The sequence below is a fragment of the Ranitomeya imitator genome, chromosome 5 (genome assembly GCF_032444005.1).
Source record: "Ranitomeya imitator isolate aRanImi1 chromosome 5, aRanImi1.pri, whole genome shotgun sequence".
In the NCBI taxonomy this organism is placed as follows: domain Eukaryota; kingdom Metazoa; phylum Chordata; class Amphibia; order Anura; family Dendrobatidae; genus Ranitomeya; species Ranitomeya imitator.
This window is the reverse complement of record NC_091286.1, coordinates 405980928-406125106: the sequence shown is the minus strand read 5'-3', so window position 1 is coordinate 406125106 and position 144179 is coordinate 405980928. Positions and strand designations below refer to the sequence as shown.

The window sequence follows — 144179 nt, the reverse complement described above, 5'->3', positions numbered from 1 at the left end:
TTCCCTTGCAATCCACATACACCACCCAATCCCTCCATCACGACTCCTATACGTCAGCGCCTCACTCCTTCCCTCTCCCATGTACAGCTCCCATGCACTTCTCACCTTCTTGAAAAACCTCAGTCCATCTTACCCAAACACACTGCACAAAAAAAACTTCATACAATCCCAAAAGCTACTTGCTTTTTATCTTCCTACTCCTGCTGATATCAGGGGACATCTCCCCAAACCCCGGTCCACCATCCACCAACCTCAACTTTACCTCACATCAAAACCTTACTAATCTTACTAATATTATTTGCACTCCTTCATCTCCTTCTTTTAATTGTGCCCTTTGGAATCCGCGGTCTGTATGTAACAAGCTTCCTTTCCTACACAATTCCTTTCTGAAAAACTCTCTGAATCTGTTGGCCCTCACGGAAACCTGGATTCACGATTCTGACACTGTCTCTCCTGCTGCCATTTCCCATGGTGGCTTACAATTCTCCCATTCCCCGAGACCCACAAACCGACCTGGTGGTGGAGTTGGCATACTCCTCTCCCCACAATGCACATTCCAGGTCATCCCCCCAGTTCCATTGCTCTCATTTCCTTCTTTTGAGGTCCACACCATCAGGCTCTTCCGTCCCCTCTCCCTCAGAATAGCGGTCATATACCGGCCCCCAGGCTTACCCACCCACTTCCTGGATCATTTCTTTGCCTGGCTGCTGCACTTCATGTCCTCAGAACTCCCAACCCTTATCCTGGGAGACTTCAACATCCCCATTAACAGTCCCACTTCCACATCTGCATCCCAGCTTCTATCACTAACCACTTCTCTAGGCCTCTCACAGCTCTCAACCTCTGAAACACACAAAGACAGTAACACCCTGGACCTGGTTTTCGCCCGGCTCTGCTCAATCTCCTACCTAGATAACTCACCGCTTCCCCTCTCTGACCACAACATTCTCTCTTTCACACTCACAAATCCTCGCTCACCCCAGCACCCTCCTACCTACCATTCAGTCAGAAATCTACAAGCCATTAACTCTCATACACTTTCAGACTCCTTACACTCATCACTGTCCCCAATCTCCTCTTTTTCCTGTCCTGATCTGGCGGTACATCACTACAATGACACTCTTAGAAGCACCCTTGACCAAGTAGCTCCCCTCACCCTCAGAACCTCCAAACACAGAGTGAAACAGCCCTGGCTCACATCACAAACCCGATTTCTTCAGCGATGCTCTAGAAGTGCTGAACGCTTATGGAGGAAAACACGCACACCAGAAGACTTCATACACCTCAAATTTATGTTAAGAACCTATAATTCTGCCCTTCACCTCGCCAAACAGACCTACTTCACCACCCTGATCTCCTCACTATCCGACAACCCCAAGAAACTTTTTGACAACTTTCACTCCCTCCTCAGGCCAACAGCATAAGCCGCTATCACAGACATTTGTGCTGATGACCTGGCCTCTCACTTTATAGAGAAAATAGACAATATCCGTCAGGAAATCCGCTCCCAAACACCAAGTTCAGTGACTCCCATCCCTCCCTGCATTTCCCCTGGCTCACTCTCCACATTCAATCCCATCACAGAAGAAGAAGTCTCCAGGCTCCTCTTCTTGTCCGACTACATGCACCACCGACCCCATTCCCTCACATCTCCTCCAGTCTCTCTCTCCAGTCGTCACAACTCACCTAACTACAAGCTTTAATCTCTCCCTCTCCTCTGGCATTTTCCCCTCCTCCTTCAAACACTCCTATCATTACTCCATTACTATAGAAACCCGCTCTCGACCCATCCTGCCCAAATAACTACAGACCAGTCTCCAATCTCCCCTTCATCTCTAAACTATTGGAGCGCCTGATATACTCCCACCTTACCCGTTACCTCTCCACTCACTCACTCCTAGACCCTTCACAGTCCGGTTTCCGCCCCCTACATTCGACAGAAACTGCACTCATCAAGGTGACCAACGACCTTCTGACAGCAAAACGTAACTGTGACCACTCTCTGCTCATTCTTCTTGACCTTTCTGCAGCTTTCGACACTGTTGACCACCATCTTCTACTCTCTAGGCTCCAGTCACTTGGCATTAAGGACACTGCACTCTCCTGGTTCTCCTCCTATCTTTCTGACCGCCCCTTCAGTGTTCAGTTCGCTGCCTCCACTTCATCTCCTCTTCCTCTCACTGTCAGGGTACCTCAGGGCTCAGTCCTTGGCCCCCTTCTCTTCTCTCTCTACACGGCCCCAATTGGACAGATCATCAGCAGATTTGGCTTTCAGTACCATCTTTATGCCGATGACACACAACTATACACGTCATCCCCTGACCTTACCCCCGCTGTACTACAGAACGCCACTGACTGTCTGCAATCTCCAACATCATGTCTGCTCTCTATCTGAGAAGGTACAGATGAATGACCTCGGGGAGACCAAAACATCCAACACCGCGGAGACACCATCACGTATTTCTCAATGCAGTGATCCAGAACACTGCCCCCATCCCTTATGGGAAATATGCAAATGCATGTAAAGTAAGCTGCGGAGACACCATCACGTGTTTCTCAACACAAGCAATGAATAGCCAGGCCTTTCCCCGGGAAGGAACAACCACGGGAAGGGCAGCATCCAATAAAGGAAAACATCCAATAAAGGAAAACCACCTATGCCAAGCATGGTATCCATCCACAGACAGCTGTTTCGGGGTTTTTGCCCCTCATCAGTGTGGAGTAGGAAACTGGCTATTAGGAGCAGTGCCTAGTAAAAGGCTGTGAAGGTACAGATGAATGACCTCGGGGAGACCAAAACATCCAACCCCGTGGAGACACCATCACGTGTTTCTCAACGCAGTGATCCAGAACACTGCCCCATCCCTTATGGGAAATATGCAAATGCATGTAAAGTAAGCTGCGGAGACACCATCACGTGTTTCTCAACACAAGCAATGAATAGCCAGGCCTTTCCCCGGGAAGGAACAACCATGGGAAGGGCAGCATCCAATAAAGGAAAACATCCAATAAAGGAAAACCACCTATGCCAAGCATGTGGATGGATACCTTACTTTACATGCATTTGCATATTTCCAATAAGGAATGGGGGCAGTGTTCTGGATCACTGCGTTGAGAAACACGTGATGGTGTCTCCGCGGTGTTGGATGTTTTGGTCTCCCCGAGGTCATTCATCTCTACCTTCACAGCCTTTTACTAGGCACTGCTCCTAATAGCCAGTTTCCTACTCCACACTGATGAGGGGCAAAAACCCCGAAACAGCTGTCTGTGGATGGATACCATGCTTGGCATAGGTGGTTTTCCTTTATTGCATGTTTTCCTTTATTGGATGCTGCCCTTCCCGTGGTTGTTCCTTCCCGGGGAAAGGCCTGGCTATTCATTGCTTGCGTTGAGAAACACGTGATGGTGTCTCCGCAGCTTACTTTACATGCTCTCTATCTGAAACTCAACCTCTCCAAAACTGAACTTCTTCTGCTCCCGCCATCTACTAACCTCCCTAAATCTGACATTTCCCTCTCCGTGGGTGGCACCATAATAACACCCCGGCAGCAGGCGTGCTGTCTGAGTGTTTTGTTTGACTCCGATCTCTCCTTCACCTCCCATATACAATCTCTTGCCCGGTTGTGCCGCTTACACCTAAAGAACATCTCTAGAATCCGCCCTTTTCTCACCATGGAAACAACAAAAACCCTCACTGTCGCCCTGATCCACTCCCGCCTGGACTACTGTAATGCTCTACTAATTGGCCTCCCCCTTACTCGACTTTCCCCTCTCCAGTCTATCCTTAATGCAGCAGCCTGAGTCGTCCATCTGGCTAGTCTTTACTCGGACGCGTCCGCTCTTCGCCAGTCGTTACACTGGCTGCCCATTCATTACAGGATACATTTCAAAGTACTTGTTCTCACCCACAAAGCTCTCCACAGTGCGGGACCTCCATACATCTCCCTCATTTCGGTCTATCGGCCTAGCCGACCGCTGCGCTCTGCAAATGACTTTCGACTAACCTCTGCACTAATCCGTACCTCCCACTCCCGACTCCAAGACTTCTCCCGCACTGCGCCAATCCTCGGAATGCTCTACCCCAAGATATTAGGACCATCCACAATTTGCATAGTTTTAGGCACTCGCTCAAAACACATTTGTTCAGAGCGGCCTATCACATTCAGTAATCAAGGTCATGTTATGTTTGTGTGTGTGTGTAGCCCATTCACTATCTCCATCTATCCCCCACTCCCTGAAGATGGCTGGACCATCATTGTAAATACATAATTGAAAATACACACCTGTACTTTGTATCTCCCCACCACATTGTAGATTGTAAGCTCTCACGAGCAGGGTCGTCTTATTTCGCTTTAATTACTGTATTGTTAACGTTGTTACTTATGACTGTTGTGTTTGAAACTGTTAAACTGTAAAGCGCTGCCGAATATGTTGGCGCTATATAAATAAAGATTATTATTATTAAATACCTGATCTATTGTTTAACCCCTTAGCGACCGCCGATACGCCTTTTAACAGCGGCCGCTAAGGGTACATAAACCACAGTGCCGTTAATTAACGGCGCTGTGGAAAAAGTGAATAGCGCCCCCCAGAGTCGGATTTTCTCCGGGGTCTCGGCTGCCGGGGGTAGCCGAGACCCCAGAGAACATGATTCGGGGGGGTTTTTTACCCACCCCGCATTTGCGATCGCCGGTAATTAACCGTTTACCGGCGATCGCAAAAAAAAAAAAAGCGATCTCTTTTTAATTTCTCTGTCCTCCGATGTGATCGCACATCGGAGGACAGAGAAAAGGGGTCCCAGGTGGCCCCCCAATACTTACCTAGCTCCCCCGGTGCTCCTCGTGTCTCCCGGTGGGCGCCGCCATCTTCAAAATGGCATGCGCAGTGCGCCCGCCGGCCGGCCCCGCGGGAATCTTTGGGGTCTTGGGTAGCCGAGACCCCAAAGAGCATGATCGGGGTCGGTTTTACCGACCCCTGTTTTGCGATCGCCGGTAATTAACTGTTTACCGGCGACCGCAAAAAAAAAAAAAAGTAAAGTGTAATTCTCTGTCCTCTGATGTGATCGCACATCAGAGGACAGAGAAATAGGGGGATTCGGGGACCCTATCATACTCACCTGTGTCCCTGGATCCTCTTGCTGCTCCTCCTGGCCGCCGGCAGAAGAAAATGGCGGACGCATGCGCAGTGCGCCCGCTATCTGTCTCCATCTGCCGGCCGGCAGGAGAACGGCAGTTGGGGCTAAAAGTAGGGTAGGGTTAGGGGTAGGGTTAGGGCTAGGGTTGGGGCTAAATTTAGGGTTAGGGTTGGGGCTAAATTTAGGGTTGGGGCTAAATTTAGGGTTGGGGCTAAATTTAGGGTTAGGCTTCTTTCACACTTACGTCGGTACGGGGCCGTCGCAATGCGTCGGCCCGACATACCGAGCCACGTTGTGAAAATTGTGCACAACGTGGGCAGCAGCTGTAGTTTTTCAACGCATCCGCTGCCCAATCTATGTCCCGGGGAGGAGGGGGCAGAGTTACGGCCACGCATGCGCTGTCAGAAATGGCGGATGCGACGTACAAAAAAACGTTTCATTGAACGTTTTTTTGTGCCGACGGTCCACCAAAACACATCTGATCCAGTGCACGACGTGTGGCCATCCGTCACGATCCGTCGGCAATACAAGTCTATGGGCAAAAAACGCATCCTGCGGGCACATTTGCAGGATCCGTTTCTTGTCCAAAATGACGGATTGCGACGGAATGCCAAACGACGCAAGTGTGAAAGTAGGGTTAGGGTTGGGGCTAAAGTTAGGGCTAGGGTTGGGGCTAAAGTTAGGGTTAGAGTTGGGATTAGGGTTAGGGTTTGGATTAGGGTTGGTATTAGGGTTAGGGTTGGCATTAGGGTTACGCTTGGGATTAGGGTTAGGTTTGGGATTATGGTTGAGATTAGGATTAGGGGTGTGTTGAATTTAGGGTTTTGATTAGGGTTATGGTTAGGGTTGACATTAGGGTTGTTTTGGGGTAAGGGTTGTGATTATGGTTAGGGTTAGTGATTAGGATTATGGATCAGGTTGGGATTAGGGTTAGGGGTGTGTTGGGGTTAGGGTTGGAGTTAGAATTGGGGGGTTTCCACTGTTTAGGTACATCAGGGGGTCTCCAAACACGACAGCCAATTTTGCGCTCAAAAAGTCAAATGGTGCTCCCTCCCTTCTGAGCTCTGCCGTGCGCCCAAACAGTGGGTTACCCCCACATATGGGGCATCAGCGTACTCGGGATAAATTGGACAACAACTTCTGGGGTCCAATTTCTCTTGTTACCCTTGTGAAAATAAAAACTTGGGGGCTACAAAATCTTTTTTGTGGAAAAATATATATATATTTTTTTTTATGACTGCATTCTAAACTTCTGTGAAGCACTTGGGCATTCAAAGTTCTCACCACACATCTAGATAAGTTCCTTGGGGGGTCTAGTATCCAAAATGGGGTCACTTGTGGAGGGTTTCTACTGGTTAGGTACATCAGGGGCTCTGCAAACGCAACATAATACCCGCAGACCATTCTATCAAAGTCTGCATTCCAAAACGGCGCTCCTTCCTTCTGAGCTCTGCCGTGCACCCAAACAGTGGTTTACCCCCACATATGGGGTACCAGCATACTCAGGACAAATTGGACAACAATTTTTGGGGTCCAATTTCTCTTGTTACCCTTGTGAAAATAAAAACTTGGGGGCTAAAAAATCTTTTTTGTGGAAAAAAAAATATTTTTTATTTTCACGACTCTGCATTATAAACTTCTGTGAAGCACTTGGGCATTCAAGGTTCTCACCACACATCTAGATAAGTTCCATGGGGGGTCTAGTTTCCAAAATGGGGTCACTTGTGGGGGATTTCTACTGTTTAGGCACATCAGGGGCTCTCCAAACGCGACATGGCGTCCGATCTCAATTCCAGCCAATTCTACATTGAAAAAGTAAAACGGCACTCTTTCTCTTCCAAGCTCTGCGGTGCGCCTAAACAGTGGTTTACCCCCACATATTGGGTATCGACGTACTCAGGAGAAATTGCACAACAACTTTAGTGGTCTAATTTCTCCTGTTACCCTTGTGAAAATAAAAATTTGTGGGCAAAAAGATCATTTTTGTAGAAAAAATGCAATTTTTTTTTTCACGGCTCTACGTTATAAACTTCTGTGAAGCACATGGGGGTTCAAAGTGCTCGCCACACATCTAGATAAGTTCCTTAAGGGGTCTAGTTTCCAAAATGGTGTCACTTGTGGGGGGTTTCCACTGTTTAGGCACATCAGGGGCTCTCCAAACGCGACATGGCGTCCAATCTCAATTCCAGCCAATTCTACATTGAAAAAGTAAAACGGCACTCCTTCTCTTCCAAGCTCTGCGGTGCGCCCTAACAGTGGTTTACCCCCACATATTGGGTATCAGCGTACTCAGGAGAAATTGCACAACAACTTTTGTGGTCTAATTTCTCCTGTTACCCTTGTGAAAATAAAAATTTGTGGGCAAAAAGATCATTTTTGTAGAAAAAATGCGATTTTTTTTTTTCACGGCTCTACATTATAAACTTCTGTGAAGCACATGGGGGTTCAAAGTGCTCACCACACATCTAGATAAGTTCCTTAAGGGGTCTAGTTTCCAAAATGGTGTCACTTGTGGGGAGTTTCCACTGTTTAGGCACATCAGGGGCTCTCTAAACGTGACATGGCGTCCGATCTCAATTCCAGCCAATTCTGCATTGAAAAAGTCAAACGGCGCTCCTTCACTTCTAAGTTCTGCGGTGCGCCCAAAAAGTGGTTTACCCCCACATATGGGGTATTGGCGTATTCAGGAGAAATTGCATAACAAAATTTATTGTTACATTTCTGTTTTTACACTTGTGAAAATAAAAAAAAATGGTTCTGAATTAAGACGTTTGCAAAAAAAAGTGAAATGTTCATTTTTTCCTTCCACATTGTTTCAGTTCCTGTGAAGCACGTAAAGGGTTAATAAACTTCTTGAATGTGGTTTTGAGAACCTTGAGGGGTGTAGTTTTTAGAATGGTGTCACACTTCATTATTTTCTATCATATAGACCCCTCAAAATGACTTCAAATGTGATGTGGTCCCTAAAAAAAAATGGTGTTGTAAAAATGAGAAATTGCTGGTCAACTTTTAACCCTTATAACTCCCTAACAAAAAAAAATATTGTTTCCAAAATTGTGCTGATGTAAAGTAGACATGTGGGAAATGTTATTTATTAACTATTTTTCGTGACATATCTCTCTGATTTAAGGGCATAAAAATACAAAGTTTGAAAATTGCAAAATTTTAAAAATTTTCGCCATATTTCCGTTTTTTTCATAAATAATCGCAAGTAATATCGAAGAAATGTTACCACTAACATGAAGTACAATATGTCACGAAAAAACAATCTCAGAATCAGCGGGATCCGTTGAAGCGTTCCAAAATTGGCCTGGTCATTAAGTACCAAATTTGCTCTGTCACTAAGGGGTTAAATTATTATTATTATTATTATTATTATTATTATTATTATAATAATACATTTTTATAGCGCCATCTATTCCATGGCGCTTTACATGTGAATGCGGTGCAAATATAGACAAATACATTAAACATGAGCAAAAAAACAAGGCACACGGGTACATAAGGAGGGAGGACTCTGCCCGCGAGGGCTCACAGTCTGCAGGGGATGGGTGAGGATACACTAGGAGAGGGGAGGGCAGGTTGTGCGGCAGTTTAATTGTGGGTAAAATTGGGGTTTTATGTTTAACAGTGTTTAACCCTTTCACACCACAGCCCTTTTCCCCAGAGCCATAACTTTATTTTTCAGTCAATATGGCCATGTGAGGGCTTGTTTTTTGTACTTTTGAAAGACACCATTGGTTTTTCCATATCATGTACTGGAAAACAGGAAAAAAATTCCAAGTGCGGTTGTTAGGCTAGGTTCACATTGCGTTAATGGGTTAACGCTAACGGACTGCGTTGCACGGCGAAAATGTCGCAATTAACGCCGTGCAACGGGTTCGTTAGCGCACCCATTGACAGCAATGTGATTTGTGCCTGTAGCGCATCGCTAGCGCATGCCATTTTTGGCACGCGCTAGCGATGTGCCGTTCTTTTGTGACGGACCTGCTTGCAGCGTCCGAAGTGCGTCCGAGGTCCGTCCCTCGCTAGCGCAGATCGGGGATCTGCGCTAGCGAGGACAGCGAACGCGGACCCAAAATAAACATTGCGTTAGCGCAATCCGCTTAACGGATTGCCCTAACGCAATATGAACCTAGCCTTAGGGGTCAAGTTCCCGCCTCTGCACAGGGGAAATCTTGGGCCATCTCCGCTGCGGTCTCCCATTTTTCTGCCGCAGTGGAGCCTGCTCAGCGGAGATGTCAGTCCCCACATCTCGCTCAGTCTGACTCTGTACAAAGAGTTACTGCTGCTTTTCCTGCTTCTGCCATTGAAGTCAGTGCTGGGCAGCGGTGAGCAAACGCTTCTGGGACTAAGTCCTGCTTTTCTCGTTCTGAGCATGCCCAGAGTAAGATCTCTCAGTGGAGATCGAGGGTCACATGTTCAGATACTGCAGCTAAAGCCATTGGTCCTTCAGGAAGGTCCTGTAGGTGCTCAGGCTCTGTGGCAGCCTCTCATTGGTCCTTCTCTGAAGGTCCTGTACTTGCTGCAACTATTTAAGGCTTGCATGGCCATGCGCTAGTATCTTTCTATGTTATGTACTTTGCGCCAGTATGGTCATGTAAGTTTGTGTTCAGGGACCTGGCTGAAATAAGCCCCTAGAATGCTGGCACCTCCGGCGAGGAGTTTTGTGTGCATGCATGACCACTGACTGCTCTCAGTTGGGTAGTTAGCCTGTGCCTCTGTGAAGTCTAAGGCTGCCGTCACACTAGCGAGTTTTACGGACGCATGAGCGCAGAAAATACGTCCGTAAAACTCGCAAAACAAACGGCACAATTATTCTCTATGCCTCTGCTCCTATCTGCCGTATTTTACTGATCCGTATTATACGGCTTTCTACGGCCGTAGAAAATCGCAGCATGCTGCGTTTGTCACCGTACTGCGCAAGAAATACGCCAATGAAAGTCTATGGAAGCCTGAAAAATACGGATCACACACGGACCAGCAGTGTGACTTGAGAGAAATACGCAGCGGTGTTAGAGAGAAAAGCCGGTAATTCATTGCGGTGTACAGTAAAATCACACAGACAGCTTACAGAAGAATAGGTAGAATAAATGTGTACACATAGAATAGGTATACCGTATATACTCGAGTATAAGCCGAGATTTTCAGCCCAAATTTTTGGGCTGAAAGTGCCCCTCTCGGCTTATACTCGAGTCAATGTGGGTGGCAGGGTCGGCGGGTGAGGGGGTGAGGGCGCTGAGGTATACTTACCTAGTCCCAGCGATCCTCGCGCTGTCCCTGCCGTCCCACGGGCTTCTGTGCTGCAGCTTCTTCCCCTCTTCAGCGGTCACGTGGGACCGCTCATTAGAGATATGAATAAGCGGCTCCACCTCCCATAGGGGCGGAGCCGCCTATTCATTCCTCTAATCAGCGGTGCCGGTGACCGCTGACAGGAAGAGCTGCGGCACCGAAGACCAGGCAGAGGGACAGCGCGAGGATCGCCAGGACTAGGTAAGTATAGCATATTCACCTGTCCTCGTTCCAGCCGCCGGGCGCCGCTCCATCTTCCCGGCCGGCGCCTCCATCTTCCCGGCGTCTGCGCTCTGACTGTTCAGGCAGAGGGCGCGATGACGCATACAGTGTGCGCGGCGCCCTCTGCCTGATCAGTCAGAGCAGAGACGCCGGGAAGATGGAGGCACCGGAACGAGACGCCGGGAGCTGCAATCAAGGGAGGTGAGTATGTGTTTTTTTTTTTTATTACAGCAGCGGCGGCAGAGATATCTATGGGGCACAATGAACGGTGCAGAGCACCGTATATGGCACAGCAATGGGGCACAATGAACGGTGCAAAGCACCGTATATGGCACAGCAATGGGGCACAATGAACGGTGCAGAGCACCGTATATGGCACAGCAATGGGGCACAATGAACGGTGCAGAGCACCGTATATGGCACAGCAATGGGGCACAATGAACGGTGCAGAGCACTGTATATGGCACAGCAATGGGGCACAATGAACAGTGCAGAGCACTGTATATGGCACAGCAATGGGGCACAATGAACGGTGCAAAGCACCGTATATGGCACAGCAATGGGGCACAATGAACGGTGCAGAGCACTGTATATGGCACAGCAATGGGGCACAATGAACGGTGCAGAGCACCGTATATGGCACAGCAATGGGGCACAATGAACGGTGCAGAGCACTGTATATGGCACAGCAATGGGGCACAATGAACGGTGCAAAGCACCGTATATGGCACAGCAATGGGGCACAATGAACGGTGCAGAGCACCGTATATGGCACAGCAATGGGGCACAATGAACGGTGCAGAGCACCGTATATGGCACAGCAATGGGGCACAATGAACGGTGCAGAGCACTGTATATGGCACAGCAATGGGGCACAATGAACGGTGCAGAGCACTGTATATGGCACAGCAATGGGGCACAATGAACGGTGCAAAGCACCGTATATGGCACAGCAATGGGGCACAATGAACGGTGCAGAGCACTGTATATGGCACAGCAATGGGGCACAATGAACGGTGCAGAGCACCGTATATGGCACAGCAATGGGGCACAATGAACGGTGCAGAGCACTGTATATGGCACAGCAATGGGGCACAATGAACGGTGCAGAGCACCGTATATGGCACAGCAATGGGGCACAATGAACGGTGCAAAGCACCGTATATGGCACAGCAATGGGGCACAATGAACGGTGCAGAGCACTGTATATGGCACAGCAATGGGGCACAATGAACGGTGCAGAGCACCGTATATGGCACAGCTATGAGGCACAATGAACGGTGCAGAGCACTATATGGGGCACAGCTATGGGGAAATAATGAACGGTGTAGAGCACTATATGGCACAGCTATGGGGAAATAATGATCTATTTTTATTTTTGAAATTCACCGGTAAATGCTGCATTTCCACCCTAGGCTTATACTCGAGTCAATAAGTTTTCCCAGTTTTTTGTGGCAAAATTAGGGGGGTCGGCTTGTACTCGGGTCGGCTTATACTCGAGTATATACGGTATATATATATATATATATATATATGTCAGTCAGACACATATATATATATATTAATATTTCTTCCAGCGCGAGATAGCTTTAAAGCAATTCAATTGAATTACCGGCTTTAAAGCTATCTCGCGCTGGAAGAAATAATATATATATATATATATATATATATATATATGTCTACTGACATATATATATATATATTTTTTTTTTATTTATTTTTTTTTTTGACACATGGATCCCTTCTATAGCGGTATGTTGGTTTTGCAAGCCTGCGAGAAAAGCGCGCAGTACGGATGCCATACGGATTACATACGGAGGATGCCATGCGCAAAAAACGCTGACACACCCTGCCTACGGAGGAGCTACGGACCACTATTTTCGGGACTTTTCAGCGTATTACGGCCGTAATATACGGACCGTATTGTCTTACGCTGTGTGTGACGCCGGCCTAACAGGGCGCAGTGCTTTGCTTTCACGGCAACTCTGTGAGATAACAGAGTTAGTTCATACCGCCATATAGTTCCGCCGTTTGCTAGCAGCAGGTTCTCCTGCACGGTGGACCCTGGGCTGCGAACGCATCAATTTCAATAAAACATCTATATTTACTCGGTGCGTTCCGCTAGCCTTAACAGAACACTAGCGCCAGGGTCTGGCTAGTAAATTGCGGACATACAGCAGTCCTTGCGGTATATCCAGCAGCTGGAGGGTAGGTTGGTGGCTCTCGAGAGCACAACCTCAGCTGTGGATGTTACCGCAGTTGCTGTACAGGCTGCTATCGTGGCTGCAGCAACCTTGTCCACTGCCACCCCTGTTCCGACATCTCGTCTCCCGCTGCCAGAAAAATTTTCTGGAGATAGTAAATCTTGTAGGGGATTCGTGAGTCAGTGCTCTACTTACCTCGAGCTCCTGGCTGCACGTTTTCCCACAGAGCGGGCAAAGGTGGGATTTATTGTGTCTCTCTTGTCGGACAGGGCGTTGGAATGGGCTACGCCGCTGTGGGAGCGTGGCGATCATGTGGTGCAGAGTGCTCCGCTGTTCCTGAACACTCTGAAACAGGTCTTCTTAGGACCTCGAGTCACCCATGACTACGCCACTGGACGTGCTCATCTAGGTCTGGAGGAACTCTTGCTTCTGCATAGCGCCGGGCGCTCAGAAGCGAGAGGAACATGTGAATTGCGGCGGGGGCCGGGTAAAAGGGATTTTCACAGTTTTTTATATAGTCCGGCCCTCCAACGGTCTGAGGGACAGTGGACTGGCCCCCTGTGTAAAAAGTTTGGGGACCCCTGTGCTAGGTCAACCAGTAACGGTACGAGTGGTGAATGGGTCGACACTGCCCTCACAGATAACACACCAGACCATCCCTTTTACTCTGTCCATTTCGCCATCCCATCAGGAGATTATATCTCTGCTCTTCATTCCTGAGGGAATTGATGAGGTCCTGTTGGGGATACCTTGGCTACGGTACCAATCTCCTCATATCGAGTGGTCCTCAGGCAGAATTCTCGGATGGGGTGAATCTTGTGGGGGTAGGTGTCAGAGGGAGTGCGTTCAGTTTTCTACTACAGAGGTACCCGCAGATCTATCCTCTCTCCCCAAGCAATATTGGTCCTATGCGGACGTGTTCTCCAAAAAGGCGCCGGAGACCTTTCCGCCCCATCGCCCCCATGACTGTCCTATTGATCTCTTGCCTGGTGCTGAGCCTCCCCGGGGTCGAGTCTATCCGTTATCTCTCCCGGGGATGGAGGCAATGTCTCAGTACAGTCAAGAGAATCTGGCAAGAGGGTTCATCAGGAAGTCAGTGTCATCTGCTAGGGCAGGGTTCTTTTTCATGCCGAAGAAGAATGGGGAACTACATCCATGCATAGATTATAGGGGTCTTAACGCCATCACCGTTAAAAATAAGTATCCTTTGCCCCTGATATCTGAGCTTTTTGATAGGCTTCGGGGAGCAAGGGTATTTACTAAATTAGATCTGCGGGGTGCTTACAACCTGATTCGCATCCGTGAGGGGGACGAATGGAAGACGGCTTTTAACACCAGGGATGGGCACTATGAATATCTGGTGATGCCCTTCGGGCTCTGTAATTCCCCAGCCGTTTTCCAAGACTTTGTAAACAACATCTTCCGGGATATGCTCTCCACCTCAGTCGTAGTCTATCTGGATGATATTCTCATCTACTCTCCAGATATTGACTCCCACCAGAGAGATGTTTGCAAAGTCTTCGACCTCCTACGGGCAAACTCCCTCTATGCCAAGTTGGAGAAGTGTGTGTTCGATCAGGAGTCCTTACCTTTCCTGGGCTATATCATCTCCGCCCAGGGATTGGCTATGGATCCTGCCAAACTACAAGCTGTGATGAACTGGCAGGAACCCCATTCTCTTAAAGCGGTGCAGCGCTTTATGGGGTTCATTAACTACTATTGCCTGTTCATTCCACACTTCTCAACTTTGGTAGCTCCTTGGTTGCCCTCACCAAGAAGGGAGCAAATCCCAAATTGTGGTCTGAGGAGGTCTCCAAGGCCTTTAACTCCATTAAGTCACATTTCGCTAGCGCTCCCATCCTACATCGCCCCGATGTAGATAAGCCATTTATAATGGAGGTGGATGCCTCATCTGTTGGTGCTGGAGCAGTCCTTTTCCAAAAGGATGCTCAAGGTCGGAAGCATCCTTGCATCTTCTTCTCTAAGACCTTCTCACCAGCAGAGAGGAATTATTCCATCGGGGACAGGGAGTTGCTAGCTATGAAGTTGGCTTTCTCGGAGTGGAGACATCTCTTGGAGGGAGCTCGTTTTCCCTTCCAAGTCTTCACAGATCACAAAAATTTGGTATACCTGCAGACAGCCCAGCGGTTAAATTCTCGCCAGGCCAGATGGTCCTTGTTCTTCTCCCGCTTTCATTTTACTCTCCATTTTCTTTCTGGGGAAAAGAACATTCGTGTCAACGCTCTCTCACTCCGTTGTATCATCTGTGGAGGAGGAAGAGGAGCCTCGGCTTATTGTCCCCACCGAGAGCCTGAGAACTGTGACCCCGGTTTCGCTAGAGTCTGTGCCTCCGGGCAATACTTATGTACCATCCAGTTTGCGACCAGAGGTTCTCTCTTGGGCTCACTCTTCCAGGGTGGGTGGACATTTTGGTTCCAAAAGGACATCTGAGTTACTGGCGACAGGGGCGGATTATAATAGGGTCAATCTGGGCGGCAGCACAGGGCCCAGTGGTGTGGGAGGGCCCTGGGCTACCGCTCAGATTGCCCACCACCATCAGGGCATTACTGCCCTGACTGGCGTATGGGCCCGGTGGGCAGAGGGGGCCCACATCGGGCCCCGTCTCGTTTGCTGACTGGGCCCCTAGCGGCGCTGTGGCAGTTTCACCTATTGACGTGCGGGCGCGTGCCCGCACGTCAATAGTTAACAACAGCCGCCAGCCAATTGGAGGCTGGCAGCTGAAGTCGGCCACAGGCGCAGCGCACACGTCGCCGGCGTCTGATGTCATTCTCAGTCGCTGGCGAGTGCGCGCTGCTGGAGGGAGCTCGCAGCTGGAGCACACTGGTCAGGTGAGGAGAACTTGGGTTTGTTTTTTTGCTAATGACAATCCGGGGGGCCCGGGCAGGCCAGAATGCTGGACACTGTCTGGGCAATATGCTGGACACACTGGGGCAGATTGCTGGTGGACACACTGTCTGGGGGTAATGCTGGAGACACTGGGGCAGATTGCTCGTGGACACACTGTCTAGGGGTAATGCTGGAGACACTGGGGCAGATTGCTCGTGGACACACTGTCTGGGGGCAATGCTGGACACACTGGGGCAGATTGCTGGACACACTGTCTGGGGGCAATGCTGGACACACTGGGGCAGATTGCTGGACACAATGGGGGCCAGGGGTGGATTAACCCCTTCATGACCCAGCCTATTTTGACCTTAAAGACCTTGCCGTTTTTTGCAATTCTGACCAGTGTCCCTTTATGAGGTAATAACTCAGGAACGCTTCAACGGATCCTAGCGGTTCTGAGATTGTTTTTTCGTGACATATTGGCCTTCATGTTAGTGGTAAATTTAGGTCAATAAATTCTGCGTTTATTTGTGATAAAAATGGAAATTTGGAGAAAATTTTGAAAATTTCGCAATTTTCACATTTTGAATTTTTATTCTGTTAAACCAGAGAGATATGTGACACAAAATAGTTAATAAATAACATTTCCCACATGTTTACTTTACATCAGCACAATTTTGGAAACAAAATTTTTTTTGTTAGGAAGTTATAAGGGTTAAAATTTGACCAGCGATTTGTCATTTTTACAACGAAATTTACAAAACCATTTTTTTTAGGGACCACCTCACATTTGAAGTCAGTTTGAGGGGTCTATATGGCTGAAAATACCCAAAAGTGACACCATTCTAAAAACTGCACCCCTCAAGGTACTCAAAACCACATTCAAGAAGTTTATTAACCCTTCAGGTGCTTCACAGCAGCAGAAGCAACATGGAAGGAAAAAATGAACATTTAACTTTTTAGTCACAAAAATTATCTTTTAGCAACAATTTTTTTATTTTCCCAATGGTAAAAGGAGAAACTGAACCACGAAAGTTGTTGTCCAATTTGTCCTGAGTATGCTGATACCTCATATGTGGGGGTAAACCACTGTTTGGGCGCACGGCAGGGCTTGGAAGGGAAGGAGCGCCATTTGACTTTTTGAATCAAAAATTGGCTCCACTCTTTAGCGGACACCATGTCACGTTTGGAGAGCCCCCGTGTGCCTAAAAATTGGAGCTCCCCCACAAGTGACCCAATTTTGGAAACTAGACGCCCCAAGGAACTTATCTAGATGCATAGTGAGCACTTTGAACCCCCAGGTGCTTCACAAATTGATCCGCAAAAATGAAAAAGTACTTTTTTTTCACAAAAAAAATCTTTTAGCCTCAATTTTTTCATTTTCACATGGGCAGTAGGATAAAATGGATCCTAAAATGTGTTGGGCAATTTCTCCTGAGTACGCCGATACCTCATATGTGGGGGTAAACCACTGCTTGGGCACATGGTAAGGCTCGGAAGGGAAGGAGCGCCATTTGACTTTTTGAATGAAAAATTATTTCCATCGTTAGCGGACACCATGTCGCGTTTGGAGAGCTCCTGTGTGCCTAAACATTGGCGCTCCCCCACAAGTGACCCCATTTTGGAAACTAGACCCCCCAAGGAACTTATTTAAATGCCTAGTGAGCACTTTAAACCCTCAGGTGCTTCACAAATTGATCTGTAAAAATGAAAAAGTACTTTTTTTTCACAAAAAAATTCTTTTCGCCTCAATTTTTTCATTTTCACATGGGCAGTAGGATAAAATGGATCATAAAATGTGTTGGGCAATTTCTCCCGAGTACGCCGATACCTCATATGTGGGGGTAAACCACTGTTTGGGCACACGGCAAGGCTCGGAAGGGAAGGCGCGCCATTTGACTTTTTGAATGGAAAATTAGCTCCAATTGTTAGCGGACACCATGTCGCGTTTGGAGAGCCCCTGTGTGCCTATGCATTGGAGCTCCCCCACAAGTGACCCCATTTTGGAAACTAGACCCCCCAAGGAACTTATCTAGATGCATATTGAGCACTTTAAACCCCCAGGTGCTTCACAGAAGTTTATAACGCAGAGCCATGAAAATAAAAAATAATTTTTCTTTCCTCAAAAATGATTTTTTAGCCTGGAATTTCCTATTTTGCCAAGGATAATAGGAGAAATTGGACCCCAAATATTGTTGTCCAGTTTGTCCTGAGTACGCTGATACCCCATATGTGGGGGTAAACCACTGTTTGGGCGCACGGCAGGGCTCGGAAGGGATGGCACGCCATTTGGCTTTTTAAATGGAAAATTAGCTCCAATCATTAGCGGACACCATGTCACGTTTGGAGAGCCCCTGTGTGCCTAAACATTGGAGATCCCCCAGAAATGACCCCATTTTGGAAACTAGACCCCCAAAGGAACTAATCTAGATGTGTGGTGAGGACTTTGAACCCCCAAGTGCTTCACAGAAGTTTATAACGCAGAGCCATGAAAATAAAATAAAAAAATTATTTTCTCAAAAATGATCTTTTAGCATGCAATTTTTTATTTTACAAAGGGTAACAGGAGAAATTTGACCCCAAAAGTTGTTGTCCAGTTTCTCCTGAGTACGCTGATACCCCATATGTGGGGGTAAACCACTGTTTGGGCACATGCCGAGGCTCGGAAGTGAAGTAGTGACGTTTTGAAATGCAGACTTTGATGGAATGCTCTGTGGGCGTCACGTTGCGTTTGCAGAGCCCCTGATGTGGCTTAACAGTAGAAACCCCCCACAAGTGACCCCATTTTGGAAACTAGACCCCGAAAGGAACTTATCTAGATGTGTGGTGAGCACTTTGAACCCCCAAGTGCTTCACAGAAGTTTATAATGCAGAGCCGTGAAAATAATAAATACGTTTTCTTTCCTCAAAAATAATTATTTAGCCCAGAATTTTTTAATTTTCCCAAGGGTAACAGGAGAAATTTGACCCCAATATTTGTTGTCCAGTTTCTCCTGAGTACGGTGATACCCCATATGTGGGGGTAAACTACTGTTTGGGCACATGCCGGGGCTCGGAATTGAAGTAGTGACGTTTTGAAATGCAGACTTTGATGGAATGCTCTGCGGGCGTCACGTTGCGTTTGCAGAGCCCCTGATGTGCCTAAACAGTAGAAACCCCCCACAAGTGACCCCATTTTGGAAACTAGACCCCGAAAGGAACTTATCTAGATGTGTGGTGAGCACTTTGAACCCCCAAGTGCTTCATAGAAGTTTATAATGCAGAGCCGTGAAAATAATAAATACGTTTTCTTTCCTCAAAAATAATTATTTAGCCCAGATTTTTTTATTTTCCCAAGGATTACAGGAGAAATTTGACCCCAATATTTGTTGTCCAGTTTCTCCTGAGTACGCTGATACCCCATGTGTGGGGGTAAACCACTGTTTGGGCACACGTCGGGGCTCAGAAGGGAAGTAGTGACTTTTGAAATGCAGACTTTGATGGAATGGTCTGCGGGCGTCACATTGCGTTTGCAGAGCCCCTGGTGTGCCTAAACAGTAGAAACCCCCCACAAGTGACCCCATTTTAGAAACTAGACCCCCCAAGGAACTTATCTAGATATGTGGTGAGCACTTTGAACCCCCAAGTGCTTCACAGACGTTTACAGCGCAGAGCCGTGAAAATAAAAAATCATTTTTCTTTCCTCAAAAATGATGTTTTAGCAAGCATTTCTTTATTTTCACAAGGGTAACAGGAGAAATTGGACCCCAGTAATTGTTGCGCAGTTTGTCCTGAGTATGCTGGTACCCCATATGTGGGGGTAAACCACTGTTTGGGTGCAAGTCGGGGCTCGGAAGTGAGGGAGCACCATTTGACTTTTTGAATACAAGATTGGCTGGAATCAATGGTGGCGCCATGTTGCGTTTGGAGACCCCCTGATGTGCCTAAACAGTGGAAACCCCTCAATTCTAACTCCAACACACCCCTAACCCTTATCCCAACTGTAGCCGTAACCCTAATCACAACCCTAACCCCAACACACCCGTAACCCCAACACACCCCTAACCCTAACCACAACTCTAATTCCAACCCAACCCTAGCCCTAAGGCTATGTGCCAACGTTGCGGATTCGTATGAGATTTTTCAGCACCATTTTTGAAAAATCCGCGGGTAAAAGGCACTGCGTTTTACCTGCGGATTTACCGCGGATTTCCAGTGTTTTTTGTCCGGATTTCACCTGCGGATTCCTATTGAGGAACAGGTGTAAAACGCTGCGGAATCCGCACAAAGAATTGACATGCTGCGGAAAATACAACGCAGCGTTCCCGCGTGGTATTTTCCGCACCATGGGCACAGCGGATTTGGCTTTCCATATGTTTACATGGTACTGTAAACCTGATGGAACTCTGCTGCGGATCCGCAGCGGCCAATCCGCACCGTGTGCACATAGCCTAATTCTAAAGGTATGTGCACACGCTGCGGAAAACGCTGCGGATCCGCAGCAGTTTCCCATGAGTTTACAGTTCAATGCAAACCTATGGAAAACAAAAATCGCTGTACACATGCTGCAGAAAAACTGCACGGAAACGCAGCGGTTTACATTCCGCAGCATGTCACTTCTTTCTGAGGATTCCGCAGCGGTTTTACAACTGCTCAAATAGAAAATCGCTGTTGTAAAACCGCATTGAAATGCGCAGAAAAAACATGGTAAATCCGCCATAAATCCGCAGCGGTTTAGCACTGCGGATTTATCAAATCCGCAGCGGAAAAATCCGCAGAGGACCAGAATACGTGTGCACATACCGAAACCCTAACCCTACCCCTAACCCTACCCCTAACCCTAACCCTACCCCTAACCCTACCCCTAACCCTAACCCTAACCCTACCCCTAACCCTACCCCTAACCCTAACCCTAACCCTAGTTCTTACCCCAACCTTAGTGGGAAAAAAAAAATTTTTATTTTTTTTATTGTCCCTACCTATGGGGGTGACAAAGGGGGGGGGGGGGTCATTTACTTTTTTTTTTTATTTTGTTCACTGAGATATAACCTATCTCAGTGATCAAAATTCACTCTGGAACGAATCTGCCGGCCGGCAGATTCGGCGGGCGCACTGCACATGCGCCCGCCATTTTGGAAGATGGCGGCGCCCAGGAAAGAAGACGGACGGTCCCCGGGAGGCCAGGTAAGTATAAGGGGGGGGGGAGATCAGGGCACGGGGGGGGCGTCGGAGCACGGGGGGGTGGATCGGAACACGGGGGGGTGGATTGGAGCACGGAGTGGGGGATCGCTGTGCGGGCGGGTGGATCGGAGCACGGGGGGGAATCGCTGTGCGGGGGGGGATCGGAGTGCGGGGGGGTTTGATTGGAGCACGGGGGGTGTGATTGGAGCACGGGGGGAGCAGGCAGGAGGACGGGGGAGCGGAGCACAGGACCGAGGGGAGCAGACCACAGATCGGGGGGCTGGGGGGGCGATCGGAGGAGTGGGGTGGGTGCACATTAGTGTGTCCAGCCATGGCCGATGATATTGCAGCATCGGCCATGGCTGGATTGTAATATTTCACCATTTTTTTAGGTGAAATATTACAAATCGCTCTGATTGGCAGTTTCACTTTCAACAGCCAATCAGAGCGATCGTAGCCACGAGGGGGTGAAGCCACCCCCCCTGGGCTAAACTACCACTCCCCCTGTCCCTGCAGATCGGGTGAAATGGGAGTTAACCCTTTCACCCGATCTGCAGGGACGCGATCTTTCCATGACGCATATGCTGCGTCATGGGTCGGAATGGCACCGACTTTCATGACGCAGCGTATGCGTCAAAGGTCGGGAAGGGGTTAAGGTTAGCCAGGGCCCCGGGCTGCTCAGACACTGCGGGCCCCCCCGGTCATGTGACGGGGGTCATGTGACAGGGGTCATGATATACCTGATCCAGAATATTCCAGAAAAATGGCCGGGCCCTACTCTACTGTAACCTATTAAATATTTGTTAAAATATGCAATACAATTTAGGTATATTTTGATTTATTTTTCAATTTTTAAAATGACCAGTATCACATACAAGGAACAAATACCACCGCACCATGACCAGACCACATATTACCACCGCTTGGTGACCAAATAGCACATACAAGGGACAAATACCACAACACCATTTACAGACCACATATTACCACCTCATAGTGACTGAATACTACAATACTGATCAGTAATAAAAAAACAACAACACAATACTATCACCATAAGTGCCAGTATTCACAGAAGATCTGTACTTAGTATGCAGTGTCTATGTAGAGGTAATCCAGAGATCACTGGTGGTATTATACACAGGAGCTCTGTATATAATGTATAGGTAATACAGTGATCACTGGTGACATTGTACACAGGACCTCTGTATATAGTATACAGTGTATTGTGTCAGTGTATAGGTAACACTGACTCACCAGTGACGTCTCTAGGTGAAGTCCTTCATCTTTCATCCAGCACAGACCGCCATCATTTCTTCCAGCCAGGACTCGTTTCTGCAGGAAATAACAGTTATCTCGAGCTCCGCTTGCAGAACACATTACTTAATTTTTCACAACTTCTACATTACACCACATGAAGAAAAAAAGGCGATATAGTGTCACTCTGCACAGTAACAGGACCGCCCCCCCATTTAAAACAATATACTCAAAAAATTAGCCTCTATGGTAATAATATTCCCCATCCTGGCCCCGTTTATCTCATTCCTGGCTCCAGCCATATGTTCTCGCATCCTGCCCTCATGAGTATCCCTTCTACCCCATATGATCTCCCCATCCTGCCCCATCTCTCTCCATCGTATCCATCCTGCCCCATGACCCAATCCTGCCCCATGTCTTTCATTCTGCCCTGTGTCTCCAATCATGCCCCGTATCTACATTCTGCCCATGCCTCCAGTCCTGCCCCCAGTGTGTCCAGCAATCTGCCCCAGTGTGTCAAGCATATTACCCCCAGTGTGTCCAGCATATTACCCCCAGTGTGTCCAGCAATCTGCCCCAGTATGTCCAGCACATTGCCCCAGTGTCCAGCAATCTGCCCCAGTGTGTCCAGCATTGCCCCCAGACAGTGTGTCCAGCAATCTGCCCCAGTGTGTCCAGAATGCCCCCAGACAGTGTGTCCAGGAATCTGCCCCAGAGTGTCCAGCATATTACCATATTACCATATTACCATATTACCCAGCAGGGATTCAAGCTTGAGGAGGCTAATTTGCATATTCCAGGTGCCTTCTGGGAAAGCGAAGAGTCTCCCTAAGCTAGAAGATCGTTGGGTACAGCCGGGACCAGCTGCTTGGAAAGAATCATCAAACCAGGGATTCAAGCTTGAGGAGGCTAATTTGCATATTTTTGCCTGTAGGACATTATTGCAAGAGAGCTTGGCTGAGTAGATTACACAAGAAGGAAAACACACAGCAAGTCAGCAGGATCTAGGAGCAACATGGCAGATGTGACAACCTACATGGTGAGCTGCAGCATGTGCTACATGTTCACAGATCGACCAGAAGAAGAATTAAATTTCACCTGTCAGAAGTGTAGACTAGTGGCCCTTTTAGAAGAAAAGGTGCGGGGTCTGGAAGAAAGAATAGCAACCTTGAAACTCATCAAAGAGAATGAAGACTTTCTAGACAGAACAGAAGCATCTCTACTGGTCACAGAAGGTGAAAAAAGTGTCAGAGAAATTCTAAAAGCAGATGAGTGGAAGCATGTGACCAAAAGAAGCAAGAAGACCATGGAGAAATCACCAACCACACAACTGAAGAACCGATATCAAATCTTTGTAGAGGATGAAGATGGCACACCTAAGGATGAAGCAATACCAGCAAGCAAAAAAGAAAAGGGCACACAGCAACAAGTGACAGCAAAAAGTACAGCCAAGAAGCAACGAAGAGTGGTGGTGGTGGGAGACTCACTACTGAGAGGCACAGAAGCAGCCATCTGCAGACCGGACATAACTGCAAGAGAAGTATGCTGCCTTCCAGGTGCGATGATCAAGGATGTGACCGATAGGATACCAAAGCTCTTCAACTCCAAGGACGTCCACCCATTTCTTCTGATACATGTTGGCACCAATGACACGGCAAGGAAGGACCTACCGACAATCTGCAAAGACTTTGAAGAGTTGGGGAAGAAAGTAAAGGAACTGGATGCACAGGTAGTTTTTTCTTCTATCCTTCCAGTAGACGGGCATGGCACCAGGAGATGGAACAGGATCCTTGATGCAAACAACTGGCTAAGACGATGGTGCAGACAACAAGGATTCGGATTCCTGGACCACGGTGTGAATTACTTGTACGATGGACTCCTCGCCAGAGACGGACTACACCTCAACAAACCTGGGAAACACACATTCGCCAGAAGACTCGCTACACTCATCAGGAGGGCGTTAAACTAGAAGAAGAGGGGACGGGAAGAAAAACATTAGACTTGAACAAAGAAGATCCAGGAAAACATACTCAGAAGGGAGGTAAGAACATTTCTAAAACAATCCACAGCGAGGAGATTGGAACAAAACAAAATCCTCTAAACTGCATGCTCGCAAACGCCAGAAGCCTGACAAACAAGATGGAAGAACTAGAAGCAGAAATATCTACAGGTAACTTTGACATAGTGGGAATAACCGAGACATGGTTAGATGAAAGCTATGACTGGGCAGTTAACTTACAGGGTTACAGTCTGTTTAGAAAGGATCGTAAAAATCGGAGAGGAGGAGGGGTTTGTCTCTATGTAAAGTCTTGTCTAAAGTCCACTTTAAGGGAGGATATTAGCGAAGGAAATGAGGATGTCGAGTCCATATGGGTCGAAATTCATGGAGGGAAAAATGGTAACAAAATTCTCATTGGGGTCTGTTACAAACCCCCAAATATAACAGAAACCATGGAAAGTCTACTTCTAAAGCAGATAGATGAAGCTGCAACCCATAATGAGGTCCTGGTTATGGGGGACTTTAACTACCCGGATATTAACTGGGAAACAGAAACCTGTGAAACCCATAAAGGCAACAGGTTTCTGCTAATAACCAAGAAAAATTATCTTTCACAATTGGTGCAGAATCCAACCAGAGGAGCAGCACTTTTAGACCTAATACTATCTAATAGACCTGACAGAATAACAAATCTGCAGGTGGTCGGGCATCTAGGAAATAGCGACCACAATATTGTACAGTTTCACCTGTCTTTCACTAGGGGGACTTGTCAGGGAATCACAAAAACACTGAACTTTAGGAAGGCAAAGTTTGACCAGCTTAGAGATTCCCTTAATCTGGTAGACTGGGACAATATCCTCAGAACTAATAATACAGATAATAAATGGGAAATGTTTAAGAACATCCTAAATAGGCAGTGTAAGCGGTTTATACCTTGTGGGAATAAAAGGACTAGAAATAGGAAAAACCCAATGTGGCTAAACAAAGAAGTAAGACAGGCAATTTACAGTAAAAAGAAAGCATTTGCACTACTAAAGCAGGATGGCACCATTGAAGCTCTAAAAAACTATAGGGAGAAAAATTCTTTATCTAAAAAACTAATTAAAGCTGCCAAAAAGGAAACAGAGAAGCACATTGCTAAGGAGAGTAAAACTAATCCCAAACTGTTCTTCAACTATATCAATAGTAAAAGAATAAAAACTGAAAATGTAGGCCCCTTAAAAAATAGTGAGGAAAGAATGGTTGTAGATGACGAGGAAAAAGCTAACATATTAAACACCTTCTTCTCCACGGTATTCACGGTGGAAAATGAAATGCTAGGTGAAATCCCAAGAAACAATGAAAACCCTATATTAAGGGTCACCAATCTAACCCAAGAAGAGGTGCGAAACCGGCTAAATAAGATTAAAATAGATAAATCTCCGGGTCCGGATGGCATACACCCACGAGTACTAAGAGAACTAAGTAATGTAATAGATAAACCATTATTTCTTATTTTTAAGGACTCTATAGCGACAGGGTCTGTTCCGCAGGATTGGCGCATAGCAAATGTGGTGCCAATATTCAAAAAGGGCTCTAAAAGTGAACCTGGAAATTATAGGCCAGTAAGTCTAACCTCTATTGTTGGTAAAATATTTGAAGGGTTTCTGAGGGATGTTATTCTGGATTATCTCAATGAGAATAACTGTTTAACTCCATATCAGCATGGGTTTATGAGAAATCGCTCCTGTCAAACCAATCTAATCAGTTTTTATGAAGAGGTAAGCTATAGGCTGGACCACGGTGAGTCATTGGACGTGGTATATCTCGATTTTTCCAAAGCGTTTGATACCGTGCCGCACAAGAGGTTGGTACACAAAATGAGAATGCTTGGTCTGGGGGAAATTGTGTGTAAATGGGTTAGTAACTGGCTTAGTGATAGAAAGCAGAGGGTGGTTATAAATGGTATAGTCTCTAACTGGGTCGCTGTGACCAGTGGGGTACCGCAGGGGTCAGTATTGGGACCTGTTCTCTTCAACATATTCATTAATGATCTGGTAGAAGGTTTACACAGTAAAATATCGATATTTGCAGATGATACAAAACTATGTAAAGCAGTTAATACAAGAGAAGATAGTATTCTGCTACAGATGGATCTGGATAAGTTGGAAACTTGGGCTGAAAGGTGGCAGATGAGGTTTAACAATGATAAATGTAAGGTTATACACATGGGAAGAAGGAATCAATGTCACCATTACACACTGAATGGGAAACCACTGGGTAAATCTGACAGGGAGAAGGACTTGGGGATCCTAGTTAATGATAAACTTACCTGGAGCAGCCAGTGCCAGGCAGCAGCTGCCAAGGCAAACAGGATCATGGGGTGCATTAAAAGAGGTCTGGATACACATGATGAGAGCATTATACTGCCTCTGTACAAATCCCTAGTTAGACCGCACATGGAGTACTGTGTCCAGTTTTGGGCACCGGTGCTTAGGAAGGATATAATGGAACTAGAGAGAGTACAAAGGAGGGCAACAAAATTAATAAAGGGGATGGGAGAACTACAATACCCAGATAGATTAGCGAAATTAGGATTATTTAGTCTAGAAAAAAGACGACTGAGGGGCGATCTAATAACCATGTATAAGTATATAAGGGGACAATACAAATATCTCGCTGAGGATCTGTTTATACCAAGGAAGGTGACGGGCACAAGGGGGCATTCTTTGCGTCTGGAGGAGAGAAGGTTTTTCCACCAACATAGAAGAGGATTCTTTACTGTTAGGGCAGTGAGAATCTGGAATTGCTTGCCTGAGGAGGTGGTGATGGCGAACTCAGTCGAGGGGTTCAAGAGAGGCCTGGATGTCTTCCTGGAGCAGAACAATATTGTATCATACAATTAGGTTCTGTAGAAGGACGTAGATCTGGGGATTTATTATGATGGAATATAGGCTGAACTGGATGGACAAATGTCTTTTTTCGGCCTTACTAACTATGTTACTATGTTACTATGTTACCCCCAGTGTGTCCAGCAATCTGTCCCAGTATGTCCAACATATTGCCCCAGTGACCAGCAATCTGCCCCAGTGTGTCCAGCATTGCCCCCAGACAGTGTGTCCACCAGCAATCTGCCCCAGTGTGCCCAGCATTGCCCCCAGTGTGTCCAGCAATCTGCCCCAGTGTGTCCAGCATTGCCCCCAGACAGTGTGTCCAGCAATCTGCCCTAGTGTGTCCAGCATTGCCCCCAGTGTGTCCAGCAATCTGCCCCAGTGTGCCCAGCATTGCCCCCAGTGTGTCCAGCAATCTGCCCCAGTGTGTCCAGCATTGCCCCCAGACAGTGTGTCTAGCAATCTGCCCTAGTGTGTCCAGCATTGCTCCCAGACAGTGTGTCCACCAGCAATCTGCCCCAGTGTGTCCAGCATTGCCCCCAGTGTGTCCAGCAATCTGCCCCAGTGTCTCCAGCATTGCCCCCAGACAGTGTGTCCACCAGCAATCTGCCCCCAGTGTGTCCAGCAATCTGCCCCCAGTGTGTCCAGCAATCTGCCCCAGTGTGTCCAGTTGTGCTGGCTGCAGGGGTGCTGTATCCATTATAGCCAGCGCCGCACTCAGGTAGTAAGTAAGTGCACTCACACAGTACAGCCACACTCGCCCGCACTCACACAGTACAGCCACACTCACACAGTACAGCCACACTCACACAGTACAGCCACACTCACACAGTACAGCCACACTCAGCCACACTCACACAGTACAGCCACACTCACGCAGTACAGCCGCACTTACACAGTCTGATTGCCATATGTGGAGTTGGGAAGGAATGTTTCCCCTAATTTGGAGCTATGTTATGAATAGGTAATTCAGAACCACAATGGACCTTGAAGTTCAGAGCACACAAGTGACCTGACAAAAACCACAAAACATAGGACGAGCTCTGAGACGTGGGAACTCTGCTGACCGCAATCCCTAAACCTATGAAACCACACTAGAGGTAGCCGTGGATTGCGCCTAACGCTCCCTATGCAACTCGGCACAGCCTGAGAAACTAGCTAGCCTGAAGATAGAAAAATAAGCCTACCTTGCCTCAGAGAAATTCCCCAAAGGAAAAGGCAGCCCCCCACATATAATGACTGTGAGTTAAGATGAAAATACAAACACAGAGATTAAATAGATTTAGCAAAGTGAGGCCCGACTTACTGAATAGACCGAGGATAGGAAAGATAGCTTTGCGGTCAACACAAAAACCTACAAACAACCATGCAGAGGGGCAAAAAGACCCTCCGCACGGACTAACGGTACGGAGGTGCTCCCTCTGCGTCTCAGAGCTTCCAGCAAGCAAGGAAAACCAAAAAAGCAAGCTGGACAGAAAATATAGCAACAAAAGAAGCACAAGCAGAACTTAGCTTATGCTGAGCAGACTGGCCACAGGAACGATCCAGGAGGAAGCAAGACCAATACTAGAACATTGACTGGAGGCCAGGATCAAAGCACTAGGTGGAGTTAAATAGAGCAGCACCTAACGACTTAACCTCAACACCTGAGGAAGGAAACTCAGAAGCCGCAGTACCACTTGTGACCACAGGAGAGAGCTTGATCACAGAATTCACAACAGTACTCCCCCTTGAGGAGGGGTCACCGAACCCTCACCAGAGCCCCCAGGCCGACCAGGATGAGCCACATGAAAGGCACGAACCAGATCGGCAGCATGGACATCAGAGGCAAAGACCCAGGAATTATCTTCCTGACCATAACCTTTCCACTTAACCAGATACTGGAGTTTCCGTCTCGAAACACGAGAATCCAAAATCTTCTCCACAATATACTCCAATTCCCCTTCAACCAAAACCGGAGCAGGAGGATCAATAGATGGAACCACAGGTGCTACGTATCTCCGCAACAATGACCTATGGAACACGTTATGGATGGAAAAAGAAGCCGGAAGAGTCAAACGAAAAGACACAGGATTAAGAACCTCAGAAATCCTATATGGACCAATGAAACGAGGCTTAAATTTAGGAGAGGAAACCTTCATAGGAATATAACGAGATGACAACCAAACCAAATCCCCAACACGAAGTCGGGGACCCACACAGCGCCTGCGGTTAGCGAAACGTTGAGCCTTCTCCTGGGACAAAGTCAAATTGTCCACTACATGAGTCCAAATCTGCTGCAACCTATCCACCACAGTATCCACACCAGGACAGTCCGAAGACTCAACCTGCCCTGAAGAGAAACGAGGGTGGAACCCAGAATTGCAGAAAAACGGCGAAAACAAAGTAGCCGAGCTGGCCCGATTATTAAGGGCGAACTCGGCCAAAGGCAAAAAGGACACCCAATCATCCTGATCAGCAGAAACAAAACATCTCAGATATGTTTCCAAGGTCTGATTGGTTCGTTCAGTCTGGCCATTTGTCTGAGGATGGAAAGCCGAGGAAAAAGACAAATCAATGCCCATCCTAGCACAAAAGGCTCGCCAAAACCTCGAAACAAACTGGGAACCTCTGTCAGAAACGATGTTCTCTGGAATGCATGTAAACGAACCACATGCTGGAAAAACAATGGCACTAAATCAGAGGAGGAAGGCAATTTAGACAAGGGCACCAAATGGACCATCTTAGAGAAGCGATCACAAACCACCCAAATGACCGACATTCTTTGAGAGACGGGGAGATCCGAAATAAAATCCATAGAGATATGTGTCCAAGGCCTCTTCGGGACCGGCAAGGGCAAAAGCAACCCACTGGCACGAGAACAGCAGGGCTTAGCCCGAGCACAAATCCCACAGGACTGCACAAAAGAACGCACATCCTGCGACAGAGACAGCCACCAAAAGGATCTAGCCACCAAATCTCTGGTACCAAAGATTCCAGGATGACCAGCCAACACAGAACAATGAACCTCAGAGATAACTTTATTCGTCCACCTATCAGGGACAAACAGTTTCTCAGCTGGGCAACGGTTAGGTCTATTAGCCTGAAATTTTTGCAGCACCCGCCACAAATCAGGGGAGATGGCAGACAAAATTACCCCCTCTTTGAGAATACCCGCCGGCTCAGGCAAACCCGGAGAATCGGGCACAAAACTCCTAGACAGGGCATCCGCCTTCACATTTTTAGAGCCCGGAAGGTACGAAACTACAAAGTCAAAACGGGAGAAAAACAGCGACCAACGAGCCTGTCTAGGATTCAACCGTTTGGCAGACTCGAGATAAGTCAAGTTTTTGTTATCAGTCAAGACCACCACGCGATGCTGAGCTCCTTCAAGCCAATGACGCCACTCCTCGAATGCCCACTTCATGGCTAGCAACTCTCGATTGCCAACATCATAATTTCGCTCAGCAGGCGAAAATTTCCTGGAAAAGAAGGCGCATGGTTTCATCACCGAGCAATCAGAACTTCTCTGCGACAAAACAGCCCCTGCTCCAATTTCAGAAGCATCAACCTCGACCTGGAACGGAAGCGAAACATCTGGTTGGCACAACACAGGGGAAGAAGAAAAACGACGCTTCAACTCCTGAAAAGCTTCCACAGCAGCAGAAGACCAATTGACCACATCAGCACCCTTCTTCGTTAAATCAGTCAACGGTTTAGCAATACTAGAAAAATTATTGATGAAGCGACGATAAAAATTAGCAAAGCCCAGGAACTTCTGCAGACTCTTCAGGGATGTTGGCTGAGTCCAATCATAAATGGCCTGAACTTTAACAGGGTCCATCTCGATAGTAGAAGGAGAAAAAATGAACCCCAAAAATGAAATCTTCTGAACACCAAAGAGACACTTTGACCCCTTCACAAACAAAGAATTAGCACGCAGGACCTGGAACACCATTCTGACCTGCTTCACATGAGACTCCCAATCATCCGAGAAGACCAAAATATCATCCAAGTATACAATCAGGAATTTATCCAGGTACTCTTGGAAGATGTCATGCATAAAGGACTGAAACACTGATGGAGCATTAGAAAGCCCGAATGGCATAACCAGGTACTCAAAATGGCCTTCGGGCGTATTAAATGCTGTTTTCCATTCATCGCCCCGTTTAATACGCACAAGATTATACGCACCACGAAGATCTATCTTGGTGAACCAACTAGCCCCCTTAATCCGAGCAAACAAATCAGACAGCAGCGGCAAGGGGTACTGAAATTTGACCGTAATTTTATTTAGAAGGCGGTAATCAATACAAGGTCTCAGCGAACCATCTTTCTTGGCCACAAAAAAGAACCCCGCTCCCAATGGCGACGATGACGGGCGAATATGACTCTTCTCCAAAGACTCCTGCACGTAACTCCGCATAGCGACGTGCTCAGGTACAGATAAATTAAACAGTCGACCCTTAGGAAACTTACTACCAGGAATCAAATCGATAGCACAATCACAATCCCTATGCGGAGGTAGGGCATTGGACTTGGGCTCATCGAATACATCCCGGTAATCAGACAAGAACTCTGGGACCTCAGAAGGGGTGGATGATGAGATAGACAGAAATGGAACATCACCATGTACCCCCTGACAACCCCAGCTGGACACAGACATTGATTTCCAATCTAATACTGGGTTATGGACTTGTAGCCATGGCAACCCCAACACGACCACATCATGCAGATTATGCAACACCAGAAAGCGAATATCCTCCTGGTGCGCAGGAGCCATGCACATGGTCAGCTGGGTCCAATACTGAGGCTTATTCTTGGCCAAAGGCGTAGCATCAATTCCTCTCAATGGAATAAGACACTGCAAGGGCTCCAAGACAAACCCACAGCGCCTAGCAAACTCCAAGTCCATCAAATTCAGGGCAGCGCCTGAATCCACAAATGCCATGACAGAATAGGAAGACAAAGAGCAGATCAAAGTAACGGACAAAAGAAATTTCGACTGTACCGTACTAATGGTGGCGGACCTAGCGAACCGCTTAGTGCGCTTAGGACAATCGGAGATAGCATGAGTGGAATCACCACAGTAGAAACACAGCCCATTCTGACGTCTGTGTTCTTGCCTTTCAGCTCTGGTCAAAGTCCTATCGCACTGCATAGGCTCAGGTTTATGCTCAGATAATACCGCCAAATGGTGCACAGATTTACGCTCACGCAGGGGGGGCGTGGCCAGCAGCAGAAGGAGCAGGACGTGCTTTCTTGAGGCTCCTCTGCTGACCACCATAATCCAACTAAATTAGAGACTTATACAGCCCATTCATCACCCAGGAAGGCACATCCAGCTAAACCTTCACTCAGACAGTGATTCTGAACTTTTTGGAGTGTGACTCCGTGCTGGGTTCACAAGGGAACCTCGTCACCCACGGAGGACACTGGCGCTGCTGAAGGCACACCTCACCCAACTGCTACTGCTGCCGAAATTGGAACAGGAACGGTGCTGAGCGGCTTGAGAGGGAGATCCCACCCACGTTGCTGGGGACCGAGGACCCATCCGGCTGAGCAGCCGTGCCCTGGACGCTGCCTCTCCTGCTACCCGCCTGGGGAGTGAGAGGCCGAGACGGTGAGGCGCCATCTTGCTGCCGCTGAGAGGTGAGGGGAACCGCTACGCAGAGAACGTACCTCAGGGTACCGCCGCTGCTTTGTCCTCCCTGGCCTGGCCTGGACAGACTGCGTCTGGAGGTCCCCGCGCGCATTCCGGCGCCGGTCTCGCGGGCGCGCATTCCGGCGCCGGTCTCGCGGGCGCGCCCGCCGGAGCAGCTCGCGGTCTTCCCTGCTTGCTGCCGCGGTCCCCTTGGGTCGGAAGCTCCCGCGGTCCACGTCCACTTCGAGCGGGAGCTGAGGACTCGTGGTAGCGGTGTGCACAGCTCTCCCAGGTTTGATGCCGGACACTAACGACCGACAGCCTGACGGTGAGGCGAAACACCTTCTTCCCCTCTGTCACCTCTTTTCCCGCCACACGCCACCATCTTGGTCCCTCCTGAGCAAACCCTGCTCCAGCTCCATAAGTGTGTGCTGAAACCTCCCACGGAATGCCTGCCATCTGTGGCTCCACACTAACATAAAGTCGGCATCTTATATGAAGCTCATTGCCTGACCTTTAATATACTACCCCCAGTTTAACACCTACATGTGCAACATTTCTTTTACTGGTAGTTGTCATGATCCATTCCGGAGTTTAGTCCTGTCTGCTTTTTCTCTGGGTGGATCATGTCAAGGGTTAACTTTGATCTGCCTCCTTCTGGGCTCGGGTTTGCTATTTAGCTCCCAGGTATCCTGAGGGTGGTGTCAGTTATAGTTCTGCCTTCGGTGTGTTAACCTGACCCTGCTCATAGCTCTTGATTTGCCCTGCTGTGTACCCTGACTTGTCCTGTGTCTGTTAACTCCCTCTGTCTGCCCTTTTTTCCCAGTGTTTCTCTGTCTGTTTATCTGCTTGATTCTCCGGTCCTGATCCCCTGGCTTGGCTTTTCACATTGTTGCTGTTTGTCCCTTTAGTACCGTATATTGCCCGTTCTGGTTTATTGATCTCTGGCTATGTTCTGACTATCCATCTGTCTTATCCTATAATACTGTCGTGCTATCTCGTGTTTTTTGACTTGGCTTGCCTGACCACTCTCTCGCCACTTGGTGGCGTCTGTTCTCCTGTCCTGTGTGTGCAGTCTTACTTTCCTCTCAAGCTTCCCCCGGTGGAGGTTGCGCTGTACTGCACTGCAGCTGCATGACATTATAACTGACCTGCACATTTAAAGGGAATTCAGCATTTTTTTTTTCCTCTGCTCTGTTTTCTATGGATCCGCTCCATACCTTGGCGGATCAAATGGATAGCTTGACTGTTATGATACAAGACCTGTGTGTGGAACAGAGGGCCTTGTCCTCTTCTCATAACCACCTGCAAAGGGAGCTTTCAGACACAGTTAAATCATTGCAGACTGACTTTAAACTATCTGACACTGTTGATGTCTCTTTGCACTCTCCTGAACCTACAGTCAAGCTCCCAGACACCTTCTCTGGGGAGAGGGAGAGATTTTTTTACTTTTAAGGAGAGTTGCAAGCATTTTTTTTCTCTTAGACCAAGATCTTGTGGAAATGAGAGTCAGCGAGTGGGGATAATTATTTCCTTACTGCGGGAGGGACCTCAGTCTTGGGCCTTCTCTTTACCTGCTTCTGCCCCTGAACGTGTGCCTGTGGACAAATTCTTTGAGGCTTTGGGACTGATTTATGACGAACCAGACCGGGTCAGGGTAGCAGAGGACATGATCATGAGCCTCTCCCAGAATGAACTCACTGCTGAACAGTATTGTTCTGAGTTTAGGCGGTGGTCCGTTAAGGTGTCTTGGGGTGACTCTGCTCTGAAGCGCCTGTTTGAGAGAGGACTTTCAGATCATCTCAAGGACGCTCTGGCCCTTCATACGCCACCCAGTTCCCTGGTAGAGGCCATGACTCAGGCCATTCGTATGGACCGGAGGTTACGGGAGAGAAGAATTATCCAGCGTGAGATTCCTGTTTTGCCTGTCAAGTCTGAGGTGATGTCATTCAAGGAGACTATGGAAGTTGGTGCCATCAATTTCAAGGAGAAGGAGAGGAAACGGCGACGTGATGGAAAACTATGTTTGGAAGAAGGACTGCTCCTCTTGTCCATCGAGTAACAAGCTGCCGAGTCTGGGTGATGGTCTAGGAGGTCATCCAGACTCACAGGTACCATTTTCGTCATTTCAAAAAGTTTTGTTAGAGGTGGAACTGTGTTATGGAGGTGTTTTTGCATCCACTTCAGCGTTTGTGGACTGTGGATCTTCCATGAACTTCATTGACTATAGTCTGGTGTCCAAGTTAAAGTTAGGGACAGTTAGGCTAGAGACTCCGATCCATATCGTTGCCATTGATAAGACACCGTTGGCTCAAAATGTCCTTAAATTTGTCTCTGAGGAGTTCCTCCTCAAGGTGGGTTCTTTGCACCAGGAACGAATTTCATGTTATGTTATGAATAATCTTCCTGCTGGACTGGTGCTGGGGTTCCCATGGCTGCAGAGACATAATCCTGTTATAGACTGGGGATCTCGTGATATTGTTAAATGGGGTCCTAATTGTTCCAATGGTTGTCTTTCTACTGTGTTTGTGTCCACCATTAGTCTGGAGGGTATTCCGGAGTACCTAAAGGACTTTGGTCATGTGTTCTCCGAAAAAGAGGCTGAGGTCTTACCACCTCATCGTCCTTATGATTGTTCCATCAACCTTATTCCGGGTTCTAAATTGCCCAAAGCCCGTTTGTACAATCTTTCTGGCCCGGAACGTACTGCTATGAAAAACTATATCTCTGATAGTCTACGCAAAGGTCACATCCGTCCCTCTGTCTCACCTGTGGCCGCGGGTTTTTTTTTTGCCAAGAAAAAAGATGGTGGTTTACGCCCATGCCTCGATTTCCGGGAACTAAATAAAATTACGGTGAGAAATACCTACCCTCTCCCACTCATTCCTGATCTCTATAACCAATTGTCTGGGGCTAAGTGGTTTTCCAAACTCGATCTTAGGGGAGCATATAATTTTATCCGCATTCAGGAAGGGGATGAGTGGAAAACGGCATTTCTCACCTCCGAGGGCCTGTTTGAAAATTTGGTCATGCCCTTTGGTCTCACAAACGCGCCCACGGTGGTTCAGAACTTCATGAATGATGTGTTTTCTGACTTTATCGGGCGCTTTATGGTTGTATACCTGGATGATATCCTTGTTTTCTCGCCTGACAAAGAATCTCACATTGGTCATTTACGTGCTGTTCTTCACCGGTTACGGGGAAATTCTTTGTTTGCTAAACCAGAGAAATGTTTGTTTTGTGTCCAGGAGCTTTCTTTTCTGGGGATCATCCTTTCTGCGAATGGGTTTCGGATGGATCCCGGAAAGGTACAGGCCATTGTTGATTGGGTGCAACCCAGAGACCTCAAGGGGTTGCAACGTTTTCTGGGTTTTGCCAATTATTACCGAAAATTCATCAAAGGGTTTTCTCAGGTAGTCAAGCCACTCACCGATCTTACTTGCAAAGGGGCTGATCTCAAAGTTTGGTCATCCTGGGCAGTTGAAGCATTTATTACATTAAAAAAATGTTTTATGTCTGCTCCTGTGTTGGTTCAGCCCGATCCATCTAAACCATTCATTGTAGAGGTGGACGCATCAGAGGTGGGAGTGGGAGCGGTGTTGTCTCAGGGACCCGTTACTTTGACCAACTTGAGACCATGTGCCTTTTTCTCCCGTAAGTTTTCTTCTGCTGAGAGGAACTATGATGTTGGGAACCGGGAGTTATTGGCCATAAAATTGGCTTTTGAAGAATGGAGGCATTTTTTGGAGGGGGCGGTTCATCGGATCACGGTGATTACTGAGCACAAAAATTTGTCTTATATTGAAACCGCCAAACGGTTAACTCCTAGACAGGCTAGGTGGTCGCTGTTTTTCTCTCGCTTTCATTTTTCAATCACTTTTCGGCCTGGTTCCAAGAATGTCAAGACTGATGCTTTATCTCGCAGTTTTGATCCGATATCACCCCCCGAACCTCCTTCCTCCATTCTTCAGCATGGGGTGGTTGTTGCGGGGGTATCATCTGAATTGGAGCAGGAGATTCGAAAGGCTCAGTCTCTTGCTCCTCCCTCTTTGCCTGACAATAAGCTTTTTGTCCCAGTTCAGTACCGATTGAGGATTCTCCAGGAGTTCCACGATTCTGCTCTTAGTGGTCACCCGGGGATCGCTGCCACCCGGAAAGCTATTGCTAGGCTGTTTTGGTGGCCCTCCATGAATTCTGATATTATTGAGTTTGTGTCTGCTTGTAATACCTGTGCCCGTGCTAAGAGCTCCCATAACCGGCCGGCCGGGGAATTGGTGCCATTGCCAATTCCAGATAGACCTTGGACTCATTTGTCCATGGATTTTATCACTGATCTCCCTCCTTCCAATGGCAAAACTGTAATCTGGGTAGTGGTTGACAGATTCAGTAAGCAAGCGCATTTTGTACCTCTGGCAGGATTGCCTAATGCTGAGACACTATCTAGATTATTTGTTGAGCACGTTGTTAGAAAATCTCTTCTAGAAGCACAGCCTCTAATAACCAGCAATAGAAGAGACTGTTCTGTTGTGCTACCCTGCCATCTAGTGGCAACATAAAAGATCTGCACCCTAGCTCTTTAACTGGCCACCATAGAATTTTTGGTGTTAATCCTTCCTACTCAAATGGCGCCAATATCTAACCTCTTTCAACTGTAAATATGATTATGAAAAACTAAAAGTGCTGCTGGCGCACGGGCGGTATTCTTGAGAGCAAGCGCTATATCTAGATAGAATGGTAAAAATTCATAAAGAGCGCCGGAAACCCTCTATATCTGCTACACAACAAGACAAACAAAGTGCCATGGAGAAATACTTGAAACATAAATCTTCGTCAGCCCGATCTGCCCGCAAGATCTCCCACCCTAACACGAAAATAGACGACCCTGCGGATGACCTAGATTCCAGTGTGGAAGCTTCAGGAAGTGACACTACACAAGTAGACTCTGGAGGTATCTCAAAATCCTTCCTTAAAAAAGCTCTAATTCAAGCAATGAAACCACTGATTGCGGAAGTCTCAGGACTACGACAAGATAGTCAACAAATTGGCAATAGGGTGGAATCTCTAGAAGCCACTCAGTCCTCCCTCATAAGTCATTCTAATAAAATTAAAGACCACTTAGATTTCCACAAGTCTCAATTAAACACGGTGGCTCTGAATATAGAGGACCAGGAAAATAGGAGCCGCAGGAAGAATGTCAGAATTAAAGGAATCCCCGAGAGCGTCTCTAATGAGATACTTGAAAAGTCAGCCAAGGAAATATTTTCTTCTCTATTGCCTCAGGAACGATGCGATCAAATGATCATTGAGAGGATACATCGCTCGCTCAGACCTAAACCTAAACTCACGGACCCCCCAAGAGACGTGATATGTGGTCTTCTGAACTATCTAGATACTTCGGCCATTTTAAATGCTTCCAGAGACAACAAAAATTTATCCTACGAAGGATCTTCCATTCAACTGTATCAAGACTTGGCACCTTCGACGCTTGCTAAACGAAGGGTCCTGAAGCCCCTGCTAGATGTTCTACGTACAAATAAGATACTATACAAGTGGTTATTTCCCTTCGGTTTGGCTATATATGGAGGAAGTAAGCAAGTCATAATCCGCCATCCAGATGACCTCACCAAAGTTTGGTCCACGTTCAACATCGAGGCGGTTGCTGTCCCCTCTTGGCTACCCATGGACATGGTGCTAGATGTCCCTCCCAATCTCCGCCCTTTGCTGGACCAGGGAGAGTGGTCTCCAGTGGAAAACAGAAGAAGGCGTTCCAGCTCCATAAAATTTCAAATCTTTATTTATCCGTTAAAATACGAATAAGAACAACAAATCCTTGTCTGAGTGCGAATGCAGGAGTGCACATAACATGCGACGCGTTTCGATCGTTAACCGATCTTACTCAATGCATAGTTTCCTCAGAAATGCGGTGTCTCTTAAATGCTCAAAGACCAATTATACCGACAATTTTGATCACATGGCTATTAGTGCGGGTCACGAGGCAAAGAGACTGCACCTGCAGCAACAGAGGAATACACCTGAAACAAGGTAAATTACCTGGCAAAAATTATCTAAAACAATACATTAAACATACAATCTCAAATACAATGAGTATTCAACAGTAATGATACATTATTTCATTCTTGCGATTCAAACCAAGAGGATATCTGGTTTTCAGGTTATAGATCCAGAAAGCTTCTCTGGTTAGAAGCTGTCTTTTCACATCTCCACCCCGCTGAGATAATTTGACATGCTCTATACCCTGGATTGACATAGTGGATATTTTGCCTGCATGGTGCAAATTAAAATGTTTAGCAACAGCTGACACATTTCTGCTAGTGGTACTACTCTCTCCGCCCTTTGCTGGACCAGCGAGAGTGGTCTCCAGCCAAGTCTCCCAAAGAGAGCAAGGCTGGACCTAAGAAGAAACTCCCTCCTTGAGAAGATAGTGTAACTTTTTTTTTTTTTTGCCCCTTATTTTGGTTTGTTGATTAAATCCAATCTCTTTAACATGTTTTAGATCGGAGATAGATTCAAAAAAGTATAATAGGTCGATAAAGTTGTTTTTTTTTTTGTTTGTTTTTTTTTGCTTGTTTTTTTTTTTTTTTTTTTTTCTTCTCCACATAGCCTTTACTATAGATTCTGCTTTGGAATTTGTTAACAGGTAAAATTAATATACCGTTTGCCGCTTGTGCGCCTGCAATGGACTGTCCTGTCTGTCTTTGAGGAGGATGTTTCGTGCCCCAGCCTCCGCCATAGACGGGATCTGTATCGGTTATATGTTATACTCTTTCCCCCAAGTTTTTCTTGCTGTTATTGTATTGAAATTGTTTGCTCATCACACGTGTATAGATGTCACCCTAGTTCATTTTATAACTCATGTCCAGTAGTGTTCCAAATGCAGCCACCCTGGTGTTGGCTTCCTACAATGTGAAGGGCATGCGCTCCCCAAGGAAAAGGGGGCAACTGTTGAGATTCCTGCAGTCTAAAAATTCTAACATCACATTTTTCCAAGAAACTCATTTTAAAAAAGGTAGGACCCCAGATATGTCGAGAACCCAATTCCCCACATGGTATCATAATACTGGATCCACTGCTTCAAGAGGAGTTAGTATAGCATTCAAAAGAAATGTTCCCTTCACCTTGATAGACACTCTGTCAGATGCTGATGGGAGATATATAATGTTAAAAGGTTTATTAGCAAACACAAAAGTCACCCTTTGCAACATCTACGCCCCGAATCAGAACCAAATTGGCTGGTTGTGTCACGTTTTGAACACCCTAAACTATTTAAAGAAGGGATTATAATTCTGGGAGGCGATTTCAATATCACTTTCAATCCATTGATAGATTCTTCATCAGGAAAATCCTCTATTTCACAAAAAGCACTTAGGAAACTTCATATCAATCTACAATCTTTAAATTTAATTGACCCGTGGAGAACGCTGCACCCAACAACTAAAGATTTCACATTCTTCTCCTCACCTCATAACAATTACCACAGATTAGACTATTTTCTAATTCAATCCTGCCACCTCCAGTTGGTGAAATCTACAAAAATAGACGTCATATCCCTTTCAGACCATGCTCCGATCCTCTTAGAACTATATATTAAATCCCTTCCCCCTACTCCTTTTACTTGGACACTAAATGAAACTCTACTGGGATCTAATTCTTATGTGACTAAGTTCTCCACCTCGATCAATCTTTTCTTCAAAGAGAACTGTCTTCCGGGCACTCCCATGTCCCTGGTTTGGGAGACTCATAAGGCGGTATTGAGAGGAGAATTTATAGCTCTAGGCTCATATTTGAAAAAAGAAAGGTCCAAAGAGGTAATGGCTATTTTACATCAGATTGGCTCTGTGGAAAAGTTACACAAACGTTCTCAAGCAGATAAATATCAGACGGAACTCATCTCACTCAGAAGCTCACCGAAAGATCTTTTGAACATACATTCAGCTAAAGCTTATATGAGAAGCCAACAACAGTTTTACCTTCACGGCAATAGAGGAAGCAAACATATGACTTCTCTCCTGAGAAAACGCAGGGGACGTACTTTCATCACACAGCTGAAAGGTTCAAATGGCCTGGTTATCTCTGAGACCAAAGACATTGCTAATGAATTCAAATGCTTCTATGAGAATCTTTACAATTTAGATTTACGCTCACGCAAGCGTCGACCGATCTGAATGGCCAAAGACATAGACTCATTCAGACCAGCAGGCATAGGAAATCCCACCATGACATCCTTAAGGGCTTCAGATAGACCCTTTCTGAAAATAGCTGCCAGCGCACATTCATTCCATTGAGTGAGCACGGACCACTTTCTAAACTTCTGACAATAAATCTCTATCTCATTCCGACCCTGACACAGAGCAAGCAAATTTTTCTCTGCCTGATCCACTGAATTAGGTTCGTCGTACAGCAATCCGAGCGCTAGAAAAAACGCATCAATATTACATAATGCAGGATCTCCTGGCGCAAGGGAAAATGCCCAGTCTTGAGGGTCGCCACGTAATAAAGAAATAATGATCTTAACTTGTTGAACTGGGTCACCAGAGGAGCAGGGTTTCAAAGCCAGAAATAGTTTACAATTATTTTTAAAATTCAAAAACTTAGCTCTATCTCCAGAAAATAACTCAGGAATAGGAATTTTAGGTTCTAACATAGGATTCTGAACCACTAAATCTTGAATGTTCTGTACTCTTATAGTGAGATTATCCATCAAAGAGGACAGACCCTGAATGTCCATGTCCACACCTGTGTTCTGAACCACCCTGATGTAAAGGGGAAAAGAAAGACAGAACACAGTGCAAAGAAAAAAATGGTCTCAGAACTTCTCTTTTCCCTCTTTTGAGAAGCATTAGTAGTTTGGGCCTCCAGTACTGTTATGAACAGGTAATTCAGAACCACAATGGACCTTGAAGTTCAGAGCACACAAAGTGACCTGACATTTACCAAAAACATAGGACGAGCTCTGAGACGTGGAAACTCTGCTGACCGCAATCCCTAATCCTATCACACCACACTAGAGGTAGCCGTGGATTGCACCTAACGCTCCCGATGCAACTCGGCACAGCCTGAGAAACTAACTAGCCCTGAAGATAGAAAAATAAGCCTACCTTGCCTCAGAGAAATTCCCCAAAGGAAAAGGCAGCCCCCCACATATAATGACTGTGAGTAAAGATGAAATACAAACACAGAGATGAAATAGATTTAGCAAAGTGAGGCCCGACTTACTGAATAGACCGAGGATAGGAAAGATAACTTTGCGGTCAACACAAAAACCTACAAACAACCACGCAGAGGGGCAAAAAGACCCTCCGCACCGACTAACGGTACGGAGGTGCTCCCTCTGCGTCTCAGAGCTTCCAGCAAGCAAGAAAAACCAATATAGCAAGCTGGACAGAAAATATAGCAAACAAAAATAACACAAGCAGAACTTAGCTTATGCAGGATAGAAAGGCCACAGGAACGATCCAGGAGGAAGCAAGACCAATACTAGAACATTGACTGGAGGCCAGGATCAAAGCACCAGGTGGAGTTAAATAGAGCAGCACCTAACGACTTAACCTCATCACCTGAGGAAGGAAACTCAGAAGCCGCAGTACCACTCTCATCCACCAAAGGAAGCTCATAGACAGAACCAGCCGCAGTACCACTCACGACCACAGGAGGGAGCTTGGCCACAGAATTCACAACAAGCAGCACATGACAAGACGGGGCGCAGGATGGGAGCACATGACAGGATGGGGATGGAGGATGGAGCAGCACATGACAGGATGGGGATGCAGGTTGGAACAGCACATGACAGGATGGGGGCGCAAGATGGAGCAGCACATACCAGAATGGAGACCATATACCAATATAAATGCTCACCACCCGGGTGTAGAACGCGTACAATAGCTAGTATATATATGTGTATATATCTATCTATATATATAGAAGGATATACATTGCTCAAAAAAATAAAGGGAACACTTAACAGAATATAACTCCAAGTAAATGAAACTTCTGTGAAATCAAACTGTCCACTTAGGAAGCAGCACTGTTTGAAAATCAATTTCACATGCAAATAGAATAGACAACAGATGGAAATTATTGGGAACTATTAAGACACACTCAATAAAGGAGTGGTTCTGCAGGTGGGGACAACAGACCACATCTCAGTACCAATGCTTTTTGGATGATGTTTTGATCACTTTTGAATGATGGTTGTGCTTTTACACTTGTGGTAGCATGATACAGACTCTCACACAAGTGGCTCAGGTAGTGCAGCTCATCCAGGATGGCACATCAATGTGAGCTGTGGCAAGTAGGTTTGCTGTGTCTGTCAGTGTATTGTCCAGAGGCTGGAGTCGCTACCAGGAGGCAGGCTGTTATGATCCGGTGACCTTGGAGCCGCATGGAACTTTCTCTGGAGTAGGTGTAAACTGTACTGGCCGCAAATCCTGAACTTAACACCGCAACTAGAAGTAGCCGTGGGGTGTGCCTAACAAATCCTAGACACCTCGACACAGCCGGAGGACTAAATACCCCTATAGATGAAATAGGAATTCTACCTATTCTACCAAGAAGCAACGAAGAGTGGTGGTGGTGGGAGACTCACTACTGAGAGGCACAGAAGCAGCCATCTGCAGACCGGACATAACTGCAAGAGAAGTATGCTGCCTTCCAGGTGCGATGATCAAGGATGTGACCGATAGGATACCAAAGCTCTTCAGCTCCAAGGACGTCCACCCATTTCTTCTGATACATGTTGGCACCAATGACACGGCAAGGAAGGACCTACCGACAATCTGCAAAGACTTTGAAGAGTTGGGGAAGAAAGTAAAGGAACTGGATGCACAGGTAGTTTTTTCTTCTATCCTTCCAGTAGACGGGCATGGCACCAGGAGATGGAACAGGATCCTTGATGCAAACAACTGGCTAAGACGATGGTGCAGACAACAAGGATTCGGATTCCTGGACCACGGTGTGAATTACTTGTACGATGGACTCCTCGCCAGAGACGGACTACACCTCAACAAACCTGGGAAACACACATTCGCCAGAAGACTCGCTACACTCATCAGGAGGGCGTTAAACTAGAAGAAGAGGGGACGGGAAGAAAAACATTAGACTTGAACAAAGAAGATCCAGGAAAACATACTCAGAAGGGAGGTAAGAACATTTCTAAAACAATCCACAGCGAGGAGATTGGAACAAAACAAAATCCTCTAAACTGCATGCTCGCAAACGCCAGAAGCCTGACAAACAAGATGGAAGAACTAGAAGCAGAAATATCTACAGGTAACTTTGACATAGTGGGAATAACCGAGACATGGTTAGATGAAAGCTATGACTGGGCAGTTAACTTACAGGGTTACAGTCTGTTTAGAAAGGATCGTAAAAATCGGAGAGGAGGAGGGGTTTGTCTCTATGTAAAGTCTTGTCTAAAGTCCACTTTAAGGGAGGATATTAGCGAAGGAAATGAGGATGTCGAGTCCATATGGGTCGAAATTCATGGAGGGAAAAATGGTAACAAAATTCTCATTGGGGTCTGTTACAAACCCCCAAATATAACAGAAATCATGGAAAGTCTACTTCTAAAGCAGATAGATGAAGCTGCAACCCATAATGACGTCCTGGTTATGGGGGACTTTAACTATCCGGATATTAACTGGGAAACAGACACCTGTGAAACCCATAAAGGCAACAGGTTTCTGCTAATAACCAAGAAAAATTATCTTTCACAATTGGTGCAGAATCCAACCAGAGGAGCAGCACTTTTAGACCTAATACTATCTAATAGACCTGACAGAATAACAAATCTGCAGGTGGTCGGGCATCTAGGAAATAGCGACCACAATATTGTACAGTTTCACCTGTCTTTCACTAGGGGGACTTGTCAGGGAGTCACAAAAACACTGAACTTTAGGAAGGCAAAGTTTGACCAGCTTAGAGATGCCCTTAATCTGGTAGACTGGGACAATATCCTCAGAAATAAGAATACAGATAATAAATGGGAAATGTTTAAGAACATCCTAAATAGGCAGTGTAAGCGGTTTATACCTTGTGGGAATAAAAGGACTAGAAATAGGAAAAACCCAATATGGCTAAACAAAGAAGTAAGACAGGCAATTAACAGTAAAAAGAAAGCATTTGCACTACTAAAGCAGGATGGCACCATTGAAGCTCTAAAAAACTATAGGGAGAAAAATACTTTATCTAAAAAACTAATTAAAGCTGCCAAAAAGGAAACAGAGAAGCACATTGCTAAGGAGAGTAAAACTAATCCCAAACTGTTCTTCAACTATATCAATAGTAAAAGAATAAAAACTGAAAATGTAGGCCCCTTAAAAAATAGTGAGGAAAGAATGGTTGTAGATGACGAGGAAAAAGCTAACATATTAAACACCTTCTTCTCCACGGCATTCACGGTGGAAAATTAAATGCTAGGTGAAATCCCAAGAAACAATGAAAACCCTATATTAAGGGTCACCAATCTAACCCAAGAAGAGGTGCGAAACCGGCTAAATAAGATTAAAATAGATAAATCTCCGGGTCCGGATGGCATACACCCACGAGTACTAAGAGAACTAAGTAATGTAATAGATAAACCATTATTTCTTATTTTTAGGGACTCTATAGCGACAGGGTCTGTTCCGCAGGATTGGCGCATAGCAAATGTGGTGCCAATATTCAAAAAGGGCTCTAAAAGTGAACCTGGAAATTATAGGCCAGTAAGTCTAACCTCTATTGTTGGTAAAATATTTGAAGGGTTTCTGAGGGATGTTATTCTGGATTATCTCAATGAGAATAACTGTTTAACTCCATATCAGCATGGGTTTATGAGAAATCGCTCCTGTCAAACCAATCTAATCAGTTTTTATGAAGAGGTAAGCTATAGGCTGGACCACGGTGAGTCATTGGACGTGGTATATCTCGATTTTTCCAAAGCGTTTGATACCGTGCCGCACAAGAGGTTGGTACACAAAATGAGAATGCTTGGTCTGGGGGAAAATGTGTGTAAATGGGTTAGTAACTGGCTTAGTGATAGAAAGCAGAGGGTGGTTATAAATGGTATAGTCTCTAACTGGGTCGCTGTGACCAGTGGGGTACCGCAGGGGTCAGTATTGGGACCTGTTCTCTTCAACATATTCATTAATGATCTGGTAGAAGGTTTACACAGTAAAATATCGATATTTGCAGATGATACAAAACTATGTAAAGCAGTTAATACAAGAGAAGATAGTATTCTGCTACAGATGGATCTGGATAAGTTGGAAACTTGGGCTGAAAGGTGGCAGATGAGGTTTAACAATGATAAATGTAAGGTTATACACATGGGAAGAAGGAATCAATGTCACCATTACACACTGAATGGGAAACCACTGGGTAAATCTGACAGGGAGAAGGACTTGGGGATCCTAGTTAATGATAAACTTACCTGGAGCAGCCAGTGCCAGGCAGCAGCTGCCAAGGCAAACAGGATCATGGAGTGCATTAGAAGAGGTCTGGATACCCATGATGAGAGCATTATACTGCCTCTGTACAAATCCCTAGTTAGACCGCACATGGAGTACTGTGTCCAGTTTTGGGCACCGGTGCTCAGGAAGGATATAATGGAACTAGAGAGAGTACAAAGGAGGGCAACAAAATTAATAAAGGGGATGGGAGAACTACAATACCCAGATAGATTAGCGAAATTAGGATTATTTAGTCTAGAAAAAAGACGACTGAGGGGTGATCTAATAACCATGTATAAGTATATAAGGGGACAATACAAATATCTCGCTGAGGATCTGTTTATACCAAGGAAGGTGACGGGCACAAGGGGGCATTCTTTGCGTCTGGAGGAGAGAAGGTTTTTCCACCAACATAGAAGAGGATTCTTTACTGTTAGGGCAGTGAGAATCTGGAATTGCTTGCCTGAGGAGGTGGTGATGGCGAACTCAGTCGAGGGGTTCAAGAGAGGCCTGGATGTCTTCCTGGAGCAGAACAATATTGTATCATACAATTAGGTTCTGTAGAAGGACGTAGATCTGGGGATTTATTATGATGGAATATAGGCTGAACTGGATGGACAAATGTCTTTTTTCGGCCTTACTAACTATGTTACTATGTTACTATGTTACCTTGCCTCAGAGCAGAACCCCAAAGGATAGGCAGCCCCCCACAAATATTGACTGTGAGTAGTAGAGGAAAAGACACACGCAGGCAGGAAACAGGATTTAGCAAAAGAGGCCACTCTAGCTAAAATAGGAAAGGATAGGACAGAATACTAAGCGGTCAGTATTAAAATCCTTCCAAAAATATCCACAGCAGAAAATACAAAAAATTCCACCTTCTAACTAAAGATGTGGAGCGTATATCTGCAACTCCAGAGAATCCAACAAGCCAGAGAAAACACTGACACGTTCTAAGCTGGACAAGAGAAAACAAATGAATAGCACAGAATTATTAAGCACACAGCATGTGTGCCACAGAAACAAAAACCAGACACTTATCTTTGCTGAATTGGCAGCAAGGCAGGAGGAACCAGACAAAGATCCAAAACCTCCCAGAACCATGGACAACTGGCAAGGACTAATGAATCCTGCACACCTAAATACCCCAGTCAGAACTGTAATCAGCAGAAACACCTGACCAGGACTGCAACTCAGGGACAACTGCATTACCACCTACAACCACTGGAGGGAACCCAAAAGCAGAATTCACAACAGAACCTTCCCTCTTGAGGAGGGGTCACCGAACCCTCCCCAGGGCCTCCAGGATGATCAGGACGAGCCAGATGAAAGGCACGGACCAAATCAGCAGCATGGACATCAGAGGCAAAAACCCAAGAATTATCCTCCTGGCCATAACCCTTCCATTTGACAAGGTACTGAAGCCTCCGCCTCCAAAATCTTCTCAACCACATACTCGAACTCCCCATCAACCAACACAGGGGCCGGAGGATCAACAGAGGGAACAACGGGCACCACATATCTCTGCAATAAAGATCTATGGAAGACATTATGGATAGCAAAAGAAGCCGGAAGCGCCAATCGAAAAGACACCGGATTAATAATCTCAGAAATCCTATAAGGACCAATAAACCGAGGCTTAAACTTAGGGGAAGAAACCTTCATAGGAACATGACGGGAAGACAACCAGACCAGATCCCCAACCCGAAGCCGGGAACCAACACACCGACGACAGTTAGCAAAACGTTGAGCCTCCTCCTGAGACAACACCAATTGTCCACCACATGAGCCCAAATCTGCTGCAACCTGTCAACCACAGAATCCACACCAGGACAGTCAGAAGATTCAAACTGCCCAGAAGAAAAACGAGGATGAAAACCAAAATTACAAAAGAAAGGCGAAACCAAAGTAGCCGAACTAGCCCGATTATTAAGGGCAAACTCGGCCAATGGCAAGAAGGCCACCCAATCATCCTGATCAGCAGACACAAAGCATCTCAAATAAGTCTCCAAAGTCTGATTAGTTCGCTCGGTCTGGCCATTTGTCTGAGGATGAAATGCAGAAGAAAAAGACAAATCAATGCCCAGCCTAGCACAAAAGGCCTGCCAAAACCTAGAAACAAACTGGGAACCTCTGTCGGACACAATATTCTCCGGAATACCATGCAGACAAACCACATGCTGAAAAAACAACGGAACCAAATCTGAAGAGGAAGGCAATTTAGGCAAAGGCACCAAATGAACCATCTTAGAGAACCGGTCACAAACAACCCAGATAACAGACATCTTCTGGGAAACCGGAAGATCAGAAATAAAATCCATAGAAATATGCGTCCAGGGCCTCTCAGGGACTGGCAATGGCAAAAGCAACCCACTAGCACAGGAACAACAAGGCTTGGCCCGCGCACAAGTCCCACAGGACTGCACAAAAGAACGCACATCACGTGACAAAGAAGGCCACCAAAAGGACCTACCAACCAAATCTCTGGTACCAAAAATACCAGGATGACCAGCCAACACAGAACAGTGAACCTCAGAAATCACTCTACTAATCCATCTGTCAGGAACAAACAGTTTCCCCACTGGACAGCGGTCAGGTCTGTCAGCCTGAAATTTCTGAAGAACCCGTCGTAAATCAGGGGAAATGGCAGAAAGGACCACCCCTTCTTTCAGAATGCCGACCGGTTCAAGGACCTCAGGAGAATCAGGCAAAAAACTCCTAGAGAGGGCATCAGCCTTAATATTCTTAGAACCCGGAAGATACAAAACTACGAAATCAAAACGGGAAAAAAACAAGGACCATCGAGCCTGTCTAGGATTTAGCCGTTTGGCAGACTCGAGGTAAATCAGATTCTTATGATCGGTCAAGACCACAATACGGTGCTTAGCTCCCTCAAGCCAATGTCGCCACTCCTCAAACGCCCACTTCATAGCCAACAACTCCCGATTGCCGACATCATAATTGCGTTCAGCAGGCGAAAACTTACGGGAAAAGAAGTCACACGGTTTCATCAAGGAACCAACAGGATCCCTCTGAGACAAAACGGCCCCTGCCCCAATCTCAGAAGCGTCAATCTCAACCTGAAACGGAAGAGAAACATACGGTTGGCGCAACACCGGAGCAGAAGTAAATTGGCGTTTAAGCTCCTGAAAGGCAGAGACAGCCGCAGAGGACCAATTCGCCACATCAGCGCCTTTCTTCGTCAAATCGATCAAGGGTTTAACCACGCTAGAGAAGTTAGCAATGAAACGGCGATAAAAATTTGCAAAACCCAAAAATTTCTGAAGGCTCTTCACGGATGTGGGTTGAATCCAATCATGAATGGCCTGAACCTTAACCGGATCCATCTCCATAGATGAGGGAGAAAAAATGAAGCCCAAAAAAGAAACCTTCTGCACCCCAAAGAGACACTTAGACCCCTTCGCAAACAAAGCATTGTCACGAAGGATCTGAAATACCATCCTGACCTGTTGCACATGAGACTCCCAATCATCGGAAAAAATCAAAATATCGTCCAAATATACAATCAAGAATTTATCAATATAAGTCCGGAAAATATCATGCATGAAGGACTGAAAAACAGATGGAGCATTAGTGAGCCCGAATGGCATCACAAGATATTCAAAATGACCTTCGGGCGTATTAAACGCAGTTTTCCATTCATCACCCTGCTTAATACGAACAAGATTATATGCCCCCGAAGGTCAATCTTAGTAAACCAACTAGCCCCCTTAATCCTAGCAAACAAATCAGAAAGCAAAGGTAAAGGGTATTGAAACTTGACCGTGATCTTATTCAAGAGGCGATAATCAATACAGGGTCTCAAGGAGCCATCCTTCTTAGCAACAAAAAAAAATCCCGCTCCCAACGGTGAAGAAGATGGCTAAATATGCCCTTTCGACAAAGACTACTTAATATAGTTCCGCATGGCGGTATGTTCAGGCACAGACAGGTTGAAAAGTCGGCCCTTAGGAAACTTACAGCCTGGAATCAAGTCAATAGCACAATCACAGTCCCTGTGCGGTGGAAGGGAACTGGACTTGGGCTCATCGAATACATCCTGAAAATCAGACAAAAACTTAGGAATTTCAGAAGAGGAAGAAGAGGAGATTGACATCAAAGGAACATCATTATGAATCCCCTGACAACCCCAACAAGTCACAGACATAGACTTCCAGTCCAACACAGGATTATGTACCTGCAACCACGGAAAACCCAGCACGATAGCATCATGCAAATTATGCAATACCAGAAATCGACAATCTTCCTGATGGGCTGGCGCCATGCGCATGGTCACCTGGGTCCTAAACTGGGGCTTATTTTTTGCCAAAGGTGTAGCATCAATGCCCCTTAAAGGAATAGGGTTCTGCTAAGGCTGCAAGGGAAAACCACAACGCCTGGCATACTCAAAGTCCATTAAGTTCAAGGCGGCGCCTGAATCCACAAACGCCATGACAGAAAATGATGACAATGAGCAGATCAAGGACACAGATAACAGAAATTTAGGTTGTACAATACTGATGGTAAATGAACTGGCGATCCTCTTTGTCCGCTTAGGGCAGACAGAAATGACATGAGAAACGTCGCCACAATAATAACACAACCTATTCTGACGTCTGAAACCTTGTCGTTCCGTTCTAGACAGAATCCTATCACACTGCATTGGCTCAGGAATTTGCTCTGAGGACAACGCCACAGCGCGCACAGTTCTGCGCTCCCGCAAGCGCCGATCAATCTGAATGGCCAGAGACATAGAATCACTCAGACCGAAAGGCGTGGGAAACCCCACCATAACATCTTTAACGGATTCAGAAAGACCCTTTCTGAAAATTGCCGCTAAAGCATCATCATTCCATTTAGTCAACACAGACCATTTTCTAAATTTCTGACAATACAATTCTGCCGCCTCTTGACCCTGAGACAGGGCCAACAAGGTCTTCTCCGCTTGATCCACAGAATTAGGTTCATCATATAATAAACCTAAAGCCTGAAAAAAGGAGTCTACATTAAGAAAAGCCGGATTCCCAGATTCTAGGGAAAATGCCCAATCCTGTGGATCGCCACGCAGCAGGGAAATGATGATTTTAACCTGCTGAATAAAATCAACGGAGGATCGAGGTCTCAGAGCCAAAAACAGTTTACAGTTGTTTTTAAAACTCAAAATTTGGACCTGTCACCAAAAAACAAATCAGGAGTAGGAATCTTCGGCTCTAAAACAGGAGTCTGAACAATATAATCAGAAACAAAACAGAGTGCAGAAAAAAATGGCTCAACACCTTTCTTCCCTTCTTCTGAGATGCATTTAACTCATTATTCGCCAGTTGTACTGTTATGATCCGGTGACCTTGGAGCCGCATGGAACTTTCTCTGGAGTAGGTGTAAACTGTACTGACCGCAAATCCTGAACTTAACACCGCAACTAGAAGTAGCCGTGGGGTGTGCCTAACAAATCCTAGACACCTCGACACAGCCGGAGGACTAAATACCCCTATAGATGGAAATAGGAATTCTACCTTGCCTCAGAGCAGAACCCCAAAGGATAGGCAGCCCCCACAAATATTGACTGTGAGTAGTAGAGGAAAAGACACACGCAGGCAGGAAACAGGATTTAGCAAAAGAGGCCACTCTAGCTAAAATAGGAAAGGATAGGACAGAATACTAAGCGGTCAGTATTAAAATCCTTCCAAAAATATCCACAGCAGAAAATACAAAAAATTCCACCATCTAACTAAAGATGTGGAGCGTATATCTGCAACTCCAGAGAATCCAGCAAGCCAGAGAAAATACTGACACAGCTGGACAAGAGAAAACAAATGAATAGCACAGAATTATTAAGCACACAGCATATGTGCCACAGAAACAAAAACCAGACACTTATCTTTGCTGAATTGGCAGCAAGGCAGGAGGAACCAGACAAAGATCCAAAACCTCCCAGAACCATGGACAACTGGCAAGGACTAATGAATCCTGCACACCTAAATACCCCAGTCAGAACTGCAATCAGCAGAAACACCTGACCAGGACTGCAACTCAGGGACAACTGCATTACCACCTACAACCACTGGAGGGAACCCAAAAGCAGAATTCACAACAGCAGGACAGTACACCAGGAGACATGGAGGGGGTTGTAGGAGGGCAACAACTCAGCGGCAGGATTGCTACCTCAGCCTTTGCGCAAGGAGGAACAGGAGGAGCACTGCCGGAGCCATGCAAATTGACCTCCAGCAGGCCACAAATGTGCATGTGTCTGCACAAATGGTTAGAAACCGACTCCATGAGCATAATCTGAGCGCCCGACGTCCACAGATGGGGGTTGTGCTCACAGCCCAACAGCATGCAGGACGCTTGGCATTTGGCACAGAACACCAGGATTGGCAAATTCGCCACTGTCGCCCTGTGCTCTTCCCAGATGAAAGCAGGTTCACAATGAGCACATGTGACAGATCTGACAGAGTCTGGAGACGCCGTGGAGAGCGATCTGCAACATCCTTCAGCATGACTGGTTTGGCAGTGGGTCAGTAATGGTGTGGGGTGGCATTTCTTTGGAGGGCCGCATAGCCCTCCGTGTGCTCACCAGAGGTAGCCTGACTGCCATTAGGTACCGAAATGAGATCCTCAGACCCCTTGTGAGACCATATGTTGGTGCAGTTGGCCCTGTGTTCCTCCTAATGCAGGACAATGCCAGACCTCATGTGGCTGGACTGTGTCAGCAGTTCCTGCAAGATGAAGGCATTGAAGCTATGGACTGGCCCGCTCATTCCCCTGACGTGAATCCGATTGAACACATCTGGAACATCATGTCTCGCACCATCCACCAACGTCACATTGCACCACAGACTGTCCAGGAGTTGGCGGATGCTTTAGTCCAGGTCTGGGAGGAGATCCCTCAAGAGACCATCCGCTGCTTCTTCAGGAGCATGCCCAGGCATTGTAGGGAGGTCTTACAGGCACGTGGAATCCACACATGCTACTGAGCATCATTTCCTTGTCTTGAGGCATTTCCACTGAAGTTGGATCAGCCTGTAACTTCATTTTACACTTTGATTTTAAGCATCATTCCAACTCCAGACCTCCGTGGGATATTAGTTGTGATTTACGTTGATCATTTTTAGGTTTTATTGTTCTCAACACATTCCACTATGTAATGAATAAAGATTTACAACTCTAGTTCACACACTGGCAGACACAGACAGAAAAGGTCCCCTGTGCAAGAACAATACATGGGCCCTTTGCAGCCCAGAATCTCCTAAAAATGCAAAATTGTACCTTCTTTGGAGTTATAAATGGGCCCTCTCACATCTTGGGACCCTGTATGGCTGCACAGGTTGCACCAATGATTTGTGCGCCCCTGTTTCCCTGGGACTTTCTTCTTTGCCTCTTTTTTACTTCTATTCCTACATTTAATGAATCCTTCTTTGGGAACCTGCAATAATGTGTTTGTCTCCCTCGGGTGTCTTATTTCTGAACATATACCTGGTTATTCTCTGAACTCTGGTATTTAGTAACTACACAATGTGACTACACTTATGGATTTATACTCTCATATGAGCTATACTGTGATAGAGATCACTATTTGTGCATAATCTTACATATGTCTATAATATTGCCAATGCATTTCTGCGCCATTTACTTTTGTACGACTTAATCAATTTTAGATATGTCTGGATTCCTGATGTTATGCTGTACAATTTAGCCTGACCAAGTGTTTCACATATATGACTGTTATTATTCTTTTTGTTATCCATTTCTTACATTTTCTTGGTTTCTATTCCTTTATGTTGAACCTTTAGTATGATGAAAGTGTAAGTTATTCACCAAAAGGTTTTTTTTTCGTGCATATTCCTAAATAAATCACAACTCAAATTAATTGGGGGAAGAGTCACAGAGACTGAATAATTTATATTTATTGGGTGGCTGTTAAATATACTTATTTTGTATATTCATTTATTCAGGACTCTTTACTAGATGCTATACTCTAAAGAAAATGTCACGGTGCTTCTTATAAAAAAAATTTAGTCGTTTATTTGATTGTCCACCAAAAAGGCTCATTGCAGCAAAACATAAAATAGTGAAATAGTTATGAAGAGATTGTTCATTTGTCCATATCAAAGTTTGTTCCCCATCTTTCCTGGGATCCTGAATGGTAGTTTGCGTCTGTCTCTGTCAAAAGCATGGCTGAATAAAGAAGCGCGTGGTTAACTCACATACCATCTGTTCAGCGTATAACCTGTGGTTTGTGTAGAGTGTGTGTGAAGTGTGCGCCCCTTCCTGTGGGTCATGTGCTATATATGTCCCACAGAGCACGTGTTCTCTCTATATGGTGTTAATGTCTAACCTGAGCTAAATATACAGAAATAACATATGTAATGTCAGCTAAACCTTCCACATGGCAATGTGCTCAGTGTAGAATTGAGTATAAGAATAAATCAATAACCAATCTATATATATAATTGTCTAAGGTCCACTTCTGTCTGTTTGTCTGATTGTCTGTCTGTTTGTCACGGAAATCCCGCATCGCTGATTGGTCGCGCCCAGCCAGCCGCGACCAATCAGCGACAGGCACAATCCAGCCACGAATTGGCCCCTCCCTACTCCCCTCCAGTCAGTGCCCCCTCCATACTCCCCTCCAGTCAGCACCCACATAGCATTTTAGCAGTCCGTTAAACGGACTGCATTGCACCGCGGCATAACTCCGTTAACGCTGCCATTAACCCTGTAAGTGTGACCAACTTTTTACTATTGATGCTGCCTATGCAGCATGTTAAAAATAATAATAAAAAAAAAATCATTATATTCTCACCTTCCGGCGTCCGCGGCAGCCTTTCCCGCTCCTCGCGAAGCTCCGGTTCCAAGAATGCATTGCGGCAATGGCCCCAGATGACGTAGCTGGATCCGGGGGCCGCCGGAAGGTGAGTATATAACTATTTTTTATTTTAATTATTTTTTTAACAGGGATATGGTGCCCATATTGCTATATACTACGTGGGCTGTGTTATATACTATGTGGACTGTGTTATATACTACGTGGGCTGTGTTATATACTGCGTGGGCTGTGTAATATACTGTGTGGGCGGTGTTATATACTGCGTGGGCAATGTTATATACTAAGTTGCTTGTTATATACTACGCGGGCTGTGCTATATACTATGTGGCTGTTCAATATACTACATGGCTGTGCTATATACTACGTGGCTGTGTTATATACTACGTGGGCTGTGTTATATACTGCGTGGGCTGTGCTATATACTACGTGGGCTGTGAGACTCTTTCGCCTGGGGGTCCTCAAAAACCTGGAGCCGGCCCTGGCTTCACTGATTGGTCACAGGGGGTACATAGCAGGGGGCAGAGGGATCACAGGGGGCACATAGATCACAGGGGGCACAAAGCTGGTAGCCACAGAAATCACAGGGGGCACATAGCTGGGGGTACAGGGATCACATGGAGACACATAGCTGTGATGCACAGAGATCATAGGGGGGCACATAGCTGGGGCCAGAGAGATCACAGAGGGCACAGAGCTCACATTGGGACACATAGCTGAGGGTCACAGAGATCACGGGTGGCCATATAGATGGGAGCAGAGAGATCACAGGGGGCATATAGTTGGGGGGCACAGAGATAATATTGGTGCACACAGCTGGGGGGCCACAGAGATCACAGGGGTACAGACCACCAGCAGAAAGGCACATAGCTGCGGGCACAGAAACTACCAACACACAAAGAGCTGCCAGCACAGAGATTGGTATGGGCTTTCTGGTAACAGCTCCTCTTCCGGGAGGACGGGAGCACATTGGGCGCTAACCCCACCCACCCTGATGACGTCATCACTCATGTGCAAGTGGTGTTCTGTACTAAACGCTGCGTACCATGCACTTGGGGGTTAAAGGGACAGCAGCTGGCAGGATGCGACTGCCGCCCGAGCATTGTCAAAACGATGCATGCGGACGCTTCCCAATACATCCGCATGGCCTGCGTACCCAATGTTAAAGATAGGTACGCAGGACGCATACAGATGTAGGCGGAGCTGAATGGGAGAGGTACCGCAGTGGGCGGGGCTTAGCGGAGGAAGTATGCAACCCTCCGCAGCTCTGCCCAACGCAAATGTGAAACCAGCCTAAGTGAATTTTGGATTGCAGTTTGGGAACTCGGTCTCTAAAAGGCTTGCCATCAATGCTCTAGGCTGTAAAATCCTTCCCTGCTCTCATCTTATAGTCACAGTAGTCCCTTCTACATATCATTGTCCACATGGACATTCCAACAGATACCCAATGCAGCTGATGTGACAGGTGGGTGCTGTTTATAGATGCTCTCCCATCTATATTTTTTAAATGACTGCAAATGTATTAAATGTGTGTATATGTGCATGTAATATAGTGAGTGTGCTAATTAACTCACCTGCAGCCGCTCTCTCCGGAGTCCAGCGCATTCTGCTCCTCTTCTGTGTGATGTCACCACTGTTCAGACACTTGGGGTCACACTGTGCTCAGCGTGATCCTGAAGTGGCTTCTAGGCCAGGGTCCCACTAGCGTATGGCATCTGATACAAGAGCATCAGATGCGATATGCTAATGACACTTGGCTGTAGCTCTGCTGTGAGTGGTGCTCCAATCTGAGTGTCTGTGCTCTGTTCTCCTATCCACTGTGCTCTTAACCGCTGTGCTCCGATCCGCTGTGCTCCAATCTGAGTGTCTGTTCGCTTTGCTCCTAACCAGGGGCGGATTATAACAGGGTCAATCTGGGCGGCAGCCCAGGGCCCAGTGTTGTGGGGGGGCCCTGGGCTACCGCTCAGATTGCCCGCCGCCATCTGGGCATTACTGCCCTGAATGGCGTATGGGCCCGGTGGGCAGAGGGCGCTGCGGCAGTTTCACCTATTGACGTGTGGGCGCGCGCCCGCACGTCAATAGTTAACAACAGCCACGAGCCAATTGGAGGCTGGCAGCTGAAGTCGGCCGCAGGCGCAGCGCACACGTTGCTGGGGTCTGATGTCATTGTCAGTCGCTGGCGAGTGCGCGCTGCTGGAGGGAGCTCGCCGCTGGAGCGCACAGGTCAGGTGAGGAGAACTCGGGTTTTTGGTTTTTTTTGCTAACAGCAATCCGGGGGACCCGGGCGGGCCAGAATGCTGGACACTGTCTGTGGGCAATATGCTGGACACACTGGGGCAGATTGCTGGTGGACACACTGTCTGGGGGCAATGCTGGAGACACTGGGGCAGATTGCTGGACACACTGTCTGGGGGCAATGCTGGACACACAGGGGCAAATTGCTGGACACACTGTCTGGGGACAATGCTGGACACACTGGGGCAGATTGCTGGACACACTGTCTGGGGGCAATGCTGGACAAACTGGGGCAGATTGCTGGACACACTGGGGCAGATTGCTGGTGGACACACTGTCTCGGGGCAATGCTGGACACACTGGGGCAGATTGCTGGACACACTGTCTGGGGGCAATACTGGACACACTGGGGTAGATTGCTGGACACACTGTCTGGGGGCAATGCTGGACATACTGGGGCAGATTGCTGGAAACACTGGGGGCAATGCTGGGCACACTGGGGCAGATTGCTGGTGGACACACTGTCTGGGGGCAATGCTGGACACACTGGGGCAGATTGCTGGACACACTGGGGCAGATTGCTGGACACTGGGGCAATATGCTGGACATACTGGGGCAGATTGCTGGACACACTGGAGGTAATATGCTGGACAAACTGGGGCAGATTGCTGGACACACTGTCTGGGGGCAATGCTGGACACACTGGGGCAGATTTCTGGACACACTGGGGGCAATGCTGGACACACTAGGGCAGATTGCTGGACACACTGTCTGGGGGCAATGCTGGACACCCTGGGGCAGATTGCTGGACACTGGGGCAACATGCTGGACATACTGGGGCAGATTGCTGGACACACTGAGGGTAATATGCTGGACACACTGGGGGTAATATGCTGGACACACTGGGGCAGATTGCTGGTCACACTGGGGGCAGGACTGGAGGCATGGGCAGAATGTAGATACGGGGCATGATTGGAGACACAGGGCAGAAAGAAAGACCTGGGGCAGGATGGATACGATGGAGACAGATGGGGCAGGATGGGGAGATCATATGGGGTAGAAGGGATACTCATGAGGGCATGATGCGAGAACATATGGCTGGAGCCAGGAATGAGATAAACGGGGCCAGGATGGGGAATATTATTACCATAGGGGCTAATTAAGGGATATTATTACTGCAGTGATGTATTTATTTCATTTTTTGAGTATACTGTTTTAAATGGGGGGGGGGGGGGGCGGTCCTGTTACTGTGCAGAGTGACACTATATCGCCTTTTTTTCTTCATGTGGTGTAATGTAGAAGTTGTGAAAAATTAAGTAATGTGTTCTGCAAGCGGGGCTTGAGATAACTGTGTTATTTCCCTTCAGAAACGAGTCCTGGCTGGAAGAAATGATGGCGGTCTGTGCTGGATGAAAGATGAAAGACTTCACCTAGAGACGTCACTGGTGAGTCAGTGTTACCTATACACTGACACTATACACTGTATACTATATACAGAGGTCCTGTGTACAATGACACCAGTGATCACTGTATTACCTATACATTATATACAGAGCTCCTGTGTATAATACCACCAGTGATCTCTGGATTACCTCTACACAGACACTGCATACTAAGTACAGATCTCCTGTGAATACTGGCACTTATCGTGATAGTATTGTGGGGGTTTTTTTTATTACTGATCAGTATTGTAGTATTCAGTCACTATGTGGTGGTAATATGTGGTCTGTAAATGGTGTTGTGGTATTTGTCCCTTGTATGTGCTATTTGGTCACCAAGTGGTGGTAATATGTGGTCTTGACATGGTGCGGTGGTATTTGTTCCTTGTGTGTGATATTATTCGATCACTGTGGTTGTAATTTGTGGTCTGGTCATGGTGCGGTGGTATTTGTTCCTTGTATGTGATATTGGTCATATTAAAAATTGAAAAATAAATCAAAATATACCTAAATTGTATTGCATATTTTAACAAATATTTAATAGTTTACAGTAGAGTAGGGCCCGGCCATTTTTCTGGAATAATCTGGTTCAGGTATATCATGACCCCCGTCACATGACCTCCGTCACATGACCCCGTCACATGACCGGGGGGCCCACAGTGTCTGAACAGCCCGGGCCCTGACTACCCTTAATCCACCCCTGATCCTAACCGTTGTGCTCCAGTCAGCTGTGCTCCGATACGCTGTGCTCCTATCCCCTGTGCTCCTATCCCCTGTGATCCTAACCGCTGTGCTCCGATCCGAGTGGTTGTGCGCTGTGCTCCTATCTGCTGTGCTCTGATGTGCTGTGTTCCTATCACTGTGTTTCTATTACTGTGCTTCCATCTGCTGTGCTCCTATCCGCTGTGCTCCTATCCCCTGTGATCCTAACCGATGTGTTCCGATCGGTTGTGCTCTTATCTGCTGTGCTCCTATCCGAGTGGGTGTGCGCTGTGCTCCTATCTGCTGTGCTCCTATCTGCTGTGCTCCTATCTACTGAGCTCCTATCTGCTGTGCTCCTATCCGCTGTGCTTCTATCCTCTGTGCTCCGATCTGCTGGCAGCAGAGAAAATCGCAGCATGGTCATGGAGGAAGCAGAGAAATTAGTTTCTCCATCTCCTCTGCTGTTGGCGCTGGTGGAAATCGCACTGCACTCGGGTGATATCCGAGTGCAGTGCAATGTTTCACACGCAGCCATAGACCTATATGTGTGCGTGCGATCCGAATTCAGCATGCAGCGATTTTTTTTTATTGTGTCCGATTGCGATCCAATCGGAGCAAGAAAAAAGGGAAATGAGAAGAGAACTATAGGATTAAATTGGTCAGAATGTAATCTGATTGTTAAAGGGAACCTGTCACCCCGTTTTTTCAGTACGAGATAAAAATACTGTTAAATAGGGCCTGAGCTGTGCGTTACTTTAGTGTATTTTGTGTACCCTGATTCCCCACCTATGCTGCCGAAATAACTTACCAAAGTCACCGTTTTCACCTGTCAATCAGGCTGGTCAGGTCATATGGGCGTGGCGACATCGCTGTTTCTTCCCCCAGATCTTGCATATATTTCCGTTGGTGGCGTAGTGGTTTGCGCATGCCCATCTTCTGAATCCACTGGGCAGGAGAAGAAAAAACGCGTGATCTGTGCTATTTCCGTGGTGATCCGTGGGGGCGGCCATCTTCCTGAGGCCGCGCGTGCGCATATGGGGTCCTCTGCTGCCCGGGGCTTCAAGAAAATGGCCATGGGATGCCGCGCGTGCGCAGATGGAGATCGCGGTGGCCATTTTCCTGATGTCGAGTTCGCATCTCGGCTTCAGGAAAATGGCCGCCGCGATCTCCATCTGCGCACGCGCGGCATCCCGCGGCCATTTTCCTGAAGCCCCGGGCAGCAGAGGACTCCATATGCGCACGCGCGGCCTCAGGAAGATGGCCGCCCCCACAGATCACCAGGGAAATAGCGCAGATCACGCGTTTTTTCTTCTCCTGCCCAGTGGATTCAGAAGATGGGCATGCGCAAACCACTACGCCATCAACGGAAATATATGCAAGATCTGGGGGAAGAAACAGCGATGTCGCCACGCCCATATGACCTGACCAGCCTGATTGACAGGCGAAAACTGCGACTTTGGTAAGGTATTTCGGCAGCATAGGTGGGGAATCAGGGTACACAAAATACACTATAGTAACGCACAGCTCAGGCCCTATTTGACAGTATTTTTATCTCGTACTGAAAAAACGGGGTGACAAGTTCCCTTTAATCGTATTGCATTCATCCTATTTAATCGCAAGTAGGAATGAGCCCTTACAGTGTAAGTCTATGGAGCAGCATAGCTAGGCCCCATGGGCTTCTATTGTAAGAGAGACTCCCGACTCGTACATAGAGTATAGAGAGGGCCGGCTAGTCGCAATAGTGGTGACGTCACTGAGAAGAGTAGCAGAATGGGCTGGACACTCACTGGAGAAAGCAGCGGTAGGTGAGTGTATTAATACACTTGCACTACATTACATGGATATTTATATATATACATATATATATATATATATATATACATACATACATATATATTTATATACATATATATATATATGGAGCGCCCGCTAGAGCCGTGGGGTACTCAGGCTGGGTCGACGGTTCTTAAAGGGATGTGTCATGGCAGCAGTGACTCCGTGGCTCTGGGCATCCAATAAAAGTGTCAATGAAATGAAAGGGGAATAAAGTTTATAGGGGATTTGTTCATGACACCACCTGTGGTACTCGGCTAGGGATGGCCGACGCTGCTTAAGGCTACTTTCACATTTACGTCGGGACTGGGCCGTCACAAAGCGTCGGCGCGACGTACCGACGTATGTTTGTGAGTTTATGCATAAACGCGAGCAGCGGACACAGTATTTCAACACGTCCGCTGCCCATTCTAAAGTTCCGGGGAGGAGAGAGAGATCTCCGCCCGGGCATGCGCAGTTAAAAATGCAGGATGCAACGTACGAAAAAACGTTCCCTTGAACGTTTTTTCAAAACGACGGGCTGCCAAAACCCAACGCATCCAGTGGACGACACATGCAACGTATGGCCATACATCACAATGCGTCGCTAATGCAAGTCTATGGTGCAAAAACACATCCTGCGGGCAACTTTACATGATGCGTTTTTTCTCCAAAATGACGCATTGTGACAGTTCCAAAACAATGGAAATGTGAAAGTAGCCTCAAGAGTCCGCTGTGACTGATGGTGATGCAGCAGAGTTGTTACAGCTCTCCACAGGTAGAGCTTAGCCCCAGGGCAGTGATGGTGTTACATGTGATGATGGATATTGTGATGCAGGGCAGGTGACGCAGTAATAATTCAGAGGACACAGCAGGGTGCAGTTCCCACACTTTTACTCACGGTTTGAAGTGCAGGCCGGGGCACTAGTTACAGATGACAATGGAGGTCCGGGGAGCCTGGAAGCAACTTAGGATTCAATAAGGCTACGTTCACATTAGCGTCACGTCGCTGTTGCGTCGGCGACGCAGCGGCGACGCGCCCCTACGTTCAACATAGGGGACGCGTGCGTCTTTTTGCACGCGTTTTCCGACACGTGCGTCGTTTTAGACGCTAGCGTCGGACACAAGAAAACGCTACAAGTTGCATTTTTCTTGCGTCCGATTTCGTCAAAAAACACTAGCGGCGCAACGCTAGTGTGAACGTAGCCTAAGGTTGGTTTCACACTTGCGTTTTGATCTGCATACGTTTTTAACGCGTTTCAAACGCATGCAAAAACGCATGTAAACACGTGTCAACGCTGCGTTTTTTGCTGCATGCGTTAACGCATGCGTCTTAAAAAACGCAGCGTTTACACATGTTTACATGCATTTTTGCATGCGTTTGCATTTTTTTGGCACAATTCCAAAAATATCACAGGAGCCAAACAAAGATAACCTGACACCACCAATGGGAATAGAGAGGGCGTATATGATGGGCTATATATATATATATATATATATATATATATACCCTAGGGCTGCTGAAATGTTAACAGCTTGCTACTGTTTCCTGTGTCATGATGGATCTTAGCATGGAGAGTTTTTATTTCAACCTGGATTTCAGCTTCAAGATTTTTCTGGCCTGTGCTTTTGCTTGGGAGCAAGACCGAAACCGCGAAAGATGGAGAAGGAGACAACGTAGGTGTTTTTGGAGGCACCCCATAATAGAAGTGCGTGAGAGCCGTGGAGCCTATCACACGCTCTATGCCGAGCTGAATGCCAACCCGGAGAAATTCCAGGAGTACACGAGAATGTCGCAAGAATCGTTCCGGGATTTGCTGTCTCGTGTATAAGGAGCCATACGGCGGCAGGACACCCAGCTCCGTAGAGCGATTCCATCCGAGGAACGTCTGCTGGTGACATTAAGGTACGTTCAAAATCTAAACCAATGACAGTCCCTATTTTGTTTATTCTGACAAGTTTTTTTTGTGTTTTCCTCTTTTTTTTTTTCTTTTTAACCACACCATAAAAAGAGTAGATTGTAATGTTGTTTTTTTGTTTGTGTTTTTCTTCTAGATTTCTTGCCACAGGGGAGAGTTTATCTTCCCTCCACTTCCAATACCGGCTTGGAATATCCACCCTGTCCGGAATAGTTGTGAACACCTGTCGGGCTTTATGGAATGTACTCCGTGAGGAGTTTATACCAGTACCCACCGTGGACATGTGGCGCGAAATTGCAGATAAATTTTTGAATGTGTGTGATTTCCCCAACTGTTTAGGGGCGGTGGATGGAAAGCACATCCGCATTATCAAACCTGCCAGAACAGGATCGGAGTTTTTCAACTACAAAAATATTTTTCTGTAGTGCTCATGGCAATAGCTGATGCAGACTGTCGCTTCATTTCCGTGGACATTGGAGCTTTGGCCGTGGCAATGATTCCCAGACTTTCAAGAGCTCGGATATGGGCCGTCGTGTATATGGCAACAATTTTAATTTTCCTCCTCCACAGCCTCTCCCCAACACTCAAGGCCCACCGCTGCCATTTGTTATGGTTGCGGATGAGGCCTTCCAGATGTGTGAAAATCTGCTGAAGCCATATTCCAGTCGGGACTTGAACCACACTAGAAGGATCTTCAACTACAGACTGACCAGGGCCCGGAGAACAGTAGAGTGTACCTTTGGCATTCTGGTTGCTAAATGGCGCATTCTTGCAACAGCCATAAATCTAAAAGTGGAAACAGCCGACGAGGTGGTCAAAGCATGTGTGGTTCTCCACAATTGCATAATTACTAAGGAGCGACCCCACATTGAACTGGATGAACCAGTTGCCCACCCACTGCCTGATTTTCAGCATCACCCGCTGCGGTCAACTGCAGCCGTTGGTCTCATGCGGGACCAATTTGAGGCCTATTTTGTTTCAGATATTGGACGTGTGTCATGGCAGGACAATGTTGTATAAATGTCCTGTTGTATCTTTATCTTTACCAGTAATTTTCTACAATGATAAAAAATATTTCAAATTAATAAACTTTAGTGTTGGTTGTGTTTACCGTGTCTCCTATCTTTTTTTCTTTCCAAACAAAGGTTGCCCAAAAACGGCCAGTACATATGTATGTAATATCATTTTTTGTAATCCAAAACCAGGAGTGGGTGATAGAGGCAGAGGTAATAGTTATTATTTTAATATCATAATTGACCTCTTATTGTTTCACTCCCTATTTTGGTTTACAAATAATGATATAAAACACTGGCCACATACTTCTAATAATGGCAACCATGTTGATTTATTGGTAAGCTTGTTGACGTCATTGCGTCAAGACTGAGACAATCACTGTCACGCTATCTATACTCATCAAGTCAAGTGTCAGAAATAATGAATTCATGATAAACATATACAGGGTCATGAATTCACAATTTCTTACACCTGGGCAGGCGATCATAGATATTTAGCGTGAGACAACCATTGTCACCTCAATTGGTGTGTAATAGATTAGGTATAAAGAAGAGAATATGGTGAATATACAAGACAGTTATCAACTCAATAGGTCAGGTGTCCTAACTTATGAGTTTTTGAACACCTGACCTATTGAGTTGATAACTGCCTTGTATATTCACCATATTCTCTTCGTACTGTCACACTAGGCATATACAAAAAAAGAGTATGGAAATAAATGTTATATTTTTTGGGCCACCTCATATCTCAATACTAAAGACACACATACAGGTCCTTCTCAAAAAATTAGCATATAGTGTTAAATTTCATTATTTACCATAATGCAATGATTACAATTAAACTTTCATATATTATAGATTCATTATCCACCAACTGAAATTTGTCAGGTCTTTTATTGTTTTAATACTGATGATTTTGGCATACAACTCCTGATAACCCAAAAAACCTGTCTCAATAAATTAGCATATCAAGAAAAGGTTCTCTAAACGACCTATTACCCTAATCTTCTGAATCAACTAATTAACTCTAAACACATGCAAAAGATACCTGAGGCTTTTATAAACTCCCTGCCTGGTTCATTACTCAAAACCCCCATCATGGGTAAGACTAGCGACCTGACAGATGTCAAGAAGGCCATCAAGCAAGAGGGTAAGACCCAGAAAGAAATTTCTCAACAAATAGGCTGTTCCCAGAGTGCTGTATCAAGGCACCTCAATGGTAAGTCTGTTGGAAGGAAACAATGTGGCAGAAAACGCTGTACAACGAGAAGAGGAGACCGGACCCTGAGGAAGATTGTGGAGAAGGACCGATTCCAGACCTTGGGGAACCTGAGGAAGCAGTGGACTGAGTCTGGTGTGGAAACATCCAGAGCCACCGTGCACAGGCGTGTGCAGGAAATGGGCTACAGGTGCCGCATTCCCCAGGTAAAGCCACTTTTGAGCTACAGAGAAGCAGCACTGGACTGTTGCTAAGTGGTCCCAAGTACTTTTTTCTGATGAAAGCAAATTTTGCATGTCATTCGGAAATCAAGGTGCCAGAGTCTGGAGGAAGACTGGGGAGAAGGAAATGCCAAAATGCCTGAAGTCCAGTGTCAAGTACCCACAGTCTGTGATGGTGTGGGGTGCCATGTCAGCTGCTGGTGTTGGTCCACTGTGTTTCATCAAGGGCAGGGTCAATGCAGCTAGCTATCAGGAGATTTTGGAGCACTTCATGCTTCCATCGGCTGAAATGCTTTATGGAGATGAAGATTTCATTTTTCAGCACGACCTGGCACCTGCTCACAGTGCCAAAACCACTGGTAAATGGTTTACTGACCATGGTATTACTGTGCTCAATTGGCCTGCCAACTCTCCTGACCTGAACCCCATAGAGAATCTGTGGGATATTGTGAAGAGAAAGTTGAGAGACGCAAGACCCAACACTCTGGATGAGCTTAAGGCCGCTATTGAAGCATCCTGGGCCTCCATAACATCTCAGCAGTGTCACAGGCTGATTGCCTCCATGCCACGCCGCATTGAAGCAGTCATTTCTGCAAAAGGATTCCCGACCAAGTATTGAGTGCATAACTGAACATTATTATTTGTTGGTTTTTTTGTTTGTTATTAAAAAACACTTTTATTTGATTGGATGGGTGAAATATGCTAATTTATTGAGACAGGTTTTTTGGGTTATCAGGAGTTGTATGCCAAAATCATCAGTATTAAAACAATAAAAGACCTGACAAATTTCAGTTGGTGGATAATGAATCTATAATATATGAAAGTTTAATTGTAATCATTACATTATGGTAAATAATGAAATTTAACACTATATGCTAATTTTTTGAGAAGGACCTGTATAGCTGCAGTCTTGTATTTTTAACTAATGGAGATATGTTGTGGCCCAAAGAATACGTGTATGTTGAAGTTTCTTGGCTCACGGTGTGTATTGCCGGCGGCGATAGACACAATAAACCAAACATAATTGTGGCAAATTAAACATTTTTTATTTAGTTAACAAATTGTAAAACTTATTTTTTGGTACCGCGACTGCTTGTACCGCGACGGATTGTACCGCGATGGCTTGGCGTAGAGTGTTGTAAACGGGGGGTGTGAAGAACTGATGCCCGGCTAACCGTGGACGACGCAGAGGTGGCAGGAGAAGGGGCAATGAAACTGGAAGGGTCTGGAAGTTCGGGGATGGGGCTTGACACATGAGAGGCTTGAGACGCACTGGAAGGGTGAGACAAAACTGAGAATACAGACACATCGGTGGGTGATGGGGAGGAATACTAAGAATTTTTTTTTTTTTTTTTTTAATGAGTTTTTGTTTGGGTTTGCCTGGTAGGGGGACGTCTTGGTGGGCTCATATGCTGTAGTGTGGTGGCGGTAGACACGTCAGGGTCCGGCTGCACTGTGTCATAGTCCATTGCGCTTGACGATCGCTCGGCCGCGCCAGAGTCCTGCTGCGTCGTAGTGGGGGGGGGGACATAAAGCCCTGCCAGGGTCCTGCTGCATCGTTGGGGGGGAACATAAAGCCCTGCCAGGGTCCTGCTGCATCATTGGGGGGGAACACAAAGCCCTGCCAGGGTCCTGCTGCATCGTGGTGGGGCCGGCCCGATAGGCCATGCCTGGGTCCGGCTGCATTGGGGGGGGGGGGGTGGCGCTCCGATATGCCATGCCTGGGTCCTGCTGCATCCGGGGGGGGTCCAGCCCGGAAAGCCATGCCTGGGTCCTGCTGCATCGGGGAGGGGGGTCCTGCCCGGAAAGCCATGCCTGGGTCCTGCTGCATCGGGGGGGTCTTGCCCAGAAAGCCATGCCTGGGTCCTGCTGCATCAGGGGTGGTCCTGCCCGGAAAGCCATGCCTGGGTCCTGCTGCATCGGGGGGGTCCTGCCCGGAAAGCCATGCCTGGGTCCTGCTGCATCGGAGGGGGTCCTGCCCGGAAAGCCATGCCTGGGTCCTGCTGCATCGGGGGGGGCTGGTCCGAAAAGCCACGCCAGGGTCCTGCGGCATCGTGGTGTCAGTGGAGGAGGTCCAAGCCGGAGCAGGGGTTGTCACGGTGGTGGCGGTGGGATGTCCAACATGACTCGTAATGGTGTTGCCGCTGTAGTGGAGTCCACCTGTGGAAGGAATTGAGGTGGCCGTGCAGTGGTATGCAGCAGAGGTAGGAATGGAGGTTAATCGTGACAGTGATGGCACAGTTGGATATGCCGCCACTGTCTGCTGTAAATTGCGACTCTGCTGCATAGCCTGCACAAAAGCAGCATTGCAGGCCTGCATCACACTGAGCTGGAGATCAGGGCTAAGGTGTTCCGACATGCCCTGCTCAATTTGGTTGAAAGAATGATGAGCTGGCCTCTGGAGGTCAGCTTTAACTTGATCAAGGCTTTTGGTGACCTCCTGGATACGGCAATTTAAGAGGTTATGAGACACATCCATTCGGTCACCTAAAGCCTTGATTGCTTTGTGTAAAACCGAGCTCAAGTGCAAAAACTCGGGCATGAGTGACCTGTCCGAAGCCCTCTGTCGCTGCCGGGATGTGCCCGCAAAAAATGGTGCAGTGGAAGAGGACTGCGAAAGGGGAAGACCTGATGGGCCAGCTCCCTGGTCTCCAGTAAGTGTGGAAGGCCCACCTGCTGCTGCGCTGCTGGATGGCTGGGACGGGTCCGTGGCTGCCGGCTGAAGGACCGCTCCAGAACCTGGGGCGACAGTCGTGCTGTGTGTGCTGTGAAAAAAGGAAACAGAAAATTAATACCAAAAAATAAACAGACGCTAAATCCTGTGGAATTTGAAAATACATATTATGTCAATGCAATACAACCGAAAGCATGTAAGAAATACTTACGTTCTCATGAAAAGGACCGGTCTTAAAAATGACAGCACACGATGGTATTTGTACGGTCTGATCCTTGCTGCTGAACCACTGGCAACACGACTCTCTTCGCGAAGGTCCTTGTTGAAGCGGTCCTTCATGGAACGCCAACGTGTTCTTAGTTTGTTCACTGTTAAATAAAAATAAAATATAATGATCAGTAAATGGACTTTTGGCCGTGCAATGACAACTATGTGTGATGAAAGAAACTCCGAAGAGTTTCTTTCATCACACACAGTCAAGAGAGCACGGCCAAGGTCTCTGCTGCTTCACACTGCAGTGCAATACTTACCAAATGCACTACGGGCCCGTGGCGGGGCATTGTCCCAGCCATCCCACAACGCTTGTGCCACCTCACTCCATAAACGGCGGAGCGTGCTGTTCATTGCATGCTGTGGATCCCGGCTGTCCCACAACGGAACTCGCTCCTGGACCAGGGTTATCAGGAGGTCATTGTCAATACGGTCATCGTCCCATCGTGAAACCTAAAATTAAAAGAAAATAATTAAAGTTTGCTCAATCACATAAGGAAAAGAAAGAGAACAGATGCTGAGAAATGGCATGAATACGAAAGTCAACATACTAAAGGATTCCAGAAGAAAAATTTAAAGAAATACGAGTGTAAAGAAAGGAAGATTCAAGAATATTACAATGAGGACAGTCAGCCTTGTATACATACCCGCTGCCGTCTTCCCACCGGACCTTCACTCCGCTGCTCCTGCCCGGTCTGTGCCTCAGTAGAAGTGCTCTAAAAAAAAGTAAAAATCAAATTGTCACACGTGTCGATGTGACAGTGAATACTTACCAATCTGACGAGGCAAACACTCACCTCACTGACGTGCTCCACTTCCGACTCACGTGGCTGGTACTCCTCCTCAGATGAAGACTCCGCAGAAGACATTCTGATGCATGTAGAAAGAAATAAATGGAAGAAATTAGGACATGTAGAGCCAAAAAATAGAAAATAAAGGCATTGGCTAGGATATACTCACAATGATTTGGGTCTTGTCCTCCAAAATGCAGCCTGACAGTGTCTTGTCTTCTTCAGAGTCTGATGAGAAGTGACCTGAAACTTCCCCCAAGCTCCCTTTTATCACCTTGATGCTAGGGGGTGGCTTATCAGTGTCTAGACATCCTTATCTTAATTGAAACGCATGCTCTTAAAAACGCATGCAAACGCATGTACGTAAAAAGCGCACGCGTTTCCATTGACTCCAATGCATTTTTTGCCGCAAAAAAACGCATACGAACGCATGCGTTTTTATGCGTCAAAAAAAGCCTCTGAAAATTACTACATGTTGCATTTCTGCAAATGAACGCATGCAACAAAAAAACACATGCGTTCAAAAACGCAACCAAACGCGTATAAAAAAAACGCATGCGTTTTTAATGTTAAACATAGGAAAAAAAACGCATGCTTTTTTTGCGGTACAAACTCTTCAGATCAAAACGCAAGTGTGAAACCAGCCTAAGCCAGATGGATTTTGAGGCCTCCTTGCTGCGCTGTCCTCTGAGGTCCTTGCTGCCTAAAGCTATGCTCAGTCCTCTGTTCCTTAGTGTTCTGAAGTACTTGCCCGTGTGGCAGGCAACTAGAGCTAATTGCAGGTGTCGCTCCTTTATGGCGGCTTTGGGCTCTGATATGCTGCTGTGCCTCTGGGTGTTAGATGGGGTCAGGAGACCTGCAGTCTCCTGCCCTCCGGATTTAGCTGCCGAGACTTTAGTACCCATGCAACCATGGACTCTGGTGTCCGGTTTCTGGCACTCAGTACTGGGGTGAGCTTGGTTGCAGCTCCACTCCCCAAGTTCTCTTTTACTGCTCTCCTCTCTCCTCTGTTCAAGACACTGACTGACTCACCCCTCCTCCAGGCCAGAACTTATAGAGCAGCTCCCCTGAATCCGGATTTAGAGCTCCCCCTTCTGGTCTGGAGTCAAGAAAGGTGTTAGATGTGAGTGTTATCTAGTCAGGGAAACCCTCCTTGCTTCCAGGCATGTCATCACCCCCCTGTGAGGGAGGCAATGCCACTGTGGCAACCGGACTCCTGGGGTGCTATACTGTGTGTGTGTGTATATATATATATATATATATATATATATATATATATATATATATAAACTAGATTGTGGCCCGATTCTAACGCATCGGGTATTCTAGAATATGCATGTCCCCGTAGTATATGGACAATGATGATTCCAGAATTCCACGGCAGATTGTGCCCGTCGCTGATCGGTCGAGGCAACCTTTATGACATCATAGTCGCTATGGCAACCATTATGACATCTACGTTGATACTGTGCCCGTCGCTGAATCAGAAACGTGGGATTGCTACGTCCTTTATGACATCATCGTCGCTGTGCCCGTTGCTGATTGGTCGAGGCCTGGCAACCTCGACCAATCAGAGACGCGGGATTTCTACGTCGATACTGTGCCCATCGCTGATCAGAGACGTGGGATTTCCAGGACAGACAGACAGACAGACAGACGGAAAAACCCTTAGGCAATTATATATATAGATATACTAGATTGTGGCCCGATTCTAACGCATCGGGTATTCTAGAATATGCATGTCCCCGTAGTATATGGACAATGATGATTCCAGAATTCGCGGCAGATTGTGCCCGTCGCTGATTGGTCGAGGCAACCTTTATGACATCATCGTCGCTGAATCAGAAACGTGGGATTTCTACATCCTTTATGACATCATCGTCGCTGTGCCCGTTGCTGATTGGTCGAGGCCTGGCGGCCTCGACCAATCAGAGGTGCGGGATTTCAACGTCGATACCGTGCCCATCGCTGATTGGTCGAGGCCTGGCGGCCTCAACCAATCAGAGACGCGGGATTTCCAAGACAGACAGACAGAAAGAAAAACCCTTAGGCAATTATATATATATAGATATATATATATATATACTAGATTGTGGCCCGATTCTAACGCATCGGGTATTCTAGAATATGCATGTCCCCGTAGTATATGGACAATGATGATTCCAGAATTCGCGGCTGACTGTGCCTGTCGCTGATCGGTCGAGGCGACCTTTATGACATCATCGTCGCCATGGCAACCATTATGACATCATCGTCGCTGTGCCCGTTGCTGATTGGTCGAGGCCTGCCGGCCTCGACCAATCAGAGAGGCGGGATTTCCAGGACAGACAGACAGACAGACAGACAGAAAGACAGACAGACGGAAAAACCCTTAGACAATTATATATATAGATATATATATATATATAAAAAAAAAATTGGAACAGCATCCAGAGAATACCTTCAATCGCAGTGCAAAGCTCTTCCAGCCACTAATCCAAATGGCCCCAAACAATACAAGAAAAAAAAAAAGCAGCACAAAAAAAATAGTAAAAAATGTGGACTTTATAGCCTGAACGGCGTGGCAACGTTTCGGATATCAAATCCTTTCTCAAGCAGTGAACACATAGGTGAGACAATCATTTATATGTTACTCATACCAATCTCATTACAGAGCTCATTAAATATAATATTAAAAATATAAATAAGTTACAATAAACACCACTCCATGAAGTGATTCCATGTGAAAAGGACATCTCCATTAAATACATTAGCAGTGAACAATAGATATAACGTGTCGCGTGATTCTTCTTAAAATATCCTTAATAATCAATTATAAACCATTAAAATCAGGTGTACCTTTCCTGATAAGTTACGAACATATGAAATATTCTTTGACCTGCACGCCTCGGTTCTCGGCGTTCTTCCGCGCAACTGCGCATGTCCGTGACATCAGAGTCAATAGACCCATAATGCCACAGCCCGCAGCCGCGCAGAGTCTCACCGAGGATCGCAGGCGCCATGTTCATTAAGGGAAAACATTGCCCATAAGAATGAAAGAGTAAAAACTTAATTAAAGTACGTATTTAATATTTAATCATATCCGGCTATAACGGACTCATAATTATTTCAAAACCAGACATCGTATGGCTAAAAGCCGTCCCGTAGTCACTGATGTTCCTGAGCACCACCACTCAAACCAAAACAGGCATGAATATCATTCTTAATCCAGGGAGGACTTAAACGTGCCATGGACTGAAGGACCAGAGCATAAGCCCTCTTACTGTCACAATATCAGGGGGACCCCTACATAAGGGTATCATGTCCCATTCCTAAATATGGAAACAGAGATCTTAGGGGGGCGTGAAACCCCCGCATCTCTCCACTCCATTTAATGTGACAAAAACGGTCCATATCCTATGGCCACCTTCTACACATCCCTTTAAGGAAAACAAACGCTCAAACACATCGTGGTTGCTCCCATAATAGTTTATTATATTACACGATGCTGTTATACAGTGGGTCCGATAATGCCATGACAGCTCAAATTCATTACAAAAAATTTTATTACAAAAAATTTATTTAAAGAAAAAATACAAAAAAGTAAAAAAAAATTTTTTTCAAAAAAAGAAAAAAATGGAAAAAAAATTTTTTAAACCAACATTCTCATGGGCAAAAAGAATAAAGACATTTTGAATAATAAATTTGTCACATATTCATAACACAGGAAAGGACATCTGAAACACAAAAAGAAGACAAGAAGGAAAACATATTAGTAATCCCTTAGTCAAAATACATTCCAAAAACCAATAAAGTCAAGAAAAGAATCAAAACATCACCATATTACGCACAATTTCACATAATTTGACTATACTTAAAATCTACATTAAGACCATATGGCTTTAGAGTCTTTAGTCTCATAATCCACTCCATTTCCCTTCTTTTAAGTAACTGAATACGATCACCACCTCTTCTTTGAGCTGGTATTGTATCAATAATACTGAACCGAAGCTCCTTTTCCGTGTGTGATTTTTCCGTAAAATGTTTAGAGACAGGTAAGTCCATGCGTTTTTTCCTTATGGTATGTCGATGTTGATTGATTCTTGTTTTAAATTCACATGTAGTCTCACCGACATACCATAACGAGCAGGGACATTGTAGCAAATAGACCACATAGTCTGAATCGCACGTCAAATAGTGCCGGATCTTAAACTCTTCATTGGTATTGGGATGAGAAAACCTTTGGCCTTTTAAAGGGACACTGTCACCTGAATTTGGAGGGAACAATCTTCAGCCATGGAGGCAGGGTTTTGGGGTTTTTGATTCACCCTTTCCTTACCCGCTGGCTGCATGCTGGCTGCAATATTGGATTGAAGTTCATTCTCTGTGCTCCGTAGTACACGCCTGCACAAGGCAAGATTGCAATACATTTTTTGGATACCCTCTTTCTGAAAATTTTTTAAGAGTTCCCTCCATAGATTTTGCTAAAGAGTCTTCATTGCTCTCAATTCTTTTAATTCGTATCAACTGACTGTATGGAATGGACTCTTTCATCTTTTCTGGATGTTGACTACTGAAAAGCAACAAATCATTTTTGTAAGTGGCTTTTGTATATAACTGAGTCGCTAATTTACCATTTTCCATTTGGACATTCACATCCAAAAATTGTATATTTGTATCCGAGTATACAAGGGTGAATTTGATTGTCTCATCAATCGTGTTTAGATATTCATGAAATTCAAGTAATTGGTCCTTCGTCCCTGTCCATATGAGGAAGACATCGTCTATGTATCTCCACCACGCCGCTACATAGCTGACACATAGACGAGGTCCTTTATATTTTTAATATTATATTTAATGAGCTCTGTAATGAGATTGGTATGAGTAACATATAAATGATTGTCTCACCTATGTGTTCACTGCTTGAGAAAGGATTTGATATCCGAAACGTTGCCACGCCGTTCAGGCAATAAAGTCCACATTTTTTACTATTTTTTTTGTGCTGCTTTTCTTTTTTTCTTGTGTATATATATATATATATATATATATATATATATATTTATATTTAATATGTATATATATATATCTATATATATATATATATATATATCTATATATATATATATATATATATAGATATATATATATAGTGTGTATATATGTATATATATATATATATATATATATATATATATAATATGTGTGTTGAGGGAGGATCTACAGTGATCCTTCACGGTTGACTCAGTGATTTCCAAATTAATCTAAAGGGCGTTGCCGGCAACTGAAAATGACCAGACGGAGACTCGTGCCTCTGTGTGGGGGATCGAGCAGATCTCTGGGCCCCTGTTTATTGTCTGACTTTTCATAGTCATAGAAATTATACTTCAACCAATCAGCATAAGAACACGTTCACAGTTCTTAACCTATAAGAATACAGGAAAAACTTAACCCATGAGGATACAGGAAAAATGGAAACTACAGATATAGTCATGTCTTTTTGGCATAGAAAAACATATTAACAGATGCCTCAGTCTTGTATAGCGATACCTCCACGAGTCTCTTATCTGGCTCACTCGAGTTAGAATACTCAAGGTCTTTATACCAATTATGAACCATAGACTAGCTGAATAACAAAATGTTATCTTCGTGAGAAACAGGACAGTTATTTCATAGCAGCTGTAACCTTCTACCTAAGTAAATAACAGAATTTATCTTTAACCAACAACAAAATGGAGTCAAAGCACAAAATGGAGAATCTTTCATAATTTGTTCCTTCACATTCCCCCCTAGATAAATTTTGTTAACTAATGTCCAGCATCAGAGGTACTATCCCAAGCTATAAGCTCGAGGGGTACTGGTCTTCACATGACTGGTGCCATGTTACCAGACATGGCTGTTGCGGCGTACCCGTCCCTCCTGTATACTAGAATTTATGAATAACAATTATTGATAACAGTAGTTGGGATCTTTTGAAGATAGCCATGCGCTTGGCTTCAACATCTTCATCAGGTAACTTTGTAAAATCGGTGTAGAGAAGAGCAAGGGTGGCAACGCTTTTGGTTTCATCATTAGTTGTCTTAGTGCAGAATTTCCTAATACATACAGAAATACACCAAAAAACAAGTTTTAGTATTACATACATGACAAGGATAAAGGAAGTGATATGTAACAAACTTTGTAAGATTCCAGCTATCCAGCCGCAAGTCCCTCAAACCAATTGGCTGGATTAAGAAAGGAGAAGGTGTCTGCTCACCAACTGTCCTTATTACGGTCATTGTCTTTATCATATTAATCTCTGAGTCTTTGAATATCTTCTAACTTATGTGAATACTGGCAGCCATCTTAAATACAGTTAAATTTGCATTAGCAAACATAAGGGGAAAAACTTATTATTTCACAGCATAAGAATATATAAAAGTACAAAAGAGTATAAAGATATATATTTTCACCTTGACAATCCCCCCCTAAACACTAAGTTTTTCCCTAAAAATAAAGATCCTTCGAGACTGTCCATGTGATGGGGAAAGGGGAGGTGGATTTCTTCATCCAGACACCTCAAAAGCTCTCCCCTTGTGAGAGGCCTCCAGGCAGCTGAACCCTTCACTAGCTTCACATGGAGTTCTCCCGCTGTCCCTAAACTAAATCTCTTAGCATCATCTGAGAGTAAAGGGTATTGTCTATCTTCTTGAGGGGGACGTACTTGGGGATCTCCCCTGGATCAGTGCCATCATACTCTGGTGAGTCTACTTCTTGGTTGAGGAAGGTGCCAGTTGGAGTTGCTTCAGTGATAACCTTTTTATACAGGGAAATAACACAACAGAGGATTATCGATCCAACTACAAGAAGGGCAATCAGTACCAGACAAGCTTGTTGAAAGAATCCTTTGAGCCCACCCAACCAGCCGGAAAAGAAAGATGTGTCTACTCCAACATTAGTTTTTAATTCTGCTGCTAACCCATTTATCTTTTTAAGGGCTATCATGGTCTTTCCATTTACCCCAGAGTTCTGAGGGATATAGGTACAACATTCCTCTCCCACCATCCCACAGACTCCTCCTTTCTCAGCCAAAATCATATCAAGGGCTAGTCGGTTTTGGAGGGTCATTCTAGTGTTAGGGCTCAACTCCTCAACTATACCTTGGAAAGCATCACAGGTAAAATTGACAAACCTTTGTTCACTGTAATATATGTAATTGATCCAATCAACATTTTTATTAATCTGCACCTGTGGGATTATAGAAGCAAAGCTAGCATAGATCTAGTTCTGGGCTTTAAATTGGTCAGGCACCCCCCTTGGCACTCCAATGCCATCGACATATATCAATGGATTTTCTTCATAACTCATATGGAGCTGATCGAGACTTCTCCTCTTTCTGGTATATTCATCAGGTGTCTCCGGATCCCAAGGTAAAATCTTGAACTGCACAGCTAGTTTAACAAGGGTACATTGACCTGTCCAGGCATTAGGCAACCTAGGACGGAGCTTACCATCTCCACACAACCAATAAATGTCGTACATATACTGTGTATGATTAGCTAGCAAGTCAGTATCCAGGGAACTGTTCTCTTTGCAGAAACCTGTCTCGAAGACCCCTACTGGTGTACCTGTAGTGTCGTGGGTATTATAGCAGGTATAATTATCAGCTAATACGGTTATCCCCCTGGGACCTTTAGTTTAGGTGCTTCATGAATTAGTGGGACCTAATCTGAGCAATCAGTGGGCTTTAAACCCTTCAACAGATTCATAACACAGGCAGTGGTATTAAGTATATCCAATATATCCCCAAATTTGATCATCTGGATAATCTGTGGCCCTAAGCAATTTATCCCACATTTGTGTAATCATAGGGTAAATGAAAATAGAACTGACAATTTTATTGGCTATACCCATCTGTACTATTAATCTTTCATGATATTGTACAAACTTATTATTCAAGGATGTTGTGGAATTTAGGCTGTCCCATGCGGTTACCAATATTATTATATGGAAATACGAAAAACCAAAACATCATGTCCCCTTATTTGCCATTAGTCTGTTTGACCAGCTTGCACTGCGATACGTGGATCCACGAAGGCCTTCCTTCCAGCTTTACTGACATAGGAATAATGAGGAGGACTTGGTAGGGACCATCATACAAGGGTTCTAGTCCGTGTTTTCTGACATAGCTTTTCACGACCATAAAACCACCAGGCTTCAAATTGTGACCAATATCGGTTTCTGCTGAATCTGGAAGGGAAGAAGAAACTAAAACATGGGTGTTAGCAACATTTTTACTAAACTGAATAACATATTGAACAGCACAGTCAGTTTCTTCTGACAACTACTGAGACTGAAAATTTACAACTGAGAACCTAGCACCAAACAATATCTCATATGGGGACAGGCCATATTTTGCAATAGGGGTAGTACGAATATATAAGAGCCCTGGCCATGGAGCTGTAGTCTCCTGCATCATTTTGGTCAATTGTCCCTTCAATGTGCCGTTCAGCCTCTTAACTTTCCCACTAGATTGTGGATGGTACGGAATATGGACGGCTACAGTGGATCCAAGCATTGTCAGAACCTCCTGATACACATGAGAAGGAAAGTCCGGGTCTTGGTCACTTTCAACAACTTCTGGAACACCATATCTGCATATAACTTCCATCACCAGTTTCTTTGCTGTGGTCTTTGCAGTCACGTTGGTAACGGGGAATGCTTCTGGCCAATTGGAGAACATATCGACAACCACCAGACAATATTCATACCTTCAGACTTAGGCAACGTGATGAGGTCCACCTGGAGCCTTTGGAAAGGATAGTCGGGCTTAGCAAGGTGCTTCGGGGTTACACGTTGAAGTTGACCGGGATTGCAGGTCAGACAGATACCTCGATGTGTGGGCCCATGCGCCCACGTGGCAATAGCAGGGTACGTCCGCTTAGGGAGACACACAAGTTGGTCCTTTTTCCAGCGACCATTGTCCATACGTGCTCCATCAGCTTTCCAGTGCTTCACTTCTTCCTTTGGAGACACTCTCTACATCGTCATTAAGCGGTCTCGCGGGGTCCGGCAGAAAACCTCAGTCTGGCATAGATCATCAGGTTCCTGTAGAGTCAGTGTTTCTTGTAACTGTTTACGCTGAGAGCGTGTGGTCACCATAGCTGGTATGGGCGGTTCAACGGGTAGAAGAGCAGCAGCTTTTGCTTGCATATCCAGAAAGGTGTTACCAACAGTCTGTGGACTGTTCCATAGTACCATGCTCCTTAACTTTGATAATGGCCACCTGGGTAGGTAATTTGATTGAGTCCATAAGGGTTTTAACAGCTTCAGCATTCTTCACTGGAGTCCCGGCAGTAGTAACAAACCCTCGATTGGCCCATAGGGCTCTGAAATCATGAGCAATACCAAATGCATACTGTGAGTCCGTGTATATATTAGCCCGCCTGTCTTTGGCCAGAACACATGCAGTAGACAGATCCTGAAGTTCTGCTTCTTGTCCTGACAGGGAGGGAGGGAGGGAGTGCAGCTGCGTGCACTACAATGTCTTCCGTAGTAACAGCTTATCCAGTGTGGAATCTGCCAAAATCATCACCATATCTTGAACAGTCATTCAGGGCATTGTAGAGAGGTAGCATTATGCGGGATGCGTCCGGTATCCACTACCAACAATAAGTACATAGTCCAAGAAAACGCTGGAGCTCAGTCTCATCCTTTGTAGCTGACGGCTATTTTTCTTTCTTCTGTGAGGTGTCTGGCACCCTGAATGAGACAGTGACCCAAAAATATCACTTGACCAAGGCAGAACCGAAGTTTCGAGGCCGAAACCCCACAGTTCAGATCTGCCAGATACTTGCGAAAACTAACAGTGGCAACAATGGCTTCCTGCTCTGTCTGTGCACACAACAAAAGATTATCTACATACTGAAGCAACGTGACATAAACATATTCTAACTGACAGGGTTAAAGACACTCGCCCATATTTTTTATTTTTTTTTGCAAACTGATTGGGAAAGGGCGTGTAGGATACACATCTCATTATGTTCATCTGCATAGGGGTTATATAACGTAAATACCATTTGCAAGTAAAGAAGCTGCGGAGACACCATCACGTGTTTCTCGACGCAAGCAGTGAATAGCCAGGCCTTTCCCCGGGAAGGAACAACCACGGGAAGGGCAGCATCCTATGAAGGAAAGCCACCTATGCCAAGCATGGTATCCATCCACAGACAGCTGTTTCGGGGTTTTTGCCCCTCATCAGTGTGGAGTAGGAATCTGGCTAATAGGAGCAGTGCCTAGTAAAAAGGCTATAAAGGCACAGATGATTGGCCTCGGGGAGACCAAAACATCCAACACCGCGGAGACACCATCACGTGTTTCTCAACGCAGTGATTCCAGAACACTGCCCCCATCCCTTATGGGAAATATGCAGATGCAAGTAAAGAAGCTGCGGAGACACCATCACGTGTTTCTCGACGCAAGCAGTGAATAGCCAGGCCTTTCCCCGGGAAGGAACAACCACGGGAAGGGCAGCATCCTATGAAGGAAAGCCACCTATGCCAAGCATGCTATCCATCCACAGACAGCTGTTTCGGGGTTTTTGCCCCTCATCAGTGTGGAGTAGGAATCTGGCTATTAGGAGCAGTGCCTAGTAAAAAGGCTATAAAGGCACAGATGATTGGCCTCGGGGAGACCAAAACATCCAACACCGCGGAGACACCATCACGTGTTTCTCAACGCAGTGATTCCAGAACACTGCCCCCATCCCTTATGGGAAATATGCAGATGCAAGTAAAGAAGCTGCGGAGACACCATCACGTGTTTCTCGACGCAAGCAGTGAATAGCCAGGCCTTTCCCCGGGAAGGAACAACCACGGGAAGGGCAGCATCCTATGAAGGAAAGCCACCTATGCCAAGCATGGTATCCATCCACAGACAGCTGTTTCGGGGTTTTTGCCCCTCATCAGTGTGGAGTAGGAATCTGGCTATTAGGAGCAGTGCCTAGTAAAAAGGCTATAAAGGCACAGATGATTGGCCATTTGACCATCATCTTGGCTCACCAACTCTCTAGGTCTGCTCAGGTGCACTTATACGTCCATCATATTATCTTTGTCTGTAAAATGGGAAAGGTTTGTTCTCAGGGTCAGCCAATTATTTTAGCATAGCTAGCTAGTCAGAGGGCTTCCAGGGATAATACTCCTGTATCTGTCTTGTCTTGGTCTGAGAATTAACATGGCGAGGGAGATTTCCAGACACAGGGTTAAAATGAATATTGGAATATGAGACTGGATTTGTGTAAGGGAGGGGGGCTGGAGCTGAAGTCTTCTGCTTGGGCCACTGATAAGGAACGAGCTGGGAGCTGTGTCCTTGCAGCTGTGGGGAGGGGGGGCTGAGAGCGGTGGGGCTAGAGAGCGCAGCTGCTGATACAGAATGGGTTAAGTTCTTCTGGAAACTTTGTACTACTTTTTTTTTTTTCAATGCATCGTCCAGAATGGAAGTCTCAGTATCGGGTCTCATTGACATTTTTGCCTCTTTCAATTCAGATTTAAGGCCGGACATCAAAGCTACTGCAAAAAGGTGTGAATGGGCTTTATTATACAGTGAAAACCCCAAATCTTTAAGTACTACCATAAGACGCCCATAGAACTTCTCGGCAGTCTCCCCCTTGTCCTGTGTGACATCTGTGAGGGAGGTAGCGTGGTCCGCTCGTCTATCTTGTGCCCAAACCTTTAAAGCATTACAGAAATCAACATCACTCTCATAGGTTCCCCCTCAATAATTGGAAAATACCCCTCCCCAGCCTTCACATGGAGTAAGTGTAACAGATCTCTCCAGGGAGTGGAATAAATCTCTCGATTCGCTGCTATTTGTCTATAGAAAACCATGGGGGATATTTCTGAATCGGGTAACTAAAGTAGGAGGGGGTGGATACTCATAACCACTAGCAATACTAAGCATACCAGTGACTGGTGCTGGCAGTGGCTGATAATAAGTGCCGTCAGCGTTTAGCAAGGGAAAGGTGGGGGCTACAACTCCGGGTCTTCTTGCTTCACAATTGTAACAGACCTGTCTCCACTGAGAATTAGTAACTCCGCATACATCACAAATCCACCCGGCAGGATCATAGTGTGGGGGCGCACTGAGTTTTGGCAACCCAGAATATATTGGTGCTTTGGGATTGAGGGGCACGGAGCTTACAGTCGGGAGGAGAAGCTTGATTTCCTGGGGAGGGACCATATCATCTAACAGGGAGCCCCCGTGTTTCAGATTATTATTTTTCAATTATTTGTCTTCCTAACACATTACCCTCAATCACTTTCTCAATTCCTTCCTGCACCACAAAACATTCAGCCACTTTCTCAGTCTTTGTCGTAGTAGACAGCTTCCCTTTTTCAACGTAACAAAAACAAATCCAAATTCACTTTCTCTGTTAATCCTTAATTTGCTATATATCAACCACTCAACTTGAAGCAGATAAATCTTTTACCAATCTTTTAATTACACTGATAACCAAACTATCATACAAGTTCCTTCTAAAACAAGACACCATATTTTACTTTAAACTTACAATAATTCTTACTACACAAGGAGAGGATGCAGCGACTCGCCCCCTCCATACCAGAAACACGGAACAGATAAGAACATCACAACATTCCTCAGCACAGAAAGCAGAAAGACACAGCGCAGATGTTTGACCCCTCCCATCGGATATTTTGGAAATCTATACACAGAAACAGAATACAGCAGTTCTCAGACTTAATTAATTTCTACAAAACCTTCATCACACAATTCATATGCCAGAACACCTTAGAAAAACCAATGATTGAGAATATTTTCCTCATCTTTGGGCTAACAGTATCAGATTCAACACACAAATTCAAAGTCTTCTCTTACTTCCATGGAAACATGATTCTCCTTTAGAGCTAAATATCCTTACCTAGTTGTGCACAATACCGAGAGGCCTTTACGGTTTGTTCCACTGGGTCTCTCTGTCCCCCACTGGGACAACCCAAAAACGCGGTACTCAGTGAAAGGAGGAGGGAGTCTTAAACTTCCCTCCGAATACCTCTGGATATATATATACTGTATACTTCTATATATTCCTGAGTTACGTATCCTACCCAATCTTCGATCACCTCACCGCGCCTGATTCTAACAATGATCAGGAATTCAGGATATTTTGACTATAAAGAAAATTACATCACTGGTCAATCCGGGGTGTCCGTCCCTTATGAGGTACGGTTCGAGCACTGGGCTCCCAACGGAACTACACCTCTATATGATTCCACCCAAAAATCACCCACCATCGGGGACAAACCTCAGATCCTCTTTGCAGCAACAAACACAGGAAAACCACACCAAACAGTCAGTCTGGACAGTATAACTGCCAACTTACCGTGGTTGTTGTGGGGGATGATCAGTTCCAATTTTCCAGTGCCCGTGTCCGCTCTGAGGGTCCTTTGTCAGGTTGTCCTCCGGGGGGGCAGAGGCGTTCCTGGTTGGGGCCCCATGTTTTCGGGCGCCAAGCTGTTGAGGGAGGATCTAAAGTGATCCTTCACGGTTGACTCAGTGATTTCCAAATTAATCTAAAGGGCGTTGCCGGCAACTGAAAATGACCAGACGGAGACTCGTGCCTCTGTGTGGGGGATCGAGCAGATCTCTGGGCCCCTGTTTATTGTCTGACTTTTCATAGTCATAGAAATTATACTTCAACCAATCAGCATAAGAACACGTTCACAGTTCTTAACCTATAAGAATACAGGAAAAACTTAACCCATGAGGATACAGGAAAAATGGAAACTACATATATAGTCATGTCTTTTTGGCATAGAAAAACATATTAACAGATGCCTCAGTCTTGTATAGCGATACCCCCACGAGTCTCTTATCTGGCTCACTCGAGTTAGAATACTCAAGGTCTTTATACCAATTATGAACCATAGACTAGCTGAATAACAAAATGTTATCTTCGTGAGAAACAGGACAGTTATTTCATAGCAGCTGTAACCTTCTACCTAAGTAAATAACAGAATTTATCTTTAACCAACAACAAAATGGAGTCAAAGCACAAAATGGAGAATCTTTCATAATTTGTTCCTTCACATGTGTATATATATATATATATATATGTGTGTGTGTATATATATATATATATCTATATACAGTATATATATATTCTTTAATTTCAAAAATATCACATGTGGTGCCTGATGTAAAGGAGCTGATTTTTGCTTTTCTGGATTCAATATTCACCTTACATTTTTATTATCTTATACGTTGCTCAGACCGGGGAGGCATGAAAGTCAGACAACGGGTCAATTATTACCTTTATTACATTTAATGGTGGACATTGAGTGATGGTGAAAAGCCGCAGAGGACTGAGAGCAGAAAAGGCAAAGGGGCTTCCTCTTCTCTACAGGAAAAACAAGACTGGGACCAACATACAAGCTTAGGTCGGAAGGGGAGAAAAAGGTAAGGGTATGTACACACGTAGAATTGACCCCTGCGGATTTTTCCGCAGTGGATTTTAGAAATCCGCAGGTGAAAGGCACTGCGTTTTACCTGCGGGCTTACTGCGGTTTTTATGTGGATTTTGTGCGGATTCCACTGCCTAAGGCTATGTGCACACGTTGCGGATTTTGCTGCGGATCCGCAGCTACGGTTCCACAGCAGATTTCCATGCATTTACAGTACAATGTAAACCTATGGAAACCGCAATCCGCAGTGCACATGCTGCGGAAAAAAAACGTGCGGAAACTCTGCAGGCTACATTCATCAGGATGACTTCGTTCCCGCATGACTCTGACTGGTGTCAAAATAAACCTTAATTAGGACCCCGACTGCCATAGAAAATCCCCAGCACTGTGATTGCGCCTCCCTCTCCTTCTCGCTACACCACCTAGGTGCTGTGGTTGCCACTGACTGTGGTGTAAAAGGGCTTAAGCTGCCAGGATCAGGGCTAGCTCCACTGCCGGTAGTTGGGGCAGAAGCGGGTTGTATAATACACCAGTATGACTGCCGCACATCTTGTAGGTGCCCTGACAGCACCAGCCTGGTGAAAATGTGCACTATAGAGCGGGTACTGGAACCTGACTGCGATGTACATGTTAGATGTTTCTTGGGAACCAATATAAGTAATTCGTATAAGCAGTTTTACCCTTAAAGGTAATCTGTCAGCATGCTTTGTTATGTAATCTGAGAGCAGCATGATGTAGGAGAAGATAATCTGATTCCAGTGATGTGTCAATTAATGGGCTGTGTTTTGCTGCTTCAATACAATCAGTGTTTTCTCAGCAGAAGATTATCACTACAGGAGTAGGTGTCTCATGTCTCCTAGTCCAACCACTGTCCCCAGCACTGATTAGCAGCTTTCTGTCAATATACAGTGTACACAGTATGCAGTCCATCAGTGGTGTGGACGGGGTTATACACAACTCAACATCTGAGCTCTGCTGAAGAGAAAACTGTGATTCTATCCCACCTGCTGCACCCAGAAAACTAAGTGATACATTGCTGGAATCAGAATTTCTATCCCTACATCATGGTGCTGTCAGATTGCATAGCAAAATCTTGTTGACGGATTCCCTTTAAGGCCCAGTTGTAATATCACTGTAGCACTATCACTAGATGTGACCTCCCTATACCGGTATACCTGCTGCTGTGATTCTGCAGAAGTGTTATTCACAAAATTGCTGTGTACATGTACATCTCCTAAATGGTATTACTGCATATCTTCTATAGATATAAAAGAGAGGTTCTTAGCGCACATTTTGAGAAAATTGTGCGAGCCCATCTGCCAACGACAAGGCGACCTCTTCAGATGGGACCTACACTAACCTAACACTAACTTATTAACTAACGGGACTCTGCCTCACAAATCTGTTATTATTATTACTACGCTTTTTATTATTTATTAAAAATGTACCTTTTATCATTTACTTTTTTATTTATTAGTTTTATCATTTTATTACTCTTGTGACTCTAATAATGATATTACTAAGGTCCCTATGTCTAAAGCTTTTGATCCAGAAGAAGGCAAAAACCCCAGGACACATTCAGCCAATTTGTGTCACTGAGGGAAAATTCCTTCTCGACCCCGGGAAAAGGCGATCAGTCCTAGAACCCTGGATCAAACCTAATTATGTTATTACTAGGGATCTAACTAATATTAGAGTGCTAATTCTACTACTACTATAGTTATTATTATAATGTATAGGGGTTTGTTCTTTTTATAGGTTTTATATCTATTATTTACGTCCTGCTATCTTATTACTGTACTATTCTAACTTTTCTATAACTATTTCACATTACAGCACTGATTGAGCTATGACTATAATTATTGTAATTTTAGGTTCTTGTCTTTTTATAGATATAATTATTTTATATACTTACTATTATTAATACTGCTATTTTATTATTGCAATATTCTAACTTTTCCATTATCATTAATACTACCTTATTCTTACACTGTTGATCCAGAAGAAGGCAAAAAGCCCAGGACACGTTCAGCCAATTTGTGTCTCAAGGGGAAAAATTCCTTCTTGACCCCGAGAAAAGGCGATCAGTCCTAGAACCCTGGATCACACTGCTATTCCACCTACTACTATTACTACTGTTAATTTATTACTATTTTATGACTTTCTTATTATCACTAATCTAATTACTCTTGTTAGTCTAATGCGGATATATTGTCCCTATATTACTATTATGCTGCTATTATTATTTCTAGTGTTTTTTTATACTTACGGGCCGATAATGCCAATGTATCGGCAGAGGGGTTCCAGCAGGATGGTCCACATGATGTTCTTCCATGTCATGGGAGACGCTTGGCTGACTTGGTGGTGGACGTTGTGGGGCCTGGTCCTGCTTCTTCGTGTGCTGCTTCTCGGGAGCCTAATGTCCAGTTTGATCTTTGCCGCCATCTCATCTTCTTCCTTCTCTTCTTTCTCGTCCTCCTCCTCGTCCAGGTAGGCCAGCATTTCTCTCAGCGTCACTTCTTCTTCCCTCTTCCTTTTCTCCCTGGCTGGGATACTTATGGATGGAGCGGGCTGTTCTTCATCCCTTACAGCAAACCTTCTCTGGGCTTCTGGGTTGGTTGGCATGAGGCGCTAGGAAGAGAAGAGATGAAGTTAGAAGGATGACTAGGAATATCTGAGTACATAACTACCTCAACTTAGTCTTCTCACTGACCTCCTTCTTGTAGAGGGGTGACGGGAGAAGCTTGATACAATACGCCAGTCTTCTCAGTTGCTCCTCAGGTGTGACGTAAACTGAAGAAAACACAACCAGATATTAGGATCAATCCTAACCGTACAAAGAGGATGTGAAAGAGAAGCCACTACTGAAATGTACTAAGCGACACTCAGGAAATAAGCGTAAAAGAGCTACAAACTTGCATTTCAGACTGTCAGAAAGAGCTCACTGATAGATTCTCAGTTAGTTCATTCTGCCGCCAGCAATAGTTGGCACAGCTCAGAGATAATAGGAAGCAAATAATGGAAATTGTTTAATGAAACTCCAATGCAAAAAAAATTTTTACCAGAAAATACACGCATTTAAGTAAGAGCAAAAATGCCCCCAAAGATAGACAACCCCTATAAAGTAAAGCCCCAGAAACCCATCCAACAGCAGTGTAGAGAGCGGTCAGTTATCAGAGACTGATGGAAGCTACCTGATCCAGAGCTGGCAGAATACCCGGTCCACATGGTGACCGCTGACATCTTCTCTGACAAAATGTATCCAAATCCTATAAGACATCAGGAATAGTCAGCAGGGCTTTTGGTAATTGATTCATATTTATTTTATCATAAATTCAGGTGCCCAGAAGGGCAACATTGGGAAATATATGGGATATTGGCGGTTACATATGTGAGCTTCATTACAGGGGTATTTTCAGTTGGAGCAAGTTATACATGGGACCGGTGATGACTTATAGATCAGTGGGGTCCGTCCACTGGAAATTCCAGCCATCACCAGAACTTTTATCCCCATTAGAAGGTAGAGGAGGTGTACATGCTCCCCTGCTGCTCCATTCATCCTCTCTGGGACCTGCAGGAGCTGTACTCGTTGCTCTCTGGCAGTCCCGGTGGTCGGGGGAGGTACTGCTGCTGCCATTTAGTGAGATAACAGTGCCCTGTTCTGGCGATTGGTGCGGTTCCCAGTGATCGGACTCTGATCTTATCCCACAGACAGGTGATAACTTGTCCCAATGGGATCACCCCTCCCCTTTAGCATGTGGTATACATGGAGGACGGGATATCATGCAGAGTACTAGCAATACTACACTGGGGGCCATCATGTGTGTGTGCCGGGGACATTCCCCATGGAGGAGCAGAGCGGAGGGTAAATATCGGGATCTTGTCTCTGAATCGATCCAGATGGGAGATGTCACGAGTACCGGCCTCACCCACTGATATCTCACCACATCATGTGTTGGAGGAAATAATAACTTGGTAATGATCAGATTTATCAGAAAGTGTCAGTTGTGGTCTGTGAGTGTCTGTGATGGATGTGGGGTCCGTCCGGTGCATTATCTACCTGGAATCTCGCACTGACTGCAGGTGTCTGTCTTCACACTCGGATGAGATGTAACAAACTGACTTTTTTTTTCAAATTCAAACTGAGCAATCCTACTGGTTGTTGATGACTGCAGTTACCATGGTGACAGAAGCATCTGAAGATTTAAAGGGACAGGACACTGTTATAGTGCTATAGTACATTTTACTATAAAGTTAATCAAATACTGGATATTACGTGGCTCTGTTCAGATAATGTAGGGGGCAAATATATCTCTTCATAATTTACATAGATTCATTTAGAGGATCTGCAGAGATATTTGGGGTACAATAACTTGTGCTGAAAACTGAATGTGTATGAAGAAGGCTGATAATGTAAATAATGCAAAAAGGAAGAAAGTGACTCTAGCAACAAAATATCAAGGTGAAAAATGTACCGCTCTGGAAAAAATTAAGAGACCACTGCAAAATTTTCAATTTGTCTGATTTTTCTCTTTATATGTACTGTATATATTTTTTTTTTTCCAAAAAACTTTATTGGGATTTTGTATTTTAACCTGGAGGAGGGGGAGGGGAATGGAGGGAGGGGAGGAAAGGAGAGGGAAGGATAGGAGTGAAGGGAAGAAGGGGAGGGTAAATACAACATACTATACGTAGAAATAATTCAACATAGAGTGAAGCAAGGGACGCAACCCTTAAAGGCAAATAGGTATATTTTTAAGTAAAATGTAAATTGTTCTTTTAGTCTATAAACTACTGACAACATGTCTCTGAAGTTCCAGGCAATACATTTTGTATTTTTTTTTCTGAAAAGGAGAAATGATCAAAATTTAAAAAAAAACACAGTGCTTTCAGACCTCAAATAATGGAAAGAAAACAAGTTCATAATCATTTAGAAACAACAATACTAATGTTTTAACTCAAGAAAAGTTCAGAAATAAATATTTTGTGGAATAACCATGATTTTCAATCACAGCTTTCATGCGTCTTGGCATGCTTTCCACCAGTCTTTCACACTGTTTCTGGGTGACCTTATGCCACTTCTGGAAAAAAATGGAAGCAGTTCTTCTTTGTTTGATGGCTTGTGACTATCCATCTTCCTCTTGATTACATTCCAGAGGTTTTCAATGATGTTCAGGTCTGGAGATTGGGCTACACATGACAGGGATTTGATGTGGTGGTTCTTCATCCACACCTTTATTGACCTAGCTGTGTGGCATGGTGCATTGTCCTGCTGGAAAAACCAGTCCTCAGAGTTGGGGAACATTGCCTGAGCAGAAGGAATCAACTGTTTTTACAGGATAACCTTGTATGCGGCTTAATTCATATGTCCTTCGCAAAGATTAACCTGCCCAATTCCAGCCTTGCTGAAGCATCCCCAGATCATCACCGATCCTTCACCAAATTTCACAGTGGGTGCAAGACACTGTGGCTTGTACGCCTCTCCAGGTTTCCATCTAACCATTAGATGACCAGATGTTGGGCAAAGCTTAAAATTAGACATCAGAGATTACCTTACTCTAGTCCTCTATGGTCCAATCCTTATGGTTTTTGGCAACCTTCAACCTGGCTCTTCTTTGCTTCACATTGATAAAAGACTTTATTCTAGCTTTAAGTGACTTGAGCCCTGCCTCTAGGAGCCTGTTACAAACTGTTCTTGCCGTGCACTTCACCCCAGCTGCCATTTGACATTCCTTTTGCAGATCACTTGATGTCATCCTGCGGTTGCTGAGTGAGTGACATTCATTCTACTTAATGTGCTTCTGATTAGGTGATCACCTGAACCAAATCTTATTGAAAACACACTGCTGTGGTGTGCACAATCCCATTGCAATAGGACAAGCTGGATGGCATAACAAATTCTAGTAATATCCCAAAAGTAATAGGAGTGAAAAAATGACTTTGAACCATGACGAAGGAGTTGAAAAGAAAAGTCTTGAGTGAGGAAAAGAAGGGCTCAATTCTGGCTTTTCTAGCAGATGGACACAGTGAGCATCATGTTGCCTCTATCCTTAAAATTTCTCAGACGGCAGTCCATTACAACAAGGTCAAGCAGCAGACATTGGGGACAACAAAGTTACAGACTGGCAGGGGTGAAAATGGCTCTCCCCTGACCGGGATGACAGTCATCGTATTTGAAGTGTACTCTGGTTGGAATTCAACTGACACTGGAATGGGATGGCTGTCAGACATGCAGAGAAGCTGATTTTTATAAAATTGTGCAGTGGTCTCTTAATTTTTGCAAGAGCTGTTTATAAAACTAGCTTTTAAAAATTATATATTAAGCTTTTAACATAATAAGACAAATGTGCTAACCACTCTTAGAAACTCATGTAAAATAGACCAACGCGTTTCAGGTAGGAGCCTAATCATGGAGCCACACACCAGTTAGGAGCCACACACCATGAATAAGGCTCCAATCTGAAATGCGTTGGTCTATTTTTCATGGCTTTCTAACAGTGGCCAGCACATCCGTCTTATGTTTGGAATAATAAAAGCTAGTTTTTATATATGACATTTTTCACCTTGATATTTTGTCACTGGAGATCACTTTCTTCTTTCTTGCATCTTATGATCATGTCCGAGACTGGGATGGCACCATGAAAACTGCCTCTATCCTATAAGATGCACCTGGACGTGGTGAGCGGACTTTCCATATTCCCCTTCCTTCCTTATGTCTATAATGTAATTAATGGTCCTAAGATTGTGGTTTTATGTTCACTACAAATCTAAATATTGATCACAAGCCACTGGGAGAGATTTATCAGCGAAATGTGACAGAATTCTGTAGTTATGTGCAGCATAATCTGTATTTCATGATTTGCTTCACGTGTTTTAAACCCTTTCTGCGCCTTGTCTGACAAGAGGCGTGGCTTATCTGAAAGGGGTGTGGCTTATATGAGAGGGGAGGGGTCTAACATTCTGTTTCACCAAATTTCACCAAATGTGTAGCTCACAATTCTGGCACAAAATAAGCCAATAACTAACTAGGTGATGTAGATCTGGACAAGATGGTCTAAAAATGTGGCAGATTTATCAAATGCAGCTGCAAGAGGAAAGTGACCGGTCCCACACTGATTCTTACCAACTCTTGCAGGTGCAACACACTTACTAAGCGGAGTCACTGGAGGTGACAGGTGGACAACCCCTGAATAGAAGAATGGGCCACATTGCCAACATGGTCTATTTACTAGGAATCATTTCAGTATAATATCAGTCAATATTACATTTAAAGAAAAAAAAACTTTTCAGCAACTCCTAACACAAGGAAGAAAGAGCATCGTGCTGCTCCTGAATTATACAGCGTGTGCACTAAGGTATAAGGAAACATTGAATATGAGATGAGGTATCCTTTCTCCTTGCGAAGAGTGACATGCCAAGCATGCCAAAATGAGGAGACTTTCATGCTGCAATGCTCCTCTGGGAAGTATGCAAATTGTCTCTTCAGAGAGGAAGATGACTAGAACTCTAGTGCCACCTATAGGAATTAGCAATCCTAGAAGTTAATGTTGACCCTTTAATGAACTTTGTTACATGATTTAGGATAAAAGCCAAAACCAGAATCTCAATTTGCAGGCATTGTGTTTCGGAGTATTGCCCCTCGTCAGTGCAAAGTGTGAGAGGCGTCTGATCGGGTTCCAATGGTCTCCTCATATCGGCATGCTTGAGATGTCACTCTCTGCAAGGAGAAACGATACCCCTTGGATCCCGGTCAGACGCCTCTCACAAAGCCAATCCAGATCTCACACCTTGCACTGATTAGGGGCAGTACCCGGAACACAGTGTCTGCAAATTTAGATTCTAGTTTTGGCTTTTATCCTAAGTCATGTGACAAAGCTCTTTAACCCCTTAACGACCGCCGATATGCCTTTTAACGGCGGCCGCTAAGGGTACTTAAACCATAGCGCCGTTAATTAACGGCGCTGTGGAAAAAGTAAATAGCACCCCCCAGAGTCGGATTTTCTCCAGGGTCTCGGCTGCCGGGGGTAGCCGAGACCCCAGAGAACATGATTCGGGGTTTTTTTACCGACCCCGCATTTGCGATCACCGGTATTTAACCGTTTACCGGCGATCGCAAAAAAAAACAAAAACGCGATTTCTTTTTAATTTCTCTGTCTTCCGATGTGATCGCACATCAGAGGACAGAGAAATGGGGTCCCAGGTAGCCCCCCAATACTTACCTGTCTCCCCCGGTGCTCCTCGTGGCTCCCGATGGGCGCCGCCATCTTCAAAATGGCGGGCGCATGCGCAGTGTGCCCGCCGGCCCGCACCGGGAGAATCTTTGGGGTCTCGGCTGCCGGGGGTAGCCGAGACCCCAAAGAACATGATCAGGGTCGGTTTTACCGATCGCCGGTAATTAACTGTTTACCGGCGACCGCAAAAAAAAAAAAAGCAAAGTGTAATTCTCTGTCCTCTGATGTGATCGCACATCAGAGGACAGAGAAATAGGGGGATTCGGGGACCCTATTATACTCACTAGTGTCCCTGGGTCCTCCTGCTGCTCCTCTTGGCCGCCGGCATCTTCTTGGCAAAAGAAAATGGCGGGCGCATGCGCAGTGCGCCCGCCATCTGTCGCCATCTGCCGGCCGGCAGGAGAAGAGCAGTTGGGGCTAAATTTAGGGTTAGGGTTAGGGCTAGGGCTAGGGCTAGGGTTAGGGCTAGGGTTAGGGTTAGGGTTGGGGCTAGGGCTAGGGCTAGGGTTAGGGTTGGGGCTAAATTTAGGGTTAGGGTTGGGGCTAAATTTAGGGTTAGGGTTGGGGCTAAAGTTAGGGTTAGTGTTGGGGCTAAATTTAGGGTTAGGCTTCTTTCACACTTACGTCGGTACGGGGCCGTCGCAATGCGTTGGCCCGACATACCGACGCACGTTGTGAAAATTGTGCACAACCTGGGCAGCGGATGTAGTTTTTCAACGCATCCGCTGCCCAATCTATGTCCTGGGGAGGAGGGGGAGGAGTTACGGCCACGCATGCGCGGTCAGAAATGGCAATGCGATGTACAAAAAAACGTTACATTGAACATTTTTTGTGCCGACGGTCCGCCAAAACACAACTGATCCAGTGCACGACGGACGCGACGTGTGGCCATCCGTCACGATCCGTCGGCAATACAAGTCTATGGGCAAAAACGCATCGTGCGGGCACATTTGCAGGATCCGTTTTTGTCCAAAACGACGGATTGCGACGGATGCCAAACGACGCAAGTGTGAAAGTAGCCTTAGGGCTAGGGTTAGGGTTGGGGCTAAAGTTAGGGCTAGGGTTGGGGCTAAAGTTAGGGTTAGAGTTGGGATTAGGGTTAGGGTTTGGATTAGGGTTGGTATTAGGGTTAGAGTTGAGATTAGGATTAGGGGTGTGTTGGATTTAGGGTTTTGATTAGGGTTATGGTTAGGGTTGACATTAGGGTTGTTTTGGGGTAAGAGTTGTGATTATTGTTAGGGTTAGTGATTAGGATTATGGATCGGGTTGGGATTAGGGTTAGGGGTGTGTTGGAGTTAGGGTTGGAGCTAGAATTGGGGGGTTTCCACTGTTTAGGTACATCAGGAGGTCTCTGTTATGATCTGGTGGTTAAGGGTACCGTCACACTATAACATTTCGATCGCTACGACGGTACGATTCGTGACGTTCCAGCGATATCGTTACGATATCGCTGTGTCTGACACGCAGCAGCGATCAGGGATCCTGCTGAGAATCGTACGTCGTAGCAGATCGTATGGAACTTTCTTTTATCGCTGGATCTCCCGCTGTCATCGCTAGATCGGTGTGTGTGACACCGATCTAGCGATCTAGCGATGCGATCCAGCGATGCGTTCACTTGTAACCAGGGTAAACATCGGGTAACTAAGCGCAGGACCGCGCTTAGTTACCCGATGTTTACCCTGGTTACAAGCGTTAAACTAAAAAAAAACAAACAGCACATACTTACATTCTGGTGTCCAACAGGTCCCTTGCCGTCTCTGCTTCCCGCACTGTGACTGCCGGCCGTAAAGTGAAAGCAGAGCACAGCGGCTGTGCTTTCACTTTCACTTTACTTTACTTGTCACTGAGTGCGGGAAGCAGACTGCAAGGGACCTGACGGACACCAGAATGTAAGTATGTGCTGTTTGTTTTTTTTTAGTTTAACGCTTGTAACCAGGGTAAACATCGGGTAACTAAGCGCGGTCCTGCGCTTAGTTACCCGATGTTTACCCTGGTTACCCAGGGACCTCGGCATCGTTGGTCGCTGGAGAGCTGTCTGTGACAGCTCCCCAGCGACCACACTACGATTTACCTACGATCACGGCCAGGTCATATCGCTGGTCGTGATCGTAGGTAAATCGTATAGTGTGACGGTACCCTTAGGAACAACATGAGACAAGCTCTGAAGGAGGTGGTATCCGTACTGACCGCAGACCCTGAACCTAGCAGCGCAACTTGAAATAGCCGTGGGGGGTACCTGACGCTCCCTAGACCCCTCGGCACAGCCTAAGATCTAACTTCCACTAAAGATGGAAACAGGAAACCTATCTTGCCTCAGAGAAAATCCCCAAAGGAAAGATAGCCCCCCACAAATATTGACGGTGAGAGGAGGGGAAAATAAGATACGCAGAGATGAAATCAGATTTTAGCATAGGAGGCCAGTCTAGCTTGATAGATAGGACAGGAAAGGATACTGTGCGGTCAGTATTAAAACTACAAAACAATCCACACAGAGTTTACAAAATCTCCACACCTGACTAAAGGTGTGGAGGGTAAATCTGCTTCCCAGAGCTTCCAGCTAACAGAAAAAAATCCATAATGGCAAGCTGGACAAAAATAGAATGCACAGAACAATAAGTCCACAACATGTGGACTGAAATGAGCAAAGCCAGAACTTATCTTAGCAGAACTGGTCAGGAAACCAGGAGAATCCAAGCAGAGATGTGAATCCAGCCAGAAAACATTGACAAGTGGCATAGGCTGAAGACTAGAGCCAGGTTAAATAGCAGAGCCAGGAGAGACGATTAGTGAAAGCAGCTGCTAAAGCTAAACCCAAGGAGCAGCAGTTCCACTCAAAACCACCAGAGGGAGCCCAAGGGCAGAATTCACAAAAGTGCCATTTACAACCACTGGAGGGAGCCCAAGAACGGAATTCACAACAGGTCTCCAAACACGACAGCCAATTTTGCTGTCCACATATGGGGCATCAACGTACTCGGGATAAATTGGACAACAACTTTTGGGGTCCAATTTCTCCTGTTACCCTTGTGAAAATAAAAACTTGGGGGCTTTTTGTGGAAAAAAAAATATTTTTTATTTTCACGACTCTGCATTCTAAAATTCTGTGAAGCACTTGGGCATTCAAAGTTCTCACCACACATCTAGATAAGTTCCTTGGGGGGTCTAGTTTCCAAAATTGGGTCACTTGTGGAGGGTTTCTACTGTTTAGGTACATCAGGGGCTCTGCAAACGCAACATAACGCCCGCAGACCATTCTATCAAAGTCTGCATTCCAAAACGGCGCTCCTTCCTTCCGAGCTCTGCCGTGCGCCCAAACAGTGGTTTACCACCACATATGGGGTACCAGCATACTCAGGACAAATTGGACAACAACTTTTGGGGTCCGATTTCTCTTGTTACCCTTGTGAAAATAAAAACTTGGGGGCTAAAATATCTTTTGTGGAAAAAAAATATTTTTTATTTTCACGACTATGCATTATAAACTTCTGTGAAGCACTTGGGCATTCAAGGTTCTCACCACACATCTAGATAAGTTCCATGGGGGGTCTAGTTTCCAAAATGGTGTCACTTGTGGGGGATTTCTACTGTTTAGGCACATCAGGGGCTCTCCAAACGCGACATGGCGTCCGATCTCAATTCCAGACAATTCTACATTGAAAAAGTAAAACGGCACTCCTTCTCTTCCAAGCTCTGCGGTGCGCCCAAACAGTGGTTTACCCCCACATATTGGGTATCGACGTATTCAGGAGAAATTGCAGTGCAACTTTTGTGGTCTAATTTCTCCTGTTACCCTTGTGAAAATAAAAATTTGGGGGCAAAAAGATCATTTTTGTAGAAAAAATGCGATTTTTTTATTTTCACGGCTCAACGTTATAAACTTCTGTGAAGCACATGGGGGTTCAAAGTGCTCACTACACGTCTAGATAAGTTCCTTAAGGGGTCTAGTTTCCAAAATGGTGTCACTTGTGGGGGGTTCTGTTTTTACACTTGTGAAAATAAAAAAAAAGGTTCTGAATTAAAATGTTTGCAAAAAAAAGTTAAATGTTCATTTTTTCCTTCCACATTGTTTCAGTTCCTGTGAAGCACATAAAGGGTTAATAAACTTCTTGAATGTGGTTTTGAGAACCTTGAGGGGTGTAGTTTTTAGAATGGTGTCACACTTCGTTATTTTCTATCATATAGACTCCTCAAAATGACTTCAAATGTGTTGTGGTCCCTAAAAAAAATGGTGTTGTAAAAATGAGAAATTGCTGGTCAACTTTTAACCCTTATAACTCCCTAACAAAAAAAAATTTGTTTCCAAAATTGTGCTGATGTAAAGTAGACATGTGGGAAATGTTATTTATTAACTATTTTTCATGACATATCTCTCTGATTTAAGGGCATAAAAATACAAAGTTTGAAAATTGCAAAATTTTAAAAATTTTCGCCATATTTCCGTTTTTTTCATAAATAATCGCAAGTAATATCAAAGAAATGTTACCACTAACATGAAGTACAATATGTGACGAAAAAAACAATCTCAGAATCAGTGGGATCCGTTGAAGCGTTCCAGAGTTATAACCTCATAAAGTGACAGTGGTCAGAATTGCAAAAATTGGCTCGGTCATTAAGTACCAAATTGGCTCTGTCACTAAGGGGTTAAAGGGCCGACATTGATTTCTAGGATTGCTACTTCCTATAGGTGGCACTAGAGTTCTAGTCCTCTTCCTCTCTGAAGAGAGAATTTGAATATGAGATAAGCAAATCTTTTGCCAGCCTTGATGAATGTTACTCAATAAATTGATTTTTGGTGAAATATTGACTGGAAAATGTGTGCATAACACTTGGAGGTCTTCTCTAACTTTTTTTTACTCTTTTTTGAGTTTTTAAACCAACATTAACTCTTGTGCCGCAGCCATTTTTGTTTTTGCGTTTCTGTGTTTCGTCCCAGAGCCATAACTTTTTTATTTTTCCTTCAATATGGCAATGCGAGAGCTGGATTTTGCAGGACAAGTTGTACTTTTGAACAACACCATTGGTTTTACCATGTTGTGTACTCAAAAGAAAGATGAAACAAAATTCCAAGTGCTGTGAAATTGCAAAAAAAAGTGCAATTCTACAACATTTTTTTTTTACTATGTTCACCAAATGCTAAAACTGACCTGCCATTATGATTCTCCAGGTTATTACGAGTTCATAGACACCAAACAGACACCAAACATATATAGGTTCTTTTTTATTTAAGTGGTGAAAAAAATCCAGAGTTTGTTAAAAAAAAATTGTGGCATTTCTGATACCATAGTGTCTCCATTTCTCATGATCTCGGGTTGTGAGAGGGTTATATTTTGCGTGCTGATCTGACGTTTTTAATGATTCCATCTTGGTGCACATACAATCTGTTGATTGCCCGTTATTGCATTTTAATTACAATGTGATTTTAGGATTGGTGGGTGCATATCTTAAATGTCCATGCTAGCTCATGGGATGCAGCTTTGATAAATATCCTCATTGCGATTGAAAAGCGTTGCTTGTTTTCCCCTTGCTCACTCAACATGAGGAGCACCCAACATTATTATTTTAAAATGGATTAATAAAGTCCGGTCTGAAAGGTGACTGGCGGCCGGGACGTGCTGTACACACAGTCCTGGTGTCTCACCGGCTGTGCAGCACACACCGGTCTCCTAATCACCACTGGTGAAACCTCTACCACAGAGCAGACATCGTGGAGATGACCCTGATCACATCAGACAGCACCGCCCCTTACTCTAAAAAAAAATGGCATCGTAGTGCGGTATGCACATGGTCTGACTCCAGCGACACAGTGTGCAGGCACTGGAGGCTTGCGACATTAGTACGCATCTCCAGTTATATGCTCGATATCTATAATATAACGGTGGGAGCGTCACTCTGTCCGAAGCCTTTATAGACTGCGCAAGCGCAACGCACCGCGCCTGCGCAGTCTGGACAAGAGTGACGCAGCCGAACTTACTTACCCCCCCAATATACCGGCCATGGGGGCTCCACACACCCGTGTATCCCCCATAATATAGCGGCCATGGGGGCTCCATGCTCTGCAGCTTCGGTCACGGTAGATGTAGAGCCCAGCGGAGCTCCAGGACCTTTGATGATGTCACCAGCATGTGACCAGTGATGCGAGTGGGCAGAGTCAACCCTCGCTGTGCTGGCTGCAGGGGTGCTGTATCCATTATAGCCAGCACCGCACTCAGGCAGTAAGTACAGCCACACTCGCCCGCACTCACACAGTACAGCCACACTCGCCCGCACTCTCACAGTACAGCCACACTCGCCCGCACTCACACAGTACAGCCACACTCGCCCGCACTCACACAGTACAGCCACACTCGCCCGCACTCACACAGTACAGCCACACTCGCCCGCACTCTCACAGTTACGTTCGTTTATGTGATGTGTTCTACTCTAATATGAATCTTCTCGAAATGATTTGTGTGTGAGGGTCTATAGGGACACGTTATAGTTGTAATTGTAGGGCGGAGATAAGGAACCATATGGTTTTTTCACTAGCACCGATTGCACTTTATCATAATATTATTGAGATATCACGGTTTCATATATTATTCGGTATTGATATGACCGTTTTATTGGTCTATTTGACCTAGTTTTTCATAATAGGATATTTCATCCTTTGCACTGTTTTCACGTGTATATATGCATATATTTCTTGGTAGTTGGCTATGATAAATGGCCCTGCTTCTGCATGTGTGTGTTTGCCCAGATTATGGGTAGATATATACATGCAGAAAAGCACTCTTTTTTTACATATTTTTTATACACTATTGGGGGTCATTCTGAGATAGAATTATACGTGTACTGAGTCTGCTATATTCTAGTAGGCTTAGTTCACCTTCTTTGGGGTTTTTTTCCTCTTCTTTTTTCCTCTTTCTTATTGTTATTCATATGTATGTCATCTGTAGACCATGTTACGATCTATCTCAAATGTGTTGTCTGTATATCTATACACCGTCTTATTGACTGCATTGATGTAATATACCAGCATTTAGGTATGTGGAGACGGAAGTTGTTCCTATCTCCACTTGTGAGAGACTTGTAGTCCATCTATGGAGCGCGATGATTGGGGCGCGTGCGCCTTGGCGTCCTGGGGAGTGGTCGGTGATGGTGCGCGTCATGTGTGGAGTATGAACTGGTGGGCGGGGTCTCCTTCCGTATGCGGCCGCACGGTCGGGAACCCTGTGCTCATCATGTCGTCGGCCACTATGGGCGCGCCTACCGTTTTCGACCGACTCTGTGACCGCTGATGGTGTGTGCGTCTTCCTTCGCAAAAATAATGTAAGGTATCATTACCACATGGGACTACAGACACCGACATGCAATGCGGTTGTGTCACATGTCCATGACTTCCTTTTGGTATAGGATCATGTGACGCAAACGAACATCTTGGTGATTGGTCCATGGTGGTTTATAAGGAGCATTCTGGGAGTATGATGCCACTTCCCCTGACGAAGGCACGCCGCCGAAACGCGCGTAGGGGCTGTCGCACCATCTCCTGAACATCAGCAACAACTGACATCTCCGTGTGAGTATACTGGCATATACTATCCTTATGATTATGGGCATTACTGAGTAGGAATATTTGGATGTGCCACTATGGCCGATAGGCTACCCTAAGTATTGCTCTCCAAATTTACTATATGGATGTGTGTCAGACGTACGAACACATTGTTATGTGGACTATTATTTACTAGGAATGCTGTTTGTCCAGGAGGGGTGCCGCATATATTTGTTTGTCTCACATTCTGAGCATTTTGTTGGCTACCAGATTTTTTAATTTGTATGTTTTTCTATGGTTTTCAGTATATATTTTTTTATACTTGTTTCTAATAAAAAATTTGTTCTTAATACGCAATTCTTTCATATGGTTTCTTCTGTATATACAGCGTAGAACATGTGCAAACTATGTTTATTATGTAGACGCAATACAATAGATATTTAGCGTCTGTTAGATTTAGGGGTATGCGTAAGGCTCTTTGACTCTCACAGTACAGCCACACTCGCCCGCACTCTCACAGTACAGCCACACTCGCCCGCACTCTCACAGTACAGCCACACTCGCCCGCACTCACACAGTACAGCCACACTCGCCCGCACTCACACAGTACAGCCACACTCGCCCGCACTCACACAGTGCAGCCACACTCAGCCACACTCACACAGTACAGCCACACTCAGCCACACTCACACAGTACAGCCACACTCACGCAGTACAGCCACACTCACAGTACAGCCACACTCACGCAGTACAGCCGCGCTCTGTATAGCTGCACTCAGACAGTACAGCCGCGCTCAGTATAGCTGCACTCAGACAGTACAGCCGCGCTCAGTATAGCTGCACTCAGACAGCACAGCCGCACTCAGGCAGCACAGTCGCACTCAGCACAGCTGCACTCAGCACAGCCGCACTCGGGCAGCACAGCCGGAGAGAGAAAGATGGGAGCAACATATGGCAGAATGGAAACAGGAACAGACAGAATGGGGGCACAGGATGAGAGCAGAACATGACAGAATGGTTGCGCAGGATAGGAGCACCATATGACAAAATGGGGACACAGGATGAGAGCAGAACATGACAGAATGGTTGCGCACGATGGGGGCACCACATGACAGGATGGGAGCAGCACATGACAAGACGGGGCGCAGGATGGGAGCACATAACAGGATGGGGAAGGAGGATGGAGCAGCACATGACAGGATGGGGATGCAGGTTGGAGCAGCACATGACAGGATGGGGACGCAGGATGGAGCAGCACATGACAGGATGGGGGAGCAAGATGGAGCAGGACATACCAGAATGGAGACCATATACCAATATAAATGCTCGCCACCCGGGCGTAGAACGGGTTCAATAGCTAGTATATATATGTGTGTATATCTATCTATATATATAGATAGATATACACTGCTCAAAAAAATAAAGGGAACACTTAACAGAACATAACTCCAAGTAAATGAAACTTCTGTGAAATCAAACTGTCCACTTTGGAAGCAACACTGTTTGACAATCAATTTCACATGCAAATAGAATAGACAACAGATGGAAATTATTGGCAATTATTAAGACACACTCAATAAAGGAGTGGTTCTGTAGGTGGGGACAACAGACCACATCTCAGTACCAATGCTTTTTGGCTGATGTTTTGATCACTTTTAAATGATGGTTGTGCTTTTACACTCGTGGTAGCATGAGACAGACTCTCACACAAGTGGCTCAGGTAGTGCAGCTCATCCAGGATGGCACATCAATGCGAGCTGTGGCAAGAAGGTTTGCTGTGTCAGTGTAGTGTTCAGAGGCTGGAGTCGCTACCAGGAGACAGGCCAGTACACCAGGAGACATGGAGGGGGTTGTAGGAGGGCAACAACTCAGCAGCAGGATCGCTACCTCAGCCGTTGCGCAAGGAGGAACAGGAGGAGCACTGCCAGAGCCATGCAAATTGACCTCCAGCAGGCCACAAATGTGCATGTGTCCGCACAAATGGTTAGAAACCGACTCCATGAGCATAATCTGAGCGCCCGACGTCCACAGATGGGGGTTGTGCTCACAGCCCAACAGCGTGCAGGACGCTAGGCATTTGGCACAGAACACCAGGATTGGCAAATTCGCCACTGGCGCCCTGTGCTCTTCACAGATGAAAGCAGGTTCACAATGAGCACATGTGACAGATGTAACAGAGTCTGGAGACGCCGTGGAGAGCGATCTGCAACATCCTTTAGCATGACTGGTTTGGCAGTGGGTCAGTAATGGTGTGGGGTGGCATTTCTTTGGAGGGCCTCATAGCCCTCCGTGTGCTCGCCAGAGGTAGCCTGACTGCCATTAGATACCGAAATGAGATTCTCAGACCCCTTGTGAGACCATATGCTGGTGCAGTTGGCCCTGCGTTCCTCCTAATGCAGGACAATGCCAGACTTCATGTGGCTGGACTGTGTCAGCAGTTCCTGCAAGATGAAGGCATTGAAGCTATGGACTGGCCCCCCCCATTCCCCTGACCTGAATCCGATTGAACAGATCTGGAACATCATGTCTCGCACCATCCACCAACGTCACATTGCATCACAAATTGTCCAGGAGTTGGCGGATGCTTTAGTCCAGGCCTGGGAGGAGATCTCTCAGGAGACCATCTGCAGCTTCATCAGGAGCATGCCCAGGCATTGTAGGGAGGTCTTACAGACACGTGGAAGCCACACATCCTACTGAGCATCATTTCCTTGTCTTGAGGCATTTCCACTGAAGTTGGATCAGCCTGTAACTTCATTTTACACTTTGATTTTAAGCATCATTCTACTCCAGACCTCCGCGGGATATTAGTTGTGATTTACGTTGATCATTTTTAGGTTTTATTGTTCTCAACACATTCCACTATGTAATGCATAAAGATTTACATCTCTAATATTTCAATCAGTAACATCTAGGAAGTATATATATATATATATATATATATATATATATATATATATATATATATATATATATATATATATATATATATATATATATACAGTATATATATATATATATATATATATATATATATACACACACTGGCAGACACAGACAGAAAAGGTCCCCTGTGCAAGAACAATACATGGGCCCTTTGCAGCCCAGAATCTCCTAAAAATGCAAAATTGTACCTGCTTTGGAGTTATAAATGGGCCCTCTCACATCTTGGGACCCTGTATGGCTGCACGGGTTGCACCAATGATTTGTGTGCCCCTGTTTCCCTGGGACTTTCTTCTTTGCCCCTTTTTTACTTCTATTCCTACATTTAATGAATCCTTCTTTGGGAACCTGCAATAATGTGTTTGTCTCCCTCGGGTGTCTTATTTCTGAACATCAACCTGGTTATTCTCTGAACTCTGGTATTTAGTAACTACAATATGTGACTACACTTATGGATTTATACTCTCATATGAGCTATACTGTGATAGAGATCACTATTTGTGCATAATCTTACATATGTCTATAATATTGCCAATACATTTCTGCGCCATTTACTTTTGTACGACTTAATCAATTTTGGATATGTCTGGATTCCTGATGTTATGCTGTACAATTTAGCCTGACCAAATGTTTCCCATATATGACTGTTATTATTCTTTTTGTTATCCATTTCTTACATTTTCTTGGTTTCTTTTCCTTTATGTTGCACCTTTAGTCTGATGAAAGTCTAAGTTATTCACCAAAAGGTTTTTTTTTTCTTGCATGTTCCTAAATAAATCACAACTCAAATTAATTGGGGGAAGAGTCACAGAGACTGAATAATTTATATTTATTGGGTGGCTGTTAAATATACTTATTTTGTATATTTATTTATTCAGGACTCTTTACTAGATGCTATACTCTATAGAAAATGTCACGGTGCTTCTTATAAAAAATGTAGTAGTTTATTTGATTGTCCACCAAAAAGGCTCATTGCAGCAAAACATAAAATAGTGAAATAGTTATGAAGAGATTGTTCATTTGTCCATATCAAAGTTTGTTCCCCATCTTTCCTGGGATCCTGAATGGTAGTTTGCGTCTGTCTCTGTCAAAGGCATGGCTGAATAAAGAAGCGCGTGATTAACTCACATACCATCTGTTCAGCGTATAACCTGTGGTCTGTATAGAGTGTGTGTGAAGTGTGCGCCCCTTCCTGTGGGTCATGTGCTATATATGTCCCACAGAGCACGTGTTCTCTCTATATGGTGTTAATGTCTAACCTGAGCTAAATATACAGAAATAACATATGTAATGTCAGCTAAACCTTCCACATGGCAATGTGCTCAGTGTAGAATTGAGTATAAGAATAAATCAATAACCAATCTATATATATAATTGTCTAAGGTCCACTTCTGTCTGTTTGTCTGATTGTCTGTCTGTCATGGAAATCCCGCATCGCTGATTGGTCGCGGCTGGCTGGGCGCGACCAATCAGCGACAGGCACAATCCGGCCACGAATTGGCCCCTCCCTACTCCCCTCCAGTCAGTGCCCCCCTCAGCACCCACATAGCATTTTAGCAGTCCGTTAAACGGACTGCATTACACCGTGGCATAACTCCGTGTAACGCAGTCCGTTAACGCTGCCATTAACCCTGCAAGTGTGACCAACTTTTTACTATTGATGCTGCCTATGCAGCATGCTAAAAATAATAATTAAAAAAATCATTATATTCTCACCTTCCAGCGTCCGCGGCAGCCTTTCCCGCTCCTCGCGAAGCTCCGGTCCCAAGAATGCATTGCGGCAATGACCCCAGATGACGTAGCTGGATCCGGGGGCCGCCGGAAGGTGAGTATATAACTATTTTTTATTTTAATTATTTTTTGAACAGGGATATGGTGCCCATATTGCTATATACTACGTGGGCTGTGTTATATACTGTGTGGGCTGTGTTATATACTGCGTGGGCTGTTAAATACTATGTTGCTGTGTTATATACTACTCGGGCTGTGCTATATACTACGTGGCTCTTCAATATACTACATGGCTGTGCTATATACTATGTGGCTGTGCTATATACTATGTGGCTGTGTTATATACTACGTGGGCTGTGTTATATACTGCGTGGGCTGTGCTATATACTATGTGGGCTGTGAGACTCTTTCGCCCGGGGGCCTTCAAAAACCTGGAGCCGGCCCTGGCTTCACTGATTGGTCACAGGGGGTACATAGCAGGGGGCAGAGGGATCTCTTGTGAATTCTGTGGCCAAGCTTCCTCCTGTGGTCGAGAGTGGTACTTCGGCTGGTTCTGTCTATGAGCTTCCTTTGGTGGATGAGAGTGGTACTGCGGCTTCTGAGTTTCCTTCCTCAGGTGATGAGGTTAAGTCGTTAGGTGCTGCTCTATTTAACTCCACCTGGTGCTTTGATCCTGGCCTCCAGTCAATGTTCTAGTATTGGTCTTGCTTCCTCCTGGATCGTTCCTGTGGCCTGTCTATCCTGCATAAGCTAAGTTTTGCTTGTGTTATTTTTGTTGCTATTTTTTTCTGTCCAGCTTGCTATATTGGTTTTTCTTGCTTGCTGGAAGCTCTGAGACGCAGAGGGAGCACCTCCGTACCGTTAGTCTTTTTGCCCCTCTGCGTGGTTGTTTGTAGGTTTTTGTGTTGACCGCAAAGCTATCTTTCCTATCCTCGGTCTATTCAGTAAGTCGGGCCTCACTTTGCTAAATCTATTTCATCTGTGTTTGTATTTTCATCTAACTCACAGTCATTATATGTGGGGGGCTGCCTTTTCCTTTGGGGAATTTCTCTGAGGCAAGGTAGGCTTATTTTTCTATCTTCAGGGCTAGTTAGTTTCTCAGGCTGTGCCGAGTTGCATAGGGAGCGTTAGGCGCAATCCACGGCTACCTCTAGTGTTGTGTGTTAGGATTAGGGATTGCGGTCAGCAGAGTTCCCACGTCTCAGAGCTCGTCCTTGTTTTTTGGTAATTGCCAGGTCACTTTGTGTGCTCTGAACTTCAATGTCCATTGTGGTTCTGAATTAACTGTTCATAACAGTACTGGAGGCCCAAAGTACTAATGCTTCTCAATAGAGGGAAAAGAGAAGTTCTGAGACCATTTTTTTTTTCTTTGCACTGTGTTCTGTCTTTCTTTTCCCCTTTACATCAGGGTGGTTCAGAACACAGGTGTGGACATGGACATTCAAGGTCTGTTCTCTTTGATGGATAATCTCGCTATAAATGTACAGAATGTTCAAGATTTAGTGGTTCAGAATCCTATGTTAGAACCTAAAATTCCTATTCCTGAGTTATTTTCTGGAGATAGAACTAAGTTTTTGAATTTTAAAAATAATTGTAAACTATTTCTGGCTTTGAAACCCCGCTCCTCTGGTGACCCAGTTCAACAAGTTAAGATCATTATTTCTTTATTACGTGGCGACCCTCAAGACTGGGCATTTTCCCTTGCGCCAGGAGATCCTGCATTATGTAATATTGATGCGTTTTTTCTGGCGCTCGGATTGCTGTACGACGAACCTAATTCAGTGGATAGGGCAGAGAAAAATTTGCTGGCTCTGTGTCAGGATGAGATAGAGATTTATTGTCAGAAGTTTAGAAAGTGGTCCGTGCTCACTCAATGGAATGAATGTGCGCTGGCAGCTATTTTCAGAAAGGGTCTCTCTGAAGCCCTTAAGGATGTCATGGTGGGATTTCCTATGCCTGCTGGTCTGAATGAGTCTATGTCTTTGGCCATTCAGATCGGTCGACGCTTGTGCGAGCGTAAATCTGTGCACCATTTGGCGGTATTATCTGAGCATGAACCTGAGCCTATGCAGTGCGATAGGACTTTGACCAGAGCTGAAAGGCAGGAACACAGACGTCAGAATGGGCTGTGTTTCTACTGTGGTGATTCCACTCATGCTATCTCAGATTGTCCTAAGCGCACTAAGCGGTTCGCTAGGTCTGCCACCATTGGTACGGTACAGTCAAAATTTCTTCTGTCCGTTACTTTGATCTGCTCTTTGTCTTCCTATTCTGTCATGGCATTTGTGGATTCAGGCGCTGCCCTGAATTTGATGGACTTGGAGTTTGCTAGGCGCTGTGGGTTTGTCTTGGAGCCCTTGCAGTGTCCTATTCCATTGAGAGGAATTGATGCTACGCCTTTGGCCAAGAATAAGCCTCAGTATTGGACCCAGCTGACCATGTGCATGGCTCCTGCGCACCAGGAGGATATTCGCTTTCTGGTGTTGCATAATCTGCATGATGTGGTCGTGTTGGGGTTGCCATGGCTACAAGTCCTTAACCCAGTATTAGATTGGAAATCAATGTCTGTGTCCAGCTGGGGTTGTCAGGGGGTACATGGTGATGTTCCATTTCTGTCTATCTCATCATCCACCCCTTCTGAGGTCCCAGAGTTCTTGTCTGATTACCGGGATGTATTCGATGAGCCCAAGTCCAATGCCCTACCTCCGCATAGGGATTGTGATTGTGCTATCGATTTGATTCCTGGTAGTAAGTTTCCTAAGGGTCGACTGTTTAATTTATCTGTACCTGAGCACGCCGCTATGCGGAGTTACGTGAAGGAGTCTTTGGAGAAGGGTCATATTCGCCCGTCATCGTCGCCATTGGGAGCGGGGTTCTTTTTTGTGGCCAAGAAGGATGGTTCGCTGAGACCTTGTATTGATTACCGCCTTCTAAATAAAATTACGGTCAAATTTCAGTACCCCCTTGCCGCTGCTGTCTGATTTGTTTGCTCGGATTAAGGGGGCTAGTTGGTTCACCAAGATAGATCTTCGTGGTGTGTATAATCTTGTGCGTATTAAACGGGGCGATGAATGGAAAACCGCATTTAATACGTCCGAAGGCCATTTTGAGTACCTGGTTATGCCATTCGGACTTTCTAATGCTCCATCAGTGTTTCAGTCCTTTATGCATGACATCTTCTGAGAGTACCTGGATAAATTCCTGATTGTATACTTGGATGATATTTTGGTCTTCTCGGATGATTGGGAGTCTCATGTGAAGCAGGTCAGAATTGTGTTCCAGGTCCTGCGTGCTAATTCTTTGTGAAGGGGTCAAAGTGTCTCTTTGGTGTTCAGAAGATTTCATTTTTGGGGTTCATTTTTTCTCCTTCTACTATCGAGATGGACCCTGTTAAAGTTCAGGCCATTTATGATTGGACTCAGCCAACATCTCTGAAGAGTCTGCAGAAGATCCTGGGCTTTGCTAATTTTTATCATCGCTTCATCGCTAATTTTTCTAGCATTGCTAAACCGTTGACTGATTTAACCAAGAAGGGTGCTGATGTGGTCAATTGGTCTTCTGCTGCTGTGGAAGCTTTTCAGGAGTTGAAGCGTCGTTTTTCTTCTGCCCCTGTGTTGTGCCAGCCAGATGTTTCGCTTCCGTTCCAGGTCGAGGTTGATGCTTCCGAAATTGGAGCAGGGGCTGTTTTGTCGCAGAGAAGTTCTGATTGCTCGGTGATGAAACCATGCACCTTCTTTTCCAGGAAATTTTCGCCTGCTGAGCGAAATTATGATGTTGGCAATCGAGAGTTGCTAGCCATGAAGTGGGCATTCGAGGAGTGGCGTCATTGGCTTGAAGGAGCTAAGCATCGCGTGGTGGTCTTGACTGATCACAAAAACTTGACTTATCTCGAGTCTGCCAAACGGTTGAATCCTAGACAGGCTCGTTGGTCGCTGTTTTTCTCCCGTTTTGACTTTGTGGTTTCGTACCTTCCGGGCTCTAAAAATGTGAAGGTGGATGCCCTGTCTAGGAGTTTTGTGCCCGATTCTCCGGGTTTGTCTGAGCCGGCGGGTATTCTCAAAGAGGGGGTAATTTTGTCTGCCATCTCCCCTGATTTGCGGCGGGTGCTGCAAAAATTTCAGGCTAATAGACCTGACCGTTGCCCAGCGGAGAAACTGTTTGTCCCTGATAGGTGGACGAATAAAGTTATCTCTGAGGTTCATTGTTCGGTGTTGGCTGGTCATCCTGGAATCTTTGGTACTAGAGATTTGGTGGCTAGATCCTTTTGGTGGCCGTCTCTGTCGCGGGATGTGCGTTCTTTTGTGCAGTCCTGTGGGATTTGTGCTCGGGCTAAGCCCTACTGTTCTCGTGCCAGTGGGTTGCTTTTGCCCTTGACGGTCTCGAAGAGGCCTTGGACACATATCTCTATGGATTTTATTTCGGATCTCCCCGTCTCTCAAAGAATGTCGGTCATTTGGGTGGTTTGTGATCGCTTCTCTAAGATGGTCCATTTGGTGCCCTTGTCTAAATTGCCTTCCTCCTCTGATTTGGTGCCGTTGTTTTTCCAGCATGTGGTTCGTTTACATGGCATTCCAGAGAACATCGTTTCTGACAGAGGTTCCCAGTTTGTTTCGAGGTTTTGGCGAGCCTTTTGTGCTAGGATGGGCATTGATTTGTCTTTTTCCTCGGCTTTCCATCCTCAGACAAATGGCCAGACTGAACGAACCAATCAGACCTTGGAAACATATCTGAGATGTTTTGTTTCTGCTGATCAGGATGATTGGGTGTCCTTTTTGCCTTTGGCTGAGTTCGCCCTTAATAATCGGGCCAGCTCGGTTACTTTGGTTTCGCCGTTTTTCTGCAATTCTGGGTTCCACCCTCGTTTCTCTTCAGGGCAGGTTGAGTCTTCGGACTGTCCTGGTGTGGATACTGTGGTGGATAGGTTGCAGCAGATTTGGACTCATGTGGTGGACAATCTGACTTTGTCCCAGGAGAAGGCTCAACGTTTCGCTAACCGCAGGCGCTGTGTGGGTCCCCGACTTCGTGTTGGGGATTTGGTTTGGTTGTCATCTCGTTATATTCCTATGAAGGTTTCCTCTCCTAAATTTAAGCCTCGTTTCATGGTCCATATAGGATTTCTGAGGTTCTTAATCCTGTGTCTTTTCGTTTGACTCTTCCAGCTTCTTTTTCCATCCATAACGTGTTCCATAGGTCATTGTTGCGGAGATACGTGGCACCTGTGGTTCCATCTATTGATCCTCCTGCTCCGGTTTTGGTTGAAGGGGAATTGGAGTATATAGTGGAGAAGATTTTGGATTCTCATGTTTCGAGACGGAAACTCCAGTATCTGGTTAAGTGGAAAGGTTATGGTCAGGAAGATAATTCCTGGGTCTTTGCCTCTGATGTCCATGCTGCCGATCTGGTTCGTGCCTTTCATGTGGCTCATCCTGGTCGGCCTGAGGGCTCTGGTGAGGGTTCGGTGACCCCTCCTCAAGGGGGGGTACTGTTGTGAATTCTGTGGCCAAGCTCCCTCCTGTGGTCGAGAGTGGTACTTCGGCTGGTTCTGTCTATGAGCTTCCTTTGGTGGATGAGAGTGGTACTGCGGCTTCTGAGTTTCCTTCCTCAGGTGATGAGGTTAAGTCGTTAGGTGCTGCTCTATTTAACTCCACCTGGTGCTTTGATCCTGGCCTCCAGTCAATGTTCTAGTATTGGTCTTGCTTCCTCCTGGATCGTTCCTGTGGCCTGTCTATCCTGCATAAGCTAAGTTTTGCTTGTGTTATTTTTGTTGCTATTTTTTCTGTCCAGCTTGCTATATTGGTTTTTCTTGCTTGCTGGAAGCTCTGAGACGCAGAGGGAGCACCTCCGTACCGTTAGTCGGTGCGGAGGGTCTTTTTGCCCCTCTGCGTGGTTGTTTGTAGGTTTTTGTGTTGACCGCAAAGCTATCTTTCCTATCCTCGGTCTATTCAGTAAGTCGGGCCTCACTTTGCTAAATCTATTTCATCTCTGTGTTTGTATTTTCATCTTACTCACAGTCATTATATGTGGGGGGCTGCCTTTTCCTTTGGGGAATTTCTCTGAGGCAAGGTAGGCTTATTTTTCTATCTTCAGGGCTAGTTAGTTTCTCAGGCTGTGCCGAGTTGCATAGGGAGCGTTAGGCGCAATCCACGGCTACCTCTAGTGTTGTGTGTTAGGATTAGGGATTGCGGTCAGCAGAGTTCCCACGTCTCAGAGCTCGTCCTTGTTTTTTGGTAATTGTCAGGTCACTTTGTGTGCTCTGAACTTCAATGTCCATTGTGGTTCTGAATTACCTGTTCATAACAGGGATCACAGTGGGCCCATAGATCACAGGGGGCACAAAGCTGGTAGCCACAGAAATCACAGGGGGCACATAGCTGGGGGTATAGGGATCACATGGAGACACATAGCTGTGAGGCACAAAGATCATAGGGGGGCACATAGCTGGGGACAGAGAGATCACAGAGGGCACAGAGCTCACATTGGGACACATAGCTGAGGGTCACAGAGATCACGGGTGGCCATATAGATGGGAGCAGAGAGATCACAGGGGGCATATAGTTGGGGGCCACAGAGATCATATTGGTGCACACAGCTGGGGGCCACAGAGATCACAGGGGTACATAGCTGAGGGGTACAGACCACCAGCAGAAAGGCACATAGCTGCGGGCACAGAAACTACCAGCACACAAAGAGCTGCCAGCACAGAGATCCATATGGGCTCTCTGGTAGCAGCTCCTCTTCCGGGAGGACGGGAGCACATTGGGCGCTAACCCCAGCCACCCTGATGACGTCATCACTCATGTGCAAGTGGTGTTCTGTACTAAACGCTGCGTACCATGCACTTGGGGGTTAAAGCTGGCAGGATATGACTGCCGCCCGAGCATTGTCAAAACGACGCATGCGTACGCTTCCCAATACATCCGCATGGCCTGCGTACCCAATATTAAAGATAGGTATGCAAGACGCATGCAGATGTAGGCGGAGCTGAATGGGAGAGGTGCCGCAGTGGGTGGGGCTTAGCGGAGGAAGTACGCAGCCCTCCGCAGCTCTGCCCAACACAAATGTGAAACTAGCCTAAGTGAATTTTGGATTGCAGTTTGGGAACTCGGTCTCTAAAAGGCTCGCCATCAATGCTCTAGGCTGTAAAATCCTTCTCTGCTCTCACCTTATAGTCACAGTAGTCCCTTCTACATATCATTGTCCACATGGACATTCCAACAGATACCCAATGCAGCTGATGTGACAGGTGGGTGCTCTCCCATCTATATTTTTTAAACGACTGCAAATGTATTAAATGTGCGTATATGTGCATGTTATATAGTGAGAGTGTACTAATTAACTCACCTGCAGCCGCTCTTTCCGGTGTCCAGCACATTCTGCTCCTCTTCTGTGTGATGTCACCACTGCTCAGACACTTGGGGTCACACTGTGCTCAGCGTGACCCTTGTCATGATTCCAATGGCAGGGAATCACAAAAGGACAAGCACCAACGAGCTCTAGGGTGATGGAACCTGAGCTGACCGCGACCCTAAACCTGAACACACAAATAACAATAGCCGGGGAACGTGCCTACGTTGATCCTAGACGTCTCGCACCAGCCGAAGATCTAACTTCCCCTATTAGAAGAAACACAGACCTCTCTTGCCTCCAGAGAAATACCCCACAGAAATAGCAGCCCCCCACATATAATGACGGTGAAATGAGAGGAAGGCACATACACAGTATGAAATCAGATTCAGCAAAATGAGGCCCGCTAAAACTAGATAGCAGAGGATACAAAAGTAAACTGCGCGGTCAGCAAAAAGCCCTTCAAAAAACCATCCTGTAATTACTTGAACTCATGTTCCAACTCATGGAACATGAGGAGCAATTACAGCCCGCTAGAGCAACCAGCAGCAAAGAAACAATTATATGTAAGCTGGACAAGACAAAAATAAATCAAAACATGGAACAAGAAAATCAAAAACTTAGCTTGTCCTGAAGATTACTGAAGCCAGAAGCTGAAGTAACAAAACACTCTGATAACCTTGATAGCCGGCGGGGAAATGACAAGAAAGCCCGGTTAAATAGGAAACTCCCAAATCCTAATAGAACAGGTGGACACCAGAGACAGCAGAACACAAATCACCCAGTACCATTAGTAACCACCAGAGGGAGCCCAAAAACAGAACTCACAACAGTACCCCCCCCTTGAGGAGGGGTCACCGAACCCTCACGAGAACCACCAGGGCGACCAGGATGAGCCCTATGAAAAGCGCGGACCAAATCATCAGCATGAACATCAGAGGCAACCACCCAAGAATTATCCTCCTGACCATAACCCCTCCACTTGACCAAATATTGGAGTTTCCGTCTGGAAACACGAGAATCCAAGATCTTCTCCACAACATACTCCAATTCTCCCTCCACCAGCACCGGAGCAGGAGGCTCAGGCGAAGGAACAACAGGTACCTCATACCTCCGCAACAACGACCGATGGAACACATTATGAATAGCAAACGATGCCGGGAGATCCAAACGAAACGACACAGGGTTAAGAATTTCCAAGATCCTATAAGGACCGATGAACCGAGGCTTGAACTTAGGAGAAGAGACCTTCATAGGAACAAAACGAGAAGACAACCACACCAAGTCCCCAACACGAAGTCGAGGACGCACGCGGCGACGGCGATTAGCAAACTGCTGAGCCTTCTCCTGGGACAACTTCAAATTGTCCACCACATGACTCCAAATCTGATGCAACCTATCCACCACCATGTCCACTCCAGGACAATCAGAAGGCTCCACCTGACCAGAGGAAAAACGAGGATGAAACCCCGAATTACAAAAGAAAGGAGAAACCAAGGTAGCAGAACTAGCCCGATTATTAAGGGCAAACTCGGCCAGCGGCAAAAAGGTAACCCAGTCATCCTGATCAGCAGAAACAAAACACCTCAAATAAGTTTCCAAGGTCTGATTAGTTCGCTCCGTCTGGCCATTCGTCTGAGGGTGGAATGCAGACGAAAAGGACAAATCAATGCCCATCTTAGCACAGAACGTCCGCCAAAATCTAGACACAAACTGGGATCCCCTGTCAGAAACGATGTTCTCCGGAATCCCATGCAAACGAACCACGTTCTGGAAAAACAGAGGGACCAACTCAGAGGAGGAAGGCAACTTAGGCAAGGGTACAAGATGAACCATTTTAGAAAAGCGGTCACACACAACCCAGATGACGGACATTTTTTGAGAGACAGGGAGATCCGAAATAAAGTCCATGGAAATGTGCGTCCAAGGCCTCTTCGGGATAGGCAAAGGTGACAACAATCCACTGGCTCGAGAACAGCAAGGCTTAGCCCGAGCACAAACCTCACAAGACTGCACAAAAGAACGCACATCCCTAGACAAGGAAGGCCACCAAAAAGACCTGGCCACCAAGTCTCTAGTACCAAATATTCCAGGATGACCTGCCAACGCAGAAGAATGGACCTCAGAGATGACTCTACTGGTCCAGCTATCCGGAACAAACAGTCTCTCAGGCGGACAACGATCAGGTTTACCCGCCTGAAACTCCTGCAAAGCACGTCGCAAGTCTGGGAAGACGGCCGACAAAATCACCCCATCCCTAAGGATACCAGTGGGCTCAGAATTTCCAGGGGAGTCAGGCACAAAACTCCTAGAAAGAGCATCTGCCTTCACATTCTTTGAACCTGGCAGGTATGAAACCACAAAATTGAAACGAGAGAAAAACAGTGACCAACGAGCCTGTCTAGGATTCAGACGCCTGGCAGACTCAAGGTAAATCAGATTTTTGTGATCAGTCAAGACCACCACACGATGTCTAGCACCCTCCAGCCAATGACGCCACTCCTCAAATGCCCACTTCATGGCCAAAAGTTCCCGATTACCCACATCATAATTCCGCTCAGCGGGCGAAAATTTTCTAGAAAAGAACGCACATGGCTTCATCACCGAGCAATCGGAGCTTCTCTGTGACAAAACCGCCCCCGCTCCAATCTCGGAAGCATCAACCTCAACTTGGAAAGGAAGCGAAACATCAGGCTGACGCAACACAGGAGCAGAAGAAAACCGGCGTTTAAGTTCCTGAAAGGCCTCCACAGCCGCAGGAGACCAATCGGCAACATCAGCACCCTTCTTAGTCAAATCCGTCAAAGGCTTAACAACACTAGAAAAATTAGTTATAAAACGACGATAGAAATTAGCAAAGCCCAAGAACTTCTGCAAACTCTTAAGAGATGCAGGCTGCGTCCAGTCACAAATAGCCCGAACCTTGACGGGATCCATCTCAATAGTAGAAGGGGAAAAAATATACCCCAAGAAAGAAATCTTCTGGACTCCAAAGAGACACTTTGAGCCCTTTACAAACAAGGAATTAGCCCGCAGGACCTGAAACACCTTCCTGACCTGCTGAACATGAGACTCCCAGTCATCAGAAAAAAAACAAAATATCATCCAAATACACAATCATAAATTTATCCAGATATTCACGGAAAATATCGTGCATAAAGGACTGGAAGACTGAAGGAGCATTAGAAAGTCCGAAAGGCATTACCAAATACTCAAAATGGCCCTCAGGCGTATTAAATGCGGTTTTCCACTCATCACCTTGCTTTATTCGTATAAGATTATACGCATCCCGGAGATCAATCTTAGTGAACCATTTAGCCCCCTTAATGCGAGCAAACAAATCAGTCAACAAAGGCAAAGGATACTGATATTTTACGGTAATCTTATTCAAAAGACGATAATCTATACAAGGTCTCAAGGACCCATCTTTCTTGGCCACGAAAAAAAAACCTGCTCCCAAAGGGGACGAAGATGGACGGATATGTCCCTTTTCCAAGGACTCCTTAACATAATCCCGCATAGCAGTATGCTCTGGCACTGACAGATTGAACAAACGACCTTTAGGAAATTTACTACCAGGAATTAAATCTATAGCACAATCGCAATCCCTGTGAGGAGGAAGCGAACTGAGCTTAGGCTCCTCAAAAACATCCCGATAATCCGACAAAAATACAGGAACCTCAGAAGGAGTAGATGAAGCGATAGAAATCGGAGGTGCATCATCATGAACCCCCTGACATCCCCAGCTTAACACAGACATTGTTTTCCAGTCAAGGACTGGATTATGAGTTTGTAACCATGGCAGACCAAGTACTAGAACATCATGTAAATTATACAACACCAGGAAGCGAATCACCTCCTGATGAACGGGAGTCATACGCATGGTCACTTGTGTCCAGTACTGAGGTTTATTCATAGCTAAAGGTGTAGAGTCAATTCCCTTCAAAGGAATAGGGACTTCCAGAGGCTCAAGACTAAACCCACATCGCTTGGCAAATGACCAATCCATAAGACTCAGGGCAGCGCCTGAATCTACATAGGCATCGACGGAAATGGATGATAATGAGCAAATCAGAGTCACAGACAGAATGAACTTAGACTGTAACGTACTAATGGCAACAGACTTATCAACCTTTTTTGTGCGTTTAGAGCATGCTGATATAACATGAGCTGAATCACCACAATAAAAGCACAACCCATTTTTCCGCCTATAGTTTTGCCGTTCACCTCTAGACTGAACTCTATCACATTGCATTGTCTCAAGTGCCTGTTCAGAAGACACCGCCAAATGGTGCACAGGTTTGCGCTCCCGTAAACGCCGATCAATCTGAATAGCCATAGTCATAGACTCATTCAGACCCGTCGGCGCAGGGAACCCCACCATAACATCTTTAATGGCCTCAGAAAGGCCATCTCTGAACTTTGCAGCCAGGGCGCACTCATTCCACTGAGTAAGCACTGACCATTTCCGAAATTTTTGACAATATATTTCTGCTTCATCTTGCCCCTGAGAGAGAGCTAATAAAGCTTTTTCAGCCTGAATCTCTTGGTTAGGTTCCTCATAGAGCAAACCCAATGCCAGAAAAAACGCATCCACATTAAGCAACGCAGGATCCCCTGGTGCCAATGCAAATGCCCAATTTTGAGGGTCACCCCGCAGGAAAGATATAATAATCTTAACCTGCTGAGCAGGGTCTCCAGAAGAGCGAGATTTCAAAGAAAGGAACAGCTTGCAATTGTTCCTAAAATTCAGAAAACTAGATCTATCTCCAGCAAAGAACTCTGGAATAGGAATTCTAGGTTCAGACATAGGAGCATGTACAACAAAATCTTGTATATTTTGAACCTTAGCAGCAAGATTATTCAAGCTGGAAGCTAAACTCTGGACGTCCATGATAAACAGCTAAGGTCAGAGCCATTCAAGGATTAAGAGGAGAAAAAAAAAAAAAAATCAGCCAGGCTGCAATTAGGGCTAGGCAGCAACCTCAGAGGAGAAAAAAAAAAAAAAAAACTTCCTCAGACTACTTTTCCTCCTACTTCAGCCCAAACATTTTTGGCCGGCTATACTGTCATGATTCCAATGGCAGGGAATCACAAAAGGACAAGCACCAACGAGCTCTAGGGTGATGGAACCTGAGCTGACCGCGACCCTAAACCTGAACACACAAATAACAATAGCCGGGGAACGTGCCTACGTTGATCCTAGACGTCTCGCACCAGCCGAAGATCTAACTTCCCCTATTAGAAGAAACACAGACCTCTCTTGCCTCCAGAGAAATACCCCACAGAAATAGCAGCCCCCCACATATAATGACGGTGAAATGAGAGGAAGGCACATACACAGTATGAAATCAGATTCAGCAAAATGAGGCCCGCTAAAACTAGATAGCAGAGGATACAAAAGTAAACTGCGCGGTCAGGAAAAAACCCTTCAAAAAACCATCCTGTAATTACTTGAACTCATGTTCCAACTCATGGAACATGAGGAGCAATTACAGCCCGCTAGAGCAACCAGCAGCAAAGAAACAATTATATGCAAGCTGGACAAGACAAAAATAAATCAAAACGTGGAACAAGAAAATCAAAAACTTAGCTTGTCCTGAAGATCACTGAAGCCAGAAGCTGAAGTAACAAAACACTCTGATAACCTTGATAGCCGGCGGGGAAATGACAAGAAAGCCCGGTTAAATAGGAAACTCCCAAATCCTAATAGAACAGGTGGACACCAGAGACAGCAGAACACAAATCACCCAGTACCATCAGTAACCACCAGAGGGAGCCCAAAAACAGAACTCACAACAGACCCTGAACTGGCTTTTAGGCCAGGGTCCTTCTAGCGTATGGCATCTGATACAAGAGCATCAGATGCGATACGCTAATGACACTCGGCTCTAGCTCTGCTGTGAGTGGGATCCGAGTGTCAGTGCGTTGTGCTCCAATCTGAGTGTCTGTGCTCTGTGCTCCTATCCACTGTGCTCCTAACCGCTGTGCTCCGATCAGCTGTGCTCCAGTCTGAGTGTCTGTGCGCTGTGCTCCTAAGGGGCGGATTATAATAGGGTCAATCTGGGTGGCAGCCCAGGGCCCAGTGGTGTGGGGGGCCCTGGGCTACCGCTCAGATTGCCCGCCGCCATCAGGGCATTACTGCCCTGACTGGCATATGGGCCCGGTGGGCAGAGGGGGCCCGCATCGGGCCCCGTCTCGTCTGCTCACCGGGCCCCTACCGGCACTGCGGCAGTTTCACCTATTGACGTGCGGGCGCATGCCCGCACGTCAATTGTTAACAACAGCCACCAGCCAATTGGAGGCTGGCAGCTGAAGTCGGCCGCAGGCGCAGCACACACGTTGCCGGCGTCTGACGTCATTGTCAGTCGCTGGCGAGTGCGCGCTGCTGGAAGGAGCTCGCCGCTGGAGCGCACAGGTCAGGTGAGGAGATCTCGGGTTTTTTTTTTTTGCTAACGGCAATCCGGGGGGCCCGGGCGGGCCAGAATGCAGGACACTGTCTGTGGGCAATATGCTGGACACACTGGGGCAGATTGTTGGTGGACACACTGTCTGGGAGCAATGCTGGAGACACTGGGGCAGATTGCTGGACACACTGTCTGGGGACAATGCTGGACACACTGGGGCAGATTGCTGGACACACTGTCTGGGGGCAATACTGGACACACTGGGGCAGATTGCTGGACACACTGTCTGGGGGCAATGCTGGACACACTGGGGGCAATGCTGGACACACTGGGGCAAGTTGCTGGTGGACACACTGGGGGCAATGCTGGAGACACTGGGGCAGATTGCTGGACACACTGTCTGGGGGCAATGCTGGACACACTGGGGCAGATTGCTGGACACACTGGGGGGAATGCTGGGCACACTGGGGCAGACTGCTGGTGGACACACTGTCTGGGGGCAATGCTGGACACACTGGGGCAGATTGCTGGACACTGGGGCAATATGCTGGACATACTGGGGCAGATTGCTGGACACACTGGGAGTAATATGCTGGACACACTGGGGCAGATTGCTGGACACACTGTCTGGGGGCAATGCTGGAGACACTGGGGCAGATTGCTGGACACACTGTCTGGGGGCAATGCTGGACACATGGGCAGATTGCTGGACACACTGTCTGGGGGCAATGCTGGACATATTGGGGCAGATTGCTGGACACACTGTCTGGGGCAATGCTGGACAAACTGGGGCAGATTGCTGGACACACTGGGGCAGATTGCTGGTGGACACACTGTCTGGGGGCAATGCTGGAGACACTGGGGCAGATTGCTGGACACACTGTCTGGGGGCAATACTGGACACACTGGGGCAGATTGCTGGACACACTGTCTGGGGGCAATGCTGGACACACTGGGGCAGATTGCTGGACACACTGGGGGCAATGCTGGACACACTGGGGCAAGTTGCTGGTGGACACACTGTCTGGGAGCAATGCTGGAGACACTGGGGCAGATTGCTGGACACACTGTCTGGGGGCAATGCTGGACACACTGGGGCAGATTGCTGGACACACTGTCTGAGGGCAATACTGGACACACTGGGGCAGATTGCTGGACACACTGTCTGGGGGCAATGCTGGACACACTGGGGCAGATTGCTGGACAAACTGGGGGCAATGCTGGACACACTGGGGCAAGTTGCTGGTAGACACACTGGGGGCAATGCTGGAGACACTGGGGCAGATTGCTGGACACACTGTCTGGGGGCAATGCTGGACACACTGGGGCAGATTGCTGGACACACTGGGGGGAATGCTGGGCACACTGGGGCAGACTGCTGGTGGACACACTGTCTGGGGGCAATGCTGGACACACTGGGGCAGATTGCTGGACACTGTGGCAATATGCTGGACATACTGGGGCAGATTGCTGGACACACTGGGGGTAATATGCTGGACACACTGGGGCAGATTGATGGACACACTGTCTGGGGGCAATGCTGGAGACACTGGGGCAGATTGCTGGACACACTGTCTGGGGGCAATGCTGGACACACGGGCAGATTGCTGGACACACTGTCTGGGGGCAATGCTGGACATACTGGGGCAGATTGCTGGACACACTGTCTGGGGCAATGCTGGACAAACTGGGGCAGATTGCTGGACACACTGGGGCAGATTGCTGGTGGACACACTGTCTGGGGGCAATGCTGGAGACACTGGAGCAGATTGCTGGACACACTGTCTGGGGGCAATACTGGACACACTGGGGCAGATTGCTGGACACACTGTCTGGGGGCAATGCTGGACACACTGGGGCAGATTGCTGGACACACTGGGGGCAATGCTGGACACACTGGGGCAAGTTGCTGGTGGACACACTGGGGGCAATGCTGGAGACACTGGGGCAGATTGCTGGACACACTGTCTGGGGGCAATGCTGGACACACTGGGGCAGATTGCTGGACACACTGGGGGGAATGCTGGGCACACTGGGGCAGACTGCTGGTGGACACACTGTCTGGGGGCAATGCTGGACACACTGGGGCAGATTGCTGGACACTGGGGCAATATGCTGGACATACTGGGGAAGATTGCTGGACACACTGGGGGTAATATGCTGGACACACAGGGGCAGATTGCTGGACACACTGTCTGGGGGCAATGCTGGACACACTGGGGCAGATTTCTGGACACACTGTCTGGGGCAATGCTGGACACACTGGGGCAGATTGCTGGACACACTGTCTGGGGGCAATGCTGGACACACTGGGGCAGATTACTGGACACACTGTCTAGGGGCAATGCTGGACAAACTGGGGCAGATTGCTGGACACACTGGGGCAGATTGCTGGTGGACACACTGTCTGGGGGCAATGCTGGACACACTGGGGCAGATTGCTGGACACTGTCTGGGGGCAATACTGGACACTGGGGCAGATTGCTGGACACACTGTCTGGGGGCAATGCTGGACACACTGGGGCAGATTGCTGGACACACTGGGGGCAATGCTGGACACACTGGGGCAAGTTGCTGGTGGACACACTGGGGGCAATGCTGGAGACACTGGGGCAGATTGCTGGTGGACACACTGTCTGGGGGCAATGCTAGACACACTGAGGCAGATTGCTGGACACACTGGGGGGAATGCTGGGCACACTGGGGCAGACTGCTGGTGGACACACTGTCTGGGGGCAATGCTGGACACACTGGGGCAGATTGCTGGACACTGGGGCAATATGCTGGACATACTGGGGAAGATTGCTGGACACACTGGGGGTAATATGCTGGACACACAGGGGCAGATTGCTGGACACACTGTCTGGGGGCACTGCTGGACACACTGGGGCAGATTTCTGGACACACTGTCTGGGGGCAATGCTGGACACACTGGGGCAGATTGCTGGACACACTGTCTGGGGGCAATGCTGGACACACTGGGGCAGATTACTGGACACTAGGGCAATATGCTGGACATACTGGGGCAGATTGCTGGACACACTGGGCGTACAGCCAGCTCTTCCCTCTCCTAGTGTATCCTCACCCACCCCCTGCAGACTGTGAGCCCTCGCGGGCAGGGTCCTCCCTCCTTATGTACTCGTGTGCCTTGTTATCTGCTCATGTTTAATGTATTTGTCTATATTTGCCCCGTATTCACATGTAAAGCGCCATGGAATAAATGGCGCTATAAAAATGTATAATAATAATAATAATAATATGCTGGACACACTGGGGCAGATTGCTGGACACACTGGGGGCAGGACTGGAGGCATGGGCAGAATGTAGATACGGGTCATCATTAGAGACACAGGGCAGAATGAAAGACATGGGGCAGGATGGATACGATGAAGACAGATGGGGCAGGATGGGGAGATCATATGGGGTAGAAGGGATACTCATGAGGGCATGATGAGAGAACATATGGCTGGAGCCAGGAATGAGATAAACATGGCCAGGATGGGGAATATTATTACCATAGGGGCTAATTAAGGGATATTATTACTGCAGTGATGTATTTATTTTATTTTTTGAGTATACTGTTTTAAATGGGGGGGGCGGTCCTGTTACTGTGCAGAGTGACACTATATCGCCTTTTTTTCTTCATGTGGTGTAATGTAAAAGTTGTGAAAAATTAAGTAATGTGTTCTGCAAGTGGAGCTTGAGATAAATGTGTTATTTCCTGCAGAAACGAGTCCTGGCTGGAAGAAATCATGGCGGTCTGTGCTGGATGAAAGATGAAACACTTCACCTAGAGATGTCACTGGTGAGTCTGTGTTACCTATACACTGACACTATGCACTGTATACTATATACAGAGGTCCTGTGCACAATGTCACCAGTGATCATTGTATTACCTATACATTATATACAGAGCTCCTGTGTATAATACCACCAGTGATCTCTGGATTACCCCTACACAGACACTGCATACTAAGTACAGATCTCCTGTGAATACTGGCACTTATGATGATAGTATTGTGTTTTTTTTTTATTACTGATCAATATTGTAGTATTCAGTCACTATGTGGTGGTAATATGTGGTCTGTAAATGATGTTGCGGTATTTGTCCCTTGTATGTGCTATTTGGTCACTAAGTGGTGGTACTATGTGGTCTTAACATGGTGCGGTGGTATTTGTTCCTTGTATGTGATATTATTCGATCACTGTGGTTGTAATTTGTGGTCTGGTCATGGTGCGGTGGTATTTGTTCCTTGTATGTGATATTGGTCATTTTAAAAATTGAAAAATAAATCAAAATATACCTAAATTGTATTGCATATTTTAACAAATATTTAATAGGTTACAGTAGAGTAGGGCCCGGCCATTTTTCTGGAATAATCTGGTTCAGGTATATCATGACTCCCATCACATGACCCCCGTCACATGACCGTGTCTGAACAGCCCGGGGCCCTGGCTACCCTTAATCCATCCCTGCTCCTAACCGCTGTGCTCCGATCCCCTGTGCTCCTATCCCCTGTGATCCTAACCGCTGTGCTCCGATCCGAGTGGGTGTGCGCTGTGCTCCTATCTTCTGTGCTCTGATGTGCTGTGTTCCTATCAATGTGTTTCTATTACTGTGCTTCCATCTGCTGTGCTCCTATCCGCTGTGCTCCTATCCCCTGTGATCCTAACCGATGTGTTCCGATCGGCTGTGCTCTTATCTGCTGTGCTCCGATCCGAGTGGGTGTGCGCTGTGCTCCTATCTGCTGTGCTCTGATGTGCTGTGTTCCTATCGCTGTGTTTCTATCACTGTGCTCCTATCTGCTGAGCTCCTATCTGCTGTGCTCCGATCCGCTGTGCTTCTATCCGCTGTGCTCCGATCCGCTGACAGCAGAGAAAATCGCAGCATGGTCACGGAGGAAACAGAGAAATTAGTTTCTCCATCTCCTCTGCTGCCGGCGCTGACGGAAATCGCACTGCACTCGTGTGATATCCAAGTGCAGTGCAATGTTTCACACGCAGCCATAGACCTACAGTCATGGCCAAAAATATTGACACCCCTGCAATTCTGTCATATAATACTCATTTTCTTCCTGAAAACGATTGCAAACACAAATTATTTGGTATTATTATCTTCATTTAATTTGTCTTAAATGAAAAAACACAAAAGAGAATGAAGCAAAAGTCAAAACATTGATCATTTCACACAAAACTCCAAAAATGGGCCAGACAAAAGTATTGGCACCCTCAGCCTAATACTTGGTTGCACAAACTTTAGCCAAAATAACTGCGACCAACCGCTTGCAGTAACCATCAATGAGTTTCTTACAATGCTCTGCTGGAATATTAGACCATTCTTCTTTGGCAAACTGCTCCAGGTCCCTGATATTTGAAGGGTGCCTTCTCCAAACTGCCATTTTTAGATCTCTCCACTGGTGTTCTATGGGATTCAGGTCTGGACTCATTGCTGGCCACCTTAGAAGTCTCCAGTGCTTTCTCTCAAACCATTTTCTAGTGCTTTTTGAAGTGTGTTTTGGGTCATTGTCCTGCTGGAAGACCCATGACCTCTGAGGGAGACCCAGGTTTCTCACACTTGGCTCTACATTATGCTGCAAAATTTGTTGGTAGTCTTCAGACTTCATAATGCCATGCACACGGTCAAGCAGTCCAGTGCCAGAGGCAGCAAAGCAACCCCAAAACATCAGGGAACTTCTGCCATGTTTGACTGTAGGAACCGTGTTCTTTTCTTTGAATGCCTCTTTTTTTCTCCTGTAAACTCTATGTTGATGCCTTTGCCCCAAAAGCTCTACTTTTGTCTCATCTGACCAGAGAACATTCTTCCAAAACGTTTTAGGCTTTTTCAGGTAAGTTTTGGCAAACTCCAGCCTGGCTTTTTTATGTCTCGGGGTAAGAAGTGGGGTCTTCCTGGGTCTCCTACCATACAGTCCCTTTTCATTCAGATGCCTATGGATAGTACGGGTTGACACTGTTGTACCCTCGGACTGCAGGGCAGCTTGAACTTGTTTGGATGTTAGTCGAGGTTCTTTATCCAACATCCGCACAATCTTGCGTTGAAATCTCTTGTCAATTTTTCTTTTCCGTCCACATCTAGGGAGTTTAGCCACAGTACCATGGGCTTTAAACTTCTTGATGACACTGCGCACGGTAGACACAGGAACATTCAGGTCTTTGGAGATGGACTTGTAGCCTTGAGATTGCTCATGCTTCCTCACAATTTGGTTTCTCAAGTCCTCAGACAGTTCTTTGAGCATGGAGAAAAGAAAGAAGACCAATGTGGTACACACAAGGACACAGGACAGAGGTTGAGTCAACTTTAACCCCTTCCCGACCCATGACGCCACGTAGGCGTCATGAAAGTCGGTGCCATTCCGACCCATGACGCCTATGCGGCGTCATGGAAAGATCGCGTCCCTGCAGGCCGGGTGAAAGGGTTAACTCCCATTTCACCTGATCTGCAGGGACAGGGGGAGTGGTAGTTTAGCCCAGGGGGGGTGGCTTCACCCCCTCGTGGCTACGATCGCTCTGATTGGCTGTTGAAAGTGAAACTGCCAATCAGAGCGATTTGTAATATTTCACCCATTATAACGGGTGAAATATTACAATCCAGCCATGGCCGATGCTGAAATATCATCGGCCATGGCTGGAAATACTAGTGTGCCCCCACCCCACCCCTCCGATCGCCCCCCCACCCCCCCGATCTGGCCGGTACACTGCTCCGGCTCCCCTCCGTCCAGTGCTCCGCTCCCCCCCGTGCTCGTGCCCGCTCCCCCCGTGCTCCAATCACCCCCCCGTGCTCCAATCACCCCCCCTGCACTCCGATCCACCCCCCCCGTGCTCCGTTCCACCCCCCCGTGCTCCATTCCAGTCCCCCCGTGCTCCGTTCCACGCCCCCCGCGCTCCGTTCCACCCCTCCCGCGCTCCGATTCCTCCCCCCGTGCTCCGATCCCCCCCCCCGTGGTCCCCCCCCACCCTATCATACTTACCGATCCAGCCGTGGTCCCGTCCGTCTTCTCCCGGGCGCCGCCATCTTCCAAAATGGCGGGCGCATGCGCAGTGCGCCCGCCGAATCTGCCGGCCGGCAGATTCGTTCCAAAGTGCATTTTGATCACTGAGATATAATCTATCTCAGTGATCAAAATAAAAAAAATAATAAATTACCCCCCCCCCCTTTGTCACCCCCATAGGTAGGGACAATAAAAAAATAAAGAATTTTTTTTTTTTCCACTGTTAGAATAGGGTTAGGGTTAGGGGTAGGGTTAGGGGTAGGGGTAGGGTTAGGGGTAGGGTTAGGGGTAGGGTTAGGGGTAGGGCTAGGGGTAGGGTTAGGGGTAGGGTTAGGGGTAGGGTTAGGGTTAGGGTTAGGGCTAGGGTTAGGGTTAGGAATGTGCACACGTATTCTGGTCCTCTGCGGATTTTTCCGCTGCGGATTTGATAAATCCGCAGTGCTAAACCGCTGCGGATTTATGGCGGATTTACCGCGTTTTTTTCTGCGCATTTCACTGCGGTTTTACAATTGCGATTTTCTATTGGAGCAGTTGTAAAACCGCTGCGGAATCCGCACAAAGAAGTGACATGCTGCGGAATGTAAACCGCTGCGTTTCCGTGCAGTTTTTCCGCAGCATGGGCACAGCGATTTTTGTTTCCCATAGGTTTACATTGAACTGTACACTCATGGGAAACTGCTGCGGATCCGCAGCGTTTTCCGCAGCATGTGCACATACCTTTAGAATTAGGCTATGTGCACACGGTGCTGATTTGGCTGCGGATTGGCCGCTGCGGATTCGCAGCAGTGTTCCATCAGGTTTACAGTACCATGTAAACATATGAAAAACCAAATCCGCTGTGCCCATGGTGCGGAAAATACCACGCGGGAACGCTGCGTTGTATTTTCCGCAGCATGTCAATTCTTTGTGCGGATTCCGCAGCGTTTTACACCTGTTCCTCAATAGGAATCCGCAGGTGAAATCCGCACAAAAAACACTGGAAATCCGCGGAAAATCCGCAGGTAAAACACAGTGCCTTTTACCCGCAGATTTTTCAAAAATGGTGCGAAAATATCTCACACGAATCCGCAACGTGGGCACATAGCCTTAGGGTTAGGGTTGGAATTAGGGTTGTGGTTAGGGTTAGGGGTGTGTTGGGGTTAGTGTTGTGGTTAGGGGTGTGTTGGGGTTAGGGTTGTGATTAGGATTATGGCTACAGTTGGGATTAGGGTTAGGGGTGTGTTGGGGTTAGTGTTGGAGGTAGAATTGAGGGGTTACCACTGTTTAGGCACATCAGGGGTCTCCAAACGCAACATGGCGCCACCATTGATTCCAGCCAATCTCGTATTCAAAAAGTCAAATGGTGCTCCCTCACTTCCGAGCCCTGACGTGTGCCCAAACAGTGGTTTACCCCCACATATGGGGTACCAGCATACTCAGGACAAACTGCGCAACAATTACTGGGGTCCAATTTCTCCTGTTACCCTTGTGAATCTAAAAAAATGCTTGCTAAAACATAATTTTTGAGGAAAGAAAAATGATTTTTTATTTTCACGGCTCTGCGTTGTAAACGTCTGTGAAGCACTTGGGGGTTCAAAGTGCTCACCACATATCTAGATAAGTTCCTTGGGGGGTCTAGTTTCTAAAATGGGGTCACTTGTGGGGGGTTTCTACTGTTTAGGCACACCAGGGGCTCTGCAAACGCAACGTGACACCCGCAGACCATTCCATCAAAGTCTGCATTTCAAAAGTCACTACTTCCCTTCTGAGCCCCGACGTGTGCCCAAACAGTGGTTTACCCCCACATATGGGGTATCAGCGTACTCAGGAGAAACTGGACAACAACTTTTGGGGTCCAATTTCTCCTGTAACCCTTGGGAAAATAAAAAATTCTGGGCTAAATAATTATTTTTGAGGAAAGAAAACGTATTTATTATTTTCACGGCTCTGCATTATAAACTTCTATGAAGCACTTGGGGGTTCAAAGTGCTCACCACACATCTAGATAAGTTCCTTTCAGGGTCTAGTTTCCAAAATGGGGTCACTTGTGGGGGGTTTCTACTGTTTAGGCACATCAGGGGCTCTGCAAACGCAACGTGACGCCCGCAGAGCATTCCATCAAAGTCTGCATTTCAAAACGTCACTACTTCAATTCCAAGCCCCGGCATGTGCCCAAACAGTAGTTTACCCCCACATATGGGGTATCACCGTACTCAGGAGAAACTGGACAACAAATATTGGGGTCAAATTTCTCCTGTTACCCTTGGGAAAATTAAAAAATTCTGGGCTAAATAATTATTTTTGAGGAAAGAAAACGTATTTATTATTTTCACGGCTCTGCATTATAAACTTCTATGAAGCACTTGGGGGTTCAAAGTGCTCACCACACATCTAGATAAGTTCCTTTGGGGGTCTAGTTTCCAAAATGGGGTCACTTGTGGGGGGTTTCTACTGTTAAGCCACATCAGGGGCTCTGCAAACGCAACGTGACGCCCACAGAGCATTCCATCAAAGTCTGCATTTCAAAACGTCACTACTTCACTTCCGAGCCCCGGCATGTGCCCAAACAGTGATTTACCCCCACATATGGGGTATCAGCGTACTCAGGAGAAACTGGACAACAACTTTTGGGGTCAATTTCTCCTGTTACCCTTGGGAAAATAAAAAATTGCAGGCTAAAAGATCATTTTTGAGAAAATAATTTTTTTTTTTATTTTCATGGCTCTGCGTTATAAACTTCTGTGAAGCACTTGGGGGTTCAAAGTCCTCACCACACATCTAGATTAGTTCCTTTGGGGGTCTAGTTTCTAAAATGGTGTCATTTCTGGGGGATCTCCAATGTTTAGGCACACAGGGGCTCTCCAAACGTGACATGGTGTCCGCTAATGATTGGAGCTAATTTTCCATTTAAAAAGCCAAATGGCGTGCCATCCCTTCCGAGCCCTGCCGTGCGCCCAAACAGTGGTTTACCCCCACATATGGGGTATCAGCGTACTCAGGACAAACTGGACAACAATATTTGGGGTCCAATTTCTCCTATTATCCTTGGCAAAATAGGAAATTCCAGGCTAAAAAATCATTTTTGAGGAAAGAAAAATTATTTTTTATTTTCATGGCTCTGCGTTATAAACTTCTGTGAAGCACCTGGGGGTTTAAAGTGCTCAATATGCATCTAGATAAGTTCCTTGGGGGGTCTAGTTTCCAAAATGGGGTCACTTGTGGGGGAGCTCCAATGTTTAGGCACACAGGGGCTCTCCAAACGCGACATGGTGTCCGCTAACAATTGGAGCTAATTTTCCATTCAAAAAGTCAAATGGCACGCCTTCTCTTCCGAGCCCTGCCGAGTGCCCAAACAGTGGTTTACCCCCACATATGAGGTATCGGCGTACTCGGGAGAAATTGCCCAACAAATTTTATGATCCATTTTATCCTACTGCCCATGTGAAAATGAGAAAATTGAGGCGAAAAGAATTTTTTTGTGAAAAAAAATTACTTTTTCATTTTTACAGATCAATTTGTGAAGCACCTGAGGGTTTAAAGTGCTCACTAGGCATCTAAATTAGTTCCTTGGGGGGTCTAGTTTCCAAAATGGGGTCACTTGTGGGGGAGCGCCAATGTTTAGGCACACAGGAGCTATCCAAACGCGACATGGTGTCCGCTAACGATGGAAATAATTTTTCATTCAAAAAGTCAAATGGCGCTCCTTCCCTTCCGAGCCTTACCATGTGCCCAAACAGTGGTTTACCCCCACATATGAGGTATTGGTGTACTCAGGAGAAATTGCCCAACACATTTTAGGATCCATTTTATCCTGTTGCCCATGTGAAAATGAAAAAATTGAGGCTAAAAGAATTTTTTTGTGAAAAAAAAGTACTTTTTCATTTTTACGGATCAATTTGTGAAGCACCTGGGGGTTCAAAGTGCTCACTATGCATCTAGATAAGTTCCTTGGGGCGTCTAGTTTCCAAAATGGGGTCACTTGTGGGGGAGCTCCAATTTTTAGGCACACGGGGGCTCTCCAAACGTGACATGGTGTCCGCTAAAGAGTGGAGCCAATTTTTGATTCAAAAAGTCAAATGGCGCTCCTTCCCTTCCAAGCCCTGCCGTGCGCCAAAACAGTGGTTTACCCCCACATATGAGGTATCAGCGTACTCAGGACAAATTGGACAACAACGTTCGTGGTTCAGTTTCTCCTTTTACCATTGGGAAAATAAAAAAATTGTTGCTAAAAGATAATTTTTGTGACTAAAAAGTTAAATGTTCATTTTTTCCTTCCATGTTGCTTCTGCTGCTGTGAAGCACCTGAAGGGTTAATAAACTTCTTGAATGTGGTTTTGAGTACCTTGAGGGGTGCAGTTTTTAGAATGGTGTCACTTTTGGGTATTTTCAGCCATATAGACCCCTCAAACTGACTTCAAATGTGAGGTGGTCCCTAAAAAAAATGGTTTTGTAAATTTCGTTGTAAAAATGACAAATCGCTGGTCGAATTTTAACCCTTATAACTTCCTAACAAAAAAAAATTTTGTTTCCAAAATTGTGCTGATGTAAAGTAAACATGTGGGAAATGTTATTTATTAACTATTTTGTGTCACATATCTCTCTGGTTTAACAGAATAAAAATTCAAAATGTGAAAATTGCGAAATTTTCAAAATTTTCGCCAAATTTCCGTGTTTATCACAAATAAATGCAGAATTTATTGACCTAAATTTACCACTAACATGAAGCCCAATATGTCACGAAAAAACAATCTCAGAACCGCTAGGATCCGTTGAAGCGTTCCTGAGTTATTACCTCATAAAGGGACACTGGTCAGAATTGCAAAAAACGGCAAGGTCTTTAAGGTCAAAATAGGCTGGGTCTTGAAGGGGTTAATCGATGTCAACTGGCTGCAAGTGTCATTTAGTTATTACCAACACCTGTTAGGTGCCACAGGTAAGTTACAGGTGCTGTTAATTACACAAATTAGAGAAGCATCACATGATTTTCCAACAGTGCCAATACTTTTGTCCACCCCCTTTTTTATGTTTGGCGTGGAATTTTATCCAATTTGGCTTTAGGACAATTCTTTTTGTGTTTTTTTTCATTTAAGATAAATTAAATGAATATAATAATAACAAAGAATTTGTGTTTGCAATCATTTTCAGGAAGAAACTGAGTATTATCTGACAGAATTGCAGGGGTGTCGATACTTTTGGCCATGACTGTATATGTGTGCGTGCGATCCGAATTCAGCATGCAGCGATTTTTTTTATCGTGTCCGATTGTGATCCAATCGGAGCAAGAGAAAAGGGAAATGAGAATAGAACTATAGGATTAAATTGGTCCGAATGTAATCTGATTGTTAATCGTATTGCATTCATCCTATTTAATCGCAAGTAGGAATGAGCTCATACAGTGTAAGTCTATGGAGCAGCAGAGCTAGGCCTTATGGGCATCTATTGTAAGAGAGACTCCCGACTCGTGCATAGATTATAGAGAGGGCCGGCTAGTCGCAATAGTGGTGACGTCACTGAGAAGAGTAGCAGAATGGGCTGGACACTCACTGGAGAAAGCAGCGGTAGGTGAGTGTATTAATACACTTACACTACATTACATGGAGATTTATATATATACATATATATATATATATATATATATATTTATATACATATATATTTATATACATATATATATATGGAGCGCCCGCTAGAGCCGTGGGGTACTCAGGCCAGGTCGACGGTTCTTAAAGGGATGTGTCATGGCAGCAGTGACCCCGTGGCTTTGGGCATCCAATAAAAGTGTCAATGAAATGAAAGGGGAATAAAGTTTATAGGGGATTTGTTCGTGACACCACCTGTGGTACTCGGCTAGGGATGGCCGACGGTGCTTAAGGCTACTTTCACATTTACATCGGGACTGGGCCGTCACAAAGCGTCGGCGCGACGTACCGACGTACGTTTGTGAGTTTATGCATAAACGTGAGCAGCGGACACAGTATTTCAACACGTCCGCTGCCCATTCTAATGTTCCGGGGAGGAGAGAGAGATCTCCGCCCAGGCATGCGCAGTTAAAAATGCAGGATGCAACGTACGAAAAAACGTTCCCTTGAACATTTTTTCCAAAAGACGGGCTGCCAAAACCCAACGCATCCAGTGGACGACACATGCAACGTATGGCCATACATCGCAATGCGTCGCTAAAGCAAGTCTATGGTGCAAAAACACATCCTGCGGGCAACTTTACAGGATGCGTTTTTTCTCCAAAACGACGCATTGTGACGGTTCCAAAACAATGGAAATGTGAAAGTAGCCTAAAGAGTCCGCTGGGGCTGATGGTGATGCAGCAGAGTTGTTACAGCTCTCCACAGGTAGACCTTAGCCCCAGGGCAGTGATGGTGTTACATGTGATGATGGATGTTGTGATGCAGGGCAGGTGACACAGTAATAATTCAGAGGACACAGCAGAGGACACAGCAGTTCCCACACTTTTACTCACGGTTTGAAGTGCAGGCCGGGGCACTAGTTACAGATGACAATGGAGGTACGGGGAGCCTGGAAGCAACTTAAGATTCACTAAGCCAGATGGGTTTTGAGGCCTCCTTGCTGCGCTGTCCTCTGAGGTCCTTGCTGCCTAAAGCTATGCTCAGTCCTTTCCAGGCTTTGGGCTCTGATATGCTGCTGTGCCTCTGGGTGTTAGATGGGGTCAGGAGACCTGCAGTCTCCTGCCCTCCGGATTTAGCTGCTGGGACTTTAGTACCCATGCAACCATGGACTCTGGTGTCCGGTTTCTGGCACTCAGTACTGGGGTGAGCTTGGCTGCAACTCCACTCCCCAAGTTCTCTTTTACTGCTCTCCTCTCTCCTCTGTTCCAGACACTGACTGACTCACCCCTCCTCCAGGCCAGAACTTACAGAGCAGCTCCCCTGAATCCGGATTTAGAGCTCCCCCTTCTGATCTGGAGTCAAGAAAGGTGTTAGATGTGAGTGTTATCTAGTCAGGGAAACCCTCCTTGCTTCCAGGCATGTCATCACCCCCCTGTGAGGGAGGCAATGCCACTGTGGCAACCGGACTCCTGGGGTGCTATACTGTGCATATATATATGTATATATATATATATATATATATATATATACAGTGCCTACAAGTAGTATTCAACCCCCTGCAGATTTAGCAGGTTTAATAAGATGCAAATAAGTTAGAGCCTTCAAACTTCAAACAAGAGCAGGATTTATTAACAGATGCATAAATCTTACAAACCAAAAAGTTTTGTTGCTCAGTTAAATTTTTATAAATTTTAAACATAAAAGTGTGGGTCAATTATTATTCAACCCCTAGGTTTAATATTTTGTGGAATAACCTTTGTTTGCAATTACAGCTAATAATCGTCTTTTATAAGACCTGATCAGGCCGGCACAGGTCTCTGGAGTTATCTTGGCCCACTTCTCCATGCAGATCTTCTCCAAGTTATCTAGGTCCTTTGGGTGTCTCGTGTGGACTTTAATCTTGAGCTCCTTCCACAAGTTTTCAATTGGGTTAAGGTCAGGAGACTGACTAGGTCACTGCAACACCTTGATTTTTTGCCTCTTGAACCAGGCCTTGGTTTTCTTGGCTGTGTGCTTTGGGTCGTTGTCTTGTTGGAAGATGAAATGACGACCCATCTTAAGATCCTTGATGGAAGAGCGGAGGTTCTTGGCCAAAATCTCCAGGTAGGCCGTGCTATCCATCTTCCCATGGATGCGGACCAGATGGCCAGGCCCCTTGGCTGAGAAACAGCCCCACAGCATGATGCTGCCACCACCATGCTTGACTGTAGGGATGGTATTCTTGGGGTCGTATGCAGTGCCATCCAGTCTCCAAACTTCACGTGTGTGGTTGGCACCAAAGATCTCGATCTTCATCTCATCAGACCAGAGAACCTTGAACCAGTCAGTCTCAGAGTCCTCCAAGTGATCATGAGCAAACTGTAGACGAGCCTTGACATGACGCTTTGAAAGTAAAGGTACCTTACGGGCTCGTCTGGAAAGGAGACCATTGCGGTGGAGTACATTACTTATGGTATTGACTGAAACCAATGTCCCCACTGCCATGAGATCTTCCCGGAGCTCCTTCCTTGTTGTCCTTGGGTTAGCCTTGACTCTTCGGACAAGCCTGGCCTCGGCACGAGAGGAAACTTTCAAAGGCTGTCCAGGCCGTGGAAGGCTAACAGTAGTTCCATAAGCCTTCCACTTCCGGATGATGCTCCCAACAGTGGAGACAGGTAGGCCCAACTCCTTGGAAAGGGTTTTGTACCCCTTGCCAGCCTTGTGACCCTCCACGATCTTGTCTCTGATGGCGATGGAATGCTCATTTGTCTTTCCCATGTTGCCATGTATGAGTGCTGTTCACAAGTTTGGGGAGGGTCTTAAATAGTCAGAAAAGGCTGGAAAAAGAGATAATTAATCCAAACATGTGAAGCTCATTGTTCTTTGTGCCTGAACTACTTCTTAATACTTTAGGGGAACCAAACAGAATTCTGGTGGGTTGAGGGGTTGAATAATAAATGACCCTCTGAAAAGACTTTTCACAATTTAAAAAAAAAAATAAACAAAGAAATAACATCTATATATATATATATATATATATATATATATATATATATATATATATATATATTCTTTAATTTCAAAAATATCACATGTGGTGTCTGATGTAAAGGAGCTGATTTTTGCTTTTCTGGATTCAATATTCAACTTACATTTTTATTATCTTATACGCTGCTCAGACCGGGGAGGGATGAAAGTCAGACAACGGGTCAATTATTACCTTTATTACATTTAATGGACACTGAGTGATGGTGAAAAGCCGTAGAGGACTGAGAGCAGAAAAGGCAAAGGGGCTTCCTCTTCTCTACAGGAAAAACAAGACTGGGACCAACATACAAGCTTAGGACGGAAGGGGAGAAAAGGGTAAGGGTATGTGCACACGTGGAATTGACCTCTGCGGATTTTTCCGCAGTGGATTTTAGAAATCCGCAGGTGAAAGGCACTGTGTTTTACCTGTGGATTTACTGCGGTTTTTATGTGGATTTTGTGCGGATTCCACTGCCTAAGGCTATGTGCACACGTTGCGGATTTTGCTGCGGATCCGCAGCGGATCCGCAGCTACGGGTCCACAGCAGATTTCCATGCATTTACAGTACAATGTAAACCTATGGAAACCGCAATCCGCAGTACACATGCTGCGGAAAAAAACGTGCGGAAACTCTGCGGGTTACATTCATCAGGATGACTTCGTCCGCGCATGACTCTGACTGGTGTCAAAATAAACCTTAATTAGGACCCCGACTGCCATAGAAAATCCCCAGCACTGTGATTGCGCCTCCCTCTCCTTCTCTCTACACCACCTAGGTGCTGTGGTTGCCACTGACTGTGGTGTAAAAGGGCTTAAGCTGCCAAGATCAGGGCTAGCTCCACTGCCGGTAGTTGGGGCAGAAGCGGGTTGTATAATACACCAGTACGACTGCCGCACATCTTGTAGGTGCCCTGACAGCACCAGCCTGGTGAAAATGTGCACTATAGAGCGGGTACTGGAACCTGACTGCGATGTACATGTTAGATGTTTCTCGGGAACCAATATAAGTAATTGGTATAAGCAGTTTTACCCTTAAAGGTAATCTGTCAGCATGCTTTGTTATGTAATCTGAGAACAGCATGATGTAGGAGAAGAATCCAGTGATGGTGTGGCTGTGTTTTGCTGCTTCAATACAATCAGTGTTTTCTCATCAGAAGATTATCACTACAGGAGTAGGTGTCTCGTGTCTCCTAGTCCAACCACTGTCCCCAGCACTTGTTAGCAGCTTTCTGTCAATATACAGTGTACACAATAAGCAGTCCATCAGTGGCGTGGACGGGGTTATACACAACTCAACATCTGAGCTCTGCTAGATCTGCTGAAGAGAAAACTGTGATTCTATCCCAACTGCTGCACCCAGAAAACTAAGTGATACATTGCTGGAATCAGAATTTCTGTCCCTACATCATGGTGCTGTCAGATTGCATAGCAAAATCTTGTTGACAGATTCCCTTTAAGGCCCAGTTCTAATATCTCTGTAGCACTATCACTAGATGTGACCTCCCTATACCGGTATACCTGCTGCTGTGATTCTGCAGAAGTGTTACTCACAAAACTGCTGTGTACATGTACATCTCCTGAATGGTATTACTGCATATCTTCTATAGATATAAAAGAGAGGTTCTTAGCGCACATTTTGAGCAAATTGTGCGAGCCCATCTGCCAACGACAAGGCGACCTCTTCAGATGGGACCTACACTAACCTAACACTAACTTATTAACTATCGGGACTCTGCCTCACAAATCTGTTATTATTATTACTACACTTTTTATTATTTATTAAAAATGTACCTTTTATCATTTACTTTTTGATTTATTAGTTTTATCATTTTATTACTCTTGTGACTCTAATAATGATATTACTAAGGTCCCTATGTCTAAAGCTTTTGATCCAGAAGAAGGCAAAAACCCCAGGACACATTCAGCCAATTTGTGTCACTGAGGGAAAATTCCTTCTCGACCCTGGGAAAAGGCGATCAGTCCTAGAACCCTGGATCAAACCTAATTATGTTATTACTAGGGATCTAACTAATATTAGAGTGCTAATTCTACTACTACTATAGTTATTATTATAATGTATAGGGGTTTGTTCTTTTTATAGATTTTATATCTATTATTTACGTCCTGCTATCTTATTACTGTACTATTCTAACTTTTCTATAACTATTTCACATTACAGCACTGATTGAGCTATGACTATAATTATTGTAATTTTAGGTTCTTGTCTTTTTATAGATATAATTATTTTATATTCTTACTATTATTAATACTGCTATTTTATGATTGTAATATTCTAACTTTTCCATTATCATTAATACTACCTTATTCTTACACTGTTGATCCAGAAGAAGGCAAAAACCCCAGGACACGTTCAGCCAATTTGTGTCTCAAGGGGAAAAATTCCTTCTTGACCCCGAGAAAAGGCGATCAGTCCTAGAACCCTGGATCACACTGCTATTCCACCTACTACTATTACTACTGTTAATTTATTACTATTTTATGACTTTCTTATTATCACTAATCTAATTACTCTTGTTAGTCTAATACTGATATATTGTCCCTATATTACTATTATTCTGCTATTATTATTTCTAGTGTTTTTTTATACTTACGGGCCGATAATGCCAATGTATCGGCAGAGGGGTCCCAGCAGGATGGTCCACATGATGTTCTTCCATGTCATGGGAGACGCTTGGCTGACTTGGTGGTGGACGATGTGGGGCCTGGTCCTGCTTCTTCGTGTGCTGCTTCTCGGGAGCCTAATGTCCAGTTTGATCTTTGCCGCCATCTCATCTTCTTCCTTCTCTTCTTTCTCGTCCTCCTCCTCGTCCAGGTAGGCCAGCATTTCTCTCAGCGTCACTTCTTCTTCCCTCTTCCTTTTCTCCCTGGCTGGGATACTTATGGATGGAGCGGGCTGTTCTTCATCCCTTACAGCAAACCTTCTCTGGGCTTCTGGGTTGGTTGGCATGAGGCGCTAGGAAGAGAAGAAATGAAGTTAGAAGGATGACTAGGAATATCTGAGTACATAACTACCTCAACTTAGTCTTCTCACTGACCTCCTTCTTGTAGAGGGGTGACGGGAGAAGCTTGATACAATACGCCAGTCTTCTCAGTTGCTCCTCAGGTGTGACGTAAACTGAAGAAAACACAACCAGATATTAGGATCAATCCTAACCGTACAAAGAGGATGTGAAAGAGAAGCCACTACTGAAATGTACTAAGCGACACTCAGGAAATAAGCGTAAAAGAGCTACAAACTTGCATTTCAGGCTGTCAGAAAGAGCTCACTGATAGATTCTCAGTTAGTTCATTCTGCCGCCAGCAATAGATGGCACAGCTCAGAGATAATAGGAAGCAAATAATGGAAATTGTTTAATGAAACTCCAATGCAAAAATAATTTTTACCACAAAATACACGCATTTAAGTAAAAATAAAAATGCCCCCAAAGATAGACAACCCCTATAAAGTAAAGCCCCAGAAACCCATCCAACAGCAGTGTAGAGAGCGGTCAGTTATCACAGACTGATGGAAGCTACCTGATCCAGAGCTGGCAGAATACCCGGTCCACATGGTGACCGCTGACATCTTCTCTGACAAAATGTATCCAAATCCTATAAGACATCAGGAATAGTCAGCAGGGCTTTTGGTAATTGATTCATATTTTATCATAAATTCAGGTGCAGGGAAGGGCAACATTGGGAAATATATGGGATATTGGCGGTTACATATGTGAGCTTCATTACAGGGGTATTTTCAGTTGGAGCAAGTTATACATGGGACCGGTGATGACTTATAGATCAGTGGGGTCCGTCCACTGGAAATTCCAGCCATCACCAGAACTTTTATCCCCATTAGAAGGTAGAGGAGGTGTACATGCTCCCCTGCTGCTCCATTCATCCTCTCTGGGACCTGCAGGAGCTGTACTCGTTGCTCTCTGGCAGTCCCGGTGGTCGGGGGAGGTACTGCTGCTGCCATTTAGTGAGATAACAGTGCCTTGTTCTGGCGATTGGTGCGGTTCCCAGTGATCGGACTCTGATCTTATCCCGCAGACAGGTGATAACTTGTCCCAATGGGATCACCCCTCCCCTTTAGCATGTGGTATACATGGAGGACGGGATATCATGCAGAGTACTAGCAATACTACACTGCGGGCCATCATGTGTGTGTCCGGGGACATTCCCCATGGAGGAGCAGAGCGGAGGGTAAATATCGGGATCTTGTCTCTGAATCGATCCAGATGGAAGATGTCACGAGTACCGGCCTCACCCACTGATATCTCACCACATCATGTGTTGGAGGAAATAATAACTTGGTAATGATCAGATTTATCAGAAAGTGTCAGTTGTGGTCTGTGAGTGTCTGTGATGGATGTGGGGTCCGTCCGGTGCATTATCTACCTGGAATCTCGCACTGACTGCAGGTGTCTGTCTTCACACTCGGATGAGATGTAACAAACTGACTTTTTTTTTTCAAATTCAAACTGAGCAATCCTACTGGTTGTTGATGACTGCAGTTACCATGGTGACAGAAGCATCTGAAGATTTAAAGGGACAGGACACTTATAGTGCTATAGTACATTTTATTATAAAGTTAATCAAATACTGGATATTACGTGGCTCTGTTCAGATAATGTGGGGGGCAAATATATCTCTTCATAATTTACATAGATTCATTTAGAGGATCTGCAGAGATATTTGGGGGTACAATAACTTGTGCTGAAAACTGAATGTGTATAAAGAAGGCTGATAATGTAAATAATGCAAAAAGGAAGAAAGTGACTCTAGCAACAAAATATCAAGGTGAAAAATGTACCGCTCTGGCAAAAATTAAGAGACCACTGCAAAATTTTCAATTTGTCTGATTTTTCTCTTTATATGTACTGTATATTTTTAAGTAAAATGTAAATTGTTCTTTTAGTCTATAAACTACTGACAACATGTCTCTGAAGTTCCAGGCAATACATTTAGTATTTTTTTTCTGAAAAGGAGAAATGATCAAAATTTAAAAAAAAAACAGTGCTTTCAGACCTCAAATAATGGAAAGAAAACAAGTTCATAATCATTTAGAAACAACAATACTAATGTTTTAACTCAAGAAAAGTTCAGAAATAAATATTTTGTGGAATAACCATGATTTTCAATCACAGCTTTCATGCGTCTTGGCATGCTTTCCACCAGTCTTTCACACTGTTTCTGGGTGACCTTATGCCACTTCTGGAAAAAAATGGAAGCAGTTCTTCTTTGTTTGATGGCTTGTGACTATCCATCTTCCTCTTGATTACATTCCAGAGGTTTTCAATGATGTTCAGGTCTGGAGATTGGGCTCCACATGACAGGGATTTGATGTGGTGGTTCTTCATCCACACCTTTATTGACCTAGCTGTGTGGCATGGTGCATTGTCCTGCTGGAAAAACCAGTCCTCAGAGTTGGGGAACATTGCCTGAGCAGAAGGAATCAACTGTTTTTCCAGGATAACCTTGTATATGGCTTAATTCATACGTCCTTCGCAAAGATTAACCTGCCCAATTCCAGCCTTGCTGAAGCATCCCCAGATCATCACCGATCCTCCACCAAATTTCACAGTGGGTGCAAGACACTGTGGCTTGTACGCCTCTCCAGGTTTCCATCTAACCATTAGATGACCAGATGTTGGGCAAAGCTTAAAATTAGACATCAGAGAAGATTACCTTACTCTAGTCCTCTATGGTCCAATCCTTATGGTTTTTGGCAACCTTCAACCTGGCTCTCCTTTGCTTCACATTGATAAAAGACTTTATTCTAGCTTTAAGTGACTTGAGCCCTGCCTCTAGGAGCCTGTTACGAACTGTTCTTGCCGTGCACTTCACCCCAGCTGCCATTTGACATTCCTTTTGCAGATCACTTGATGTCATCCTGCGGTTGCTGAGTGACATGTATTCTACTTAATGTGCTTCTGATTAGGTGATCACCTGAACCAAATCTTATTGAAAACACACTGCTGTGGTGTGCACAATCCCATTGCAATAGGACAAGCTGGATGGCATAACAAGTTCTAGTAATATCCCAAAAGTAATAGGAGTGAAAAAATGACTTTGAACCATGACGAAGGAGTTGAAAAGAAAAGTCTTGAGTGAGGAAAAGAAGGGCTCAATTCTGGCTTTTCTAGCAGATGGACACAGTGAGCGTCATGTTGCCTCTATCCTTAAAATTTCTCAGACGGCAGTCCATTACAACAAGGTCAAGCAGCAGACATTGGGGACAACAAAGCTACAGACTGGCAGGGGGTGAAAATGGCTCTCCCCTGACCAGAATGACAGTCATCTTATTTGAGGTGTACTCTGGTTGGAATTCAACTGACACTGGAATGGGATGGCTGTCAGACATGCAGAGAAGCTGATTTTTATAAAACTGTGCAGTGGTCTCTTAATTTTTGCAAGAGCTGTTTATAAAACTAGCTTTTAAAAATTGTATATTAAGCTTTTAACATAATAAGACAAATGTGCTAACCACCCTTAGAAACCCATGTAAAATAGACCAACGCGTTTCAGGTAGGAGCCTAATCATGGAGCCACACACCATTTAGGAGCCACACACCATGAATAAGGCTCCAATCTGAAATGCGTTGGTCTATTTTACATGGCTTTCTAAAGGTGGCCAGCACATCCGTCTTATGTTTGGAATAATAAAAGCTAGATTTATATATGACATTTTTCACCTTGATATTTTGTCGCTGGAGATCACTTTCTTCTTTCTTGCATCTGATGATCATGTCCGAGACTGGGATGGCCCCGTGCGAACTGCCTCTGTCCTATAAGATGCACCTGGACGTGGTGAGCGGACTTTCCATATTCCCCTTCCTTCCTAGTGTCTATAATGTAATTAATGGTCCTAAGATTGTGGTTTTATGTTCACTACAAATCTAAATATTGATCACAAGCCACTGGGAGAGATTTATCAGCGAAATGTGACAGAATTCTGTAGTTATGTGCAGCATAATCTGTATTTCATGATTTGCTTCACGTGTTTTAAACCTTTTCTATGCCTTGTCTGATAAGAGGCATGGCTTATCTGAAAGGGGTGTGGCTTATATAAGGGGGAGGGGTCTAACATTCTGTTTCACCAAATTTCACCAAATGTGTAGCTCACAATTCTGGCACAAAATAAGCCAATAACTAACTAGGTGATGTAAATCTGGACAAGATGGTCTAAAAATGTGGCAGATTTATCAAATGCAGCTGCAAGAGGAAAGTGACCGGCCCCACACTGATTCTTACCAACTCTTGCAGTTGCAACACACTTACTAAGTGGAATCCCTGGAGGTGACAGGTGGACAACCCCTGAATAGAAGAATGGGCCACATTGCCAACATGGTCTATTCACTAGGAATCATTTCAGTATAATATCAGTCAATATTACATGTAAAGAAAAAAAAACTTTCAGCAACTCCTAACACACGGAAGAAAGAGCATCGTGCTGCTCCTGAATTATACAGCGTGTGCACTAAGGTATAAGGAATCATTGCATATGAGATGAGGTATCCTTTCTCCTTGCGAAGAGTGACATGCCAAACATGCCGAAATGAGGAGACTTTCATGCTGCAATGCTCCTCTGGGAAGTATGCAAATTGTCTCTTCAGAGAGGAAGATGACTAGAACTCTAGTGCCACCTATAGGAATTAGCAATCCTAGAAGTTAATGTTGACCCTTTAATGAACCTTGTTACATGATTTAGGATAAAAGCCAAAACCATAATCTCAATTTGCAGGCACTGTTTCGGGGTATTGCCCCTCGTCAATGCAAAGTGTGAGAGGCGTCTGACCAGGTTCCAATGGTCTCCTCATATCGGCATGCTTGAGATGTCACTCTCTGCAAGGAGAAATGATACCCCTTGGATCCCGGTCAGACGCCTCTCACAAAGCCAATCCAGATCTCACACCTTGCACTGATTAGGCGCAGTACCCGAAACACAGTGTCTGCAAATTTAGATTCTAGTTTTGGCTTTTATCATAAGTCATGTGACAAAGCTCTTTAAAGGGCCGACATTGACTTCTAGGATTGCTACTTCCTATAGGTGGCACTAGAGTTCTAGTCCTCTTCCTCTCTGAAGAGAGAATTTGAATATGAGATAAGCAAATCTTTTGCCAGCCTTGATGAATGTTACTCAATAAATTGATTTTTGGTGAAATATTGACTGGAAAATGTGTGCATAACACTTGGAGGTCTTCTCTAACTTTTTTGACTCTTTTTTGAGTTTTTAAACCAACATTAACTCTTGTGCCGCAGCCATTTTTGTTTTTGCGTTTCTGTGTTTCGTCCCAGAGCCATAACTTTTTTATTTTTCCTTCAATATGGCCATGCGAGGGCTTGATTTTGCATGACAAGTTGTACTTTTGAACAACACCATTGGTTTTACCATGTTGTGTACTCAAAAGAAAGATGAAACAAAATTCCAAGTGCTGTGAAATTGCAAAAAAAGTGCAATTCTACAACATTTTTTTTTTACTATGTTCACCAAATGCTAAAACTGACCTGCCATTATGATTCTCCAGGTTATTACGAGTTCATAGACACCAAACAGACACCAAACATATATAGGTTCTTTTTTATTTAAGTGGTGAAAAAAAATCCAGAGTTTGTTAAAAAAAAATTGTTGCATTTTCTGATACCATAGTGTCTCCATTTCTCATGATCTCGGGTTGTGTGAGGGCTTATATTTTGCGTGCTGATCTGACGTTTTTAATGATTCCATCTTGGTGCACATACAATCTGTTGATTGCCCGTTATTGCATTTTAATTACAATGTGATTTTAGGATTGGTGGGTGCATATCTTAAATGTCCATGCTAGCTCATGGGATGCAGCTTTGATAAATATCCTCATTGCGATTGAAAAGCGTTGCTTGTTTTCCCCTTGCTCACTCAACATGAGGAGCACCCAACATTATTATTTTAAAATGGATTAATAAAGTCCGGTCTGAAAGGTGACTGGCGGCCGGGACGTGCTGTACACACAAAGATAAAGCCGTGTGCCCTACTACTAGTGGTGCCCAGGTAGGTTCCCACACCATGTGATACTAAAAGAAAGAACCTGGCACTCAAGCGGGGATTCCGTGTCTGGACACAAGCACAGCACCTATCAGCGTTAATAAGTCCAATCTGTGTGCCTAAACCTATCTGCGCGAATACCAGACGCAGACCATGCTGTGCCTTATATGACACTACAGTCATTCACTTTTTCATCATAGTACGTAACTGATGAAGGTCCAGATATAGGACCGAAACGTTTTTTGGGCTACTACCATTAAAATCTCACGAGCATTAAGTTGAGTGCCAGGTTCTTTCTTTTAGTGCTGTACACACAGTCCTGGTGTCTCACCGGCTGTGCAGCACACACCGTTCTCCTAATCACCACCGGTGAAACCGCTACCACAGAGCCGACATCGTGGAGATGGCCCTGATCACATCAGACAGCACCGCCCCTTACTCTCCAAAAAAATGGCATCGTAGTGCGGTATGCACATGGTCTGACTCCAACGACACAGTGTGCAGGCGCTGGAGGCTTGCGACATTAGTACGCATCTCCAGTTATATGCTCGATATCTATAATATAACGGTGGGAGCGTCACTCTGTCCGAAGCCTTTATAGACTGCGCAAGCGCGACGCACCGCGCCTGCGAAGTCTGGACAAGAGTGACGCGGCCGAACTTACTTATCCCTCCCCCAATATACCGGCCATGGGGGCACCACACACCCGTGTATCCCCCATAATATAGCGGCCATAGGGGCTCCGTGCTCTGCAGCTCCGGTCAGGGTAGATGTAGAGCCAAGCGGAGCTCCAGGACCTTCGATGATGTCACCAGCATGTGACCAGTGACGCGAGTGGGCAGAGTCAGCCCTCGCTGTGCTGGCTGCAGGGGTGCTGTATCCATTATAGCCAGCACCGCACTCAGGCAGTAAGTACAGCCACACTCGCCCGCACTCACACAGTACAGCCACACTCGCCCGCACTCACACAGTACAGCCACACTCACGCAGTACAGCCACACTCACGCAGTACAGCCACACTCACAGTACAGCCACAGTCATGCAGTACAGCCGCGCTCAGTATAGCTGCACTCAGACAGTACAGCCGCGCTCAGTATAGCTGCACTCAAGCAGCACAGCCGCACTCAGCACAGCCGCACTCGGGCAGCACAGCCGGAGAGAGAAAGATGGGAGCAACATATGGCAGAATGGAAACAGGAACAGGCAGAATGGGTGCAGCACATTACAACAGAATGGGGGCACAGGATGGGAGCAGAACATGACAGAATGGTTGCGCACGTTGGGAGCACCACATGACAGGATGGGAGCAGCACATGACAAGACGGGGCGCAGGATGGGAGCACATGACAGGATGGGGAAGGAGGATGGAGCAGCACATGACAGGATGGGGATGCAGGTTGGAACAGCACATGACAGGATGGGGGCGCAGGATGGAGCAGCACATGACAGGATGGGGGAGCAAGATGGGAGCAGCACATGACAGGATGGGGACGGAGGATGGAGCAGCACATGACAGGATGGGGGAGCAAGATGGAGCAGCACATACCAGAATGAAGACCATATACCAATATAAATGCTCGCCACCCGGGCGTAGAACGGGTTCAATAGCTAGTATATATATGTGTATATATCTATCTATGTATATAGATAGATATACACTACTCAAAAAAATAAAGGGAACACTTAACAGAACATAACTCCAAGTAAATGAAACTTCTGTGAAATCAAACTGTCCACTTAGGAAGCAACACTGTTTGACAATCAATTTCACATGCAAATAGAATAGACAACAGATGG

At 45.7% G+C, this 144179-nt stretch overlaps 1 protein-coding gene across 1 annotated transcript; it reads right to left on the bottom strand.

The window, feature by feature from the left end:
- Window positions 1-38596: 38596 nt before the first annotated feature.
- On the bottom strand, window positions 38597-133110 carry LOC138637780 (uncharacterized). Its single transcript, XM_069726700.1, has 8 exons — window positions 133047-133110; window positions 86796-86870; window positions 86315-86394; window positions 85871-86232; window positions 72811-72885; window positions 69176-69248; window positions 68761-68831; window positions 38597-38618 (listed from the first exon to the last, which is right to left on the bottom strand). Exons 1-8 carry the CDS (start codon window positions 133108-133110, stop codon window positions 38597-38599), a joined length of 822 nt encoding a protein of 273 aa, XP_069582801.1.
- Between the last annotated feature and the right edge of the window lie 11069 nt (window positions 133111-144179).

What these genes read in the sequence shown, in the direction of transcription:
- LOC138637780 (XM_069726700.1), bottom strand. Translation starts at nt 133,110, where the DNA reads ATGGGAAAGACAAATGAGCATTCCATCGCCATCAGAGACAAGATCGTG. An exon ending in CGTGGAGGGTCACAAGGCTG is followed by an intron (nt 86,871 to 133,046) that starts GCAAGGGGTACA and finishes GATGTCTTATAG; the next exon opens with GATTTGGATACATTTTGTCA. An exon ending in TTCTGCCAGCTCTGGATCAG is followed by an intron (nt 86,395 to 86,795) that starts GTAGCTTCCATC and finishes TGTTTTCTTCAG; the next exon opens with TTTACGTCACACCTGAGGAG.